The 144,179-nt window shown below is 41.4% G+C and overlaps 1 protein-coding gene across 1 annotated transcript; it reads right to left on the bottom strand.

The window, feature by feature from the left end:
* Positions 1–2,171: 2,171 nt before the first annotated feature.
* LOC124612532 (U-scoloptoxin(05)-Sm1a) lies at positions 2,172–117,268 on the bottom strand. Its single transcript, XM_047140798.1, has 3 exons — positions 117,061–117,268; positions 8,332–8,487; positions 2,172–2,956 (listed from the first exon to the last, which is right to left on the bottom strand). The coding sequence occupies exons 1-3, from the start codon at positions 117,134–117,136 to the stop codon at positions 2,748–2,750; spliced, it is 441 nt and encodes a 146-aa protein (XP_046996754.1). The 5' UTR covers positions 117,137–117,268; the 3' UTR covers positions 2,172–2,747.
* Positions 117,269–144,179: the final 26,911 nt, after the last annotated feature.

Genomic DNA, 144,179 nt, shown 5'->3' on the forward strand with positions numbered 1-144,179 from the left:
AGGTGGGGAGGCAGTAGTGGAAAAGAAGTAAAAACACTGGGTGCACTGCAGGAATGAGGGCTGTGTAGTGCTGGTATGAGAACAGGGAAGGGGCTGGATGGGTGAGTACAATGATTAACGAAGGTTGAGGCCAGGAGGGTTACAGGAACGTAGGATATATTGCATGGAAAGTTCCCACCTCAGCAATTCAGAAAAGTTGGTGTTGATGGGAAGGATCCATATGGCACAGGCCGAGAAGCAGTCACTGAAATGAAGGATGTAATTTTTGGCAGTGTGCCCGGCAACAGGATGGTCCACTTGTTTCTTGGCCACAGTTTGTCAGTGGCCCTTCATGCAGACAGACAGCTTGTTGGCCATCATACCTACATAGAATGCAGCACAATGATTGCAGCTTAGGTTGCAGGTTCATGGGAAGAACGACTGCCTGAAAGCCTCCGTGCGCGCCGTGTTGCTATGACTGCCACTTCATAAATGAGTATTTGGGATTTTCAAAGTTGCAACTGTCACCTCAAAAAACATTACTTAGTTCAAGTTAGCTTGTTTGTTTGTAGATACATGTCTGCAGACTGGATGCACATTGAAATCTCCCTTGTCACCGTACTGTAGCACACCACTTGAGGAAATGAAACAAAATGGTGCCGGATTAATACATTTCCCACAGCAGCAGGTATGTTGAAGCTGTGTCAGGTCACTGAAGAAACTGAACTTACAGATTCTTGAAGATATTCATAAACTATCCAAGAAAGCCTACTGACAAAGTTTCAAGAGCCAGCTTTAAATAGTGACTCTAGGAATGGATCGCTCTCATAACGATCATGGGGATAAGATTAGAATAATTACACCACGCACAGAGACATTCAAACAATCATTCTTCCAACACTCCACATATGAATGGAATGGAAAGAAACCATAATAACAGGCACAATGGGGTGTAAGTCCTGCCATGTGCTTCACAGTGGTTTTCGGATTGTAGATGCAAATGTAAATTTAGATCCAACAGCTGCAACTTCTTCTACTGCTGCCAAAAAAGAATGACTGCATGATATGCCACTTTATCAATGGATTGCTCCATTTTGTTTTGGCTCCTCTAGCAGCATGCTATGATACTGTGGTGATATATAGTAACATGTATCAGGGTTACAGATATGTACCTGCAGAAAACAAAAAAAAAATATTCACTTAACATTATTTTTTCAAACTGATGGTTTAAATGCTATGTTATTCCAATCTAGAAATGCTTCTGATAAAAATAAACTCTTGTATAAGTACTATATTACTTACTGTCAGTTTATCTGCCAGCTTCTTCCTATTTACACCGTCTACTATATTAGCATGGCATTCCAACACTCATCTCTTAATTTCTTTTCCTTTTCATTTTGAGTGGCTTGTTTCTTTCTTCCACATTTCTACTTACTTTATATTATTTTACTCTTTGTAAGTTGTTGGTTCCTCCACACCTAATCTTTTCTTGGTAATATAAATATATCAGTATGTTTAAGCTTGTTGACAATCCTCTCTACCACAAAATCATCTCTTTATGATCTTCTAACAACATCCTCCTCAGTTCCACAAGAATTTCAGAGCACTCTCCAACTACAGTTAATGCAGATTCCAACAAAACTGATTTGCTTCCTTTATCACCAGCACCCAATATCCTCAGACCTATACTTCCTTTTGGGAGCATCACATCTGTTATCTTAATTTGACTGATACCTTATCTTAGATGTTGACAAATCAGTGTTTTTGAGAAACTGTAATTTGATTGCATTTTTAAAACAATTCATTACCAATAATACTTATTGTGCACTTTAAAACACACTGTTGGAAATTACATACTGTGATTTAATTTGGTTCTTTGGTATACAATGAACATAATTCTATACAAACATCAACTATCTTGACTTGCTTTCATAAAAAAAATTTCAGTAATTGTATTAACATGAAAAGCTGTGAGATAACATCAATAATGTGCCGTCTCAATCTGAAAGGGGGAAGGAAAATGCAATGATTTCAGTGAAGCTTAAGTTAATTTTAAGTACAGTGTGAAATAATATATACAGTCCTGTAATTTAGCACATCTTTAAGTCATTTAAAAGTATTCATAACGTAGCAGAAAACTGGAAAAAAGATAAAAATTAACATAAGTGTGTGTTATTCAAAAAAACATGGTGTACAAATTTTATAGGAAGTATTTTATTGCTGAATGTTTTTTGAAGATTTTGGTTACAGAATTACAGAGTATCCACATTGTATCACAGACTACAATAACTCTCACACCAAGAAAAATTATCAACATAATTTTAGCGTGTTTACAATAGGTACAATGACTTTTCAAAAAAAACTCATCCAAAGGAGAAATTTCATTCCATTTTTTCTGTAAAAGCTATGTTAATAATATTATCTAGAAATTAGTAACAAAAGGAAACAACAGATCTAACAAAATAAGTAAATATGTCATTAAGTACAAAATTCTTATCGGTGTACTTAAAATTTATTACAGTGGCCACAGTTTCAGAACTGCATCTTCATACGGGTCACAAATCAGGAAGTTAAACATGAAGTCAACCATTTCATTCATGGTGGAATGAACTTCACTTCACATCGCCAGTCCACAAGTTGCAGAAACATAATACCCTGAGAAGTTTATATTTATGAAATATTGATGAATGTGGTATATTGCACTCAGTTTGAGCACTTTTGTGCTAAGTCACTGCAACATTAACCACAGATTATTCTACAACAAAATTTCAGTAGAAGCTGAAATAAAATCCTGCAAGCAAAAGGCTGCAGAGAAACATGTGAACTGTGGGTTGCTGGACATTGGCAGCATTGCAACCATCTGTTGAGCACGTGTAAACACATGAGCGGTATTCCAGTTCATCACCTGGCTGCTGGATATAATTGCAGTAATTACCCAAATCATGAGATGAACAGAATCTCTTTGTGCCTAGGCCACCTGAAAACAAAGGATATACCACTTTAGTATTTAAAATGTGGTTTTACACACACACTCACACATTATCATTATAAATTTTCCATAGATGAGACTAGATTAGATTCTGTCTGATATAAGAGAGGTTGAGAAATAAGTAACAACATATTCCCTTGGTGAGGAAAGTTCCAGTACGTTTTTTTTTTTTTTTTTTTTAGAATATTGCACTTACCAATTAAGGATCCTAGCTACTATCAAATGATCCCCCTGGCTATCTATATACAGTTGGCCACCTTTCTTGAAGTCTTGGAAGCAAGCAAGGAAGTTTTCACTGTGATGCTTGTAAGCTCATTTGTCACAGCCCATTGGATCTCTGCAATATCTTGAAGACGCTTTCCTTTTAGTTGCCTTTTCACTCGCGGAAACAAACAAAAATCGGAAGGTGAGAGGTTGTGAAAATATGGTGGATGTGGGATGGCAATAACAGAAAGTCTGGCCAGATACTTGGTAACAGACAAAGCAGTAGGGGTCTTGCAGTGCCATGCAGTAACAACCAGTCTTAAGAATGCTACAAATCAGGGCAGAAACGGCAAATTTTGTCACAAACATTTTAAGACTTCAATGTAAAGAGTTTGGCTCAATGTTTGACCTCAAGGAACACACTCATGGTGAACTCATCCTTTACTATCAAAGAATGTGATCAACATTGTCCTCTAAGTTGTCGTTTGACTTTTTTTTGAGGCTGGTGATTCAGGCTTCCACCATTAACCACTTTGACACTTCATGTGAGGGTCATACTGGTAGCACCAACTTTCATCCCCAGAAATAATTTCTGACAGAAATGTGGGATCACATTTAGCTCTATCTAGTAGTTCAGCAGAAATTCTTTGTCTTCCTTCTTTCTGTTCATCTGTTAGTTTGTGAGGGATGACTTTTGCATTAAGTTTCCATTTCCTTAAATCTTCATGTAAAATCTTATGACACACGTCACAATTCAAATTAAGTTGTTCTAATACTGCACGCACAGTTACATGACAGTCTTCTTGCAATAACTGCCTTAGATGCTCCACATAAGCATCGGTATGTGCTATAGATGGATAATCAGCTCTGGGATCATCTTGCACTGAATCTCTGCCTTCATGAAATCTGTAGTGCCACTTGAAAACATGACTTCTTGAAAGTGCCTCCCTTGCTTATGTTTGCTTAATCACTGTCCATGTTTCACTAGGGGTTTCCCAGAGCTTCACGCAGAACTTAATGTTCACTCTTTGCTCACTGTCAACATCCATTGTGACACTACAGCTAATGCATCGAGAACTCAAACAGTGCATTATTATGCACAGCCATACCACCTAGTGAGTTTATGTGGAAACATGGCCAAGGTCACTTCAAGGGTGCACACACACACACACACACACACACACACACACACACACACACACACACACACACACCAGATAACATAAAAACAACATTTGTTCCTTTTTAGTATTACAAACTCAGAAATAAGAAAAAACCAGACCTGTAACTTTTCTGCAAAGGGAGTATTAAGAATAACTTGCTGGCTTAGTGAAGTTGCCAGTAGTATATGTCAAATATGTCACTCATGAGCTCTAGATAATATTGATCATTATTTACAGCAGTATAATAACTTCACTGCCTCACAACTTGCAAATATGAGAATCAACATCAGTGAAATGTAGTCTCTCCACAACAAAGAAAAAATAGCAGTGGATGTTTCAGTCTACGACCCATTTCAGGTGACATCACATTCTGTAATTTAAGAATGGAGATACACAAGCCTCAGTTAACTTCACTGCAGTTCTTAATTATATTACATTTCTGTTGGTTCCAAGTACTTTACTTCCTTAAGCTTATGAGAGTATTCAGAGAACAATTTCTATAAAATGAGATAGGTGTTCAACCATAATATATATTTATTGATGCAAACCTAATATTTTCTTTCTCATAATTTATGTAGTTGCACAATCCACCTTCACTGCAACTCTCTTTATTTTTACCATTATTTTGAGACTTAAGACTTATAACACTTATGCCTAATTTGTAAATCACAAACACCATACAGCATTATAACTGCTGACAAGAGCTGACGGAAGCGTGCATTTTAAAAAACACACTTGTCGCATGTGAATCAGCAGATGATAAATCTGGATGCACCAACATATAACTTTTACTATAGTTCTACATGCTCATAAGCTGAAGTATTCACTAACAACCAGAATACGGTATATTAATAACAAAAGAAATAGTACCACATTTGGTGGCTTGCACTCTGTTGAAGTTCAGTTTTGAAATACAACAATACTTTAAGCCATTTACTTTTGCCAGTTCCTCTGAGTGATTCCCATACACCTTGGTGGGGGACAAACATTGTGGGGTAATGGATGTGGAAGAAAATAGCATAATTACAATTAAAGGATTGGGGTCTCAGACATACACTCAGGTGTAAATGAATTTTGTGGCTGACACATTCTCTACGATGTGTGCCAGTTCAGGAAGGGGGTGCAAAAAATCCTGAAATTCATGGAATCACATCATTTCAGTGTACTACATTTTAATTCAAAGCCATTAAAACACACAATACTAAATCAAGTTTTGTTCATGGATGTCATGTTAACTGTCTGTTATATAGTTCTCTCCAAATTAGCAGGTAAAAGTTTTGCAGAATTATTGTACTTTGCATTCACTCCCATATCAGTCTGAGGTTTAGGACACAACCAAATTCAATTTTGGAAGACAGTGGCAATAGTCATATGGAAAATCTCCAAAAAGTCTTTTGTTGAAATCAGAGTAGGGAACTGAGTTTATTTTGAAACTGAGTTACTGAAATACTGCATGAGTGAAAACTCCTAAAGAGTGTGTGTGTGTGTGTGTGTGTGTGTGTGTGTGTGTGTGTGTGTGTGTGTGTGTGTGTGTGTCATTCTTACTGCAAGAAAAAGACTTTATTCACATGAAATTTGTTCTTACAGCATAGCTATTACATGGTCTATCACACTTATCATATGGTGTAATACACAAAAATTAAAAGTGCACAATAGCAGAGCATAAAATTTTTCATCATTAAATTAAATTGCTTTTCCTCACCTTAGTGTAATAGCCACAACTGACTACACTAAAACTGATAATTATGTATATTATATCACACATGTGACTTTATAGCTTACCCAATGGTAACATTGTGTAGATGTTATCTTTGATCACTAGCTGCAATTCTGACAGTCACAATAATATGAAATGTGGAACATTAGCTGAATCACAGACAGCAATCCTAACGAACCATTTAATCGAGTACATTCTGACTATGGCTGACATGGCCAAAGAAATGAGTAGTAAAAAGTTGACATGAGGAGGCAGTTTGTTTATCATTTGATGAATATGGGAACTGAAGGAAAACACCTCTAACATATAAAATCAGAACAGTAAGTTACCAAAAAGCTTTATGAAAACCTTTAAGTACGTAAAATTAATATGAACTTAGCAGGCTGTCCTGATAAGAACTAAGAAGCCAGCATTACCCCAAGGGAGCACGAGTGTAGATGCAGATGGACCTTAGTAGGGCATGTCTGTCACGTGGAGAGTAATCCATTCTTTTCTCAGTATTTTCAGGATATTTTTTTTTAATTCCATCACAAAAAACAGACAACTACAAACAGCAGTTGTTCACAGATGGAAACTATATTTAATATGGATTACAGTAGACAATGTGCTTAAAGAATAATGCACATGCAACTACTAGCTTGATGTCTATAAAAGTGGGAAGGAGCTACACAATATTATAAGATCATGCACCTTCTGGAGAGGTATTATAAAACTGTTTTAAAATGTAGAAGAGCAAAATAACTGAACTACAAGGGATGTCAAAAAAGTACAGCCAGTGAAGAAACATCAGTACTCACACTTCATAATAAAGCAAAGTCATATTCCACAACAACAACAACAACAACAACAATAATAATTAGTAACAGCCTAAACTAACTGTAACAATGAGCATTCAAAAGATATTCTGAATATAAATCAACATAATCACTCATTACTCTGCTCATGTAACTTACCTTCAAAGAAACCAGTTGTTTTAATGCAGCACATGGCTTCAAATATCCCATCACAACTGTGAGGGCTAAGGGAACTTTCATGAATTACATTATCTGCACATTCTATGTTTTCAGTTGATGAACACTGATAACAACTTATTGCCTGTACTGTGTCCATGGCAGCATGTGAACAATACAATCATATTTGTGTATTCATGTCAACTTAACAACAATAAAGTGTATTATCAGACAATACCAACAAACTACTTCAGAATTGACATGACTATTTTCGTATACTGAGAGAAATGAAACATCCTGCTGAAAAGGATTTGGGACCAGAATAAACATCAGAGAGTGTAGCAGACTGTATCCTGTAATAAAATTCACTTACAAACATACTGTGTGCCGGAGTGGATTTAGCAGTTATCACCCTAACAGTGCCTCATAGCCTCACCTGAAGTTCCCATGTGCCAGTATCTCTCTCCTACAATTCAGAAGATATTCTACCACAAACGTTTGTGGACTGCAACCTCTGAGGAAGCTTACAATAGACAACAATGTAGTCACAGCAAAAATTTTGTTTCCAGAATGACATTTTTGCACTGCTTCTGCAATAAGTAATGCAGAAGAACTTCTCAGAAATGTGTAAAAGTGGGAACAGAGACTGGCAAATTGAAATCTTGTGTCAGGCAGTGAGGTGTACTTTAATAGCTTAGCTGCTAGAGCATTTTCTGCTGCTAGAGCATTTTCTGCAAAAACGACATCTGTTTATTTGGTCCACTCAAAATGCCATGTATCCGTCAGTAATTTTGGTTTGTGACCCCTTTCACATGTGATACATTTATTCTTCACATACATCTCGGCTGAAATGCATGGGGCACCTTTACTCATCACTAATGATTACTAACATTGTTTTAATACAGTATTAAATAAAATATCTTGGATATCTCTCTCTCTCTCTCTCTCTCTTTTCAGCATTTCCTTCTTTTGCTTAGCTCTGTTTAATCACTCACTCTGGATGTCACTTTCAGACCTGATTTTTGTGGGTGACCTTGTGTGATCATTCATGCCTTTCACTGTATGCACTGTTGAATACCAGTACTGTGTTTCTTTCTGATATGCCTCCATTTCCCTTACATGTAATATGTTTTTATTGACTCAACTTTTACACCTCATTCAAACAGTAATGCCAGCACTATAAATGCAAAATTATACCTAATTAACATTTGTGGTTGATTATTTAAAATTGATAGTCTACAGCAAAACTGTTACATTAAGCAGTTAGTAACCCATCCCATTTTTGGTGTTAGTTGATTGTTAGTATGTAACTAAAAATTTTCTTAGCACCTTCAAAGCGACCAGTTTGTTTGACACAGTACTGAGCATTGTACACAGCTTTACAATCCAGGGGCTCAATGCTGATGTCTGACGTCATGTACTCTCCACATTGAAAAGGGTCTTTATGGTCAGTGCTACGGCACTGGTAGCACCAGATTGCAGATGCTGTAACAAAACACTTCAAAGTCAGTTACCCACACTTAAACAATTTGAAGTGAAACTTATTTCATATCATTTCCTCTGGTTTATTTTATGTTATGGAATATATCACATTAATCAATACTTTCTATTCTAAACCAGAAAAAAATATACTTCAGATTGAACTCTGAACAGCTGTTACAAACTGAAGCAATATATTACTAAGAATCTACGAACAGCAAGTACCATTAGTGAACTACAAATAATATAAACCACCAAAGATAAACTGTAACTGAATATGCTCGATGTGGCAGTGTGTCCGAGTTGTAGATTACATACTGACATGATCCAGAAACAGATGCACATTCGTGAATTTCTTTTAAAATGAGAAGTTTAAGCAAGATATATTCATCAGAAATTGCTGAATGTACCACAGTGAACAGACAGTTCATACAAGGCTAACAAATATACAATGATATGCTAATTAACATTATGACCATTGCCCACCATGATGCTGGATACCACCTGGTGGCACTGAAACAGGTGAAATGGTAACAAAAGTATGTAAACGAAACAGACGCCAATGGGGAGGGATCACCCTAGTGAGGGTATGTGCTGCAAATGGGGAAATCCATTAAGGTAAGTGACTTTGACAAAGGGCAGTTTATTCATACGCAGAGCCTGTGAATAAGTACCACAAAAATGGTGAAGCTGGTCGAATGTTCACATGCTATTATCATAAGCATCTATGGAAAGAGGTAGAAGGACAGTGAAACTACCACCAGGCACTAATGGTTGGATGTCCATAACTCTTCATGGAACATGCAATTTGGAGACTTGTCCAATCTACAGAGTAGGATAGATGGTGATCTGTGGCACATCTGCTGAAAGAACACAATGATGGTGTACTCACAAGTGTTTTGGAGCACACGTTCATCGTACATTTTGAACATAGAGCTCCGCAGCAGATGACACCTACATGTTCACATGTTGACCCAACAACATTACTAATGATGATTGCAGTGGGCATGGGACCATCAGGACTGTCAATCAATGGAAACGTGTAGGCCCCTTGGGTGAATTGCACTTTTGCTAAACTAGGTCGCTGGTTGTCTCTAGAAATGCCCTCATCAAGGTGAACGGTGGCTTGAAATGCGCATCGTGCCAGGGACGCAGACTGGTGGAAGCAGTATTATGCTATGAAAGACATTCTCATGTGCTTGCATGAGATCTGTGGTAACAATCAAAGACTTGCTGATAGCTGTGAACCATCTGCGCCCCTTCATGCTTGATGTCTTCTCTGATGGTGATGTCATCTTTCAGCAGTATAACTATCCATGTCTCAGAGCCAGAACCATGTTACAGTGGTTTGAGGAGCATTATAGTGAACTCACGTTGATGTCTTGACAACCAAATTCGCCTGATGGAAGTCCTATGGAACCCATCGGGGTCGCTATTGGGTGCTAACACCGTGTACGCAAAGCAGCAGCCCATTATTTGCATGAATTACATGACCTGTGCATAAACATCTAATGGCACATGCCTCTAAATACTTACAATGATGTATTTTGTTCCAAAGACATACAAACAAGCTATTAAGCAGGTGGTCATAACATTTTGGCTCATCAGTATAAATACATGTTCAGTGATGTAGTGGTATCTATATTTCCTGTTATTCCTGTCTTACAAAAAAGATGATTGCAGCATTGTTGCAATCTTTATATAAATGAAACGCATCAATGAAAACCAAAAAACAGGATATACATACAGAATAGTTTGTTACTGTAAACAAACAAACAATTATTAACAAACAATTAATGCTTTATCCTAAGCTAACAAGATTAATTCTTTGGCACAAGAAGAAAAATATAAATGTGTAAAAAAATGAGTTAACATTAAGTAAAAAACTAACTTTATCAAGGGAGATGCATAAGTTACAGGAAATTATGTAGTGCAAACTAATGAGGGCAATTCACTGCATGATGGTAACGATTCTCCTCTGGCAAAGGATAACGTTTAAGAAAATTTGAAAGAAAGCATTGTAACACTACACAGAAACATCAAGTCATGTCTGTGCGGCATTAATTTAATCCCTAAGTTTCCATAAATTTTTGTGTGGAAGGAAGAAAGTTGAAAGTATGCTAGATAATATCGGGACTGATTGCAAGCTGTTGTATTTGTACATAAAGCAACCAATACAATTTATTTAAAAAAGCTAAAAAAACTTGAATGGTATTAATTTTGTTGGGATTACTGTTAGTTCTGAAATACACGCCGATTTCTACAAATATTTTGTATATGTGACTTTGATCTCTTTCTAGATCTGCCTCACACATCTGCTCATACACTTTTTACACCTACAATCTCTAGAAAGAAAGAATTTGCCAAGAAACATCAGTGTCATGGATGCTATCAATATGTTTTGTGGCTCTCTTAGATATTTTTTATTTCAATTTTACTGGGCTCACGTGTAGACAGAAGCACATGATTACTTTTTTAATGCAACCGGTGTAAAAAAAAAAAAAAAAAAAAAAAAAAAAAAAAAAAAAAAAAAAAAAAAAAAAACCACAACTATTATACTTTTGATCCAACCATCCTATTTAAGGGATACATCTTAAAACTATCAAAGATTTAAATGTACTTCATCCACATACCATCTTTCTGGGACAAATAGCAAAGTGTCATCCTCCCATCACCTCATTCATATTTTACTTTATTTGTGACCAAATGCCAGAGCAATACAACTTTCATAACATTCTGTGGGGCATTAAACAACTTTAATATATTAATAGCAGCACGAGTAATAGAGCCTGTGCAGGTGGCTTTGATAAACAACCTTGAAAGGAGCTCATTGTTTCTCTGAAGCCTTTATTTATCACTGAAGAGTGTGGCTGATTGATCTTATTACTACATGAACAGTGTGTGTCTATATCACTAGGATTTTATTTCATGTTCCCCATAAAAATAATTATTCTCATATTTTCCAACTGAATATTATTCCATCAATCAACTATATCTACCATCACTGCTTTAGGCACAACATATGTGATTTAAGAACAAAACAAAAATCAGGCAAAGTATGTGCTGAAATGGTGCTCTAGCTTGGATCCTTGTTTATCACAGGCAACCAACTAACCTACCCAGATAAAACTGACAACACATCCTCACAGCTTCAGTTCTTCCAGTATCTCTGTCCGGCTTTCAAAATTCGTTTCTTTTCAGTAACAAATCTCTTGGCTGTGGCAAGCAATCTCTGGGCAATATGCTTTTGTTCCAGGGTGTTAGCCAAAAATCTTGTAGCTTCCCTAGTGACAGGAGTAGTGGGGGACATCAGTTGCTAATCTTTTTACAGCAGCAATAAACACTGTTTATTCCCCATATTTCTATACTCTTAGAGCTTTATTTATTGCTTTACACTTTAATTACAATCAATTTCAAAGCCATGGGGCTCCACTGTCAGGCACAGGGGAGTGTGGGACCTACAAGTATATCATGTGATATACCTGTTTTATATTATACAGTATGTTATATGATAAGTCTGTTTTATAATAAACGTAATTTACTGTAGTTACTTTGTACAGTAGAGCGTCGATTATCCGAAGTAATTGGGGGACATGGGTGTTCGGAAAACTGGTTTGTTTGGATAATCGAACTGTACATGTTTATTTGCCAAAAAGAAGTACTGTACAGTAAATTTATTCATAAAAACAGGCATCTCTTTTAGTATTACAAAGTAACATACAAAGGCAACTTCAGTAGGAATATATAGTAATAATCTCATACTTGCCCCTCGTAGAAAGGACAACACGTTTACGTTTAAGCATTTTGTATTGTCAAGTTCACTTCTTCACGCAGCAGTACACAAGTGGTCGTAACATAGAACAGAAGGTGACTGTTTGCACCGTGAGAAGTTCTTCTTGGGAGCGCGCAATCCTTCAAAGTGCGTGGAGCGGCATGCCTCAACCCTAAAGCTGGCGCAGCTGTTGCTGTGAACAGCTTTGATACTGCCGCTACTTCTACTGCCAGTGCCAAGCAGACAGAAGTGTGCTGATTGTTGAAACACAGCGACTGGCGGCTTGGCCGGTCAGCAGCGCCATTAGAAGCAATGTTCTGCCAGCGGTGGCCCAGTGAGCGACTACTGTGAGAAACTTGGTTTGGGAGTGAGGGGGATGATGGACGGTAGGGCGGGAGAGTAACAGGTGCGAGCGCGTACACAGTTTGATTAAGCGGTCGTTCGGTTAAGCGGTCGTTCGGATAATCGACGCTCTGCTGTAATTTTATGTAAATATTGTTACACACATTAATTTTCAATCTATTCCCAGTTGGTATACGTCATTGACTAATCTAAGTTGTCTCTGCATACGCTGATAAGCCAAACTGTTACCACTGCCCATCACGAGACCGAATGCCAGCTGGTGGCATTGCAGGCATGTGACACAGCAAGGAAAGTATTTAAGTGGAGCAGGAACCAATAGGTAATCATTCCGGCAACAACATGGGTTGAAAATGGCCGACTCCACTGTTATAAGTTACTTTGATAAAGGGTAGAGTGTTGTGGCCCAGCACCTGGTAACGAATTTCTTGGAAATTACAAAGCTGGTCAGTTGATGAAAGACGGTGAAACCATGAACAGGTGACAAGCTGTAGGACATCCATGCCCCAAAGCAAAATGTTATGTAAATCACATAGGCAGTGAATTGTGCATGCACAAGTGTTTTGTAGCACACTGTTCAGTGCACACTGCTGAGCCTGGGCTAAGTAGCAAATGATTACTAAATGTTCCCAGGGTAATTGAGATTAGCCCATGTCACCTGGTCAGATGAACCACATTTCGTTTTACACCAGGTTGTTTGTGTCATGATACACTGTTACACAGGCATACAGCTGCTGGAAACGAGCAGCATGCCACAGATACAGGACAGTGGGGGCATTCACCTGTGCTTTTGTGAGACCTGTGGTTATCCGACAGGGTTACTTCTTATTGTCAAACAAAGGCAATAGTACAGTACGTCAGTAGGATGTAGGTAAGGAGAGCAGGGTGTAAATTACTCTCATGTTACTCAACTCAGAGAAATTTACCTTTACCTTTCATGTTTTTATAATGTAAAATTTCCAGCTATAAAGTGTTTTTGAAAGCTAAAATTATTCCTCTAACAATTACACAGAACAATGATCATCACAACCTTTACATTCACTTTAAATTCAATGATCTTGTGTGCTTCCTAGGTTGGGATTGAAGTTTATTGCAGGCAATATATCTACATTTACACCCATAACTCTGCAAACACCAGAAGTGAATGACTGAGGTACTTCCCACTCCACCACGTACTAGGGTTTGTTCCTGTTGCATGTGCATCTGACGCTGTGAAAAATGACTGTTTAAATGGCTCTGTGCACACATAATTACTCTAATCTTGTCTTTGCACTCCCCAGAAGAGCAATACATATGAGGCAGTAGTATATTCCCAGATTCCTCATTCAATACAAATTACTGGAATTTTGTAAGCGGGATTTTGTGGGATAGTTGGTATCTATTTTCAAGAAAGTGTCAAGTCAGGTTTTTCAACAATTCTGTGATACTGTCTCATGTGTCAAAGTACTGTATCACCACTCTTGTTGCCTTTCTTTGTATACGTTCAATATCCTCAGTTAGATTTATTTGGTTCCATTCACATGAGCAACATTCTGGGATATGCTGCGTAAGTGTTTTGCTGAAACTACTTTGTTCCCTAACTTTTCAGGCTGTCACATGATAAAATTGCAGTTTGGGTTTCATATAAGCAACGTTTTTTGAGTTCAGACTATGCTCTAAGATTCTACAACATATGGATGTTAATGGTATTTGTGTATAACTTGCCATCCTTCTTGCAGACACCTGTTAGCTGTGCTCTCTTCCAAACAGACAAAAGATAATTATGCGCAGCATCCTGTTCCTATTAAAAATTGGTTAGCATTGAGTATTATTACCAGATTATTTAGTTGGTTACAAACTAAACAATCACTAGAGTGACAGTAACTTACCATCTGGCACCTACAAGATGATGAAATATATTGTTTTACAATACTTTCCTGTTGATGTAAATCACTGTGTTTCTGCTATTGTTCTTCAAAATTTGACTTAGTTACAAAGTCCCTATTATGTTAGTTTCAAAAACTTAAGCAGAACCAGAAAATTAGGAAAATGGAAGTAGGAAAGGTGAATGTAAATGATTATCAAAATTTCCTACAAAGTGAAATTATATCAGTACAGTGAATAGAAAAGTAGGGTGTATGCTGTCCTTTGAATAAACACATAAGGTAATGAGAACCAATATATTAGATTCATAATATCTCAGTCATTCTTTTTTATCTTTCATTGTGTGCACAGAGTTGTCTTCTGATGAGATATGCAACAAATTTCCCATCCATCCTCTTTTGCAAAACTGAATCCTCAAGCACCCTTAGGCATGTCAAACATTCTAAGAAATGCAGGAATATCTGCATGACAGTAGAAATCCTAGGAACACTGTGGTTTGGTGATGTTTGTGTGGTGCTAGTCTGGGGAGGCATCAAGCTGCATCAGCATAAAAAGTTTTTTATCTTCATTGGTGGCCCGAGGAGCACAGCTAATGCCCAGTAGTACAGAGATAAAGTATTGCAACCAAATGGGAATGTTTTCAGAATGTATTTAGTCCAGACTTCTTCTGGTAGTGATAACTCACATTCATACACACCTACTCAAACGAATGAATGTTTCACAAGTGAAGATAATCACGGAACAGAATAGGCACCAAGGCCTGCAGATCTAAATTGTATGGAGCTTGTCAGGTACACATTACAGAGTTTGATTGTAGTGTGTCAGCTGTCACCAATAACTCTTCTGTACATTTGTACAGTCCCTTCTCAAGAACGGTACTGCCTGCCAATAGAACCACATCATAGCAAAGTGTAGATTTGCATGCTGTTGGTAAGCAAATGTGACAGCTACAGGTAATAATATCTCCTATGAATGGCTTCATATGCATGAAAGTGATTTTGTAATTCTACTACAAAATATGGATCTTCATTTTAAAAACATTTCTAATCACGTGTTTGGAAACCAACAAGATTTGTTTTAAGTTTCGCCTTATTCTACACCTTCTGCTGTACTATTCAAAAAATAAGCCACTGTTTCTGGTTTATGCTTAAGTACTAAAAGCAAGTGTAGAAGCCCTCCAAACATGTAATGAGAATTTAGAAACACTTCATATGACAGATAGTCAAAATTCAATTATCATATCGAAGAGAGTTTAGTTTTCTGCATTTGATACGAAACAATGTTGTAACAATCCCTGCTGAGTTGGTGGAAGTATACGGTAACAATTCCTCATCATATGACACAGTGGTTATTTGGTGGAGTTGAATCCATGGTTCTCCACGAAGTCCGAAAGATGAACAAACAGTGAAGTGGTAGACCATCACACTGTGAAGAACTTGGAATTGCAAGAGACGTGGAGGTGCTGTTGCTCAAAGACTGGTGTATCACAACTGCGGTGATAAAGGAAATCGGAAAATCAGCCACGGATCAGTTTTTATCATATTTCATGGGATTTTGAGCATGACAAAGATCGCTGTCCGCTGGATACTATGACTGCTCATACGCATTAAAATGCCTGCTGAGCCAAGGCAGCAGCAGAAATGTTGCAGCAGTGTTGGACCAATCTAGAGGATATATCTAGCCCTCTAATCATCACCAATACATCATATGACCCTGAGAAAAGAAGCAAAGCAAGAAGTAGAAACATGTGAAGATCCAATCATCATCAGGCAAGGTGATGAAGTGCTTTTTGGGACTGCTGTGACATGGTCCCAACAGATTACGCTCATAAGGTTTGTATCACACAGAAGCACACTATCAAAATCTCCAGACAGTGTTATGGGAGGCTGTCAAGATGAAGTGTTGTGGGAAGGTGTCCACCAAGGTGGTGGTTTCGCTTGACAACCATAACCAGCTAAATGTGTACAACACAGTTACTCATGATGATTCTTTGGGATGTCAAACTTGGCTCAACCTCTTCATTCTCCTGGCATGGCACTGTATGACTTCTTTCCTCAGATGAAGAAGTCATTGTGTGGCTGCCACTTACAGAACAATGATGTGCTTTTCAAGGTGGAGCATATCCTGTGCAAGCAAGGGTCTTCGCCTAGTCATCAATCATCTGGAAAAATGCATTGTAGGGTGAATACGTAAAGAAGGACTGAGATCATCACCAGGTTTCATCATAGCAGCTTGAGTTTCGAGGTGATGATTGTTAGCTTTATGCCTACCCTTTTTATGAACACTGTTGAATTGACGAGAAACTTAGTTTATTTATTTATTGAGATGCTGTGGATACACTTCATAAATATTATGAGAGTCCCCTTCTGGTAGTTTTACCAGGCATCCGATACTGACATTGGACTGACCTTAAATCTTCATACGGATAACTACAGAACATATTTGTCTCTTGTACCAAAATAAATGTTGTGACATAACAAACACCTTTGAGAAGAAATAACTTCTATATTTTTTTGAAAATGTATTTATGAAATACACCTATGGGTGCCTTTTTCACAGGGTTTTACTCTGTTGATTTTTCCCTAGGGTCTACACATGCTGATTTGGAACTTCTGAACAACCGATGAAAGAAATTTTGCAAGAATTTAATCAGATTCCACCTGCAATGACAATTTTTTGTTAACTGCTTCAAAGATGTGTGTTCAGTAAAAGATGCTACTTGACCACTCTGTTTTTTAAAGCTACACCACAAGTACTTCTAAGTAGCAGAGGACTTTGATTCTTACTTGCCTCCTTAGATTTTTATTGTCTTTCTGAATGTGGGAGATTCCCTCCCCAGCACGGAAATTATTTTTGCTGCATTGTGTATATTATCAGTAGTATATAGTAATAAGACTATTTAAAAACTTTCAGTTAGAATACTGTGATTGTAACTGCCCATCAGTCTGAAATGAACGAAACTTAGGATTTAATGCTCCGTCACCAACAACACGTTGAGGTACTTCAGAAAGCAAGTTACACGTCTCATCCCACACTGATATCGTGTGCAACAAGAGTGGTACATTGTCAGAAGACAGTACATGTTCTGGGTTTCCTGCAGGTACAGTTCTGCTGCTGTACAGATAACAGGTGCATCCCAATGGATGACTGAAATGGCATAGCAGCTGGAAATCTGCTCCAAGTTGAACTAAGTGGGACATTACAATCCCTGTTTGCAAAATGTCTAAACTGCACATACATTCACCATGAATTTTGGCAATGTTACGTCCAGCAGTACTGAAATGATGGCAACAATCTGACCAAGGTTGAACAGATGTGAGTGATGCTGATTGGCACCAAGCAATTTCCGTCTCTTGGCAAGCTGAAAGAACATCTGTGGGGAAAGAGATTTTTGGTGGTGGTGGTGGTTAGTGTTTAACGTCCCGTCAACAACGAGGTCAGTAGAGACAGAGCGCAAGCTCGGGTTAGGGAAGGATTGGGAAGGAAATTGGCCATGCCCTTTCAAAGGAACCATCCCGGCATTTGCCTGAAATGATTTAGGGAAATCACGGAAAACCTAAATCAGGATGGTTGGAGACGGGATTGAACCGTCGTCCTCCCGAATGCGAGTCCAGTGTGCTAACCACTGCGCCACCTCGCTCTGTGGAGATTTTTGAACCATGAGGATGTTCACAGTGGTTCTCCAGTGGCTGTGTGACCGACAAGCAGATTTCTATGGTCAAGGAACTGCACGACTGATAGACCATTCCAATTGCTGTTTATGTGTCTGTGTTACTACGAAGTGTAATGCAGCATTCAATAAAAGTTACTTGGCCTGTCATCATAATGTGTAACTTATTCCTTGAAATTCCCTTGTAATTGGAGGTGAAGCACAAGCTAGGAAGCAATGTATATGAGGAAGAAAATTTGTTGTTAGGAGTTGCCTTGGTCACCACGGTAAGCAGATTAGGGTACTCACAAAAAATCTAAATATGGACTGTAGGTGGGGAAGTTGAACCCCTGCTTCTGAATTACAAATCCAGTGTGTTAAACACTGCACCACCTCACTTGATATTGATAGCAAGGACACGAGAGAGAGAGAGAGAGAGAGAGAGAGAGAGAGAGAGAGAGAGAGAGAGCAATCAGTCACTCACTAGATGCTGCATACAATTTTGATTGATGTACAACATGGCGCGGAGGGTGGGGGGTGGGGGATGGGGGTGGGGGTGTAGAGGTACAAGATAACTGAAGGATGTACTGTTACTTTTATACAATTATACAGCGGACTCAGAAACAGTCTGCAAAGCTTTTATGGGTGTTGCACGGTAATTTGTGCTGAGAAATAATTGTAAAGGAAAGAATTCGATACGTTGCACCATTTTCCACTTAGTTAGTACTGAAGTTTGCCAATCGGCGGTAGTGCACAAATTCAAGCAGCCTGTCACAAATGGTGCTGCGTTCTACGTTTGTTACCTCAAATTGAACAAACATAGCTTTTGCGCAACTATCTTAAACTGATCACTTTCGAAAATGGCACATTTTAGCTGGTAATGAGCATTTCAACAAGTGATAAATAACGGACCTGCAGATGTAGTGCATGAAAGGGATTGAATCTGCGAGGACAATGACCCGATTGGCTAACGCCAATGATAATTAACCTGCTAACAGGACGACGTATGGAATTTTTTTCTTAACAGCTATTTCTCAGCACAACACCCTTTCAGACTTTTCACACTGTTTCCGACCACCTTGCATATTAAGTAACAAGTTAAATCCATCTGGCTCTCCATATGTGTAAGACATATAGAAAGTTCCTCGGCTAAAAAATGATATTTTCGCAACATGACTGTCCTGTAAATTAATATTTTTAGTATCATGCGTCTCCAACTTTTTCTTGCCCTCTCGAAAATGGGATTTCTCCTCTACGGCAAAGAGGAGCTTACGTCTTCAATTTCAGCTTCATTGCTGGATGTGAACTATCATCCACGCAGCCATTTCTTCACGTTTGGAAACAGAAAGGAATCGCTGAGAACCATATCTGAGAGGTATGTGAAGGTGTGCTGTGGTATTGAAAGAGAACTTCCATCTCAGCAAGACATGGATGTCTGGCCACTACAGCATCGTTCACATAGTCAAATGCCTGTCGATGATTTTTCTGCCCTAGGGCGCTGTTATCCTAATACCATAGCACAAGAATCCCAAGGAACACTGTCCATGACTTTCCCTCTACATGGAAACGTTGTTGCTATCTCTAGTTCACTCTCACGTTTTTGTCAACCATTTTTCTTAATAGTGTTTCTTAAATTTTTCTCGACCGATACAATATTCCATCATCTTTCTGGCGTGCATCCGGAATAATATCATCACTGCTTCCGATATTTCGGCTGAAAATCTTACAGCCATCCTGAAAATGAGTTGCTGGCGGTATTTAAACTACTTGACGCAATAGCACTACCTGGACGATTTAAAATGGCTGGCATTTGTTGGGATGCCAGGCAATGAAGACAAAGAGCAATAATTGCTCGGAGAGCGTAGACGTGAACTGAGTGGTTTCCAAGATTTGTCCGTTGGCTAGGTTGTTTGCTAATTGTATTTCCATACTTCCTTCACCACCGAAGCATGAGGCTGCAGCCAGTATCTTGATTTTCCCGCAATCCATGGAATGTTCAGCCACCGCAGATCTGGTGTGCTGTAAAAGGCGGGTATGTCGTTCGTGTTCGATGCACAATTAAGTTATTCACCAAAAACATAAGTTTCGTTTTCAGTATTCCATATAAATTGCGACCAAATTTAAATAACTATAATGGTAACATAATCTGGCCATTAAGAGGTATAATCTTACATGAAAGGGTCAACACAGTAAGATAAGTATATAGTTATAAACTGTGTATGCTTCTTGAGGCAACGCAAATCACGGCGCGCCAATACCCTGACTTATTCATTCAATATTTGAGAACGGAAGCACTTATTGACTTGCAATAAACTTCAAACATAATTTCAAGCCTTTTCTAAACATTTTCTCGTATAAATGCTTAACGTAAACTATTTATCACATTAACTCAGTTCTAGGATAATAACAAGCAGTTAGAGTATTTAAAGAATCAGGGGTTTATTGGTGGTGCGGTAGAGAGACCGTAGCTTACCTCTCTTTCTTCTTGCTCCCTTCGACTGGTCTGGCGATTTCGCTAGCAGAAATCGATTAATTTGATGTTTTGCGTATCTATTTTTACTGAATACCTATTCAAAGCGTATCATTTCACCCTGTAGGCTGTTTCGCCCCTAGGTACTAAAGTTTTAAGTACACTCAGTTTGCGAAGGATAGTGGCAGCTAGACGGTATGACTGGGCTCACGGTGTATGCAATGTCTATTTTCCATCCTCCTTGCGTTCAACTAATACAACTAAAAAACGGTAGACAGCCACTCATTTCCCCTTCCATGGCAGACCTACCATTTTCATGAATGGAGTTCAGATGATCAGGAAACTTCGCCATTGGACCAAAATATTGGTTCAAAATGATTCAAATGGCTCTGAGCACTATGGGACTCAACTGCTGAGGTCATTAGTCCCCTAGAACTTAGAACTAGTTAAACCTAACTAACCTAAGGACATCACAAACATCCATGCCCGAGGCAGGATTCGAACCTGCAACCGTAGCGGTCTCGCGGTTCCAGACTGCAGCGCCTTTAACCGCACGGCCACTTCGGCCGGCTCCAAAATATGAATGTGTCGTCGACGTATCTCCAGAATTCTGCCTGTTTTGTGACTGCAGACTTGAACGCTTTTTCTTCAAGTAAATTAGCTACCATGGGCGGCAAGTGCCTACCCATGGCGACACCATCAATGTGTTCAAAATATTGGTTAGCGAGGAGATTAGCCCATGCTTAAATAATGCTATTATGTCTTCCTCAAACTTGTTGGTAATCAATGGGAGAGAGAGTCAACCGTAGGTACTTCAGTAAACAAGGAGAGAAATTCAAAACTAACCAACAGAACAGAGCCGTTAAATTTCAGTGTTTTTTCTACTGATAAAATGTTCTGAGTTACGGACAAGGTGTTCACAATTACCTACAAAAGGCCTCAACAACAAGACTAATATACCTGGCGACCAATAAGTAGGTGCATCAATATTGGTCTAAAAGTTACAACTTCTAGTATCTGCTCCACGCATGGATTATGACTTCTATTTTCTTCTGAATCACTTTTGTTTCTGTATAACTTTGTAGGCCTCAGGATGTTGCTTAATCTGGGAGGCCCAGAGTCAGTCAGTTGATAACCCCCTTGGGTAGAGAACTGGAGTTCAGAGGTGAAAGCAATTTTTCTTTGAACACATGCAGTGGGATACTTGCCAATCTTACGATACGCTGTGTCCTCATGTAAACTGTACGTCTTCTTTAATGTAGACTTCTCTCGGCAGCAAAACAGTGGCATGACCTTTGTTTGCACGAAGAACCACTGTTCTGGGAATCGTTGCGGAGATTGTCTGAGAGAGCTGCACTTTGCAATCATATGTTACTCTCTTGTGGACGGGATCTTGCTGGTGCTCCACATGCGTTACGTCTCATTTTTTTTAGTAGCGTCAGCAAGTAGTTTTCTGACGGCTGCCAGTGCCTCGCCTTGAAGATGGCTATAAGGTTTTCTCCCGAAAAATCGGAAGAAGATATAATACTATCCCGGATGCACGCCTTTTTGATGATGGAATACACGTTTCTTTCGTTTTAAATGTCTAATACAGAATTCATATTTCGTCTACTGTTGTGAGACATCAAAAAAGCTTCACTGGACTTGCGTTTATATAAGCCTCACTAGACTTGAGTTTATAAAAGTCTAAACATAGATTCTAATGCGTCGATGGTTAATAGACATGGTAACATCACGCGGGAGGCTTTGACGTATCCGGAACTTACTGGCGTGTCGAGATCTCTCGTAAAGTCAGTGAGCTCTCGCGGCTTCAATTGACCGCCACCGAGTAAAAAGGCATAGTGAATTTGTGTTGCAAACTTGTTGCTCGTAAAAGTTTTCAGTGCTCATAATCATCTTCGATGGGTGTACGACCACACTTAGAGTTAGGAGAAAAATACTCTAGTTCCTCTGTTATATTCATCAGGTTTAGGCATCCATACTTGATTACGGTTCGTAATTTTAGATGGAATTCATCTATTTTTGAAAATATCGATGTCCACAGGAAAAATTTCATATTCTTTATTAATTTTTTATTTTAATTTTCACTCACAAAATAGTATAAAATACAACAGACAGGCATATCTGTATTCAAAAATCCAGAAAAAACCTCATATTCCTTCCTAATTTTTTATTTGGATTTTCACTCTCAAACTACTATGAAATACAAGAGACGGGCATATTTGTATTAAAAATCTAGAACAAATTCTATTCTCCGATATTTATTTTGACTTTCAGACGCAAAATATGAAATACAATAGATCGGCATATTTGTATTAAAAATTCAATTCGAGAAATTACATCTGCTGGTCTTGAGCCATTTTCCTAAAGTTGCATTCACGTGGAGCAGTTTATGCGAATAGTGTCTTGAAGACGAGTGGCCGTTAATCTTGAGCGATACCTGATCTTCAACAAATTCGGTTTTGAAAATGAAATTTCACAAATATATGTGTACTCAAACATAGTGGCCAAGTATATGGCTAATTTTTTGCAATTTTTCATATTTTTCTGGGACATGTTTACTCCAAAATTCTTTAGCGGATGCAGTTTTACATGTTTGCAAGGAAATGTCTTCCTCAAGCCTACCAATTCCATCTGGAGTAAAGGCTTTGAAAGGGAGAACAACTTCGCAGCCACATCGTCAATTCTGCCTCTGGAGAACCTTCAAAAGACAATTTAAAGAATCACGGCAGCTCTATCTCTGAAAAGTCTTGGAATCTTACTGCAAATTCCTTCTTAAGATATAACATAAAATTTGAGAATACTGAAATATCGCTTTCAGAATTATTTTTATATTTAAAAATTGTTGGATAGTGAAAAAATTCTTGACTTGCACTGTCTTTATCAAAGACATCCAGCTTGCGACGGAAAGAAAAAATACTTTATGTCAGATCACATATTGATTTCCTATTTCCTTGGAGCTCGGTGCTGAACGCATTTAATTAAATGCACATGTATATTTCTGAAACTAATAAACATATGCAATGAATTTTGTTTTTGCTCAACGCGAAACTCAAAACGTTTTTTTTTTTTCATACCTTTTCGCAGGTCTTCCAATATGCCGCCCTTGATATGCACGGCGTATGTCAATGCTGTATTCAAATTGTTCCCACACTGCAGCGAGCATGTCTTGAGTTACAGCTGCTGTTATGCGATGTCTCAGTTTATTCACTATTGTTGGTAAAGGAGGCACATAAACAGTCTTATAAATCTCCAAAAGAAATAATCACATACAGTCAGGCCCGGTGAACTTGGAGGCCAGTAATGTAAGACTGATTCATTAGATTCAGTGCGACCGATCCATCGTTCACTAATCCTTTAATTTAAAAATTCCGGTACTTCCGGTTGCCATGTAAAACTCGAGAGTTTACTCTTCCCAAACAGTACGTTGTCCACGTACATTTCTCAAATAACATAATAGTATGATTTTTTAAAATCGGATGATTCTTTTTGATACACCCTGAATTTCAGAACGTCTTTTAAGGAAGCCACAGATAGCGTACTCGTTCGTTAACCGTTTCTTTGCTTCTTCTGAAACCAAGTTTTATAGGAAGGATGTTAGTTTTCTTTTATTTGCCAAAAAGTTCGATCACTTGACCTTCACTTAAGGGGATACGGAATCGGATTTTGGGTTAAAAAATCGAATTTTTTTTTATTGGTGTATTATATTCTGCCATGTTTCCTCTTTAAAATGACGTATCATACATAGCTCTACTACAATTATAACTATTTTATTTTTATATATTTGTGAGATCGGGTATTGCGCTTTAGTTATACACGTCTCTCGTGGCTGACCATGAACTTTTTGGCAGTACCTTTAAAGTGACATGAATTCAAATATCCCGGTTTCCAGCGACTATTTATACACTAGTTGCCCGAAAATGTTTCTCTCTGGTTTCCTCAAGTTACTCTTTGACTTTGTGGCGGGACTGTTTTGTAAACAGTGTGATATAAGAAAGTAGTTGTTGTTGAGTTATTTCGTATTTAGTGCTTCATTTTTCGCAGTGAAAATGCCTAGAGCTAAAGCAAAAGTATTTAAAAAGCGTGTGAACTGGCAAAAGAAAAGAAATAATGATTCATTAGCAAAGCAAAGCAGTTCATCATCATCACTGTTGGAAAATGTGAATCCACTTATTACTGATTTGCCGAACGAACTTACACCAAATGAAAACAGTGCTTCTCATAAAAAACTAAGAGATTTGGAAGAGAAATATAATTTACTTGATAGAGGGAATGAAGTTTTTGAACTCATTGATACGAATATATTGTGTGAAGCTCTTGAAAACAGTTTGTGCTGCAAAAAATGTCATGGAAACGTTTCTCTGAAAGTAGAATCCCATGTTGGCCTGGCTGCCCAGTTTAATTTAATATGCAGTGTTTGTAAATACAGCTGTAAGTTTCCAAGTTCGGTTTCAGTAACTGTAAATAATGGATACAAGAAAACTGAACTTTATAGTGTAAATATTAGGTTAGTTTATGGATTGCGAGCAATTGGTAAGGGCAAAGCAGCTGGTGATATGCTATGTGGTGTTCTAAATCTTCCAAGTGCACCTTCAAAGTTTGAAGCTTACAATTATGTACTAGGATCTGCAGTTGAAGATGTAGCACAGAAGTCAATGCAGGTTGCTGTGGAAGAAGCAGTGGAAGAAAATGACGGCAGTCGTGACCTCACAGTGGCGTTTGATGGCACGTGGCAGAAAAGGGGCCACACCTCCAACAATGGTGTTGTAACAGCAACTAGTGTTGATACTGGCAAGGTTATTGATGTTGCAATAATGTCTAAATACTGTAGGTGCACAGGCAGGCTGAAAAATGAACACAGTGGTGACTGTATTGCTAATTATTATGGTAGTAGTGGTGGCATGGAGGTTGCTGGGGTGAAGAAAATTTTTCATCGCTCTTCACAGTGGTATAATGTTCGCTATGTCAAATATCTGGGAGATGGTGACTCTAAAGCATTCAAAGAAGTTTTGGAAAGCAAACCATATGGGAACAGTGTAAGTATAAGCAAACTTGAATGTATAGGACATGTGCAGAAGAGAATGGGTGCCAGGCTGAGAAGGTTAAAATCAGTTATGAAAGGGAAAAAACTAGATGATGGGAAAACCTTGGATGGCAGAGGAAGATTGACTGATTCCATAATAGACCACATTCAGAACTGCTATGGCCTTGCAATCAGGCAAAATACAGGCAATCTTGAAGAAATGAGGAGAGCTATATGGGCTTTATATTTCCACACCGCATCCACGGATGAGCATCCACAACATGGTCTGTGCCCCAAAGGTGAAAACAGCTGGTGTAAATACAATAGGGGACTAACAACAGGAGAGAAATACATTCACCACCACAGTCTACCATCAGCCATCATGGCAGAAATAAAGCCCATTTTCAGAGATCTGGCTGACAGAAGTCGTCTGATGAAATGTCTTCACGGAAAACCGCAGAACCCCAACGAGTGCTTGAATAGTGTGATATGGCATCGTCTCCCAAAAACAGTGTTTGTCGGAATTAATACACTACATTTTGGTGTGTATGATGCTGTGGCAACCTTCAATCTTGGAAATATAACTAAATGCCAGGTCCTTCAAAAGTTGGGTATGTGTGTTGGTTCCCGTACGGTACGTGCTATGTTCTTTTTAGATCAGCACAGACTAAGGCATGCTGATAATATAATCAAGACATTAGTGAAAAAAGCAAGACAGGTGCAGAGGGGTGCCAAAAGAAGACTTGAAGATGATTATGAAGACTGTGAAGGGGGTATTAGCTACGGATCAGGAATGTTTTAATCTTCTTTCTCCGTTTCCCGTAAGTTTACTTTTTACTTCATCTAGGAACATTATCTCAGGTACTGGTCAACCTAGAAGTCTGAAATTTTTATGACGTAGTGACATAGGTCCCTATTACATACTGAAACAACGATTTTTTAATCACTTGATTTACAAAAGACTTAGGGGTGATAGTCTAGTAAAAAGCGATGGAAAAAATTTACTTAAAAATAAATGTACAATATCTCTGTAAGAAAATACTTTGACAATAAACTGTTGTTTCAGTATTGTTGTAACATATGAATGCACATACAGTAAAATTTTTACCTCTCTGTCTCCAGTAGTTTGTGAGAAAATGTTCCCTATAGTAGGCATATATTAACATTGCGGGGATAGGTGATTCCGTATCCCCTTAACGAAACGCTTCGTACAAGATCGCCACAACTACTGACGAAGTGGCTATTAAATTTGTGTACTTTATTTAGATTAGGTTTTTATAAAACACAACACGTGCAGACGCACCGCAAAGGGACTACTTCCGTGTCAAAGAGTATTCTGCCGCACACCAAAGCAGCCGCACTGCAAATGTGGCGCTTCTTCGTCAAAGATCGCCACCGCCGACTGAACTCGCCCGAAGTTTCATAAAGCTATTGTTCGAGTTACGAGCACAAAAATATGGAGTTTAAATGAATACGCCTTCTCCGATTTAATAGCGGTTTCAAAGGTTGACAGAGCCGAAATCGATTTATAAAATTTCCTTGTTCATTAAACAAAATTCTTGTGTTGCATTCGTGTGTACAGACCTTTTATGTGGACCAGCCGGTCAGTTTGCTCCCTTCCGCCCCCACTCTTCAGCGCACTCTCCATGCTGCACAGCATTGCAATTGTGAATTTAATCTACCTATAACTATCCATTAAGAATTATAATTACTCGGCAGTTAATTGTACACCACTAGAAAAAATTATAAGGGTGCTGCTCTAACGAACTGTCATCAACAGAAAAATACTTTTTTTAATAATCTGAGTATGTAATTTATTCTTTCAAAATATTTTTGGCGGGCCAGTTTTCGGCCTTCCGCGGTCCGGACCAGGACCGCTGTCCGCCAGTTGCCGACCGCTCCTCCACATTATGGGTAGTCAATCTCTTTTACCTACCGCTACTTTTGTATCTCTGTTAGCAGTAAAATTTTCTAACCGCCCACCAGTTCCACAGTAATGGTGTTTTATAAAGTGGGAAGTAGCAAGACGTTATAAAATTTATAAAGAAGAGTTCCAGCAAATTAAAGTATATTATAATAATTAATTAGCAAATAATTTCTTCAAAATTTTATGAATACCTAATAAAAATATTTTGGGCAACGGCCTTGTCGCAGTGGCTACACCGGTTACCGTGAGATCACCGAAGTTAAGCGCTGTCGGGCATGGTCGGCACTTGGATGGGTGACCATCCGGGCCGCCATGCGCTGTTGCCATATTTCGGGGTGCACTCAGCCTCGTGATGCCAACTGAGGAGCTACTCGACCGAATAGTAGCGGCTTTGGTCAAGAATACCATCATAACGACTGGGAGAGCGGTGTACTGACCCCACGCCCCTCCTATCCGCATCCTCCACTGAGGATGACACGGCGGTCGGATGGTCCCGGTAGGCCACTCGTGGCCTGCAGACGGAGTGCTTTTTAATAAAAATATTTTATCCCCTAATCGCCTACCGCCGACAGTGAAAGCTGTAACGCCCACTGCTTGGCGGTAGGGACCAGGCTGGCTGCCACCGGTCCAGATCATTCTGTACTGAACGTAGTAGTGTCAAGGTCTTAAGAAGGGAGGGGTGTGGGCGAAATACACATGTGACATTGTGTCACGCCAAGAGTTTGCTACCGTTTCTAGGGGTATTGACGGCAAACGGAATGCACGCTGGTGATTCGTGTTCCGCTCTTTCTTTCTGTTGTTGCCTAGGTAAAACATGCCTAAGCGTACGTCTCAATCAGTTTGCTGCCGTATCCGTTACTTTTGAATGTCGTCTCTAGATGCTTCATCAGTTGGAAGGCTGTCTTGGTAGCAGCTGGATCGCGCGCTGTGAGGAAGTGCGCGTCAAACGCCTTCATGGAGGGAGTTGTATACAAAAATCAGTGTGTGTAGGCGTTCTGTACACACTATATACAAGTTTGACATCGGGTTTCCGTATCACCGGTGCGTCAACAAACGTGAGGACGCCATCGTGTTCCGCAGCCATGGTAAAATGTATCTTGGCGTCAATCGGCTTGACGTGATGAGAAATTCACCTAGGCTCTCCTGCCTATGTGGACAACCGACCATCGTGTGATCCACGTAACGGTAGAAAGAGCTTGGTTTTAGTTGGGCTTGCTCTATGACTATCTCCTCGAAATTTTCTACGAACAAACTCGTCACAACCGGCGACAGAGGAAACGCCACGGCGACGCCGTCCGTCTGTTCTTACTGATTTCCATCGAATGGGAAATTGGCTGAGGTGAGCGTATACCCTAAGAGTCTCGTCAAGTCGGTATCGAATTTCTTGTTTATCAGTTCCATGGAGTCCTTTACTGGTACCCTGATGAACAGGGACTACGTCGAAACTCACCAATCACAGAGATGACGTACTTGTAGATTTTGTACAATGAATGCCGTTACGGATGTGATGTTGATATTTCCTCACAGGAGGAGTCGGGAGAGTAGTCAAGTGTTCGGCCATTCCGTACGTTGCTGCTCCCATACTGCTGGACTAAGGGCTACAGTGGGATGTCCTACTTGTGGACCTTTGGCAACCTCTATAGACGTGGCGGCGCAGCAGCACGTGCTCGAAGTTTCTAGAGCGTTTTCGCATCGAAGGTACAACAATGTGTTTAATGCTTTTCCTCTGAAGGCGACTGGTTGGATCTCTTATTTTCCAGTATGCTGCGTTACCGAGAAGTCCCCAAATTCTCTGTTTATATTCCGAGCACAGGAGCAACACAGTAGCGTTCCTTTTGTCAGCGCAAGGACGAATAAATCTCGAGCGTCACGTAACTCGCACATGCCGGCTTTTCCCGCCTTTGAAACGTTGCTCTCCGGTGGTGCGGCCCCGGTGAGCGCGCGGAGCATTTCACGGCCTGTTTCTTCCGCTCCGTTGACTGACGAACGTAGGTGTCTGTTCAAGACTGCTTATCGTGAGGACAGTCGATAGTGATGTTGGAGTTGGAAAGAAGTTTAGTCGTTTGCCGAGTACCAATATTAACGCATCGTTGATCTTTCTCCCTGCAAGACTGATGACACACGCTTAGGTGGTTCTTACGTAGTTTTATGTCGTGCTGCGAGCCATTCATATTTATCCCAAGCCGTCGGCTTGGTTGTAGATTTTCTTCGTGCGCTGTCCGCCTGTGCCCATACGACGTCAACCCAATAATGAAGTGGGAGAAAGCACTTGGGATGACGGTTATCGCTGAAACAACCGGTTTTCGGATTTATAGTTTTCCTTTTTACGCCATTTTAACCTGTTGATTAAAATCACTCAAAACAACCAGTTTCTGAAATAACCGATTTTCGGTTTTTTATTCCTGTTATTTCCTACAAAAAACGTGAAATCAAAACTGGTCCGTCCACCATCGCTGCTTTTCTGGGAAAGTGATAAATGGGGAATACTACATAAAATCACCAGAATTCTCCTATTGATTGTAATTTGTTTAGTCTGCTCAAAAATCATTTTGTCATCGGGTGTCAAACCACTAGGGCATTACGAATACTCAGCCTACAGGGCGAAAAGTGAGGTTGCAGAACTCTTGTTTTTCGTCTTAATTTGTCCGTTTTCAATGGCTACAAGCAGATATCTAGACACAGGCAACAGTTCAGCTACTTCTAATTATTATAGTATACTATGAAGCAATTGTTCAAAAAATGGTTCAAATGGCTCTGAGCACTATGGGACTCAACTGCTGTGGTCATAAGTCCCCTAGAACTTAGAACTACTTAAACCTAACTAACCTAAGGACATCACACACACCCATGCCCGAGGCAGGATTCGAACCTGCGACCGTAGCGGTCGTGCGGTTCCAGACTGTAGCGCCTTTAACCGCTCGGCCACTCCGGCCGGCAAGGAATTGTTAATAAGTATTTAGCATGTTATTGTTACCATAATTTCCTTCCCCTTTTATCATTTCATAGAAATGGCAGACAAAAAAATTTAATCTCTTAAAGCAAATGAAGCGTTGTACTTCCTTGTTATGTCACTTCCTAAAAAAAGTTCCAGACAAGAGTTGGTGGCACACAGCACGTGTGCGGCAACGGCCCCAGTGGGTGCACACTCCATGCCACGTACACGCATACCTTAAGCCACGACACACAGCAACAGGGACATCATCGTCTCAGGAACGCTGCACCAATTATTATGCTATGTGTCTGTTGCTAATTGCGTTGTTATTAAAATATCACTGATCGCTTTTCCCTTTTTCTATAATAATAGGCAATAGTTCAAACCAATGGAAATTTTACGAATAAAACTTACTCCTTTTTTTTAAAAAAAAAAAAGTTTATTTAAAAACGAAAAATTTTGACACTGCTGCTTTGGCTAATTGATATTTCGGTTTTTTACTCAGTTATTAGTTAACAATAAAAAATACCTGGAATGAGATTTTCACTCTGCAGCGGAGTGTGCGCTGATACGAAACTTCCTGGCAGATTAAAACTGTGTGCCGGACCGAGACTCTAACTCGGGACCTTTGCCTTTCGCGGCCAAGTGCTCTGCAAGGTTCGCAGAAGGGCTTCTGTAAAGTTTGGAAGGTAGGAGACGAGGTACTGGCAGACGTAAAGCTGTGAGGGCGGGGCGTGAGTCGTGCTTGGGTAGCTCAGTTGGTAGAGCACTTGCCCGCGACAGGCAATGGTCCCGAGTTAGAGTCTCGGTCCGGCACACTGTTTTAATCTGCCAAGAAGTTTCACAAAAATTCCTGTTGTAACAGAGGCCAAACAAATAACGAAAAATACCGGTTATTCAGAACTAAAATACCAGTATCTGTTTTAACCGGTCCGCAGCTCGTGGTCGTGCGGTAGCGTTCTCGCTTCCCACGTCCGCGTTCCCGGGTTCGATTCCCGGCGAGGTCAGGGATTTTCTCTGCCTCGTGATGACTGAGTGTTGTGTGATGTCCTTAGGTTAGTTAGGTTTAAGTAGTTCTAAGTTCTAGGGGACTGATGACCATAGATGTTAAGTCCCATAGTGGTCAGAGCCATTTTTTTGTTTTAACCGGTCCCTACATAGCGCTGAAGCTATCTTGACATGTTTGCCGAATTATCGTGGAGAACTTACGTCGTGACCCTGGCGGTCACCCGAGAATTCTACAAGTTAGAAATACACCACGGAAACATCAGATCGCAAATGAATTTTACCACCTCGGAAGTAGAACAGATAAAATAGGAAGACATAGCACCGGTAATTTCTCAAGGTGAAAGGGCTTTATATCGAGAAAAGTTGCTAACATACAAAATTAAAATGCTTGAGTTCAGAAAAAGATTCACGAATAGTTATGTTTGGGGTATATCCCTGTATACACGCGAAACCTGATCAATGGGAAGGACAGAAATGAAACGAACAGAAAAGTCTTTGATGTTACAGGAGAATTTTGAAAATCAAGGGACTGATTGTGCAAAGATGATGTTCTGCAACGAGGCCCCGAGAAAAACTCATGAAGAATATAATGAATCAAAGAGCGAGAATGGCTAGGTATGTATGAGCAACTACGACATGAGATTGCTGAAAACTGTAGCGGAAGGAAAGAATCGCATAGGCAGATCGACTACAGATATGAGTCTATAAAAAAAATGGTTCAAATGGCTCTGAGCACTATGGGACTCAACTGCTGAGGTCATTAGTCCCCTAGAACTTAGAACTAGTTAAACCTAACTAACCTAAGGACATCACAAACATCCATGCCCGAGGCAGGATTCGAACCTGCGACCGTAGCGTATGAGTCTATAAAGCAACGGTTTGATCTTGTAGGATGCAGCAGTTATACTGAAACAAAGACGATAGCTGGTAAGCTTCTAGGCGACAGGAATGGAAAATTGCATCGAAGCTGCCTTAGGCTCTCTAATACAGTAGTGGAAATCAGCATAAAGGCAGGCGTATATCCAGGAAAATGAAGACTGCCTGTAGGAATAATTGTGCACTATATATGTGCAAAAGTATGAAATCCGGTATACCGGCAAATGCAGTCAAATGGTGTTGCCTACTACGGTATATAATAAAACATCAACGATTCAGATGGTTGAGTGTGGAACTCGGTATAAAGGCGGTCTGCTCTGTGCAGTGTTAGTGTATGCTCAAAAATGGCTCTGAGCACTATGGGACTTAACGTCTGAAGTCATCAGTCCCCTAGAACTTAGAACTACTTAAACCTAACTAACCTAAGGACAGCACACACAACCATGCCCGAGGCAGGATACGAACTTGCGACCACAGACTGTAGCGCCTAGAACCGCTCGGCCACCTCGGCCAGCTTAGTTTATGCGCATGGCTTTATTGCAGATAGGAAACAAGACACCATCTGTGACACTGCGTTTTTTGTACGTAAACCACGACTGTGACAATACTACGCGGAAAGCAGTCATGTGTGAAAAAGCAAAAATCGGTACGAAAAAGGAAATGCGACACTCTAATCGTCAAATTGCCAAGAAGTTGAACTGTTGGAGTACAGTATTTGACGATTTCCTTAGATTGGGAGCATGATATGGACAGAACGGAAAGTATGAGCAAAGTAGTAAATTGTCTGCGGCATAGAAAGGGTTACTTTTGCGCAAAGCAAGGGTCACAAATCATTATTTTTCTCGTCTTGTTGCTGATTTACAGTTGGCAGTAACTGCTAGTGGTGTACGACAAATTTTGTCACATGACAAACTTCTTGCATTCATTTACGATTGCGGAAACGCGCTCGAACATCCAAACACAGACAGACTAGATTAAAATTTACTGAAAAACAGCCGGCCGCTGTGACCGAGCGGTTCTAGGCCCTTCAGTCCAGAACCGCGATGCTGCTACGGTCGCAAGTTCGAGTCCTGCCTCGGACATGGATGAGTGCGATGTCCTTAGGTTAGTTAGGTTTAAGTAGTTCTAAGTCTAGGGGACTGATGACCTCAGATGTAAGTCCCATAGTGCTCAGAGCCATTTGAACCATTTTTGCAACATTTAGGAAAACACACAGGATGGGCATATAGTTAACTGTAAGACAAACTACAAAACGGTATAAGAATACTAAATGTGTTAATTATACTTTGCCAGAAATAGATGGGGCTAAGCAAGGTGATTTTCCTGAGGAAAACTAATTGCATATCGTATACATTCTTTGGATGAGACGTGACAATAATATCTTCGGTGCAGAATCCGAGCTCCTGAAACTAAGGGTCACAGTGTCGATCGAAGAAACTAAAATCTGCAGGCAATAATATCTTGCCCGCTTATATGTTTGCTATTTGGAACGCGCATGCGGAAGTGGAGATTTTGCGGCTGCCGGAGGCTGTGCCATTCGTACTAGACGGGGCAGGAAGGCAAACATTAATATGCGCCAGCTCGGCCCCAACAGTCATTCATTCACTCCGTGCTTCGGTTTGATGCGCAAAGGCCTGGCTGGCTTGTGCAGCTGTGCCCTGGGCAAACCTGGCCAAAAGCTCTTTCACCGGAGGCTGGCCTTCCGCAAAGCAGAAGGGTCTTGCATTACGAAAGGAGCTGAAGGCAGTTTCTGGGTCCGCGAAATAGCACATACAAGGGGAACAACACATTTCGCAGGAAAGATCTTTTTCTGACAAGCAACTCATATTTTCCGACATGCCAGTCTGAAGTTATGTAGTGCTCTTTGAAGCGTATCGCGCAGGTAAATTTACGCGTGCTTTCAGGTTCTGCTTGTTTATGTCTTGCGTTCACGTTTGGGACGTAAAACTAAGGCTCGTTATTGACAGTCGTTACTGTCCACAGTTGTGTTGCTGAATAATCCATGCAAGATGGAAGAGGAAGGCAATACTTATTCTACAAGCACCCATTTCACAGAAGCTATACACAGCATCACTTTCATTTTTCCATTTTCTTTAGTTTCTGTTCGGGAATATATTTACTTGTTTTAAGGGGCGCCATAAAACAGCGTGCCAACAGGGGCGTGGGAAAATAATAAACACAGCTTAGTAGAAATGTACAACTTACGGGCTAACCAAAAGATTCGAGGTTGTTATACTATCTGACAACAAGACAAGAACAGAGACTATAATCTAACATAATAAAACGCATATGATGCCACTTATGTCGCAATAAATGATTAATTTCATCTGACCTCAGTTTTTAAAAATAGACTCCAGTAATAGGACTGTGATGGAGCCAAGCCAGCAGAAAATTATTTTCACAATGGTTACAAAAAAAAAAAATGATAATGGACTCAGAAGACCAGCATTTTCACTTCTTTCTTCTATAGGAGTACACAAATTCGATTTCTGTGGTTTCTTTCATGCAATCTAATCTCTCAAATCCAAAGGGCCCTGGATTTTGTTATAGCTGCATTTTTATTTCTATAGGAAGAAAGCCAAGTGGATGTAGGTTGCGGTAGTTATGTAGAGATGAATAGTAGGTTGCAGTAGTTATATATGGATGAAGAGGCATGCACGGGATAGAACAACGTTGAAAGCTGCACTAAGCCATTATTTGGACTGAAGACGCCGACAAGAATTTGTAGCAATAGGCACGATAGTTGAACACGTTAATAGATGAATTTAAATTTCGACTACTCTTAACATTTAAAAGTTTAAAAGCGCAGTTAAAGTGTCTGCACTGAGAGAGGCTTACGGAACTTGGTCCCTCTGCACCGCACCAGTTCTCGCACCCACACACTAACAGTATTTGAAAAAAACGTTAAACATTTTGACTTCACTTCTTTCATTGCTTATTTTCTGCGTCGTTATGAACAGGCGCAAATAAACTTATAGGTGTTTATAAGTAATTAAACAACACGGAAGTCATTAAGCATATATCGGCGTTTCAGAAATTCGTTGTGGTGTGTGAACTAAGAATTAACTGACCGATATTCATGAGTGTGGTTTTATTTAAAAGCGTGTAGCATATTCTCCTTTAATTCACCAACTTTAGGTAGTTCTTGAGTTACGGCAGCAATGCTAAAGGCATTTCGGAAGAAGTCCAAGTTATGAAGTCAAAAGTACAACCAGAATAACCAAAACGTCTTCAGATGAGTAAAGGCACTAATTCTCGACGCAGCGGTACCACGTACTCCTAGTCACCGTCCAAGAGCGGCGCGTGAGCAGCGCAAGCAATATTTGACACGCGGGGAAGAGAGTTGAAGTACGGATGCGTAGGAGTTCGCAGGGTGGCCCGAGTACAAGTAGGATGGGAAGATACTAGGCCTAATGCAGATTTTACGCTCTCGACTACTTATCATTCGAGTAATACGATGACGCCAAGTAGTTCAGGACAATGTTTCAGTGTAATCCGCTAAGTTTCAAATGTGTGTGTGTGTGTGTGTGTGTGTGTGTGTGTGTGTGTGTGTGTGTGTGTGTGTGTGGTTCAAATGGCTCTGAGCACTATGGGACTTAACAGCTGTGGTCATTAGTCCCCTAGAACTTAGAACTACTTAAACCTAACTAACCTAAGGACATCACACACATCCATGCCCGAGGCAGGATTCGAACCTGGGACCGTAGCAGTCGCACGGTTCCGGACTGCGCGCCTAGAACCGCGAGACCACCGCGGCCGGCTGTGTGTGTGTGTGTGTGTGTGTGTGTGTGTGTGTGTGTGTGTGTGTGTGTGTGTGGCGTTCGTTGATGATCTCGAGCGATAGTTAATGAAACCGCTGCATTCTTTCGAATTTGATACGATTTCAAAAGTTGCAACAGGTCTACCAAAGAGACTGCTTACACTACGCTTGTCCACCCTATTCTGGAGTATTGCTCTGCGGTGTGGGATCCGCATCAGGTGGGACTGACCCATGACAGCGAAAAAGTACAAAGAAGGGCAGCTCGTTTTGTATTATCGCGAAATAGGGGAGATGGTATCACAGACATGATACGTGAATTGGAGTGGGAATCATTAAAACAAAGGCGTTTTTCGTTGCGACGGGATCGTCTCATGAAATTTCAGTCAGCAGTTTTCTCCTCCGATTGCGAAAACATTCTGTTGGCACCCACCTACCTAGGGAGAAATGTTCATCACGATAAAATAACAGAAATCAGGACTCGCACAGAAAAATTTAAGTGCTCGTTTTTCCCGCGTACCGAGCGACAGTGGAACAGTAGAGAGACAGCATGAAGGTGGTTCATTGAACCCTCTGCCAGGCACTTTACTGTGAATAGCAGAGTAATCACGTAGATGTAGATGTAGACGTGGAGCCATGCCGACTCCAGTGCATTGGGCAGTTGCGCTACCTTTTCGGTTGAGGATCCACGGCGCGAAATACTCCCACAGATCTCGATTGGCTTTAAATTCTGGGTGTCTGGTGGCCAGAAAGGTACGGAAAATCATCCTGGCGCTCTTTGAACCACACACATACACTGCGAGCTGTGTGAACGTTGCACTGTCCTGGTAGACGCCATTTTGTCGAGGAAAAAAAAACTGCATATAGGGGTGGACATGGTCCCGAAGCTGCATACTTGTATTTGTCCATTACGCCTTCCAGAATAACGAAATCACCCACGAAATGCTACGAAACATTCCCCAGACCATAACGATCCCTCCTCCGACTTGGACCCTTCCAACGATTGTTGCGGAGTGTTTGCTCTAAGACGTTTCACGCCGTTCACAGCAACGACCATTTGTCCGATGGAGCATAGAAAGTGATTCGTCTGAAAAGGGCACTTGTCGCTACACAGTGGACGTCAACTTGCGGTATTAGCGTGCAAATTCCAGCCTTCGTCGACGATGACCAGTAGTCAGCATGGGTGTATGAGCCACACGTCTTTTGCAGAGGCCCATACGCAGCAACGTTCGCTCAACGGTCGTTCAGGAGACACCTTGGTTCATTTGGGCGGTCACTTGCTCAACAGCTGCACGTCTATTCTCCCGTACACATCTCCCCAGCCATCGTTCACCCTTGTCATCTGTGGAACACAGTTGTCTCGGCGCCGGTTTAGCGCCATTTTGCCCTGCACAGTATACTTTAACTACGGCGGCACGTGGGCGTTTACAAATTTAGCCATTTCGGGAATGTTTTCACCCTTGGCCCGAAAGCCAATGATCATGCCGTTTTGGACGTCAGATAGATCGCCCCATTGACTGCACTGTTTTGCCGTGCCGTCCCCCCCCCCCCCCCCCCCCCCAACGACTCAGGTTATTGCTAGTGCTGCCACCTGCCGTCTGTGTGGGGCTATGGCACGTTGGCGTCGAACATAGGTGGTGATCACATTAAAAGTGTCTGGACTGTGTGCTTCCGACGACACAAGCGTTAACGGATCGGCAGTGTTCCTGTCAGGCACTGGATACTAACTTCTTTTCCAGTTTACAGACTGTGTTTCATCGTTTGCCATAGTCTTGCTGGCTAACAACAATGGGACTGGTAGCATGCGCTGCGTGTCATGCCGTCACAGCCACTGCAGCATTTCACGAAACGCAGCAGACGCAGGACACGGGTGGTGAGCTGATGAGCAGCACCTCCTGAGGAGCGCCGCCGTAGGCGTCATGTTTGCCCACGCGGGAGCACGAGGACCTGATCGATGCCCCAGCGCCTCTCCACGCTGACGTGGATCCTGCGCTGCCTTAAAATGTCGCCACTGCGGCTTACGAGCAGCGTTCTACCGAACGGTCTGCAACGCTCGTATGGACCGAACGATCCACTCTACATTTACATGATTATTCTGCAATTCACACTTACGCATCTGGCAGAAGGTTCATACAATAACTTTCAAACCACACCGAAGAGCCAAAGAAACTGGTACACCTGCCTAATATCGTGTAGGGCCCTCGCGAGCACGCGGAAGTGCCGCAACACGACGTGGCATGGACTCGACTAATGTCTGAAGTATTGCTGGAGGGCTGTCCATAAATCCGTAAGGGAGTGAAGATCTCTTCTGAACAGCATGTTGCAAGGCATCCCATATAAGCTCAATAATGTTCATGTCTTGGAATTTTGGTGGCCAGTGGAAGTGTTTAAACTCAGAAGAGTGTTCCTGGAGCCACCCTGTACCACTTCTGGACGTGTGGCGTGTCGTATCGTCCTGCTGGAGTTGCCCAAGTCCGTCGGAATGCACAATGGACACGAATGGATGCAGGTGATCAGACAGAATGCTTACGTACGTTTCACCTGTCAGAGTCGTATCTAGATGTATCAGGGGTCCCATATCACTAAACCTGCACACGCCCCACTCCATTACAGAGCCTCCACCAATCCCCTGCTGGCATGCAGGGTTCATGTATTCATGAGGTTGTCTCCGTACCCGTACACGTCCATCCGCTCGATACCATTTGAAACGAAACTCGTCCGACCATGCAACAACTTTCCAGTCACCAACAGTCCAATGTAGGTGTTGGCCGGCCCAGGTGAGGTGTAAAGCTTTGTGCCTTGCAGTCATCAAGGGTAGACGAGTGGGCCTTCGGCACCGAAAGCCCATATCGATGATGTTTCATTGAATGGTTCACACGATGAGACTTGTTGATGGCCCAGCATTGAAATCTGCAACAGTTTGCTGAAAGTTTTCACTTCTGTCACGTTGAACGATTCTCTTGTCGTGTAGACCCCGTTGTTGGAGGACCTTTTTCCGGCCGCAGCGAAGTCGGAGATTTAATGTTTTACCGTATTCCTGATATTCACGGTACACTCGTGAAATGGTAGTACGGGAGTCACCACTTCATCGCTACCTCTGAGATGCTGTGTCCCATAGCTCGCGCGCCGACTATAACACCACGTTCAAACTCACTTACATTTTGATAACCTGCCATTGTAGCAGCAGTAACCGATCTAAAAACTGCGCCAGACACTTGGTGACTTGTATAGGCATTCTACATCTACATTTATACTCCGCAAGCCACCCAACGGTGTGTGGCGTAGGGCACTTTACGTGCTACTGTCATTACCTCCCTTTACTGTTCCAGTTGCGTATGGTTCGCGGGAAGAACGTCTGCCGGAAAGCCTCCGTGCGCGCTCGAATCACTCTAATTTTACATTCGTGACCTCCTCGGGAGGTATAAGTAGGGGGAAGCAATGTATTCGATATCTCATCCAGAAACGCACCCTCTAGAAACCTGGACAGCAAGCTACATCGCGATTCAGAGCGCCTCTCCTGCAGAGTCTGCCACTTGAGTTTGCTAAACATCTTCGTAACGCTATCACGCTTACCAAATAACCCTGTGACGAAACGCGCCGCTCATCTTTGGCTCTTCTCTATCGCCTCTGTCAAACCGACCTGCTACGGATCCCACACTGATGAGCAATACTCAAGTATAGGTCGAACGAGTGTTTTGTAAGCCACCTCCTTTCTTGATGGACTACATTTTCTAAGGACTCTCCTAATGAATCCAACCTGGTACCCACCTTACCAACAACAATTAATTTTATATCATCATTCCACTTCAAATCGTTCCGTACGCATACTCCCAGATATTTTACAGAAGTAACTGCTACCAGTGTTTGTTCCGCTATCGTATAATCATACAATAAAGAATCCTTCTTTCTATGTATTCGCAATACATTAAATTTGTCTATGTTTAGGGTCAGTTGCCACTCCCTGCACCAAGTGCCTATCCGCTGCAGATCTTCCTGCATTTCGCTGCAATTTTCTAATGCTGCAACTCCTCTGTATACTACAGCATCACCCGCGAAAAGCCGCATGGAACTTCCGACATTATCTACTAGGTCATTCATTCATATGTGTTGTGAAAAGCAATGGTCCCAGGACACTCCCCTGTGGCACGCCAGAGGTTACATATCTCATATTCTGCCTTTACACATCCCAGTACTTGAATACGCATGCCTATACCAGTTTCTTAGGCGCTTCAATGTATTTTTCGACCGTCCTACCCTCGAACAGCATGTGGGAAAAATGTACACTCAAGTAATTCCGTATGAGCTGTGAATTCCCTCATTTTATCACGACGATTATTTCTCCCGATGTAGGAGGGAGCAAACGAAATATTTTGGCGTTCGGAGAATAAAGTTGGAGATTTGAATTTCGTGAAAAAATCTTCCTGCAATGCCTACGTTTCAACGACTGCCAAGTCAACTCACTTATCATATCCATGACAATCTCTCCCCTATTCCGTGATAATACGAAACGATCAGGCCAGTTGTAAACTGCGGGTGTGAAACATGGACATAATGACTACTGATGAGTGGCGGCTGAGGAGATTTGAATGCAGAGTTCTGCGCAAGATCTGTGGGTCAGTTCAATATAACAACGGTTTCTGGAAATAAAACGCGAACGCTGAGCTGGATCCTTGGACAAGGAGCTGAAATTTTAAGATTAACAGAAAGTCGGAGAATAGCCTGGCGTGGACACGTCCTTAGGATGGGTAGTAGAACAACTACTAGAAAGGTTATTGAATGAAGGCCAGCAGGTAGGAGACAACGGAAGGCCGTGACAGCGATGGATACATGATACGGAAGAAAATATCAGATCTCTCAGAGATGGCGAAGAATTGCGCTGGAGAGGGCAGAATGAAGGAAACTTGTCGAAGAGGCTAAGACCCATGAAGGGTTGTAACGGCGTGACAAAAGGGGCTGCCCTTCTATGAACTTTTTCGATGTCCTCCGTTAACTCTATCCTGTATGATTCTCGCACCCCGCAGCAACATTCCAAGAGAGAATGGAAAAATGCAATGTAGGGTTCTCTTTAATAGGCTTGTTGAACCTTTTAAGCGTTCTGCCAATAAAATGCAGTCTTCGATTCGCTTTCCCTCACATTTTCTACGTGGTGGTTCCAATTTAAGTCGTTCGTAATTGTTAAATCCCAGGTATCTAGCAGAATCGACAATCTTTAAATTTAATGGAATTTTTTCGTACTCAGGCACAGGAACAGAAAGTTGTTGTTTAGGGTCATTTGCCACTTTTCGCACTATGCAGACCTTACCTACATCATTTTGTAATTAGTTTTGACCTTTTGATGACTTTACATTAAACAACGGCTCATCTGCAAAAGCGGTGCTGATATTGCTTCCTAAATCGTTTATAGAGATGAAGAAGAACAGGGAGGCCTATAATGTTTTCTTACAGAACCACAGTTATGACTTTTCTTTCATGAAATGACTTCCCCTTAATTACTACGAACTGTGAGCTCTCTGACAAAAAAATCATGAATCCAGTCGCATAACAGACGACACGCCACAGACACGCATTTTGATTAGAACCCGCTTGTGAGCATGTTTGTCAAAAAAGCCTCCTGGAAATCTGGAAATATAAAACCAATTTGAGATCTCCTTTCGACAGCACTTATTCTGTATTGAACATCCCGAGGAGCTGCCCCTTCTTCTAGCAACCGTTTACCATAGGTAACTGGAACAACCAAACGTTTCACGTGCCTGGCAAAGGGGACATTGCGCTGCAATCTATAACAAGGGTCAGAAGACCGATGTACTATCTCGCTAAACATCAGATTGTTGCCGAGTCGTGGTCCGCAAGCTCAACTGACAAAACATTAGTTACCACATTAAAACGGCGCACTACCCGCTTTGCATCGCTGTAGAGCGTAGATGGTGTAGAACTGATCTTGGGCGGTCATGTGACCCTCCACGGCTGACTTGAGTCATGACAGTTAAGTGGTGTGTATGTGCCAGAGGGTTATATGGAATCAGGGTACGTCGAAGTGGAGACGTGCAGAACGGAACTACCTTTTTTCCATATGTCCATGATAACACCACGAATGAAACCGCCTGATTTGTTAATGTATCAATCCGTCTACAAGAAACGGCGTACCACACGCAGTCACAAAACACGGCATAAGAACAGTGGTCTCAAAGCAAAGACATGTGACTGAAATGGAGACACAGGAAACAGCACATGGGAGGTGGAGTACAGCATTTCACATCGCAACACTAAACCTAACTGACTTTTCCCAGAAGCGTATCCCCCTCAAATGCCAGGATGAAAGCGCCAGTATCAACACAATTGTCCTTAGGACCTCTCTCGACACGAGGGATGCATTTAATGCTGATCCATGCCACAACAGTCCGTCAGATTAAAGAAGGAGGTTTCTGCCAAGATAGTGTCCTGGGTCATATGTAATGACTGGTGAGAAATACTGCTCACCAAGATGTCTCCTAAGCGTTCACAAGCACAAAGGAAAGCCGAATGATTGGCAGAGTGGTTTTAACCAGTAGGGAACCAGAATGCATCTTACTATGTGAGTCAACTTCGCCAAACTTAACTTCGATATGTTTTATAAAAAAAAAAAGAGCAGTTTGATAGCAGCGAACGGCCTCTGGTAACACGGTCCCGTACTTTCATTTATTTGCATCAGTTAGTTAATATATTGTGTTACTTTATCTATTCCGTCCTTAAGTTTTCCAGAGCAGTGTATTTAAACTATGTGACGTGTTCGAGGTGTTCACCACTGACATCATAATCCGGTCCTACTGGGTAGTTTCTCTTTGTTATAGGACCTTATCCTCGATTTGTCAACATTTAAAGGGGGGGTGCCATTCATTACAGCACATGTAAATTTTGTCCAAGTCTGTCTGCAATTTCTAATGATCATACTTCCTTGTACACAACATTTTCGCTAGCGAACAAACTTACAATGCTGCTGATCCTATGTCACAAATCTTTCATATATATAGGAAACATTAGCGAGGGTACTACGCTTCCGTGGGACACGCCCGATGTTACTTTCAATTCAGTGGAACATTCACCGTCAAGTATTGGTTTTTATTAATCAAACATCCCTCGAGCCAATCACATATTTGCAAAGATAATGCTATGATCGTATCTTGATTAGTAGCCGACGAGGTGGTATGGTGTGTTAACATTTTTCGGAAACCCAGGAAGACAATCTACTGATTCTATTCTCACCTGCATTTATGGTTTGCAAGGCGTCAGGTGTGAAGAAAGCAAGCTATGACTCACATGACTCAGGTGTTATGTATCAAAGGCATGCCGCCGCCTTATTCTTGCGGGACCCGAACTGACACCTGCGTGTGGTTCGACAGCGGGCGGCCGCGTCGTCACTTCGTGTGGGCCGCCGGTGCATCCCGACTCCTGGGAGCGAGTGCGGTAGCGTCCTGTGCGGTCCAGTGCACAGGGGACGGCGGGCGGTGCGTGCTTCGCGATCGAACGACTTTTAACTGTGTGTAATTACGAGTGATGTGAGTTTCATGACGGTATTCCTTGCGCAATCGCAATAAAGGAAAGAAATGCGATCGATGTAATTACTTCTCACAAGACCTGCATCGTTCCAAACAGCAGAGAACGATAAGCAAGTGAAATCCAAGCCCGGCAAAATGATTTTATTATGTTAGTGAACAATATACCCTTGAATTTCCCTTCATGAGATCCTTCCTCTTCACCACGGAGCCGCCAATTTCCAGGTGTGGCTTAGGGATGGGATGGTGGGTGTGGTCATCGATTTCCTGAAAAATTCTTTAAACAAATAAATAAACTATATTCAATACACTGCCTTGAATCCCCTAAATTGTTCAAATAAATAATATTCCACACATTGTCTAAATCGTTTCAACAATATTCCATCCACTGTCATAAATAAATAACCAATCAACATTCCATATATTCTAAGAATTGTTTTAACAATATTCCATACACTGCAATCGAATTCCCTCCAAATTACTGGTCAACTGAGTCTTATTCTCTTAAGTTTCAGGGAGGAGGGGGTTTACCAGGGGGTGGTTAATTAATTGATCAATTTAGTTAAGTAGTCACTCAAATTGATAAGAGTGCGAGGGGCTATTCCAATAACTCAAACCTGAAAGTTACCTGTATCAGCAAGGGGTGGTGCCCTGAGAGGGGAAGGAAGGGGGGAGGGGGAACAATTGGTGAAGTGCCTGTCAATCAAAAGGTAGGATGCTTTTAACAGAACAATAGGTTAAGGACCCGTCCATCAAAGGAAAACAATGGGTTAAGTACCTGTCAATCAAAGGAAAACAATAGATTTGCCCCTCAGTACCCCTGAGGTAGGCAATCTGCACTAACAAAACGCACCAGAACATAGCATGTTCGATTACTGCTACCAATATGGTAGTATCGTCTTACTCGAAGACATTTTTAAATGCAGAATTTAAAATTTCTACTTTGTGCCCACTGTCTTGAATGTCAACTCCACATGGATCCACGAAAAACTGAATGGAAGATTTGGATCTGTTCATTGACTTTTCCTGATGACCAGAATATCCTGATACAATGCCTACCACAGCTTGCCGACCAGTCTTTCTATAGGCGAAATTGGTGAAGGTATTCTTCACATTTATTCACGATGCTGATGAATAGCACAGAACTGTTTGCACCTTATCCATCACATTCACGCTCTTCGGACCCCGAGAGACACTGTAGCGGCAGTTTGCCCACTTTAGCTTTAATGAACTAACGGCGTTGCCCTTTCGGCTTTCCGTACAGCAGAATGCCCAGTGTAAGTGATGTTTTCCACCGTAGCATGCCCAAAAGCTTTCTTGAAAATTCCGTGAGCTTGGGTCGGGATTTCACCTTCAGCATCCGGCAAAATAGTACGTCACGAAGTCTAGAACTCACGTAACTGTAAGCAATTTTCTCATATTCTAAAGTACAGTCTGCCTCCTATTGACGCAACATTTAAATCTATACCAAGGTGACAGAAGTCTTTGGATACCTCGTAATATCGTGTCGGACTTTATTTTGCACGGTGTAGCGCAGCAACTCTGTGTGGCAAGGACTCAAAAGTCGCTGGGAGTCCTCTGCAGAAATGCTACCTCTATTGCGGTCCATAATTGCGAAAGCGTTGCCGGTGCAGAATGCCGTGCACGAACTGACCTCTCGATTATGTCCGATAAATGTTCCATGCGATCCATGTGGGTGTGATCTGGGTAGCCAAACCACTCGCTCGAATTGTCGACGATGTTCTTCAAACCAATCCTGAACAATTCAGGCCCATGAAGTCCATGAATGGGAAAAAAAGGTCTTCAAATAGTCGAACATAACCATTTCCAGTCAATGATCGGTTGTTACACCACAGGACCCAGTCCATTCTACGTAAACACAGCCCACACCATTATGAGGCCTTGCACAGTGACTTGTTGACAACCTGGGTCCACGGTCTCGTGCGGTATGCGCTACTTTTGAACGCTACCATCAGCTCTTAGCAACAGAAATCGGGACTCCTCTGACCAGGCCGAGGTTTTCCAGTCATCTAGGGTAAAAGCGATACGATCACGAGCCCAGGAGAGGCCCTGCAGGCGACGGCGTGCTATCAGCAGAGGCATTCGCGTCGGTCGTCTGCTGCCGCAGCCTGTTAACGCCAAATTTCGCCGCACTGTACTAACTGATACGTCCCCGTCGCTCATCCTACGTTGATTTCTGCGCTGCTTGTCTATTATCACTGACAACTCTACGCGAATGTCGCTGCTCTAGGTCGTTAAATGTAGGCCGTCGGCCACTTCGTTGTCCGTGGCGAGAGGTAATGCCTGAAATTTGGTATTCTTGGCACACTCTTGATACTGTGGATCTCGGAACATTGAATTTACTAATGATTCCTGAAATGGAATGTCCCATGCGCCTAGCTCCAACTATCATCCCGCGTTGAACGTCTTGTTAAGTCCCGTCGTGTGGCCATAATCATGTCAAAAACTTTTTCACATGTGTCAACTGAGTATATATGACAGCTCTGCCTATGCGCTGCCTTTTTATACCACGTGTACTCGATATCACCGCCATTTGTACGTGTGCATATCGCTATCCCATGACTTTTGTCACCTTGGTGTAGTTATTAACATAAAATAACTTTCGGAGGAGTCGGTACCGCAGTACCAAACTGTCGTCATGCAACCTAACGTGGCCTCAAGCTTCTTTGCAGATCACAAGTTTAATAATATTAACAATAACAATAATAATATATAAGCAGAATAAACATTGTCTGTGTTCTGTTCTATATCTGTTGACTCCGTTGCTCTCTTATCCCAATATTTCACGGAATAAAAAACCGTATGCATTACTTTTGCTGCCGTTCATTTCGTTACGTGAAACCAGTTACGCTACAGATAAACAACGCAACCGCTCAAGTATTCAATATCCGGGGAGAATCACGGTCTCCTTTAGGTGCCAATCTCTTTCATGAAACGCGAGGCCAAAACACGCCTGCAATTAAACGTCAAGCGCCCGTCGCGGGGACGGCGGAGTGGAGTTTGAGTGGCGATGTGTCAAATGCTAATAGCATGCTAACCAGGGAGCTGGGCTCGCCGAGGAGCTGCACCGGTCACTCCTGCGCTGCTACCTTCTCTCATCCCACAGAAACGTGCACCGACAGCGAACGGGATTCTGAAACTGTATTCCAGGATTGCTATGAAATGTGACAGACCACCACTACGGCCACATAAAAAATGGAAGTAATGACCTGGTAATATCGACACCCACCGAACACGGCCAAACGGGACAGTAAAAAATTAAATTTGTTTATGCGAATATTCTGGGCCGCAAACCTCCACTTGTGTAAGGGGCCGATCAAAAAGTTTCCGTTCGAAAACCGTAAAGTCTAGAACCGGTATGTCTAACAGGCAAAATCGCCGTGAGCATTCAGGCAATCATTGCACTGACACACCAGGTTGAAGATATACGTTTGGCAAAACACCGCGACCTGCTGCGTGAAGAATTCCATAACTGCCTGCTGCATATCCTCGTCCGACAGGAATCATCGACCTTCAAGGCCTTCTTTTATAGACCTATGGCGCGATAATCGCATGGGAGAGATCAGGTTCAAAAATGGCTCTGAGCACTATGGGACTTAACTTCTGAGGTCATCAGTCCCCTAGAACTTAGAACTACTTAAACCTAACTAACCTAAGGACATCACACACATCCAAGCCCGAGGCAGGATTCGAACCTGCGACCGTAGCGGTCGCGCAGCTCCAGACTGTAGCGCCTAGAACCGCTCGGCCACTCCAGCCGGCGGAGAGATCAGGACTATGGGGCGTTTGCTGCAGTGTCTCTCACTTGGGTTGGCACAACTTCCGCGTTACATTTACGACATGGAAAAGTGCGTTGTCACGACCAGCACGGTATTTGGCGCACCATTCCACAACGGTGGTTTTCATCAGACATGCTGCCCCATACACATTCTTCATTCTTCCACGGATGTCTGCCGGTGTTCGTCATTCGGCAGCCGAGAAAAATAATAACGGCACGTTTGTCCTGTTTGGACGCATTTAATAATAACGTCGGCACAGTTCATGTTTCCGTATTTACCGCACGAATGTCAGAGAGAGACGAATGTCACACTAATCCCTTGCCTCCATGTCGTTGCTTATATTCCCGCAAAGAAGTCGCGCTACGTTGCATATACGCTGCATCAACCCCCTCAAACGGAAACTTTTTGATCGTCCCTCATAGTAGAGATACTGGACGCACACAGAGCTGACAATTGTACATGAAAGTTGGCGGGTGGGGGGATACTTCATAACGTCAGTGAGGGCGCGACAAACGTCTGTCTTCCATGTCATGTGGCTACGTGAAGGCACAATCAAGTAGAGTGTAGGGTACCAAAGATGACATCTGAAACAATGTTGTCAGCTAGTTCCTTTCGGAGGAAGGGGATGGATGCAGTCGTAGAAAGCCTGGGTTTTTTTCTAGAACATAGAGCAGCAAAGAGAGCCGAGAACAAAATGTAGTACAAGTATTTTAAGATCACTCCATTAAGGCGATTACCGTGTCAGTATTGCGATTTCTTTTATGGAGCAGATCCCTGATTGTCAAAGAGAAAGATTCATCGCTCGGGGTCTGACATTGCCGTTCAATTTCCAATAAGATATAAAACATCACATAAACTATTGCTGTAAAGCAATTGCATTTATTGTGTCATTTGAAAAAGGTGCTGGGCTCTTGAGAGTTGTTCTATCGTAAATAAATTATTTAATGGTGAGAGTTTAGGGGAAATTTATATCACGTTAACATATTTAATCATCCGCATGAGCTACTGCTAAGTTTATGGCGGAAATAAACTCTAGTAAAGTGTCTGTGAAATTGACCAGATGCAGAAACGTCGGCACTGATTCAAACTAAATACCACAGTAAATCAAAATGTCGACAAAAAATTTTGCCATCTTTACAATTCAATATAACAGCAATACAGACGATGCCAAAGTGGTCGTCTATACGTGCCTTCGATATTTCATTTCTACTTAACTAAATCAATGAGGAGGTGCCCGCCAGTTAGATGAAAATGTAATCAAACCAAAGATGTACCGATCTTATTATTAATTGGCAATCTACATAAATTAGCATGTTATGATGTCCCAATGGCCGAGCCACAGTAAGGGCGAGGTTAGTTGCCCATGGGCCACCAAGTACCCATCGTTTGAAGTCCGCACAATTCGTAACACTTTGCATTGATTGCGCTCTCTCTCTCTCTCTCTCTCTCTCTCTCTCTCTCTCTCTCTCCATTTTAGACCACCTCATCGATCCCAAAGTTGACTGTGTTTGACTGACGAAGTATTGTTGCACTGTGTGTGAGCGGATGATTCGTTGATTAATAACAGCAATTACACTTATATTTAAATAAATTGTGCAATATGAGACTCGACCATAGACGTTTATTAAATGGTCTTAATCTCATTTTTGTTCTGCTCGTGGTGTTTTATTTCAACAGCCTTAATTTAATTTTACATTTCTTGCTACAAAGTGTGCCGCATTTGAAGATCTGAAGACCGCTCACTAATGTACATTCACTAATGCATGTTACTTCCGTTTGAAATTTATACCGTAGCAACCCGCTCGCTGAGTTTTCGGTACTGAAAGACAAACCACAAAGTGTTCCCACTCTCACAATCTCCAACCTCTGCTCCTGAGGTGCGGGACCAACTTTACTTAGCTCACGGCCGAATTCACGAACGTCTGTTAAAATTAGGCACATCTTAAAATACAACCGAGTCTGTAAGTATTTTGCTTGTTACTGAGCACGAAAACTACACTTTTGAGGAGCTCTTAATGTTAGTTGACGTTTTTGGATTTGGCTCTTAGATGCTAGATGCATACTGTTCAAAAATACCGGCTGAGAACCGCGAGCGGCACGAATGCTTGATTAGGGCCGTAGTTTGACGACCACTGATTTAGAGTCAGTTGCCATTTTTCACACGGTACATATATCTCCCCTAAACCATTTGGCAATACGTTTTGATTGTCTTCTGATTATACAAGACGGCAAACGACAGTATCGTCTGCAAGCAATCTAAGACGACTACTCAGATTGTCCCTAAATGGTTTATGTAGATAGATCAGAAACAGCAGAAGGCCTACAACACATCCTTGGGGAACGCGAGACATTGCTTCTGTTTCACTCGATGACATTCTGTCAACTGTGACCTTTGCGACAGGAAATCACGAATCCAGTCGCACAACTAAGTAAACTGAGTATCATCAAGAACAATGGTCCCCAAACCTTTCTTAGACCGTTACCCCTGAGTGTAATCAGACATTAGCTAGTACCCCCCCCCCCCCCCCCCGCCACCCCCCCACCGTCTGTTGCCACCGTTGTCCCCCACATTATCGACAACTTTAGCACCTAACTAAACTATACAATAAAAGACTTTTTTAAAACTTTTATTTTTAAAATGATGAAAGATGAATTATTTTAGTTTGCGCACGTGTGTTTGTGTGTGCGCTTCTGAACTGGCAGAAACTGGTACACTTCAGACTGTTTATTCATTGTGTCTGACCACAGCCGTTAATAGTAATACTGATAATAACACTGTGTACAGAACTATAGTAGCGCTTACGTAGTTAATGCTGTGTCGTGATTAATTCATTTATCTGTTTCGAAGCGAGTAATGAAGCAATTTCTGGACTATTGCAGATACTATCTACAACTTGGAGAAGACATTTTCTTGAGGTATTTAACATTTGTTAAGTATATGCCTCACTTTTATCATCAGCAACGTACGGGACAAAGTACAACATTTGTGTGTTGTGGTTGGACTCTTAACCTCCACCGCATTAATACTACTAATTAAGAAAAGTTATTATCGATAACTTATATAATCAATATTACAGTCTTACAAAATTATGATAAAAGTAATGATCTTTTGAAAAGAATTTACTTTCTTAACTGCAAAAGAATAGAATCGTTTAGTTTTTACCCCTCAGAATATTTCATTTTATCCCTCAGGGGGCAGTTACCCCAAGGTTGGGAACCACTGAACAAGAAGCATAAGTTGGAAAACGCTACAGAGCTTCCTTAAGCAGTATTCCACTAAGAGTTGAACATTCTTACCTAAATTAGACACGAGTATCGGTTCATCCAGCAGGTATAGGGGTACCTACAGTTTAATATGGAATGTGAACCACAAAACGGCTTGGATTTTTCAACTACAAAAAATATAGGCAGAGACGAAAGTCACATGCACAGAAAAACCTATTACCAACGGCGAATTAATGCCCAACACTTACCAGTCAAATAACACCTGCCCTAATTGCAATGACCTTAGTTAGGCCAAAACCACTGAAGATGTGACATTCGAGGCATTACGTGCTCCATGCTTCGAAACACTTAATCTGGCTACTTGTCTCTTGAATTAGCTTCATTGAGGCAACAGTAGCGTATTAAAGAACAAAACGACGACGAAGAGCAATTAGGCCAAATTTAAACGCTTCGTCAACGGTTAGCATCCGCTAAGTAGCAAAACCAACATTGACAAGGGCCACTGCCACGGAAAAACACGTGCCGCACGAAAATATTGTCTGGGGTTTAGACGACACACAAACAGTATTGACAAACGTACCAGATGGTGTCAAATGTATCGGTAATTTATGGCTCCTTACCCTACACACCTGGAAAGACGTATCAACTACGAGAACTAGTTTCTAAACGAAGACAGTTTCATACGGACAGCATTGACAACAACAAGGGATTTCTAAGCTCCTGTCCTGGGCGACGCTATTGCTGAATTTGGTTTGCCGTTGCCCGTCTTCACCTTGTCGTTATGGGTCTATTGATTGTTTTGCTAACTGTGCAGTGAAATGCCGCATCTCTTCTTCAATGTTACCTCCCCTTAGGGCTTCCTCGCAGTGAGAAAGAAAAGTCGCACTGCGGTTGTGCACCTTTTTTCCGAATGAATCCTTCACACTGTAGCGAAGTGAAAGATTCATTCTGGGAAAGGTTCACAAGGCAGTAGCTAGGCTATTTCTTTGTAATATCCGTTCCTCCAGGAGTGTTAGTCCCCCAAGGTATGGAGGAGAACTTGCGTGAAGTTCGGAAGGTAGCAGAGAGGTACTGGGCGATGTTATAATGGTCTATCTTTATTTTCCGGGCACTTGTAAACAGGGAAAAATAGTCATGTATTCCGTTGTGAAAAGTAATTCTAAGAATTTTGTGAGTAGGTTTCTAAAAGAAATGTGATCTGATCTCGTGCAAGGATTTATGGTCCTTCCGACAGGCGTATCACAATGGCTCACAGGCAACCACAGTCAGAAACAGCATCTGAACCTGGTTCCTTAAGAGTATACCACTATGAAGTCTTCTAACGTCTAGCTCGCTGCTTCGCTTAAATCACGCCGACAAATATTTCTACATGCCTCAGTACTTTCCTTGCTCCGGCGGCACTCTACTCTCACTAGTAGCGGTTCCCAGGAGGATGTGTTCGACGTCTTTGAAAGTGGCTTACAGTGGGACAGTGATGGGTAAGCTGTGTGACAAAGGCCTGTTCCAGCGGGGGAGTGCCTTCCCCTTCCTATCCCCTCCCTACCCACCGTTCCCAGCAGAGGCGAAGCTGCTGCCGCCTCTGGGAAACAACGGAGGACTTCACGCTGCGTGCGCCAAGCCGTCCTCTACTTGGAGCACAAGGAGCATCTAGGTCAGGTGGCAAGGTAGGGCCCATTCTTCTTTAACATCGTTCCACATTAAATTACATCGCCATTAATCAATGCACCCACCTATAGGAATAGCTTATCTCAAGCTGTTACAATCTGGGTCACTGGCTCTTATCGTAGAACAAGCAAGATTTCCGCCAAGGTACGGTAATGTCACTATAAATTTATTTCATTTTCTCCTGTAAAATGGAGAACAGACGCAAGCAGATTTTGAGTGACATGGTGCTGCTGCAACTCAGCGCTCAGCTCAAGTACTACACATGGCTGACTGGGCTTACATCAAGCCTTCGAGGAAGGAATTCAATTTAATTCGCTATATTCATCGTGGGTGACCAACTGCATCTCATTTAAATTGGCTATACATATTTACAAGCATAGGTAATGGATGCAAGTGAACGTTGCAAGCTGGAGATGTGTTCATATGTTGATAATATACATGTAATATGGATCAAAAACTTACACAAAGGATAAAGAAATATAGTGAAATATTTACTACATAATTAAAGAGCGAATGCGTTACTACCATATGTGGCAGACTTCAAAAAATTTGATCAAGTTCAACTTTGCGTCACACATTGTCCATAATGAGCACTCTGCTGGTGATATCAATGACAACTTTTCTGTTTTACGCATTATTGACAAAGGATTACTGATGGATCTCCTCGAACAGTTGGAGATTTACATTTTTAAGCTAAAATCACCTCAAAACATTCTTAACGAACAAAATCTATTAGTATAGAACTTTTTCTTCCGGAATTTCCAAAACGTCTTGCAATAGAACTCCTCCTAAAAAAAAGACAATAATGACAGACATATTACGGGTTGATTCCGTGATGATGGCACAAACTTTCAGGGATGATGGACAAGAGTAAATGCATCAATTTAAGGCAAGGAGACCTGCTCCAGAAACGAAGGATTCGAAAGTTACAACCGAAACTATTACTGATGCATCTGACAGTGGAATACTGTTGTTGCTAACACTGCAGGGTATGCAACTTTCAGAGGTTATAGTCTTCTAAACACGGGCTCTAACATGCCTACCTTGAGACCTATGACTACTTGTTTATCTTCGCTACTGCAAAACACATATCTTCTACTGAACAAGGCTCACAGCTCTTAAGGTACGCATTTTTGAACCCATGTTTACCAGACTTTTTTGATTCTAGTTGTTGTTGTTGTGGTCTTCAGTCCTGAGACTGGTTTGATGCAGCTCTCCATGCTACTCTATCCTGTGCAAGCTTCTTCATCTCCCAGTACCTACTGCAACCTACATCCTTCTGAATCTGCTTAGTGTATTCATCTCTTGGTCTCCCTCTACGATTTTTACCCTCCACGCTGCCCTCCAATACTAAATTGGTGATCCCTTGATGCCTCAGAACATGTCCTACCAACCGATCCCTTCTTCTGGTCAAGTTGTGCCACAAACTTCTCTTCTCCCCAATCCTATTCAATACTTCCTCATTAGTTATTTGATCAACCCATCTAATCTTCAGCATTCTTCTGTAGCACCACATTTCGAAAGCTTCTATTCTCTTCTTGTCCAAACTATTTATCGTCCATGTTTCACTTCCATACATGGCTACACTCCATACAAATACTTTCAGAAATCACTTCCTGACACTTAAATCTATACTCGATGTTAACAAATTTCTCTTCTTCAGAAACGCTTTCCTTGCCATTGCCAGTCTACATTTTATATCCTCTCTACTTCGACCATCATCAGTTATTTTGCTCCCCAAATAGCAAAACTCCTTAAGTGTCTCATTTCCTAATCTAATTCCCTCAGCATCACCCGACGTAATTAGACTGCATTCCATTATCCTCGTTTTGTTTTTGTTGATGTTCATCTTATATCCTCCTTTCAAGACTGTCCATTCCATTCAACTGCTCTTCGAAGTCCTTTGCTGTCTCTGACAGAATTACAATGCCATCGGCGAACCGCAAAGTTTTTATTTCTTCTCCATGGATTTTAATACCTACTCCGAAATTTTCTTTTGTTTCCTTTACTGCTTGCTCAATATACAGATTGAACAACATCGGGGAGAGGCTACAACCCTGTCTTACTCCCTTCCCAACCACTGCTTCCCTTTCATGTCCCTCGACTCTTACAACTGCCATCTGGTTTCTGTACAAATTGTAAATAGCCTTTCGCTCCCTGTTTTTACCCCTCCCACCTTTAGAATTTGAAAGAGAGTATTCCAGTCAACATTGTAAAAAGCTTTCTCTAAGTCTACAAATGCTAGGTTTGCCTTTCCTTAATCTTTCTTCTAAGATAAGTCGTAAGGTCAGTATTGCCTCACGTGTTCCAGTGTTTCTACGGAATCCAAACTGATCTTCCCCGAGGTTGGCTTCTACTAGTTTTTCCATTCGTCTGTAAAGAATTCGTGTTAGTATTTTGCAGCTGTGACTTATTAAACTGATAGTTCGGTAATTTTCACATCTGTCAACGCCTGCTTTCTTTGGGATTGGAATTATTATATTCTTCTTGAAGTCTGAGGGTATTTCGCCTGTTTCATACATCTTGCTCACCAGATGGTAGAGTTTTGTCAGGACTGGCTCTCCCAGGGCCATCAGTAGTTCCAATGGAATGTTGTCTACTCCGGGGGCCTTGTTTCGACTCAGGTCTTTCAGTGCTCTGTCAAACTCTTCACGCAGTACCGTATCTCCCATTTCATCTTCATCTACATCCTCTTCCATTTCCATAATATTGTCCTCAAGTACATCGCCCTTGTATGGGCCCTCTATATACTCCTTCCACCTTTCTGCTTTCCCTTCTTTGCTTAGAACTGGGTTTCCATCTGAGCTCTTGATATTCATACAAGTGGTTCTCTTTTCTCCAAAGGTCTCTTGAATTTTCCTGTAGGCAGTATCTATCTTACCCCTAGTGAGATAAGCCTCTACATCCTTACATTTGTCCTCCAGCCATCCCTGCTTAGCCATTTTGGACTTCCTGTCGATCTCATTTTTGAGACGTTTGTATTCCTTTTTGCCTGCTTCATTTACTCCATTTTTATATTTTCTCCTTTCATCAATTAAATTCAATATTTCTTCTGTTACCCAAGGCCGGCCGGAGTGGCCGAGCGGTTAAAGGCGCTACAGTCTGGAACCGCACGACCACTACGGTCGCAGGTTCGAATCCTGCCTCGGGCATGGATGTGTGTGATGTCCTTAGGTTAGTTAGGTTTAAGTAGTTCTAAGTTCTAGGGGACTTATGACCACAGCAGTTGAGTCCCATAGTGCTCAGAGCCATTCTGTTACCCAAGGATTTCTACTAGCCCTCGTCTTTTTACCTACTTGATCCTCTGCTGCCTTCACTACTTCATCCCTCAAATCTACCCATTCTTCTTCTACTGTATTTCTTTCTCCCATTCCTGTCAATTGTTCCCTTATGCTCTCCCTGAAACTCTGTACAACCTCTGGTTCTTTCAGTTTATCCAGGTCCCATCTCCTTAAATTCCCACCTTTTTGCAGTTTCTTCAGTTTTAATCTACAGTTCATAACCAATAGATTGTGGTCAGAGACCACATCTGCCCCTGGAAATGTCTTACAATTTGAAACCTGGTTCCTAAATCTCTGTCTTACCATTATATAATCTATCTGATACCTTTTAGTATCTCCAGGGTTCTTCCATGTATACAACCTTCTTTCATGATTCTTAAACCAAGTGTTAGCTATGATTATGTTGTGCTCTGTGCAAAATTCTACCAGGCGGCTTCCTCTTTCATTTCTTAGCCCCAATCCATATTCACCTACTACGTTTCCTTCTCTCCCTTTTCCTACACTCGAATTCCAGTCACCCATGACTATTAAATTTTCGTCTCCCTTCACTACCTGAATAATTTCTTTTATTTCATCATACATTTCTTCAATTTCTTCGTCATCGGCAGAGCTAGTTGGCATATAAACTTGTACTACTGTTAGGTGTGGGCTTCGTATCTATCTTGGCCACAATAATTCGTTCACTATGCTGTTTGTAGTAGCTTACCCGCATTCCTATTTTCCTATTCATTATTAAACCTACTCCTGCTTTACCCCTATTTGATTTTGTGTTTATAGCCCTGTAGTCACCTGACCAGAAGTCTTGGGCCTCCTGCCACCGAACTTCACTAATTCCCACTATATCTAACTTTAACCTATCCATTTCCCTTTTTAAATTTTCTAACCTACCTGCCCGATTAAGGGATCTGACATTCCACGCTCCGATCCGTAGAACGCCAGTTTTCTTTCTGCTGATAACGACGTCCTCTTGAGTAGTCCCCGCTTGGAGACCCGAATGGGGGACTATTTTACCTCCGGAATATTTTACCCAAGAGGACGCCATCGTCATTTAATCATACAGTAAAGCTGCATGCCCTCGGGAAAAATTACGGCTGTAATTTCCCCTTGCTTTCAGCCGTTCGCAGTATCAGCACAGCAAGGCCGTTTTGGTTATTGTTACAAAGCCATATCAGTCAATCATCCAGACTGTTGCCCTTGCAACTACTGAAAAGGCTGCTGCCCCTCTTCAGGAACCACACGTTTGTCTGGCCTCTCAACAGATACCCCTCCGTTGTGGTTGCACCTACGGTACGGCTATCTGTAACGCTGAGGCACGCAAGCCTCCCCACCAACGGCAAGGTCCACGGTTCATGTCGTGTCGCAAACATTCAACTGTATGCATTTACGCCACTGATTATGATACACCCTATATAGCCTATGGACGGCTTCTGATTGGTCGGCAATTACGTCACGTTGCCATACAAGGTGTCAACGTCTGCGCTGGTGGCGCCACATCGCTCCCATAGGAGCGTAAACAATGCGACGAATTTCTGTTTCTTCTCCGCATAGAGAGCTCGCTTCAACGCACCACTGACAAGATGTATCCCCTGTATCGTGTGTATTTGCTCTCGTACATTCTTATTTCTGTCGGAAATGGTACGGAGTGACCGACGTAGTTGCTCCCGCACCGACAAGAGACACTGTAAATCCCACGGACCCTGAGCCTGAGACTGTCCTTAACTAGGCACAGTGTCTTCTTTATCTTCGTAGGTGGTCGGAAAATAGGTCTCAACCCCTCGTCTTCCCAGGACTCTGCCCATTTTGCTACATGTGGCACTGCATCACGTCATTGTTCCATATTTCCCAGTGTCCGTTTCTTGGAGTGGATCTACTTTGTATCATGTGAACTGTAGCCATTCTTTCGGACACGTATTTTAGATGATTAATGTTGTTATTCAAGTTGTCCTCGTCTGAAACATTTTTAGCCGTGTGATCTCTAAAGTTTTCTCGACGCGACTGACTTGTAGTGTACTTCAAGAGTTCCACGAAAATTTAAACTCTACACACCATAATATAAAATTCACGATGGAACTCGAAAAAGAGAGCAGACAACTACAGTTCCCCGGCGTGTTAGCTAAGAGAAGAACGGACAGACTCCTGGGTGACAGCGCATACAGAAAACCTACGCACACTGACCTCTTATCTTCACGCTTCGAACCGTCACTATCCGTCATAAAGAACTCCTAACACTTTAAGATAAGTAGAGCGTCGCCAAGAATTACAACGTCTACGAATACTGCGCCGAAGGAATGGGCACTCAGATCATCAAATTGAACGGGCGATGCCGTCAAAGTCAAGAACGCCTGAGAAAGAGGTTGAGACTGAGAAGCAAAAATTCGCTAACTACCTTATGTTGATCCAGCATCCGGAAAGATCAATAGACTCCTACGGAAATATGGCATCCAAGGCATTTCGCTCCCTCCAACTAAGATGAAAAATATTCTTTGTAATGTTAAAGTCTATCTAGGATTCCAAAAGCAGGGTGCGCAACGCGTTCCATGCGCAAGTGGAGTGTGCCACGAGGAGCCGAGCATCAGAACAGTCGAAGAGAGATGCAAGGAACATCAGCGACATACCTGACAAACAGCCAAGCGAATCAGCTTCGCCGAGCACTGCCTCGGATATAGTCACGAAGTGAAATACGATGAGACGAGTATAGTCGTGCAGAGGATAAGTTTCTGGGACAGCATAGTTAAGGTGTCTATCGAATCAACATGTCAGAAAACTTACTACACAGGGACGACGGTTTCAATTTGAATAACGCTTGGAAACCGGCAATTAGTTTATTAAAATCTCGCCGGCCATCACACCCATCAGAGTTGAAATTCGCTGAGAGGCTCAAATGGTTCAAATGGCTCTGAGCACTATGGGACTTAACATCTATGGTCATCAGTCCCCTAGAACTTAGAACTACTTAAACCTAACTAACCTAAGGACATCACACAACACCCAGTCATCACGAGGCAGAGAAAATCCCTGACCCCGCCGGGAATGGAACCCGGGAACCCGTGCGTGGGAAGCGGGAACGCTACCGCACGACCACGAGCTGCGGACTTCGCTGAGAGAAGTAGCGTTTCACGCAATATCATTGCGAGATCTGAAAGATAAAAGTGCATTTCAGGACGTAGCGGGCGGTCGGAACAGAACACGGCTATGAATAACGGCATGACACCAACAGAAGTTAACAGTCTGGTTGGATTATAGGCAGAAAGTACGCGTAACAACAAAAGTCGCTGCACCTGAAGAAGATGACTGCGTCAGTCGTCGACATATTGTGCATAAAATGGAAACAACTCAGCAGGACACCTGGAATTACGCAGTTTAATTTTAGCCCTGTATATCAATGTATTTAAAACGGCTCTCTTCTGGAATGGATTGTGGAAACAGCGCGCTGAGAGCTTTGGTCGGCTTAACGGTAACAGAATGGCCGAGACACACATCCGATTTTCGTTTTACCACCAGCGTAGACGTTGAGACCATCTGTGGCAGTATGACGTAGTTGACGACCAATCACGAATTGTCTATGAGGTATATAACGTCATCAAAACAGCAACCGAGACAGCCAGTTGTTAGAGACGAAGACGACGGCGATAATCGTAGAAAGCTCGCGGTTTTACACAGAACTGACGCAGGGAGAAATCGGAGAATATTTTATGCAAGAGTGTCGCAAAAATCTTCCTTCTCATCGTAAAACATAACGTTTTCCCCTAGCTTTCCGTTACTGGTAACTAAAATAATTCCGTTGTTTCTGCCAGCACAAGGACCACACCGTCTAGCTGCACATAGTAGAGATAATGCTCCTATAACTCTTCCATCTGATGATGAGCCTGCAATGGCTTGGAAACAAGTCAGTATAAAAAAAAAGAACATACGAAATTTTAAAAAATCAAGTGGTTGCATATTGTACCAAAATAAATTGCCCATTTTGTTTCGTTACAAGACAGGTGCTACAAACGTCCGACCACTCAGATTTAGGGTTTCCTTAATCCCCTTAAAAAGGCTCTGAGGGGAAAACGATTCACCTCGGACGAAGACGTCCAGCTGTACGTGCAGATCTGGTTAACATCGCAGCCCCAGGAATTTTTTGAGACAGCCATTCACCGCTTTGTGTCATGGTGGGACAAGTGTCTCAACAGCCAGGGTCAATACTTTTAACATACAGGTACTGGTTTCTGTAATTATGTCTCCGGCTCGTTTCTTTTTTAACGCCACTTATATAAGAAGTGTCATGGTAATCTCTCCATTGGAGTATGATTTCGGATTAGACCCCCATTCGGATTTCTGGGAGAGGACGTAATCCACTGTGCAAAAGGAGATGATACTCTAGTAATCAAGGGAGACTGAAATGCGATAGTAGGAAAAGGAATGGAAGCGGAATGGAAGAGGAGAGTTACGAGAGAATATCGGCTTGGTAGTTGGAACGAGAGAGAAGAAAGATTGCGTGCTGCAATAAATTACAGCAGGTAACAAATTATAAACTCTCCAAAAATCACAAGAAGACGTGGTATACTTCGAAAATGCCTGGAGACACGGGGGTAAACCAGGCGGATTACATCATCGTCAGAGATGTCGAAATCAGGTATAATACTGTATTGTAAGGGGCAGCCAGGAGCAGAGAGACTCAGGTTACAAACCAGTAATAATACAGAGTAGCCTGAAGTTGGAAAGAATCAATGAGGAAAGGATTGGGATACTGAAGTACTGAGAAATAAGTGACGACACACGTTTGAGATTATCCACGGCTGTACCTTCTGCGATAATGAATACCACAGTAGATAGTTCAGTTGAAGAGAAATGAAAACCTCCAGAAAGGGTAATCTCAGTAGATGGTCAAACACAGGTACAAAGAAAGAAACGATAAAGAGACCTTGGGTAACAGAAGAAATATAATAACTACTGATCACTGTAAGAAGGAAATACAAAAATGTACAGGGAAAGACAGGAAAAAAACAATTTCAGTCACTTAGAAATGAAAAAAATGGGACGTGCTGGACAGGCAAGGCAAAAATGCCTGCAAGAAAAATGTAAAGAAATCGAAAAAGAAATGATCAGTGGAAGGTGTGATTCAGCATACAAGAAAAAACAATCTGTGGTGAAATTAAAAAAAAAATGGCGTCAACATGAAGTGTGCAAACTGGGAATTCCACGGTTAAAAGTAGAGGAGAATGTGGATAGGTGGAAAGAGTACATTGAAGGCCTCTGAGAGGGGGAGAACTTTTCTTTAATGATGTGATAGATGAAGAAATGGGAGTTGATATGGTAGATATAGGGGCTCCAGTATTAGAGTGTAACGGAACTCTGGAAGACTTGCGGCTAAATAAGGCTAGCGGGCTATATACTCCTTCGGAATTTCTAAAATCACTGGTGGATGTGGAAATCAAATCACTATTCAAAATGGTGTTCACAAAGTATGAGGCTGCAGACCTGCCATAAGACTTTCGGAAAAATATCATTCACACAATCCCGAAGACAGCAATGGCAGATGAGTGTGAGAACTATGGTGCAATCAGCTTAGCGGCACTTGAATCCACGTTGCTGACAAGAATAATATACCGAAACGAAAACTGAGGACGTGTTGGATGAGTTTAGCTTTTGGATTTACAGCCTTCAGATTTGTGTGACTTATCGCGTAACCGAAATTTAGTGGCTTTCTTTTAGTGCCCATGTAAATAACTTTACACTTTTCTTTATTCGGTGCCAACTGCTACTTTTCGCACCATACAGATATCTTATCTAAATCATTTTTCAATTCATTTTGGTCAACTGCTGACTTTACATGTCTGTAAATGACTCAAACGCTTCGATTCTCTTCTGTTCTGGTCCACAGTCCATGATTCACTATCAAACAGTGCTTTGCCCCAAACGTACATTCTCAGAAATTTCTTCTTCAATTTCAGACCTATATTTGATACTGAAAACAATCTAAGATGGCTACCAAGATTGTGTCCTATATCGTTAATATAGATCAGGAACAATAGAGGGCCTATAACACTTCCTTGGGGAACGTCGGATATTACTTCTGTTTTACTCGATGACTTTCCGTCTATTACTGCAAACTGTGACCATTCTGACAGAAAATCACGAGTCCAGTCGCACAACTGAGGCGATATTCCATAGGCACGCAGTTTGGTTAGAAGACGATGATCGAAATTTTGAAAAAATAGAAGTAAGCTATAGGAAAGACAGGTGATGTGCAACTTGTACAAGAACCAAGACGGAACAATAACAATAGAAGACAAAAAATGAAGTACTCGGATTAAAAAGAGTGTAGTGAGACAGATGGCTCTGAGCACTATGGGACTTAACATCTGAGGTCAGCAGTCCCCTAGAACTTAGAACTACTTAAACCTAACTAACCTAAGGACATCACACACATCCACGCCCGAGGCAGGATTCGAGCCTGCGACCGTAGCAGTCGCGCGGTTCCGGACTGAAGCGCCTAGAACCGCTCGGCCACAGAGGCCGGCTGTAGTGAGACAGAGATTCAGTCTTTAGCACCTACTGTTCAATCTCTATATCGAAGAAGCAATGACCGAAATAACAGAAAGGTTCTGAGTGGGATTAAAATTCAGGGTGAAAGGATGTCAACGATAAGATTTGTTGACGACACTGCTGTCCCCAAGGAAAGTGAGGAAGAAATTTAGGACTTGTTAAATGGAATGAACGGTTTAATGAGTACTGAATATGGACTGAGAGTACACGGAAGAAAGGTGAAAGTAATAAGGTGCAGCAGAAATCTGATTAGCGATTAAACTTAACATCAATATTGGGGATCACGAAGCAGACTAAGTTAATGAATTCTGCTACGTTGGAGGCAAAATAACACAAGACGGAAGAAGGAACGAGTATCAAATATAGGTCTGAATTTGAAGAAGAAATTTCTGAGAACGTACGTTTAGAGAAAAGCACTATTTGGCAGTGGATCATGGACTGTGAACCAGAACAGAAGAGAATCGAAGTGTTTGAGATGTAGCGTTTTAGAAGGATATTTAAAATTAGATGTAATAAAAATGAAGTTTCTCTGCAGAATCGGCGAAGAAAGGAAAATACTGACAAGAAGAAGGGGCAGAATCACAGGTCTAGTGTTTGACATCAGGAAAAAATTTTCACGGCAGAAAGGGAGGCTTACCCTCTTCTTACCCTCTAAGGGTAAGAACTGTAGGCGAAGACAGAGGTCGGAGTATATCCAAAAATAACTGAGGACATACGATGCAAGTGCTACGCTAAGATGAAGACGTTGGCACAAGGTAAGAGTTCACAGTCGGCCGCATCAAACCAGTAGGAAGACTGATGATTAATAATCTGCTCTCAGCCCGCAAGCGAGATTAGCTGTCTTCATCAAAGCAGCCAGACGATTTTCACACGGTTGCACCCACTGCACTAATCGCTCCTGGCAGTCTCCTCCACGTCTCGGACGTGATCCTCACGGCAAGGGAGCAGAATGGACACTGGCGTTCTTTTCCGACCTGCTCTCCATTTCTCTAAGCGGCTCAATCACCCACCTAACGTTGGAGCTACCAATGACACGCAGTACCACCCTCTGTGCTTGTTCGGACGTTTCACGAAGATGGACCTCGATCCAAACAGACGAGTCGTCCATTCCTAGCTCACATGTACTTTCGGCAGTGGACAGTACCTCAGACCTGTTTTTGAGTAGTAAAGGGACAGCCGTGTGGCCAGTACCCACTTTCTCCTTCCGCCGAAACACTAGCGATCCCGGCATTGTTTGCCATTCACAGGTGACAATCGGCTTGAACGAGACTATTGGAAGCGCTACGATATGGGGGATCTCGGGCGACACTGTAGGCTCCAAAGACCAAAGCTTTGCTCTCATCAGGTGTCCCAGCGGCACCAGCAGCTCAGGACCGCAGCCTGAAGCCTTTAGACCGTGGCGTACACAGATCCCACGGACAGTGGCCAATTCCCCCAGCACCCGTACATAACAGACATAATTCCTATCCATCTTTAATCAGTTTTCGTCTATACCACAAGTAATATAACGCTAACTCAAGCAGCCACTGGGTCCAATCAAAGTTCTGCTGCTACGCTACTACTGGTTTTTACTACACTCCGAAGTCAGCTCACAGAATGCAAATGCACTGAAATTTACGCAAGAACTTGGAATAAGTTAGAATACACTAGTCAACGCATCTAAATACACGGATATACCGGGTGATCAAAAAGTCAGTAGAAATTTGAAAACTTAATAAACCACGGAATAATGTAGATAGAGTGACACACATGCTTGGAATGACATGGGGTTTTATAAAAAAAAAAAGAAAAAAAAAAAAGAAAGTAGTTCATAAAAGATCTCTTGCGCGCGTCGTTTGGCGATGATCGTGTGCTCAGCCGCCACTTTCGTCATGCTTGGCCTCCCAGGTCCCCAGACCTCAGTCCGTGCGATTATTGGCTTTGGGGTTACCTGAAGACGCAAGTGTATCGTGATCGACCGACATCTCTAGGGATGCTGAAAGACAACATCCGACGCCAATGCCTCACCATAGCTCCGGACATGCTTTACAGTGCTGTTCAAATTATTCCTCGACTACAGCTATTGTTGAGGAATGATGGTGGACATATTGAACATTTCCAGTAAAGAACATCATCTTTGCTTTGTCTTACTTTGTTATGCTAATTATTGCTATTCTGATCAGATGAAGCGCCATCTGTCGGACATTTTTTGAACTTTTGTATTTTTTTGGTTCTAATAAAACCCCATGTCATTCCAAGCGCGTGTGTCAATTTGTACCTCTCTATCTACATTATTAAGTGATTTATCCCGTTTTCAAATTTATAGTGACTTTTTGATCACCCGGTACTTCACTTTTTCGCAAAAGAACGTGAGAACAAAAACTAAACTATATCCTGCGTATAAACATACTGGCGACTCCGCGGGTGCAGCTATCACGTTCACCGCCAGGAAACAGAAGAAAAAGAAGGAAAGTTCGAGTACAATCGCAGAGTATATCAAGTGAGGCCTGAAATGAGCTTTGTAGAGTTGAAACCAAACAGTGCAGCGCGCTGCTCCGGGCTGTAGGCTGGCACTTTGTAGGGGCGACTGCGTTCGCTTGACCTTTGTAACGCTGCCCGCCTGTGTTTCGCAGCGCGTTTTTTGTCGAAACGAACGACATGAAATGTTAACGCCTCGCTTTGTTTTGTCCAGAACTTGTCAGGTACACTGCAGAGCGGCAGCACGACGTGGAAAAGGCAAGGCTTGACAATATATTTACTCTGCTCGTGTTATAACATTTTTTTTTAAATTAAAGCGCGTAATTTCACAGAAAAAAACTAGTCTTAAAACATTCAACCTCTTTTCGTTTGTGCACTGTTCTGTTGTGGTTACTACGAAATAACCGATAAAACTGTTAACTGGTAAATGCTTATTTATTTCTTTTACTGTCACCAAAAATTTTCACTTCTTCGTAGTAAAGTTTACATTAATATTAATTTCGTAGTTGTCTCTGCTGAGGCTCTCAAACGATGTCGCTGAGATTTGGCAATATTTCTACGAGGAACCAGTACGTCATACTTAGGCGTAGGTGTCGACTGTTCTTTGCTTGCAGATTAGAAACAGTTTGTGGGCAAACACACACTTCTCCATCCCAGTGTTTATGCGCGACTCACTGACAAATTGAGTCGAGCGAACAAGCACTGATAACACATTGCTCCGAGCTTAGTTATAGCCGGTTAATAAATTAATTGTAATTTAAAGTTTACGGCCCAAAAAACGCGAAGCCTCCAATGACAATGCACTAAAAATATCTTCAGATAGTCTACACCTGCATTTATATTCTTCGAATCCTTATGAAATGTACAGCAGAAGATATCTTTCTACCGTACCATTGTCTCTAATCTAACCATGGAAGGAGCATGGGAAGAATGACTTTTTATGTGCCTCTGGGAGGGCTGTTGGTACTTGTTTAATTTTTACGGGATAAATTCGCAGGGCGCTGAGGAAGATTCTAAATTTCTGCCTTGAAGGACGATCCTTGTAGATTTTTAAGCAAGGTCCTGCGAGACGCATTAAGCCTTTCTTGTAGGGCCAACCAGTTAAGTTTTTTCAACATTTTTGGTTCAGTCTCCTGCCAGTTAAATAAGACTGCGGCCATTCGCACCTCATAATTATATGTTCTCTATTGGTTTTGTATGCATTTTCTTCTGTAGGCTCATTCTCCAATGAATCGTAGCCTGCCACTGTTATAGATATACAGGTGGCATGACTACCTGTAGTCATCCGTTAACAACGTAGACAAAGGATACCATTTTTACATTTCTGCTCTACTTTGCTTTACATTCATTATATTTAGCTGTTATAAATTCTCCTGTTATCTGCTACGTCCATGCGTACAAAAAGCTGAGAATGGCCGAGTTCCCATCTATTATTCGCGAAATTCTTGAGAAGCATCATAGAGAAAAGAAAACCTAGAGACCACCGATAGGAAGAGAAAACTGCCTTGCGACTAGAAGAGCAGCGTTTTACGAGATTGTTGAATTGTTTCAAAAAAGAAAGCCACCTTGTGAAAAGATGTATCGTTTGAAGCACCGAGCGAGGTGGCGCAGTGGTTAGACACTGGGCTCGCATTCGGGAGGACGACGGTTCAATCCCGCGTCCGGCCATCCTGATTTAGGTTATCCGTGATTTCCCTAAATCGCGCCAGGCAAATGCCGGGATGGTTCCTTTCAAAGGGCACGGCCGACTTCCTTCCCCGTCCTTCCCTAATCCGATGAGACCGATGACCTCGCTGTCTGGTCTCCTTCCCCAAAACAACCAACCAACCAACGTTTGAAGCAAGAAATACAAGCGGAAGGAATTGTGGTATTATTGTAAATGATACTTTGTGTGGATATGTTGTGTACCATTCTTGACCTATACTACACCAGAAAGAATTTACATAATGTGATATTTTCCTTTACTGTAAAGTTTCAGACGCGCCGCGTTGTGGCCAACACTGTCGGGAATGACACAGAAGAGCCACGGCACTGAAGCAGAGAGCGAACTGTGAAGCTCAACCTTGGAGATGGGAAGTCCCATTCCTCCATACCAAACTGTCAGAGAACTGAAAGTTGCAAATTCTCGAATAGCGAGCCCAACTTAGGGTGCTTCGATGTATTGTTGTTACATATCGTTGTCTGACGCCGTCAGATTTTCGGACGATACGCGTTTTACACAGTTTTATGCTGGTACCTCTCTCAATAAAAGTTTGCGATCGCCAGGAAAGTATTTTTTTTGTCTTTATTTTTCCCTCGCCTGAGAAACTGCTATCTGAACAATCGCAATTTCGAGTCTTGTCCCTCTGGTTTTAATCTGCTTTCTGTCTGCTTTGCAGAAAGCGCATGTTAAATACCTCTGCAAGAAGAACGGCAAGTGATCCACGAAACCGCTGTATACTATAATTGAAATCTATCTGCTGTAGAAATTGAGAATTTATTCGGAGCCCAAAGGTATCTCGTACGCAACGATCTCCACAATACCAACCAGCACGGGATTCGGTCACACGAAACACAAATTGCGCTTTTCTCACATGACATCCTGAAATCCACAAAACAAACGAAATCTGAGACTAGACGGATGATTTCTTGGCAGGAAGGGCGAACCACATGTTATCTTGGATGGAAAGTCATCGACAGATGATGTAACTTCAGGTGTGGGCCAGGGTAGTGTGTTGGACGCTTGACTTGCTGTTCATGTGTATTAATGACCAGGTAGGTAACATTACCAGGAAGATAAGAGTTCGAGGAGAAGATTCACAGAGTGGAGAAGAGTACTGTTTTAGAAAGCACTGTACGTCCGAAGTCAGCTTTTCCTTTTCTTACATGATATCCTTCGAACCATGGACGAAAGGCAACAGGCAGGTTCCTTATTCCTAGATTTATGCCCCACTGCACACTGTTGAAGGTCCCAGCAAATGTAGTAGGGTGCCAGATAAGTGAGTGACTCCAAGATTTCTTAAATAGTAGAACCCAATACGTTGTCCTCGACAGCGTGTGATCATTAAAAACAAGGACGCCGTCAGAAGCGTCCCAGGGAAGTGTGGTAGGACAGCTCTTATTCGCTACAAACAGAAATGGTGTGATGGACAGGGTGAGAAGTAATTTATGGCTATTTGCTGACGATGCCGTTGTGTACAGGGAGACTCCTCGTTGAGTGATTGTAGGAGAATACTGGATGACTCAGACAGAATTTATAGTTGGTGTGATGAATATCATTAGCTGTAAATGTAGACAAAAGCGAATACTATAACAATTTTTCACTTAATACTTTTCTATTAGATTGCTGACCACTGAATGAAAATCAGTTTGCCAAGCTTTCTACATATACATACATACTCCGCATCCGCCGTACGGTGCATAGCGGAGGGTACCATGTACCACACTACTAGTCATTTCTTTTCCTTTTCGACTCGCACACTCGCAGACAGAGCAAGGGAAAAGCGATTGTCTATATGAGCCCTGATTTCTCTCGTCTTACGAGGCGCATTTCTTAAAGTAAATACCGCTTTGAAATTAAAAAAAAAAGACGTGCTATGATATCTCAATAATTTTATTTTTACATGAAAGCCTGCATCTTAATCTACTTTTCTACATAATTCCCGTCAATATTGAGGCACATGTCATAACATTGTACCAGTTTTTGAATACCCTCCTCATAGAAGTCTGCCGTCTGACTTGTTGACCACTGCATCACCACTGTTTTGACTTCGTCATCGTCTTGAAGACGCTGACAGCCCAAGTGTTTCTTCAAGTGCAGGAACAGATAGTAGTCACTGGGCGCAAGATCGGGGCTGTACGGAGGATGATCTAGCGTTTGCCATCGAAAAGATGTGATGAGATCTTTGGTCTGATTCGCTACATGTGGACGGGCATTGTCTTACAGCAAAACGATGCCCTTGCTCAACTTCCATGGACTGTTGCTTTGATTCTGGTGTGACGTCGGCCACCCATGTTTCATCGTCCATAACAATTTGGCTTATGAAATCACCGTCGTTGTGGTACCGCTCAAGGAATGTCAATGCACTGTCTAAACGTTTAGGTTTTTGCTCATTCGTCAACATTTTCGGTACCCAATGTGCGCACAATTTTCGGTAATTAAAGTGCTCAGTCACAATTTCATACAAAACACTACGAGAAACATTAGGAAAGTCATCCCGCAAGGAGGAAATCGTAAAGCGTCTGTTTTCTCTCACCTTATTGTCCACTTCCTGCACCAAACTTTCATTAACGACCGAAGGACGCCCACTCCGTTGTTCATCATGCACATTTGTGCGGCCATCTTTAAATGCTCTCACCCACTTTCTTACCATTCCATCACTCATAATGTTTTCTCCGTAAACTACGCAGATCTCACGATGAATATCGATCGCTTTTAGGCCTTCAGCACTAATAAATCTTATAACAACCCGTACTTCACAGTCGGCGGGACTCAAGATTACCGGAGGCATCTTAAACACTCAGTACACAAAGTAAACAAGGAAGAATCAGACTGTAATGGCGTCAGTGCGTAGATTAAGGTACAGGCTTTCGTGTAAAAATACAATTGAGATATCTAAGCACGCCTTTTTTTTAAATTTCAAAACGGTACTTACTTTAAAAACATGCCTCGTATCTTCTTGGTCCTAAAGCAGTATAATCGTCCTGCAGTCGGTCTCAAATGCCGGTTCTCTAAATTTCCTTAATAGTAACAAAGGAAATGCCGCGATTAGGCCCCGCAGACGACGCGATAGTCGACCGACTGCGTGTCATTTTCAGTCATTCATCATCGGATGCGTTATGGAGAAGCACGGGGTCAGCACAACTACCACCGACGGCTGTTGCCGGCGTGCAGACCTTGGAGCCGCTGTCTCTCAATTAGGTAGCTCCTCAGTTGGCATCACGGGGCTGACTGCACGCCGTTCCAGTCCCACCGTCAAGGGAAAGTCCCTCGCAATATCGGGATTCGAATCCGTGTTGCCCACGTGAGGATCTGTCGCGTTGACCACTCGCCCACGTAGGCGGACTTCCTTAATAGGGAAGAACGCCTACTTCCGTCCAGGGACCTCTGTAATACTTGCGTACTGGTCGAATCTACTAGTAACAAATCCACCAGCACACCTTCGAACTTCGATGTCTTCCTTTAATCCTACCTTGTGGAGATTCCAAATACTCTAGCAGTAATGTTCTGTACGCCGTCTGCTTTATGGGTGAGCTCCACATTCCCAAAATGCTTTAGACGTACATTCCACAGTGCCCCTACCTTTTTGCCCTAGCTGTAAACTCGGTCAAGATCGCAACAAAACGAAGTTGACCATTCGCCCTACTTACTACCAACCTGATGTGAAGCAGTATCGCTCCCGTAGGGACTGCGAAGACAACATTAGATCAATTACTGCGCCCACAGAGGCATTTAAGCTGACTTTCCTCCCGCGCTCCTTGCGTGAAAGTTACGGGAGTGAACCCTAATATATTTCCGCAGTTCGTGGTCGTGCGGTGGCGTTCTCGCTTCCCGCGCCCGGGTTCCCGGGTTCGATTCCCGGCGGGGTCAGGGATTTTCTCTGCCTCGTGATGACTGGGTGTTGTGTGATGTCCTTACGTTAGTTAGGTTTAAGTAGTTCTAGGTTCTAGGGGACTGATGGCCATAGCTGTTAAGTCCCATAGTGCTCAGAGCCATTTGAACCCTAATATATGGTGCGCCGCGAAGTACCGTCTGCAATGTACTCAACAAAGTTTTGCTGAGTTTGGGTGTACAGGTTTTGTGTTATCCACACGATGAGTATGCTTGACGCTGAGGCACATAAATATATAAGACCGCTGTTGAATCACTGTGTAGCGTGCTTTTCAAAGTTTGTGAACCATATTGTGGCAAATGAGGAGACCATGACAACTGTGGACATACTATGACGCACGTAACTGATCTGCGCGTATATGAGTAGCTTGAAATTGAGTCAACAAGATAGACAGTTGAACGGAACCCATATGGAATCTGTGTCTGTAGGAACAGCCACTGCTGTGCCAAAGCGGGTCTCCGTGTAGTTAAAGGATACGCTAGTTCGCGTCACAATGACAACACGTAAACAGTCAAAACACGAAAATGTAAAAGAAAGATTTAGGAAGCAAATGGGGTGGAAGTGTGCTCAAGGATCAAATTTGTAATCCGTTTCCAACGACCTCGTCGTCGACGGTACATCACGCCCAAATTTTTCCTTGATCCTTTTGTTGATATCGATGAGTAGTCTATGTGCATGCAGCTACAAGGCTTGATGAATTTTCTGCTTTCGTCGAATTTTATTACCAAATACAGTTTAGCACAAGGCCTTCGGCAGCAAGCTGACTTTTCAAGCGTCCATGTGTTGCTAATATGTTAAGCTGTGTGGCACGAGGGGCTGTCAAAGTTTTAATTATACCTCGAAAAACTAAAGTGACCTAATTATTTTTGTTTGTTTGTTTACATGCACACGATTGTAGATTTAGAACACACTGAAATCCACGCGTTACAGTGGCGTAGCAAGCCGCTAGGGAAGCCAAAACAAAATGGTGCGCCCATTGATAAAGTTAGTATCGTATTCGGCACTAGCGGAAATATGGCAGCTTTTTCAGAAAAATCTTTAGCTGTCATTTTGTTTTGGCCCCTTTAGCGGCATGCTATACCGTACTGTAAAGCGTGGATTTCGGAGCGTACCAGAACTGCAGACATTTATTTACAAACAAACAAAAAATTAATTACGTAATTTTATTTTTGTGGTGATACTTAAAACTTTATTACTATTCCTGGAACACATCTATTTCAAACGGTAAGGTTTTACAGGGTGTGAGAGTTACACCTTGTTGCGGGACGTTGTCGGCTGTGTGATGAAAGCAGAGCACAGTTAACCCTGCATGAATTCTATAGCCTTATCACGTAGCTAACAAATTTTGCTAATTAGTTCAACTTGTACAAAGAGCTAAAACCTAAAGAGTTTCGTATAAGTGCGTACAAAACAGCACAACGCATTGCTGCTAGACAGGTACCCGAAGACAGCAGAATGCTGTCTAAACAAGCCCCGCGAGACTATTTCGGAAAAAAAAAAAAAAAAAAAAAAAATTAATTCAGAAAAAAACATATGAAGTGCTATAAGTTCCGAAGAAATTCAGGATTAAGGGCAATTAAGGGCAAAGTCAGGTTGTTCCCTCATCGGTTGCCAAAATTGTGGCTGTGACTGCAATAAAAGCATGTGATCTAGATTGTGATTTGTTTGCTTCAACAGGTTCCTTTGTAATACATATAACATCAAGTTTAACAAATGGTTTGGAAACAGGACTCACTCTCCCTTATTAGAGCAAATGGTGTAGCGAATGCAATCGAATCAGACCACTGAAAATGATAATTTTTACAACCAGGAAGGGCTGGTGCTCATTCAGTGCCGACACTTAAAGAAACTGCGAACTTACGCAAGTGACTTGAGGCAAGCCAGAGCTGACAGGGCACAACACCGCTCAGGGATAGCCGTCTGATTACGGGCACACAATGGGGAAGGCGGAGAGGTGACTCACTTGGGAGGTACGAGAGTCGCGGTTTTACGGTTACGACGCGGCACGGTAGCTTAGCACGTTCCGCAAGCAGGAGCGCTGCGTAAGCGGATAGCGGCGGCTCACGCTGAAGGCCACCCCACACTCGCCTAGCTCCTGCCTCAACGTAGGTCGCCATACAATTGCGTGGGTCCAGCTGATCAGCCCATCTGTAAATATGACTGGCCACTCATCAGGTAACCACCATGTTTCTTCCCGACTGCGCGCGGGATGTAGAATTAGGTGGCGTCGCAAGGTGAAATGCAGTCACCTATAGAATACTTGTGTAACAAGTCATGGAATTGGCGAGTGATATTACAACAGCACTTTTAGGTACGGCATGTGGCTAAAGCAAATGGCATTCCTATTGGAAGTACACGTTTGATGTCGAGTAAATTGAACAGTATACTGTGGAGCAGTGTATACGTCTGACGAACAGTGAGAATAGTGAAATATTAGCCATTTATTGACGTTTTCTTGGCGTTTTGGAAATAATGGGAATCGAACGGAAAAAGTGTCAGTTCTGTTTCAGTGAAACTGAAATGACTTGGATTCTTCCTGAAAGGATGTTCACGGTTGTAGTAGATAGTTTTTAAGCTTTGGAATATTTTTCTTTCGTCCCTGCACAATACATTTTATATAACTCATTGTGGATCGAACTGGCGAAATCCAGAAAGCTTATTTCCCGTATTGCCGTTTACAAACTATATCATTTAAAATCGAAAAGAGTGTTTCGAAGTAGTGGCCAGATTTTCACAAACGAAACACCGATGCTTTCAACACTGAAGGTTATAATGCGTGCCGTAGCAGATAAACGATTACGCACGTTAATCACACAAGCAAAATACCCACACTCTGGGTTATATTCCTTGCGCTTCATTTTCCATAGCCAATAAGTTGCCTCGTACCCATTCTCTGATTTATATGCCTTGTGCTTCATTTTCCATAGCCAGTAATTTGCCTCGTGAACGTTCAAAAACAGCAATAAAAATCAGTCTGCAAAATAAAAAAAATTTGCAGTCTGTAAATTGGATGTATTACAACAGACGTATCTCACAAGTCGCAAAACTAAATTTTCACATTTACAAGTCACTAATATATATTACAGAGATGAAGAAACGATGACTGATTAAATAAACGTGTTGCTGACCGAAAATTGAACCTGAGATCTTTGGATTAATAGTATGGCAGCTACTCTCTAACCCACATGCTACAATGAATCATCAGTTTATTCATCACATATATTATGTTACGTACTAAATACTTCTAATGATATGCACAGGGCTATTACTAAAATCATAGTATGACAACTATTTGGCAGCGAAAATGCGGTATTTGTTTTTCTTCACAAATCATACACTGAAATGCTGATAAATCTCGTAGACATTATTAATGGAACATTTCCATTCAGAAAGAATGCAACATTTGTCGGTTTCCAAAAGTCGTTTTCACGGTTCTCGTCCTCTCGATTATCTTTCACTATGCACTGTTTGCGTCTTTATTAATTTCTTGGAAATACAAGTGTCGTGAAGCCATTCGCCACAATTTTTCCAGCAGATGGTGAGAACAACCTGTCTTTGATCTTAATTGTCCTTAATAATTACGTAAGCCATATTCATGATATTCAGTAAATCCCCATCACTCAAAATTTAGTGTGCAAAAATTGATGTGACAGTTATCGCCGCGGATGCAACTTAAAACATTATTCGTTTATCGACGATAAATCACGTAAAATGAACCGACAAATTAAATAACAATTCCACGGAAGTGGTATTGGGAATGTTAAAACCGATCTACAACAGCACCGCGTGTGACAGCTTTAATTTTAAAAAGTGCTAATAATTTGAATGGAACTGCATGATAAATAGAAAACAAATAATTATTTGATTCACAAGCTTTAGGTTCGAATTTCTCTTACGACTTAATTTCCTTTGTTACACACACGTCCGTAATCAATGTCTGCTTGGATGCGAGAATGAACATATAAATAACTTTATAAAATACACAATAGTTCTCCCGCAGTAGCAATGGTCGCTTACTATGTATACAGCACAGTCTTTGAACACGCAATTGCGTTAACTGAAGTGTGGGTCTCGATAGAACTATGATATGAGAACAGGATTAATACTTTGCTTTTGTTTTAGTATCATAACCTGCTGTTTCAGTATGTTTGAAAGCTCAAGTAGCGACTCGACGGTCCAGTATCTGATATTCATAGAAGTGCGTAACAAAATTGCAATTTCAGGAGTGGTAGATAGAATTCATATTGCTTTCTTTACATCATCCAGACGACTTGTGGCCATATAACGAATTTAAAAACAAGCGCTGGTATCGGGATTGGCGCCAGCAACAGAATGTCTTTGTCGTCACGACTAGCTGTACTACAGAGCTATAATTTCGTATTAAAATTTCAATAAATAAAATCAAGCACATCGGCACTACACGCGCATGTTACATTAGCCACAGTAAACACGAGATAGGTAAAAGGAAATGTCATGCTAAATACTCACTGAATATATGCGGGGCGAACCAGAACTCCACAGACAAACTTTCAGACTTTGTTCAGGTATAATGTGTGAGTTTTTTGGTGTAAAGGACCCCCGGTCTCCAGCAGCTCGTTACGGAGTTACTGTAACAGCTACACGAGCCCCACAATGCTGCAAACGTGCAATTAGTATGTACCATCTGTTGATGAATAGCTAGGGGATTCGAAACTGGCAATGGAAAATAAAAACTGAAGAATAAAACAAAAGGTGACAGGCTGCAGTAACTTGTGAAACCTTTTGTAGCATTTCGTTTGGATTACCTAGTGTTTGAATAAAGTTTGTGATTAATGTTAACCAATCATTGGGTATCGTTACGACACTGCCTTTCATTTTCCTTTCCAATGAAACTGGCCGTTTATGACAATTTTTCAGTCTAACAGAACGCAACATGCTTCTTTGTTCACAGTATGTGCAGGGTTTGAAACAATGTAAACATGGTTTGGGATGCAGCATCGCGACTGCGCTTGCGTGACCTGTTTACTATACAAGCAGCCTTCATCTGCACCAGGAGTCCGGAAGCGACTGACCCCTCACCACCGAGGGTGACTGTTCTCTACTTCCGGATGCTGTGGCGCGCTTTCAACAAAGCCAACCTGACTTTTGGCCATTCCCGTTTCTGTCACACACTCACTGATGGCTGCAGTGAACCAACTCTGATGACGAAACCTCAGACGCGAGTAACGAAAATTCTCGTCCTTACGATAACTTGAAATACCTGAATTTCATCTCTTACTTAACGCATTTCGTTCTACATCGCCCCCTATCGTCCGCAATAACGTAGTCATGAAAAATTTTAGTGACATCTTCACTCACGTTTATCCGATAGTAGAGACACATAATAAAGAAATGACGGTATACATCTGCTAGATTTGACGTACTTGTTCTGTGTTTCCAACGACTAATGAATACGACTAGCATATCTTATTCTCTTATATATGAATGGTTCGTCCTCTCCATCCTTAGTCAATAACCGTATTTTAGCACACAGCATAAACGTTTTTTATGAATAACGGCGGATTCTGGAATTTGATGCTTCAAAAATTTTCACAGTTTATGTTGTGTTGTGTTTAGTGCCAGTTAGAAGTTCTTTCTTTTAACCTGGTGCTACTAGCGGAAGCTTGCTACATCCTATGAAGCAACGTATCTTATGCTAGAAGTGCTCGGGTAAAATGATGGTGCGTGTAACTCTCACTGACAAATCACTTTGTGGTAAAAAAAAACACGACACTCAATTTTTCGCGCGTCGGTTGGTAGGAACATACCCACAGACAAGTACATAATTGCGTATTACTACGACCACTTTTATTTTAGTTAACTACTAGGCTATCATAAAAGAAGTTCTGGAACTTAAATCACCTGGCATCGCATACATTTTAGGTAACTAAGAAAGCTTATTTTTATAAGGTACTTTCTGGGCTATTCTTTCCTTATAAGATTAATTAATTAATATCTTGATCACACACTCTTATACTCCCACTAAAAACAAATCAACAAGCTGGCTTCTTGGCCCTTAAAACATTCCCTCATTCTTTTCGTATTCTTATTATATGGTTCTTTTACTTTTGCCTCTTAACACCAATTTTTATGGTCATATAGCCTTTCTTTCTCGGGTTTGGGGCGAAGAATGTTATAAAACAAATTTACAATGTCGAGAATGGATATCTGGGAACAAAAATCTCAATATGGATTAAAAATCTACGGAAGAAACGGAATAGACTTTAATGACTACCTTTTGTTGGTTATATATCCTTTCCTAGCAAGTATGCGACTAGATATAAAATGGTCAGCATCTGGTCATAAGTGTGACTGACAAAGTGTGTTATAATTGTAAACTGACTCGCTCCACGTCATGGTGAAAGATTGTAATTATGATGCACGAGATGTGCAAACTACTCTAGAACCGGTCGCGCTAGTGCCTTGTATGCAGTTTTCTTGAAAGATAGGCATCAAATCCCCAGCACTCTTCAAATCCATCTAACTCTTCCCTATTACTGATTTCATATATTTGTCCCATTTCAAATAGCTTTCTACGTTTACTCATAGATATTCGATGTGGCGACCAGACTTCTTGTAATGCGTACAAACGGGTCTTTCCATCTTTGTTGTGGGCATTATGTAGTATATGCTCACATTTGAAGAGAGCTTCCTTTCAGTGCTCCACATGGAAACAATATGGCCACGTAGCTCATTAGCGAAAACTGGGTGGTGCTGCTGACACTATCTGATAAGTGGTTTATGTGTAAAGAAAACAAAAACATGAGCGTACCTGTTAACCTTCCCTCGGGGAGGGACGACGACAACAACACCCGACGTCAATTTTACTATTGTTGAACACTCGCTATCCGGTGTAAGTTACGTTGTATCACTCAGGTATTCGAGCCAGTAAAATATCTGTGAAGATCCTCCGTATAATGTTATCTTTGCACCATTTGCAAGACAAATATTTGTGAAGCTGCGAGTTATGTTTCATGCAACTGGATTTTCCTGAAACTGTGCTGATTCTTTGACAAACGTTTTCTTCAGGAACGTAGTACTGTTTGAGCTTCGAAAATGCTCAAGGATTCTGTAACAAACGGGTGCTAGAGACATAGATATTTTTGTATATTCTTTCTTATTATTATCAACAGAAACGACATGCGGTCTTATACAGTATCCGAGAGTAATAGCTGTGCGAGATTCACGATGTGTGCTAGGAAAGTGACAAATTCTGCAACGTGGTAATTCCGTCACGACCTAACGCCTTAATTGATTTTTTAGTACTGAGAGTCCGTTTGTTCGGCGGTCAAACAGTGGATGCGTGTCCGGCTCTGTAACTCCGACTTTGATATCATCGTTACGGTCATAGTGGGTAGTGATACATGGAAGTACGTAATAAGTTTTCTTAACAGCAGTCTTGGAAAGTACGTTCTTGTAATTTTAACCGTAATCCTTTACTTGAAATACTAAGTTTGTCCAGTAGCAACTCCCAGAGGTAACTGTTGAGAATCTCTTTGGCACAACACATATCCCCCTCCCATATTGTGCTCTCTCTCGCTCTCTCTCTCTCTCTCTCTCTCTCTCTCTCTCTCTCTCTCTGTGTGTGTGTGTGTGTGTGTGTGTGTGTGTGTGTGTGTGTGTGTGTGTGCGTGTGAAGACAATCCCAGAGAAATTGCAACCTGGCTGTAGCTACTCTGTTGAGTAGATATCAGACAAAAGCCACAGGTGGCGAAGGAGCCACTGTACGGAACTTGCGGCATCGATTCCTAGATATAGACGGCAGTCTGGCCAGTGAATTAAGGACGATTTAATTCGAAATACCGTCCACCCTTTCTTAAACGTGATACAATTTCAGTAAAGCAACGGTCGGTCACAAATAAGGAGAGGGTTGAGCATCCGTCTTCGGAGAACGAACGGCAGCCTGCTACTATTTCCCTTTCCATCATACTCAACTGACAAATAATCCATCCGTTAAGTTTGACATGCAACTTGTTCATTATAGTCTTTCAGGAACCACAGTCGCTGCCTCTTGGGCAACAAACCACGTCAATAGAGATTTCTCAGTATACATCCACGCCGCCTTCGATTGCATTATTTCAGTACACGACGTTTTCTGTGTACGATTTGTCCTCTGACATACAGAGTAAGTGGAGTTCGTTCTTCAGGCAATGTAATTCTTCGCTTCTGCTCCGCCCCACTGAGTGGCCGCCCTCGCAAATGGTATCGTGTTGCCGGTCTCCTCGTCCTCGTTCCCCTTACCGCTGCACTCGCAGGATTCAGATGTTGACATGACTGACTATATGGACACTCCTAATTCCTTGAGACCTGTGTATATATGTTTATACACCCCAACGTCTGTTGTTGTCAAAAGACTGGTAACACACTGGGAACCTTTGTAGCTCATAGCACTCCGTTGATTTAGATCCGCATGTGTTTTTTTAAGGGTATCCTAATATTACATGGTCCATGTCTTCCTCTTTCCACAAGTGGAAAGAGGGTTGTCGACCAGCCCCTACATGGTGTTCTTTTAAAAAGATCGTGATTGAATTTCATTAGTGCAATAGTTGTACAAAAACCTCTTAACACCTTCTGCTTCAAATACCAAAGCGCTGACGCGATCGCAGAGATCACAGGCAACAGGCCGTCCGTTAGGAGCTCAGATTGCAGCACATGAATGCATCACAAAACACGGAATAATCCTCGGTGTCAGATAACATACATTTCTTGTATTCTAAGCAAGTGTTTATTGTCCTGTATCTTACCTGTAGCATTAGTCATTTCAATCACAATAGCTTTCTTCGTGTTACAATTTTCACAAAGATTAGTACACACACTGAAGAGCCAAAGGCACTGGTACACCTGCCTAATATCGTGTAGGGCCCCCGCGAGCACGCAGAAGTGCCACAGCACGGCGTGGCATGGACTCGACTATTGTCTGAAGTATTGCTGGAGGGAACTGACACAATGAATCCTGTAGGGCTGTCCATAAATCCGTACGAGTACGAGTGGGCGGAGATCTCTTCTAATCAGCACGTTGCGAGGCGTCCCCGATATGCTCAATAACGTTCACGTATGGGGAGTTTGATGGCCAGTGGAAGTGTTTAAACTAAGAAGAGTGATACTGGAGCCACTCTGTAGCAATTCTGGACTTTTGGGGTGTCGCATTGTCCTGCTGGAATTGCCAAAGTTCGTCAGAATGCGCAATGGACATGAATAAATGCAGGTAATCAAGACAGGATGCTTACGCACGTGTCACCTATCAGAGTCGTATCTACGACCCACACCATTACAGAGCCTCTACCAGCTTGAAAAGTCCCCTGCTGACATGCTGGGTCTATGGATTCATGAGGTTATCTCCATACCCGTAAACGTCCATCCGCTCGATACAATCTGAAACGAGACTCGTCCGACCAGGCAACATGTTTCCAGCCATCAATAGTCCAATGTCGGTGTTGACGGCCCCACGCGAGGCCTAAAGCTTTGTGTCGTGGAGTCATCAAGAGTACACGAGTGGGCCTTCGGCTCCGAAAGCCCATATCGACGATGTTTCGTTGGATTGTTCGCACGCTTACAGTTCCTTTGGCCCACCACTGAAATCTACAGCAATTTGCGAAAGAGTTGCTCTTCTGTCACGTTGAACGATTCTCTTCAATCGTCGTTGGCCCCATTCTTGCAGGATTTTTTCCGGCCTCAGCAATGTCGGAGATCTGGTGTTTTACCGGATTCCTAATATGCATGATACACTTGTGAAATGGTCGTTAAGAAAATCCCCATTTCATCGCTGCCTCAGAGATGCTATGTTCCATCGCTCTTGCTCCGACTGTAACACCACGTTCAAGCTCACTTAAATCTTGATAACTTGCCATTGTAGCAGTAATACCCGACCTATCAACTGCGCCAGACACTTGTCTTATATAGACGTTGCCGACCGCAGCGCCGCATTCTGCCTGTTTACGTATCTCTGTATTTGAATACGCGTGCCTATACCAGTTTCTTTGGCGCTTCACTGTATTACGGATGTCATGGAGGTAGTTTCATCGGAACTGAAATCAAAATCAGAATCTGTGCAGCTCTTCTGTCAAAGATGGAGGCGTCAGAGTACTTGCGCAATAATTATCTTTGAATAAACACAGCACCGTGTAAGATTATTTGATTATTTATTTATATAACAAAATACGTTTTATTGTAAAATATTACGGAAGAAGAATTAACGATTAGAGATATAATGTAAGTAAGTCAAATTATTGCGAGACATTCTAAAACTATACAGGCTATCTATAACAAACCGTCATTTGAACCTGCTTCGCCAAAATATTTTACATTTTTCTTTGACAAATACTGTCTTACTCCGCGATGTAATATTTAAAGTTTTGCCTTTACTTTCCACAATGACACTCGATCCTGAGACATGGAAATAACTTTTAGTCTGATGCACTCAGTGAGTAATTCTTTCCATAAGATCGATACAGGGTGTCTCAAACCTTTTGAGGCAAAATGAAACGGGTGATAGTGGTTCCACAATCGATTATATTGAGATAAGAAATCAATGGTCGGAAATGCATATTTATTGTGCTATGGAGTGCACAGCGTACAGTGCATAACGAAAGTGTAACTCATAACTGTTCAAAGCGACGACAGACAGTCTCAATGCACGTATTGCAACGGCCCATGCACATCTGCCGCATTCTCGCAACGATGCCCATTGCCTGTTGTACACTGCAAAAGGCATCGGGTGATAAACAGCGTACACCCCTGACCACCAAACGTATGGGCGGGCATTGCCGAAGATTACATAATAGGACCTTATTTGCTGTCTCGCCGTTTGATTGGTCCCCGTTACCTGGTGTCCCTGCGAGACGCGCTGCCACACTTTTTCGATACTACATCCCTTGTTGTCCGCGAAAGGATGCGGTTTCAATAAGACGGTGCACGAGCCCACGTCGGTGTTAATGCCCGAGAGCACATGAACATCAACGTATCCTTATCGTTGGACTGGAAGGGAAGGCCCTGTCCCAGAGCCGCCACGACCGCCACATCTCACACCTCTGGACTTTTCCCTCTGGGATTACATAAAGAAATTGGTGTATGAAACCTCGAAGCAACAGATGAGGACCAGCTTGCTACGGTCCAAGCAGCTCATCTCCTGATTCAACAGACACCAAGGATCTTTGAGAGAGTGTGGAGGAACTTCAAATGCCGTTGCCATTCATGCATTGAGACTGGCGCTCGTCACTCTGAACAATTTTTATATTTTCATGAGCTACGTTGTTGTTATGCGATGTATGCTGTGTATATCCATACCAAAATAAGTATGTATTTCTGGCCACTGTTTCCTCATCTCATTATAATCGACTGTCGACGCACCCACTATCACCTGTTTGAACTCGACTCAATGAGTCTGAGACACACTGTATATCGACAACACATTCCTTGTAGAGTTATGATAACTATAGTTATCTTTGCAAGTCACCAAAACATTTGATAAGGTTAGACATTGCTTTTAGCTGTATTTGTCCGAGTTTCGGCGCTAGTGCTAGGTTCAGAGGCCTCTGCCGTGTTAAATGTGAACGATTCTACCCTAGCTCGTTTTCGGGTAGGAGTCTGTTTCACTAACAAACTGATAGAACACATCTTACAGACGCCTCAGTTAGTGTTAAAAGTTTCTCATTAACGGCACCACTAAAAAAAAACTTCGTTTTACACCGTAAGAACGTGAAATTCCACTAAGTCTCCTCACAGTCGACATATGAGCGATCTGTAGGCATCGAAATTCCTTTTTGTGTGGATCGAGGCAGTTCAGGAGACGTCGACGTCCATCGATCGTCCGCCTTGGTGAAGTTAAAATTTGAAGACTGACATTGTGTAAAATCGCCGTCTCTCAACTATCGGAGCCGATGCCAGAGTTGGACGTGCAACGTGAATCACAAATCCCGACGTTTCGGAGTCAGAGGCGCAGCTTTGTTACACCCCTAGCACTTTTGTTCTGCAAATGAGCATACGAGCGCAAGAACTGGGTTGGGTTTGTGGGGGAGGGGAGGGTGGGGGAGGCTGTTGTTGTGCTCCGGCGGCGCTCCCTGCTAACGAGGCGGGGGCGTGGGCCGGCCTGCGCCTGGCCCCGGGCCTTTGACCGCAGCTCGCGGTCCCAATTAGGGCCGCTATCAGGTTATGAGTCGCGGCAAGCCGATACGGCCGCCGGCTGCCCTGTGACCTGCAGACCTCTGTCAGCGGCAAGAATTCCCATTCTCGCTGGCCGGCCGGTACACAAACTGGTGGCCCTGTCTTAGGAGACTGTAGGGTGTAGGGGTAGGGGTAGGGGTAGACCTGTGTGTCAGCCCGGAGGGAAAATACTTCCGCGTCTTAGTATCTTTACGTTAACAAGAGTAAAACACTTGCAACAGAATGCAGTCGAAATAAAATCGTGCAATGTTCAGGAAATTAGAACAGGAGATAAGGAACTTAAAGTAGTATAGGGGTTTTGCTAATTATAAAACGAAATTAAGTAATTGACGGTGGCTGAAATGGGATGGATATAGCACACAGACTGGGATTAGCAAGACAATCATTTCTGAAAAAGAGAAATCTCACACGTCATCCGGCCTCTGGCGATCCTCAGCGCCACTGCGTGAGCGCTCTCCGGGTTTCGGCTGGTCAGTCGGGCCGTGTCCGCTGCCGCGCGGCCCCTCTCAGCTTGCACGGTCATTGCCGCTCCCATTATTTAAAAAAAAAAAAAATTAAAAAGATTTTTAAATTTTAACTACCGCTTTCACCAGATGACGGTATATTGGACGTGAATGGTGGGGAGTGGCTACAGGGCAATGTTCAACGTTACCATGTGGAATGCACCGATAAGTGGTGCGAAACCGGTCGCAGATTTAATAAAAATCATTGATACAGCCAGTGCGGAATTTTCTTTGGAAAAATGTCAAAGTTTGGCTGTGGTTGCCCGCCCTACAAAACAAAGAGCAATCTGTTAACATTGAATATAAATTTAGGTGTCTGGAGTGCAGCCTTGTATGGAAGAGAAACATGGACGATAAACCAGCCACGAATGTAACAGGAAGTTCTTAAATGTGGTGCTACAGAAGGATGCTGAAGATTTTTGGATACATGGAATTAGATGAGGTGATACTGAATGGATTTGGGGAGAAAAACTTATGACACAAAAAGACGGGGTCGGCTCATAGGACACAAAGTCAGCCGTCAAGGGCTTGGTAATAATTTGGTAATAGAAATGTGTGTGTGTGTGTGTGTGTGTGTGTGTGTTTGAGAGGGAGAAGGGAGTAAAAACTGTACAGGGAGCCTAAGAGTTGACTGCAGTAAGCATATTCAGTCCTGTGCGGGGCCCACGAGAAAGACAGGCCGTGGCACGTACGTAACAACGCGTGACACTGCAGGTCTCACGATTGCCGGCAGCCGTGTCCAGCTGGGAGCGAATTGACTCAGACGTGTTTAGTAATTATTGACTGCGCGTTTAAATGCATGCAAGCCCTTGATAGAACACGGTAAAGTTAAGAACTTTAATGGGTACCTTCTCAATTACATATTGATTTCCTGTGGATCCTGCACGGATCCCAGCGTTCGCGAAGTGTGGCGGACAAGCCGACTAGGGTGACGCAAACAGGTTCGTTGCAGGACTCGAATTTCTGGTGGACCCTGATCTTAAGTAGGTTGTAGTAGTTACTCGCCCGGGTAGCCGCATGTGTTACCTCGCTGCTTCTGCGATTCGGGCAGATGCGCCGGCCCCGGATCGAATGTGCCCGACAGCCTGGATGTGGTTTTTAGGCGGTTTCCCACATCCGGCTAGGTGAAAACCGAGCTGGTTGCCAAGTCCCGCCTTAGTTACATGATTCGCAAATATTTAGAAAACGCTGGCACACTTTCGCATGGATAACACTCACGACACGCAAACAGTTTGGGTACACATATGCCCTCCCATGGGATAACGGAGTGGCAATAGGAAAGGCGTCCGGCCACCTCTTAACGTAAACTAAACCAAATCCGAAATTAACCACGTCGACTCCACGCAGATGAGGCACAAAGGCGAAGAAGAAAAAGAAGTTGATTGCAGTAGTTACCCAGAAATGAATGAAGACGCTTCCTCAGGACAGACTAGTGTGAACAGCTGCATCAGTCGAGTCTTCGGACTGAAAGCAGCAACAAAAACACGTTGGAAGCAGGCTCTCAAATATTTCTTTTAATAGTTTGAAAACAAAGTGCTCGCCGTCGTTCTATCGCAGTTTTTCACATTTCTGACGTGACGCCTTTAATAAGTTTGTAGCTGTTCTGTTCCAATTTAATATCCAATAGCACTCCATCCAGCTACTGGGCTTCGGCCGATTAAAAAAAAACCGCTCTGAGTACTATGGGACTTAACTTCTGAGGTCATCAGTCCGCTAGAACTACTTAAACCTAACTAACCTAAGGACATCACACACACACATGCCCGAGACAGGATTCGAACCTGCGACCGTAGCAGTCGCGCGGTTCCGGACTGAAGCGCCTAGAACAGCTCGGCCACCGAGGCCGGCGGCCGATTTTCCTCATCACTTGCGTTCCTGAAATGCGGCGTTTGGCGAAGAGCTTAGCAACTCGTGGCCATTGCATTTTTCACAGGCTGAAACATGTTTGAAAGACATCTTCTCTCTCGGAGGGTTGAAGCTAATAATACGGGACGTTTACTTCGACGCATCGTGCAATAATGTAGCGAGTCTTGTATGTGTGCAAACAAATATAGAACACAACACAGGCAATATTTATTCTGCTTTTATATTGAGGTGTCAAACGTCATCGAGTACCTATTAATACCATATCGAACCTTGTGTTGGCCGGCGTAGTGCAGCAACTCGACGTGGCATGGACTCAACAAGTCGTTGGAAGTCCCCTGCAGAAATACTGAGCCATGCTGCCTCTGCAGCCGTTCACAATTGCTAAAGTATTGCCGGGGCAGGATTTTGTGCACGAATTAACCTCTCTATTATGTATGATTATAAAGATTCGATGGGATTCATGTCAGGCAAACTGGGTGGCCAAATCATTTCCTCGAATTGTCCAGAATCTTCTTCAAACAATCGCGAACAACTGTGGCCCTGTGACGTGGAGCATTATTTACCATCCATAAAAATTCCATTGATGTTTGGGAACTTTAAATCCATGAATGGCTACAAATGGTCTCCAAGTAGCTGAACATAAACATTTCCAGCCAATGATCGGTTTATTTGGACCAAAGAACATTATCCATTCTATGTAAACATAGCCGATACCATTATGGAGCCACCACCAGCTTGCACAGTGCCTAGTTGACAACTTGGGTCCATAGCTTCGCGGAGTCTGTGCCACACACCAACTAACACCCTACCATCAGCTCTTACCAGCTGAAATTGCGACTCATCAGACAGTCGTCTAAGATCCAACCGATATGGACACGAGCCCAGGAGAGGCGCTGCAGGAGATGTCGTGCTGTTAGCAAAGGCACAAACGCCGGTAGTCTGCTATCATAGCCCATAACGCCAAATTTGGTCGCATTTTCCTAACGGATACGTTCGTCGTACGTCCCACATTGCTTTCTGCGTTTATTTCACGCAATGTTGATTGTCTAACAGCACTGACAATCCTATGGGAACGCCGCTGCTCGCGGTCGTTCAGTGAAAGCCGTCGGCCACTGCTTTGTCCATGGTAGAGGTAATGCCTGAGATTTGGTATTATCAGTGGATCTTGGAATATTGAATTTCCTACCGATTTCCTAAATGGAATGTCCCATGTGCCTAGCTCCAACTGCCGTGCGGAGTGGCCGCGCGGTTAGAGGCGCCATGTCACGGATTCCGCGACCCCTCCCGTCGGAGGTTCGAGTCTTCCCTCGGGCAAGTGTGTATATGTGTGTGAGTGTGTTTTGTTCTTAGCCTAAGTTAGTTTAAGTAGTGTGTAACTCTAGGGACCGATGACCTCAGCAGTTTGATCCCAAAGAAATTCACGCACATTTGAATATTTGAGCTCCAACTACCATTTCGCGTGCGAAGTCTGTTAATTCCCGCCGTGTGGTCTTAATCACGTTGGAAACCCTTGCACGTGACTCACCTGAGTACCAATGACAGCTCCGCCAATGTACTGCTCCTTAATACCTTGTGTACGTCATGCTACCGCCATCTGTGCACATTCCAATCCCACGACTTTTGCAACCTCAGTGTAATTATTATTATTACTACTATTAACATTATTAAACTTGTTTTCTGTAACGTAGCCTGGGGCCACGTTATGTTGCATGATGGCAGTTTGTTACTGACTCCAGCGAACGTGATGTCACGAGAATAACTATAATTTTTGTAAAATTTATTGGCGATGCCACATTTATAAAATGACGATCGCCTTTGACTCCTCCAGAAATTATCTTCAGAAATTTTAAAGCTCTGAATACAACTGCTTGAGCAACCGGAACTCACTACAACGAAATTTTAATGATCTGAAGATGATTGCTTGGGCAATCGAAAACCGCCACCATTTTATAAATGTACGATCAAGACAACTTTGCATATAAAAGTTAAGATTGCGTATTCCAGAAACTTTTCCATGTCAAGGTTTATATAACATTATTCTTCTTAGGGTGAGTATTTTACGCATACTGGATTTCGATGAGTGTTTTATGTTCGTTATTTTGAATGTCTCGCGGGCGAACACGACGGGTAGTATCAGTAATGACAACAGTTCACCCTCCTGAGAATTCGAATTGCATCCGGCAATCGGACCGATAATCTTGGCGTGATGACTATAGTATAAACTATTACGAAATAATGCTCATATACAAACACGTCAAATGTTTCAGATGGCACATGGCCGTTATTCTTGTCCCGGACAACGACGGCGTCCCTTTAATCCGAGAAGTTGGACTGCCGCTCAATTTTTTCATAACCGATGGTTGTTCTTAACTGCAATCAATAGACGGCGCGCAGGCTGATAATTTGTGCCACCTAGAACATGAACTTGTGAGCTGGTGACTCACTATAAATGCAAAGGTCAGGATGCAATTCTCAGTCTCTTCTTGACTCTTTTCTTCTCACCTGTCGCTCCTTTCACCTCTGACAATGATTTGTACAGGGTGTTTCAAAAATGACCGGTATATTTGAAACGGCAATAAAAACTAAACGAGCAGCGATAGAAATACACCGTTTGTTGCAATATGCTTGGGACAACAGTACATTTTCAGGCAGACAAACTTTCGAAATTATAGTAGTTACAATTTTCAACAACAGATGGCGCTGCGGTCTGGGAAACTCTATAGTACGATATTTTCCACATATCCACCATGCGTAGCAATAATATGGCGTAGTCTCTGAATGAAATTACCCGAAACCTTTGACAACGTGTCTGGCGGAATGGCTTCACATGCAGATGAGATGTACTGCTTCAGCTGTTCAATTGTTTCTGGATTCTGGCGGTACACCTGGTCTTTCAAGTGTACCCACAGAAAGAAGTCACAGGGGTTCATGTCTGGCGAATAGGGAGGTCAATCCAGGCCGCCTCCTGTATGTTTCGGATAGCCCAAAGCAATCACACGATCATCGAAATATTCATTCAGGAAATTAAAGACGTCGGCCGTGCGATGTGGCCGGGCACCATCTTGCATAAACCACGAGGTGTTCGCAGTGTCGTCTAAGGCAGTTTGTACCGCCACAAATTCACGAAGAATGTCCAGATAGCGTGATGCAGTAATCGTTTCGGACCTGAAAAATGGGCCAATGATTCCTTTGGAAGAAATGGCGGCCCAGACCAGTACTTTTTGAAGATGCAGGGACGATGGGACTGCAACATGGGGCTTTTCGGTTCCCCATATGCGCCAGTTCTGTTTATTGACGAAGCCGTCCAGGTAAAAATACGCTTCGTCAGTAAACCAAATGCTGCCCACATGCATATCGCCGTCATCAATCCTGTGCACTATATCGTTAGCGAATGTCTCTCGTGCAGCAATGGTAGCGGCGCTGAGGGGTTGCCGCGTTTGAATTTTGTATGGATAGAGGTGTAAACTCTGGCGCATGAGACGATACGTGGACGTTGGCGTCATTTGGACCGCAGCTGCAACACGGCGAACGGAAACCCGAGGCCGCTGTTGGATCACCTGCTGCACTAGCTGCGCGTTGCCCTCTGTGGTTGCCGTACGCGGTCGCCCTACCTTTCCAGCACGTTCATACGTCACGTTCCCAGTCCGTTGAAATTTTTCAAACAGATCCTTTATTGTATCGCTTTTCGGTCCTTTGGTTACATTAAACCTCCGTTGAAAACTTCGTCTTGTTGCAACAACACTGTGTTCTAGGCGGTGGAATTCCAACACCAGAAAAATCCTCTGTTCTAAGGAATAAACCATGTTGTCTACAGCACACTTGCACGTTGTGAACAGCACACGCTTACAGCAGAAAGACGACGTACGGAATGGCGCACCCACAGACTGCGTTGTCTTCTATATCTTTCACATCACTTGCAGCGCCTTCTGTTGTTGAAAATTGTAACTACTGTAATTTCGAAAGTTTGTCTGCCTGAAAATGTACTGTTGTCCCAAGCATATTGCAACAAACGGTGTATTTCTATCGCTGCTCGTTTAGTTTTTATTGCCGTTTCAAATATACCGGTCATTTTTGAAACACCCTGTATGTCCTCCTGCACCAACTAGCAGATGAATACGTCGGAGGAAGGAAACGCCGTACCATCTCCAATAGGACTGTTATACTTAGCAAAGTACTATAGTGATCAAACCAACCTTCACGTCGAGGACAGCAGCAGCTCATAGTCGTACGTACGGACGCTGGACAAAATCGCAGAACTCCTTAGAAACAGCCCAGTTCCGACTCTTCACTTCAGACTGACATGCAAACTCGAATTCCCACAAATCTGCAATTGCATACTTTCACAAAATGTTTAGCCTCCATCTACTACTTATACGAGCTCCAGTCGCAATTGCTACTGGCATGAATTCCCAAATGGCGCCAAATGAAGTAATTCGCAAGCTGAATGTGGACGGAGGAGAATATAATACATAAATATTCATATAATTCATATAAAGGCTGAACAGCACTACAATTTATGGCAGATCTTTGATAAGCGGCGACAAAGCGCCAACAAAGACGCAATTGTTGGCTATTAAACTGGTTTTCGAGTAGAAATCATTTGCACGAATCAAATACCGTAATACAAGAATTACATACCGATGACAAAGTGCCCTTGCAAATTATTTTCAAATGACGAAAATTATATTAATTGCGATTCATAATGTATTGTGTATACCGAAACATTTTATTTAGATGTGTTTCTTGAAGTTTTCCAAGTAGATCGAATTTGCCATCATTTTTCGGTCGTGTAGCCGGGATAGTTTTAATTCATGTTCCGATATTTCGGCTGACAACCTTTCAGCCATTCTCTAGGTGAGTCTCCTGCGAGCTTTTAAATCACTTTACACACTGTGGAGTAAATGCGCACACCGTTGGTAACAAGAGCGCCAGTCGTAAATTAAACATGAGTAAAACAAAGCAAGCGCAGAATGACAGAATCACAGTGTTTACAGTGTGATGTTTATAATTATGGATGGCTTTAAGACTTCGAATATTTCCTTTAAGCGCGCAGACGTGAAACGTGGAGTTTCCATGATTTGTCGAACTGGAAACTCTGATCTTCGTCGAACAGGCTGTTTGCTAACTAGATTCCCACGGCTTCCTTCACACTGTATTCCAGCACGATGAGGCTGTCGCCAGTATCTTAACTTTCCCTTAGTCCATGGAATGGCCGGTGGAAATAAAACAATGAAGAATAAAATGGCTGTGATTTTCCTTCCACCAGCCAAGGCGGTAGTTTTTCTGGGATCTGAATGATCTGCTTTTAGAAAGGCGGGTATGAAATTCAATGTGAGTGTAGTAGCAACGTTGCATTGAACACAAGCGATAAACCCATTTTCTATAGCCTATTAAATCAGAAGTGACCGAACATTGAATTTCCACTGGCCATTCCATAACTAAAGGAAAGATAAGACAGCGGTCACAGCCGCATCCTCCTAGGATTCATTGATAAATTGCGCTGTGGAAATACAATCAGCAGACAACCTGCTCAACAGAGACGAGGGTTTCCAGATCGGCAAATCAAGGAAAGTCCTCGTTTCACCTCTGCGCTCTCAAAGGAAATATTCTAAGTCTTCATGCCAACCATAATTATCAACAACACGCTTCGTAAGCACTGCGGGTTCTCTGATCCTGCGGATGGAGGTAAAAAAAGAAGGGTGATGGCGCTACAGACTTATCGCTGTACGTTGTTTTGAAGCGATAGTGGGCGGGGCCTACCGTTATCTTAAATAGCCCAATACATCAGCACAGTACTGTTTACGATTGCTTCTTGCTCGTTATTTCTGTTTAGTGCACACAACAACTGTGTTAAATACTAAAATTTACAGTGCTTAAATGAATAACATAGCGTCAGGAAGGAAGTTTCAATTGTTTTTCTGTTCTTGAATGCGTATTTGCTCTAGTAATACGACACATTTGGCCTCGTTAATGTAACTTGTTTGTTGCTGATATACTTCAAATAACCAAAAGGAGAAGGAAATGGCGTGAAAAAAGCATGCTTTTGTAATCCATTTACTCTCACACTTACTGTACTTGCATCGATAGTACATGAAACTGGAACTCCGAAACCAATGCTTGTTTGCTTATTGGTACCGGTGTCGCTTCTTGTTCGTTACATTTTTAGCTTTCAATTCGTATGCATAATATTTTAATGTTCACGTTTGCAAAAAAAAAAAAAAAAAAAAAAAAAAAAAAAAAAAAAAAAAAAAAAAAAAAAAAAAACCTTATCTGCGTGTTCTTTGCTAGCCCATAAATACGTGCAACGTGCATGTCAACAAAATGAACGATTACTGAAATAACAAAGAAAGAACTGCATAAAGGTATACTTCCACGCAGAATAGAGTTCTTATTTCATTAGAGTGACAGTGCAGCAGTTTCGCTGTAGTTTACATATCTTCTCACTTTGAAATGTTACCTATGATGTGTCATTCCGTGTGTGACCAGTAGTAGCAATGTACAGTGTAAAAAACGAAATGCTTTTTTAAACATGTCCAGTATTGTGCAATACTGAAAATGTGATAAAGGGAATGTTTTGAACGCTTAGACCCCGCAAGACAGATATTTTACTTTAATATGTATGTAAGCCTTTTTTTTTAGTAATGTTGGCCTAATCTGTGGAACATATAGCATTCCTTACTTCTTTTGTCCGAGCGTTTCTCGCCAGTAATTCTGTTGATCTTGTTTAGGAGTAACCAAACATATCGCAATTGGAACGTACCTCTATTTTGATCATCTACCTCATTTTACTATTGAATTAAATTTTGAACTTGTCAAACTATATAAGTCCATGCCGTGCTTTGTTGTGTACCAATAGTTTGTTAGTTAGTTACATGTTCCATGTATTATTAGCAAGATAAATCGTGTTGATTGTAATGTGTCATTTTATACTAACATCAATTTTTGTTATAAATATGCCTCCTTGATGACAGTTTATTAGTTTTTATGTTTTTAATTAAAGACACAGATGCTAGTAATTGCTACCTGTCACAATATACACATTACGATAGACAAACTCTCCTGCAAAATACAGGGAGTTTTGTTCCAAATATTACTTTGCTGTCTATATCATTGGGTAAGTGATCAAAACTTCGGGTTGTAGCATTGTGAACCCCTGTTTGTCTACAGGAAACGTTAAAGTGACGTAATAAAGGTCATTTTTTCTTCTGGTATTGTAATTATGTATATTATTGTTTCTGCTGGCGGGTAGATGGCTACTTTCATGCCGAGCAGCAGGCAGACACGACGAAAACAAAACACACACACACACACACACACATAAACACACTGCCAATTTCATAGGGCTACAAACCAAGAAATAATTAACTTGATATCGAAATTTGAGGAAGAGACAGTGGCTTTCTATACCATGACATTTGATTACTTACAGAAATGGGCTTTTCTTTTAATAAATATCAAGTATTTGACTGGCTGACACTATCTGAAAACCCATATTGGATTATGATTGAAAACACTATTACATATCTGACTAAAAATGGTGTGATGATTTCAGGCTACAATTGTTTCCAGGAATTTATGTCTCTGGAGAGCTCTTTAGAAACAGCGTGACTCGGAAGAATGGAAGCCTAAATACTCCGTGAAAGGAAGGTGGATTTACTTTCTTAAGGAAACCGAAAATCCTGAACACAAGTGCCAACTGCTAAAATTATGCCAGTATTTGTTTTCTATTCCCGCACACAACGTCACTGTGGGAAGAGTATTTTCGCTGATGTCGGCTCAGTGGACTGATAAAGAAATCGCCTGCTGCGAGGGACTGTGGGATCAACCTTAGAGTGCCAGTTTAACCACAAGCTGACTTGCATGGAGTTTTACAAATACGTAAAAGACTTGCTGAAAAAGATGAAATCTTCCGAAAAATATGGTGTACCAACTACTTCTGCCGCAACAAGTTCTGTGTCATTGTGTTCTGAATAAAAAGCAATTACATAAAATACATTTTTTTACTTCATTTCTGTACCCTCTTCTCAGAGTGTCTCGACGAAGTCCCAGCTAGATATGACAACCCTACACATACAGAAAATTGATTTCTTTCGGGAAACTAGAAGTGAAACATTCATCGCTGCTAAAGTTTCAACACACCTGGGCACGATGCAAAGTATTTGTTTACATTTTATGTACGTAAAACATATAAAACACTCCAATTTCACTGTCCACGTCTGTAGACGTAAAATCGCTACTCCGATTCCAAAGGCGCGCAGAGTCCATTTCCTTGCCAGGGCACTACTTATGTGAACAAATGGAAAAGCTTTCAAACTCTAGTTAAACCAGAATGGACGCAGTTCGGCATTGTCTCACCTACTGTTAGCAGCTGTAGGCTTTCGGCACTGCTAGAACTGAGCATCGCTAGCACGTTGAATCGCTTTTAACTTCTGTGACCGCCATGACAGCTGGCATTGCTAGTACTGTATCCATATTTTAAATTAGGGTTAGAGAAAGAAGGGATTTTATAGTGATGAATATAAATTGTGTAAAACATGGGTAATGATATATTTCACATCGTATGAGAGAAGTTTTTCAATGCACCAAAGACCAGTAATCGAAAATCATTAAATAAAATTGAGCAATATACACAGGGTGTCCCGAAAACCTCCGACAAGCTTTAGGGACAGGTTCCTTACGTCAAAACAAGAAAAAAAGTCTTGTAAACAAGGGTTTCTAAAACGCATACTTCAAGAGCTAGGATCACTTGCTCAGCGGAAGAGATGTATTTCACTCTAGCGAAGATGAACAAGTGCTCACGGCTCTTAAGGTATGCAATTTAAACCGTATGTTTACTGGACCTTTTTCCTTGACCTGGTCCACGCTACCTCCTCCCAAAATACGGAAAGCAAAGTCCTTGCAGTAGAAGAGATTTGTTTCATAGTATGGAAGATGAGCAAGTGCTCTAGTTCTTAAGGTGTGAACTTTAAGAGCCCGTGTTTACTTGACTTTTTTCCTTGTTTTGGTGTAATGAACCCTAAAGCTAAAGCTCGAGGGCGTTTTTGGGACACCCTGTATCTCTTAGCTTCTGCCATTCGTGTAAGGTTCAACATCGTTTCCTGAGCATATGCACTATTTTATAAAATACTTCGTCTGATGTTACATTTTCAATAGTAACGGCGTTCTTGATCCAGTAGGCCTGTCATATGGACCATTTTATCAATTAGAAAATAGATCATGGAGAGATTTGTATCCTATGATAATAGGAAGGAACTGCTGGTTAATAAAGACGTTTCTGATTGGTCGCAACGGTACTACCACAATATCAATACACACAAATTTTGCAATGAAGTTCTGTGTCTGATGGTTATTAATAATAAATTCAGTTGTTTTTACAAAGTAATGACACAACTCACCACAGTGCTACTTTCTCTTGACTCATTTTCCTGTTGAAACGAGATAGTCGTTCTTGAGAATGAGCTGAAAAACTGGCAACGCTATCCTGCGTTCAAGCAAACTTATCTCCGGCGTGTACACAGTGCCCAAGAAGCCACTTCCTTTTTTAAGTTTTAGAAACATAATCAAGGACCAGGTTCCATCTTTGAAGCATTTAAGATGCATGCTCCTTAGCTCAATTTAGCTCATGGAAGTTGCAGTAAAAAGAATGTATTGGCGTTAATGACCTCGAATGCGCTGTAAGTTCAATCGATGATTCCCATCTACACGACAGTTCGAGTGCCATTTTAAGAGACCACAGTGCAACAGAAGGGAAGGAAGGTCATTGGAGACGGAGTACAAGATCTGACTGGGAAAGGACGCAGAACGAGATCGACCGTTTCTTCTCAAAGATACCACATCGCCTACAAGCACATTCGCCTCAAGCGATGTAGGGAAATCGAAGAAAGCATGGCCATACAGGGAGTCCAATGTCTTACCAGAGCGTCTCCTCGTTCAGAAGCACAACAGAAGGTGTCTGGAATGAAAATCTTTAGAGCATTTGATACAATAATTTCGTAAAACTATTCAAAAAAATGTCGATCGACTTTCTGCGATCACGCTTTGGGTCGCCGAAATTGCTGGATTCTGAAAGTGGTTTCTTCCAGCACCAGTAAACCCCTGACTCTTTAAAGAATCGCACTGGCTATAATATCCTACAGCCAGTGCGGATCAATTTATTCAAAATGTGTAAATTTGGCTGCGGTCGCCCGCAATTTAAAATGACATGCTCAAGGCAGACTGGGCAATTTGCGCTACATTTTAAGCCAAAACTAGTTTTCCTCTCATTTATACGTTTATGACGTCATATCTCCTGAATTATTTGTCGAACAACAATACAATTTCGCAGGTACATTCACGATAGGCATGCTTGACAAAGTTTGACTGCACTAACAGCGCAAATATAGTAAGCTATAAAGTTATTTTCTTTCATCATTTTGTGGGGGGTGTCTCAGATAAGAAAAGTTCTTGGTGGGTGTCTGCAAGAAAAAAACTTCGTAAAGATCTAAAATTATGTGTTAAGTTTGTTAGGACTCATTAAGTGCTCTCATTCTCAAATACCGGATGAATATAAGCCGTGTATTTGCGCGCCGTCAGTTACATTACCTGAAGGCAACCACATAGCTTCTAAGTCTAATAGCTTTGTTAAATTTTTAACATAAGAGTGAATCTCTTAATGAGCAGATTATGACATTTCAAATTTTTAAATTCGGCCAATAATTGGGCAGAATACTGAAAATTAAATGTTCGTTCCCCTGGAAGCCGCTACATAGGCGCCGGCCGGAGTGGCCGATCGGTTCTAGGCGCTACAGTCTGGAACCGCGCGATCGCTACAGTCGCAGGTTCGAATCCTGCCTCGGGCATGGATGTGTGTGATGTCCTTAGGTTAGTTAGGTTTAAGTAGTTCTAAGTTCTAGGGGACTGATGACCTCAGAAGTTAAGTCCCATAGTGCTCAGAGCCATTTAAACCATTTTTTTCGCTACATAGGCAACCCTTAATTTGATGTACCCGGTTCCGAGATAACGGTTTTTTAATACAGATATTGCGTCATGATTAGATTGCAATACACTGGCAAAAAAAAAAAAAAAAAAAAAAAAAAAAAAAAAAAAAAAAAAAAAAAAAAACACAACACCAAGGAGTCGTGCGACACAAACGAAAGTTAGTAGGCGCGTTTCTACATCCGAAAGGCGACGTCTATTCAAATTTCGCACCAGTCGCAGAAGAGTGGCGCTAATAACGCCACTATGAGGATGCAGATCAGGTTTGCTTTAAATACTCGCTGTAACGGTCATGAGCGTCAGTTACCTTTGAGACTGGACGTCCTGAGTTGATGTCAGTCAGAAATGTCTTTAAGGGAACAAAGACGCCGTTATAAACACCTCAATGATTTTGAACGAGGTGCTGTAATAAGGCTACGAGAAGCTGGATGTTCCTTCTGCAATTTTCCTGGAAGACTTGGCAGGTACGTAGCCACTGAACATGGTTGCTGTTGCGATGGTCCCAAAAATATATGGACACAAGACGACCGGGCTCCGGACGTCCACGTGGCGCTACCAAGAGCGAAGAGCATCTTGTCAGGCGTATGGCTCAGACGCATAGTACAGTATCTGCAACAGTAATTTGAGCAGCAGTTGACACCACAGTGACAATGAACTGTTACAAAAGGTTATTTCAAGGACATCTCCGAGCCAGACACCATGTAGCGAGTATGCCACTGACCCCAAACCACCGCCATTTGCGACTTCAGTGGTGTCAAGCGAGAGTTCAATGGAGGGCAGGTTGGAGGTCTCTTGTGTTTTCTGATGAGACCTGGTTCTGCCTCGGTACCAGTGATGACCATATTTTGGTTAGGAAGAGGCCAGTCGTGGACCTGCAACCAACTTGTCTGTTGGTAGATACCTGGAGGTATGGTCTCGGGTGTGATTTCATATGGTAGGAGGATCACTCTCACTGTTGAGCTGTCATTCATGAACACCATTCCAGGGGGTGTTTTTCAACAGGATGACTCGCCCACATACCGCAGTTGTCACCCAAGATGCTCTACAGAGTGTCACGTGCCGCCTTGGCCTGATCGATCACCAGATCTGTCTCCTGTTGTTGTTGTTGTGGTCTTCAGTCCTGAGACTGGTTTGATGCAGCTCTCCATGCTACTCTATCCTGTGCAAGCTTCTTCATCTCCCAGTACCTACTGCAGCCTACATCCTTCTGAATCTGTTTAGTGTATTCATCTCTTGGTCTCCCTCTACGATTTTTACCCTCCACGCTGCCCTCCAATACTAAATTGGTGATCCCTTGATGCCTCAGAACATGTCCTACCAACCGATCCCTTCTTCTGGTCAAGTTGTGCCACAAACTTCTCTTCTCCCCAATCCTATTCAATACTTCCTCATTAGTTATTTGATCTACCCATCTAATCTTCAGCATTCTTCTGTTAGCACCACATTTCGAAAGATTCTATTCTCTTCTTGTCTAAACTATTTATCGTCCACGTTTCACTACCATACATGGCTACACTCCATACAAATACTTTCAGAAATCACTTCCTGACACTTAAATCTATACTCGATGATAACAAATTTTTCTTCTTCAGAAACGCTTTCCTTGCCATTGCCAGTCTACATTTTATATCCTCTCTACTTCGACCATCATCAGTTATTTTGCTCCCCAAAGGCCTTCACTCAGGGTAAGCAAGCTACAGGGAATTTTTGTCGTTTTTGTTGTATATGTTTTACTTTCGCTTATCTCATATGCGCACAGGACAAAGGAAAAAAAAAATGATGTGTCCCCAGAGACATCGTGGTTCAAATGGCTCTGAGCACTATGGGACTTAACATCTATGGTCATCAGTCCCCTATAACTTAGAACTACTTAAACCTAACTAACCTAAGGACATCACACAACACCCAGTCATCACGAGGCAGAGAAAATCCCTGACCCCGCCGGGAATCGAACCCGGGAACAGAGACATCGTGCTGATAGCGTATAGAACCATTATAACGGTCTCAATTCTGCGAGGAATTCAGGTACACTGGGTCCAGCTTTCGCCACTCGCTGTGGTAAGATCTCGTGGTGGTCGCTACCAAATTCTGGGGATGTTGACTGGACTGTTACAATGGCCTTGCTGTTACAAACAGTCCCTGATCTTTCGTATCGGACTAAGATCGAGTCATTTAGCGGCTCAGTTGAGGTGCGGAGCGATTGTCTGAGAGTTGTTCAAATCAGGAACGTATGCATGCAACTCTGTGAATAAAGCTGGGAGGACGTGGGTGTCAAAAAAATGGTTCAAATGGCTCTGAGCACTATGGGACTTAACATCTATGGTCATCAGTCCCCTAGAACTTAGAACTACTTAAACCTAACTAACCTAAGGACATCACACACATCCATGCCCGAGGCAGGATTCGAACTTGCGACCGTAGCAGTCGCGCGGCTCCGGACTGAGTGCCTAGAACCGCTAGACCACCGCGGCCGGCGACGTGGGTGTCCACAGCACACTTACCACGAAGATATACATATATCTAAAACTGGCAACACCTCGATACCGAGAAAGTTGAAAGAAAAGATACTGATTCATGTACAATGAATTAATGAGTGACCATGGTAAGAAAAAAATCTTGGAAAACATCAAAGACCACCTCCGACCAGAACTACAGGTTCACTCTTCACATATTGCGGCTTAAACTCCTCATTGGTTACTCTGTACATTCGACGTGTTGCCACCACTTGAAAAGAGGTAAAACTATGGCTCGTTGGGCAATACTACACGTCTCCCGTCATTGACCACGCAATTTCTGTGATGTTTTGCCCATTAAAGACATGCAGCTGTATGTGCTGCTGAGAGCAATCGACTTTTCCGGAATACGCGAATCCAAACGTTCACTGCACGCAGTTTGCCTCCAATGCCCATTCGGAAACTGGAAGAGAGGGAGTGCATTCACTGACTGCAGCAATTGCTCACAACACTTCCTATGACGTCACGCGCAATATCGACGTCCGTAGTTACAGCTATCGACTTCGTTAGCGTTCGATAGGACCTCTCACAAGACTTCACGCATGCGTATTGGAGATTTGTAAAAATACCTCATTTTTGGAACAATGTGTTATAATTATTGCTACAATTAAACGTCACATACTTATTTATCGAAGATTAATGCCTTCATACAATAGTGCTCTTTCAAGAGTGAGTTGTTATCGTTAATAATTTACAAATCAAGTATGAACCATGCTTGTATTATAATTTGCAGTAAGCAGACGGAGCACTAACACGTCAATGTCGTCATTGTCAACAATATAAGCCTTTAAGAGATACTAAGATAACTAAGACAGCACTAAGCGCTAACGCAATGGATAATGTCGTATATTCTACAGTCGAAAGATGGAGGTTTGCATATCTCCCAAGGCAAATATTTTTTTCATGTTAGTGCAGTAAACACGTTCTGGGACTTTCTTACGAATGTAATACAAGTATGTTCTGCACAATTCGATATCATATACTTTTCTGTCTGATTAAGAAAAGGATGAAATAAATATTTAGCGATTTTCGAGTATATGGTTAGGCACAAACCTAAGAGGGCACCTTACATTGCAGCGAGTGAGTCGAGGAGCAGGAGCATATTCATACTTGTGACAAAGTCGATAACAGATCATGCTGTCGTTTATATTGTGCGCGACGTCAAAATGACGTCACGTTTGCAGGAAATGTGAAATGAGTCTTACCCGCAACTGCTGTCGGGTGTGTAACCGATAGCCATTGACATCTCTGGTCCTGTCCGTCAGGATCTTTCTATGACCACAGTTCTTGCGCCGTGTTACATGCCTGCAAGTGATACACCATTCCTTGTAGCCACATTGGACAGTCCTCGTCAATACACAAACAAATTGGACAATTTTAATCACGGTGTGGTTATGGGCACGTCCAAATACGTTAGCTCTTTTCTATTTTTCATATCCACGTCGCTCCATCTCCGCTGATTCTAGGCAGCCGACTGCCATATGCTCACCCAGTCACTGCCGTGACTCAACGTCAGCGGTGGAGTATCACACGACACGCGTTACCAGTTCTACACCACCTAAAGCGCGTCCGAAGCAACCAGTGTGCGTTTTTAAGTGACGACTAATAGAAGCTCTTTGAGTTTATCTCGATGTATACGTTTATTGCAATATCTGATAGGATGGCATCCTATACAGAGCTCACTTAACTCCAGATTATCACCACACCATGTAGGTATCTGATGGGCGCAATGGTTTTCTGTAGAGTGTGTGTCCCATTTTTTTCTGGAGATTCTGCACGCTTCTGTATTCAGAATACACATCTTATGATCTTCCATCTCTATGTTTTTATGTGGGCTACGGAGACACTAATAAAATCTTGGTAATTTTGCTTCCCTACCCACTCATCCACTACAGATCACCTAACGGAGTGTGTGTAGCTTGTTAGATGGTTTGAGTAACATCGATCATTTGCACAATTTCTCTGAAAATGACAAGGGACGACTCTTGTTTACAGGCTATGGCACGGAATTTAAAGCTAAATAATTAATGTAAATTAGGAAATTTCGGGAAAACATTTGTCTACGTAACGTATTTAGGCGATTAACATTGCAAGATCACAGGTTAAAGTAAGCGTAAATAAATCATCGCAAATGTAAAATGCTGGTACATTAATAAACAATGTAACCGCCAGCATGTTGAATGCACGCAAGCAGACGTGAATGCGTTGTGTTGTACAGGTGCCGAATGTCCATGCTTGTCGCACGTGGTCGGTTAATACAGGGACGGCAATGCTGTTTGTGGATGACGCTGGCGTTTCCGTCCGATGATGTCCCATACGAGGTCGATTGGAGACACAACTGGTGATCGAGCAGGCCAAGGAAACAAGTTGACATTCTTTAGAGCATATTGGATTACAACAGCGGTATGTGGGCGAGCACTGTCCTGTTGGAAAACAACCCATGGAATGCTGTTCATGGATGGCAGCACAATAGATGGAATAACCAGATTGACGTACACATTTGCAGTCAGGGTGCGTGAGATAACCACGAAAGTGCTCCTGCTGTCATACGAAATCGCACCCCGGACCATAGCTCCAGGCGTAGGTCCAATGTGCCTAGCACACCGACAAGTTGGTAGTAGGCCCTCAACTGGCCTTCTCCTAGCCAACACATCCCCCATCACTGGCAGCGGGGCAGAACCAGCTTTCATCAGAAAACGCAACTGACCTCTACGCTGCCCTCCAATGAGCTGTCTATTGACATCTCTCAAGTAGCAAATGGCCGTGGTTTGGGGTTTGAGGAATGCACGCTACAGGGCGTCTGCCTGGGAACTGTCCTTGAAGTAACCGATTTGTAGCAGTTCGTTGTGTGTTAACGTGACTCAGCAATGCCTTTGCGACGTCTAGGTTACCGTCGTCGCTGGCGCCGCAGTGTACCTGTGTATCGGAGCTTAAAAGCAATTGATATTGTCTCGGCTGGACAGTTTAATAAACAGCAATTAATTGGAGATCCCAATGTGTTTCGTGGACTGCGTCTGAACTTCACGTGTGATGTGCAAGCAGTGTTTGGAGGCAGTACATGGCTTAGCTTGGCTGTTGTTTGGGGCAATCACGTAGACTATGGTGGCCTTGAAGCATTTCCAGATGCAAATATTATTACTTGGAAGACGTGGAGTATAGCTGAGACTACAGGACTGTTGGCTAAACAGCCTTATGGTATTCTTGTTCCAAGCATGCCATTTGTTTTGTCAACCAGAAGAAAGAAGAAGTTGAAAGCCGATGAGTACCTGTTTATATGGGCTAAAGTCAACTGCTGCTCAGATTGCTGCTGCACATGCAGCACGATGCACCATAGCCACATGCCGAACAGAATGGTCTTCCCTCTCGGTAGCGCCATATGGCCGTCCGAAGTCCGGCCTTCTTGCGACCGTACCTTCTCGTGATCACTGCTACTAGCAACCACGTACAGTGGCTACATTCCTGCCAGGTGTTTCCGCAATGCCGCACAAGGAGCATCCAGCTTCTCGTAGCCCTACAACACGACCTCGTTCAAACTCAGCGAGGTGTTTATAATGGCGTCTTTGTCGCCTTAAAGACATTCTTGACTGACAACGACCCACCACTTCCAATCTCAAAGATAACTAACGTTCACGTCAGTTGCAGCGCGTATTTAAAGCAAACCTGATTTGCAGCCTCGTAGTAGTTCTACCAGCGTCACTCTTATGCGTCTGACGCGAAATCTGAATAGACATCATCTTTCAGATGTAGAAACACGCCTACCATCTTTCGTATATGACGCACAGCTATTTCTTGGTAATGCGAGTTTTTTCGTCAGAGTAGACCAGATGCTACCGGAAAGCCCACTGTAATTCCGTCTCTCTCCCCTATGATTTTATTCCCGTATAGAATATTGGCCTATCGATCGATTGGCCTATCGATCGACCGAAGCTTTATCGTGTACCTGATACTTCACTGAGGGGCGGTATTGGGGCCACATGTGGTCTGTGAACAGCTCTCACCGTCGCTTAAGGAGTCTTCGGAACCGGAGTGACTTGTCCTTCAGATTTCTTCTCAGTAATTCCCAGGACGTTGAAAGAACCTTGTTTCAGTCGTCCCATGGACGAAAAATCCTTCGTGGTACCGGCAACCAAATCGGTTCCTCTGAGTGCCACAATAAAGCACACTGGTTTCTCAGGCATACGAGCTACTAAGAAATATACGTCACTAGAATGGAATCGTAAAGAGTGAAGGAGTGGTGACATTTTTACACAGATGGGCATGATGTAATAGTCGATAGGACATTAGGTTCTGGTAGAATTCATTTCCTGTACGCGTAAATACTCACGTAACACGAACTCTGCACTAATTTGTAAGAAAAGTGACAGACAATGGGGAGACCACGGTATTGACACTATAAATTCCAGAAAAGTATTTTATATCTGTACCTCTGATATCCTAGTCACAAAAAGGCCCAAATTTTTCAGATACTGTGTTGAACTGATTTTCAAAATACTCGGAAAACAGGGGTAGCGTATCGTCTGTTGAAATAAAAGTCGTCTTTAACAGTGAACTCTCTCAGGCAGTACCACGAGACTCACTATTATGTCAGCTACTGTGCCCCTTGTATTGTACGCGTTGTTCTCCTGCAGATCCATTTCTGTGTTGAAAACCTTCAGCTTTGCTTAATTTGCCAAATCTGAGGATACCGTTACTGCGCAGACAACGGAATCTGGGCCATCGTAACGAACTTTAAATTCTCATCCGAATCTAATCAGACTCGAATTTCGCGATCGCTTTCCTATTAATCTTCTTTACGGTATCCAAACACTGTACGAAAAAGTGGCAAAGAATCTTTATGAATACTGGTCGAGTATCTCATTGGACAGAATACGCTGTCTTATGTCCACGCACTCAAAAGTCTGGAAACATTTTTCCGTCCAACGTGAAAAAGAAGCTTTTGTACCCACTGGTTCAGTCGAACCTTCATAATTTAGATTTAATACTATACCTCTAACAGTTAGTGAAAGCTCTAGACGTGTAAAGGAAACTATGGATGCTTTGCGCATTACACATGAAATATGTTTGCACACCTCTCTTCACATATAAAATACTTCTCATCAAGTGACAATCGTAATAAAAGATGTCATGGACGTACCCATCCAATAAATAAACGTACCCTCTAAATCCAGCTCAACTGCTTCAAACCTTTACTGTAACAAAGTTACGCTGCACTCTACGCAAAATCCAGCGCTATGCCGAATTTAAGAGAACAAAGTCATTTCTTCCGTAATGTAATTTCTGTTTCAAAAAGAGAAACAGTAGTTAGGTCATTTCGCCTGAAGCAAATCCCCATTGTTTTCTCCACTACCGTTCTTTTCTGCGTTTTTTCCCTTCCTTCTATCCCTCGTGTTTATCTTTTCACTGCGCACCCCTCCCTGCCGCCTCCCTTGCAACTACCATTCCAGCCAAACGGTTCAAATGGCTCTGAGCACTATGGGACTTAACATCTGAGGTCATCTGTCCCCTAGAACTTCGAACTACTTAAACCTAACTAACCTAAGGACATCACACACATCCATGCCCGAGGCAGGATTCGAACCTCGACCGTAGCAGTCCTGCTGTTCCAGACTGAAGCGCCTAGAACCGCACGGCCGTAGCAGCCAGCTCATTCCAGCCAAATTCCACCGAATAAATCTATATTTTATTCTTCACTTTACACAAACTGTCAAAAATTATTAGTAATATTCTTTATAAACGTGTGTCCATAAAAATCTGTTGCACACTTAGATTAGACAACAGTGTCATAACTGAAGTACTAATAAAATATTGCCGCGCGGGGTAGCCTTGCGGTCTAAGGCGTCTTGTCACGGTTCACGGGGCTGCCCCCATCGGAGGTTCGAGTCCTCCCTCGGGCATGGGTGTGTGTGATGTCCTTAGGTTAGTTAGGTAAATCAGTTTAAGTTAGATTAAGTAGTGCTTAACCCTAGGGACCGATGACCTTAGCAGTTTGGTCCCATAGTCCTTACCACAAATTTCCAAAAATTAATAAAATATTAGGATTAGTTTAAGTGTTACAAATGGGGTTATACCGGTAACGATGCAACTAGTGAGTTGATTCGTAAATCAGAAGAAACTTTCATTCCAAGATTTAAGAATGTTGAAGAATGAAGTTGACGAACGCCGTCAGTGACTTTGTGTAATGAATGACAGCTCTCTTTAAATGTGTTCAAATTCATGATTATGTCCATAACAAAGAGATAGGGCCCAAACGTATTCGAGGATAACGTTAGTGGTTAACTAGTAGGCTACTTCAACACTTAGGGCCAATACTAAAAGGCGAATCAATAGCACGGAAGATGAAGGGAAGACTTGGTTTTGTCAGTATGGTTCCGGGAAAGTGCAGAACATATTTAAAGGAAAACCTTAAAAGTGTGAAATTCTGGTGAACCGTTCCAGTGTTTGGCCTGACAATACACACAGAAGGAATTCTGAAGCAAGCTACTGGTATTGTAAGAATTTGGGATAGATCACACAAGTGTGTATATTCAGGAAACACAAATGAGATATTGGAAGAAAATGTGTCATTGTTTTCACCAAACCTTGTTGGATAACTTCTGGTGTCTGAAGACTGCGTGGCAATGTTAATGGCCGCGTAATGTTCGTGAGAATAAGATATGATAATTCAGCTTGCGTACAGAGACATGCAGACATTACTTTTCCCTCGCTCCATACGAAAACAGAAGAAGACATAAAATCGCTAATACGTGTACGACGTCCCGGTCGGAATGCACTGTATAGTGGCTTGCACGTGATCTAGATGTAGACTGAGGTAGCGAAAGGCGACGCACTGATGCAAAGAACAGGTGATTACACAGCCATTATTGTTGTTGTGGTCTTTGGTCCACGCTACTCTATCCTGTGCAAGCCTCTTCATCTCCGAGTAACTGCTGGCACCTACATCTTTTTGAATCTACCTACTGTATTCATCTCCTGGTCTCCCTCTGCGATTTATACTCTCCGCGCTCTCTCCAGTACTAAGCTGGTAATCCCTTGATGCCTCAGAATGTGTCCTACCAAGCGATCCCTTCTTCCAGTCAAGTTGTGCCACAAATTACTCTTCTCCTTAATTCTCCTTATTAGTTACATGACCTACCCATCCAATCTTCACCATTCTCTTATATCACTACATTTCAAGAGCTTCTATTCTCTTCGTGTGTCAACTGTTTATGGTCCATGTTTCACTTCCAAATATGGCTACATTTCATGCAAATACTTTCAGAAAAGACTTTCTGGTACTTAAATCTATACTCTATGTTAACAAATTTCTCTTCAGAAACGCTTTTCTTGGCATCGCCAGTCTACATTTTATATCCTATCTACTTTGACCATTATCAATTACTTTGCTGCCCAAATAGCAAAACTCATATACTGCTTTAAGTGTTTCATTTCCTGATCTAATTCTCTCAGCAACATCAGATTTTTTTTTCGACAACATTCCATTATCATCGTTTTGCTTTTGTTGAGGATCATCTTATATCCTCATTTCAAGACACTATCCAGTCCGTTCAGCTGTTCTTTCAAGTCCTTTGCTGTCTCTGACAGAATTACAATGTTATCGGTAAACCTCAAAGTTTTATTTCTTCTCCCAGGACTTTAATTCCTACCCCAGTTTTTTTCCTTTTGTTTCCTTTACTGCTGCCTCAATATACAGATTGAACAACATCGGGGATGGGCTACAACTCTATCTCACTCCCTTCTCAACCACTGCTTAGCTTTTGTGCCCCTCAACTCCTAGAACTGCCATCTGGTTTCCGTACAAATTGTAAACAGCCTTTCGCTCCCTGCATTTTACCCCTGCCACATTTAAACTGATCTTCCCTGAGGCCGACTTCTAACAGTTTTTCCATTCGTCTGTAAAGAATTCGTGTTAGTATTTTGCATCCGTGACTCATTAAACTGATAGTTCGGTAATTTTCACTCTTGTCAACACCTTGCTTGCTTTGGGATCGTAATTATTATATTCTTCTTGAAGTCTGAAGGTATTTCGCCAGTCTCATACATCTTCCTCACCAGATACAAGAGTTTTGTCATGGCTGTCTTCCCCAAGGCTATCAGTAGTTCTAATAGAATGTCTACTCTTGGGGACTTATTTCGACTTAGGTCTTTCAGTGATCTGTCAAATTCTCCACGCGGTATCATCTCCCTCATTTCATCTTCATCTATGTCCTCTCCTATTTCCATAATATTGCCCTCAAGTACATCTCCCTTGTATAGACCCTCCATATACTCCTTCCACCTTACTGCTTTGCCTTCTTTGCTTGGGATCGGTTTTCCAGCTGAGCTCTTAATGTTCATACAGGTGGTTCTCTTTCCTGTAGGCGTCATTATCTTACCTCTAATGATATATGCTTCTACATCCTTACATTTGTTATCTAGCCATTTTGCAATCCCTGTCGATCTCACTTTTGGGACGTTTGTATTCCCTTTCGCCTGCTTCAATTACTGCATTTTATATTTTCTCCTTTCATCAATTAAATTCAACGTCTCTCGTGTTACCCAAGGATTTCTACTAGCCCTCGTATTTTTTACAAACGTTGTCCTCTGCTGCGTTCACTACTTCATGTCTCAAAGCTACCCATTCTTCTTCTACTGTATCCCTTTCCCCTGTTTTTATCAATCGTTCCCTAATGCTCCCTCTGAAATTCTCTTCAACCTCTGGTTCTTTCAGTCTATCCAGGTCCCATTGTAATGTAACAGGGAATAATATGGAGCTCTTACAAGTGGTTCGTAATTTAAATTTAAAGCACAGCAGCAGAAATAATATGTTGGGCTGATGTACTTCAATCAAAATGTTTCATAGTAGAATTAAGTTATAAAGATGTTTAGAACAAATGCAAAGTAAGTAGTTATTTTATTATGAAGACACCGTTCAGTTTCGATCTTTGTAGTGCCAGACAAGTATCTGTATGTCTCATATTTCGTGCAAAGACGTCATTAAATGAAGGGAGAGGGTGAAACTGCGCCAAAACATGGAGTTATTTCTAATTATGTAAATCTAATGGCATGTCATAAATTAGTTCTGATTTTAATTTTCTGTGCTTCAGAATATAATTATGTATTAAATGCAGAGTGAAAATAGTGTAATGCAAAATGGTCATGAAAATACTTGTTTTGTGTTTTGATGAGCATCGTAGTTCCGTTGCATAGTATTTTTTTAATTACAACGAATTATAAAATGATCCGGTGATAAATGTGTGTAAAATTATGTAATGTATTTAAGTTTAAGTATTTAAATCTTATAAAAATTGTAAACGAATTGTGGCCATGTTTAGGAATTATTTTGATTCATGTAGTGTCACGTGACCCGACTCAGGACTGGGGATATGAGCGGGAAAAGGAGGTCTTTTGTCCGTTGTGGTGGTAAGTTCGGAGCGGCAAAGTGCCGCGAGTGTAAGCATAGACGCCAGTGTATGTGAATAAACAGTGAAGGAACAACGTTAAAGTGCGTAGGTGCGAGACAATAAACCATGTGTACGAATTGCACCGAATATTACTTATCCAGATCGGTTTTTTTTGTGAACTTAAAAATGCATGTCCACAAAGTTAGAAGTGTTTTTTAAATAAATAAGTTTCAATCTGAACTTGTATAGTGTACCTCATTTTGCGCAAGGTTGTGGTATAGACAATTGTGTATTCAATTCACTGCTGTTCAAAGGCTAGCCAATATATGACTCAGTATTAGGGACGCAAATGCAACCGTTCACTACCAACCCCCTTTTACAGATGAGCCACATGAAAAATAGGTAGTGAACGAGCCCGTGTACAGTTGCACCACATTTTCACTGTCCACGCACAGTCGAGCGTGCACGACACCACACAGCCCACTGACTAATATTGCAGAAACGCTACTATTTCATCTCGCACTTCTTTTTCACTCTGCGAAATTCCTTGGTCTCCTTTCTGACGAAATGTCAGCTACGGCAACTGTTGTTGTAGATATAATGCAATGTTCGCTTTGTTTATCGTTGCCATTGCTCTGCTTTGTATCAACACCACTAACGCTGTGGCACTGTTGTGAGTTACTCGTCGCCTAAGCAGATCAACTACGCTCCGTAGTCTCACTGAATATCTCAGTCCCGCCACCTATTGCCAATATTGTGGTTGCACGGTAGGCAATGTGTGGGGGCGTCAAATGCCGTAAACATCTTTGGCCTTTTTGGGACCTAGCACTCAAGGAGTTCCTTGTTACTCATTTGGCAGCACATCAGCGGCAATGTGCCTGTGTTGTTTTTGCGTGTTAAGTAACTCGTCTGTACGTTTTTGATTATTTTATCTCAATTCATTTTTAGTCTCATCGTGTAACGACGGGCAAAAGAAAGGATGTGTTTAATGTAAACCTGCAAAAGGAATTCAAATTTGAAATTGTGTAACGACAGTAGCAATTTTATTCCACACTAGGTACTGGAGAATTTTCCGTTGCACATAAACGAAGGGGTAAAGTTAAAGACCAAGTGAAACAGCTAAACATAGCAGTGCTACCAATGGTACCGTTTCACCAAACATAAGAGGTTTTTGAAAAGGCAGAGACGGGAATTGTGATCTGGATCGTGCTGACAAAGAGGCTACAATTTCGTATCACGCTCAATTTCAAAACATCAGACTGCACATTCAAACTGGTTAAAAAGTTATATGATCCAAAATTTCCAGCTGCTAGAACAAATACCGAGACAGTTATTGTTAACATTATTTTGCCGTTTATATTTTATGTGTGGCGTTGTTCGGGGAAACATTAATTATGCAGCAGTAACGATAGATGGCTCAAACAGAAGTGCAGTGAAATTTGTTCCGATATTTCAGCCTGCAGAAGGGATCTCAAGTTAAACTTTCAAATTTCAATTAAGTGTCGGGTGAACCTGTTCAAATTATGACTCAGGATCCTTTCCATTGTGGGAAAAAATACAAACTCTAGGATAAGTTGGTTTGTTATACTGCTCATTACATTAACAAAAATTCTAGTGGTGTAAAGAGAAAGGGGAATGAAAATGTGCCCAGAAAAGTTCAAAGCGAATTAGACAGACATATTGTTGAAACTGGTTGTTCAGCCTACGTCATAGACAAACAGTGTCTGAAAAAAGTCACGTCTAATGAAAAATGCAAGTAAATAAATAAATCTTAATGTCTCAGTAAATCGTTAATACTTAAGCAATTTCAAAAATGTCTTGGATTGGACCCAAAGTAATATGTTACGTCTACTTCCAAGCAACCATAAATAATATATAATTAAAGCTCCGAAGTTGCTCCGCGAACAGAATCATGTTGGATACTGATTTCGCATATCATTATAATATTAAAACTTCCGTCAACAAATAGACAGTGAACAGTCTACAAAGTTCGCTGAAGACACTGAAGGAGGACGCGATTGCGAAATTTTAACCAGGCAACTCTTCATCATGTCACATACATACAAACGAAGAGAAAAAAATGAGCACTGTCAGAGAATGTCAGTACAGAACAAGAGACTTAATCCTTTTCTCCGCCTCTTCGTCCTGAGACAGCGTCCCAGGGACGACATCGAAAGATGCGTCTCTGGAGACTTCATTAACAGGGATACTGCCTACAGGCTTTATGTAGCACTGGCACTTCTGAAATCAAGTCGATTACGGAAGAAATAAAAGAAAGTCTGAACAAACACAAAGTTATGAAAAGTTGCTCCATATGCAAATGTATTAAAACTATGAAGCTGCTTCATTTGACTTCGTGCGCTATCTGCATACCTTCCGTCCTCCGCCACAATAATCTGTGGAGTAATATTCTTCTAACATTCGGTAAGATAACTGCCCAAATGAAGCAGAAGACCCAACTTCGAATCCCGATTTGGTGGAAAAAACATTTATCGCGGCATTCTTCTTACACTGGAAGTTCAAAATTTCTGAACGGATTTCACTGGCATTTTCATTGATTTCATCCCCATTGATTCCAGCCATTTTATTTAATTGGTTCAAATGGTTCTGAGCACTAAGGGACTTAACATCTGTGGTCATCAGTCCCCTAGAACTTAGAGCTACTTAAACCTACTAACCTAAGGACATCACTCACATCCATGTCCGAGGCAGGATTCGAACCTGCGACCGTAGCGGTCACGTGGTTCCAGACTGAAGTGCCTAGAACCGCACGGCCACATCGGCCGGCTTCTTATTTAATTAATGTTTCTAGAACATATATTTTGTTCTTATCAGGACATAACCTTATCTCATCTGTAAATTCTGGTATGAAGGACGGAGATTCCTACGGATGAGTCGTTTGTCAACTTCACCTCAAGGTTCGCATTAAAATCATATTTTATTATACAAGGTGTCCATAATTAAAGTTTCAGCTTCAAAACGCTGTAGAAAGAGAACCATTGCTCAGAATGACGTCAAATTTGAACAGCATATAATTGGCGCAGGGGGAAGCGTCACACAAAGAAAGAATAAATAAATGACCAACAGATTGCGCTGTGACAGGCAGAATATGCATATCAACATAAGCGCGGCACACGGCTGTTCCTCAGTTTGCGTCCGAGACGCCACTGGGAAAGTTCTTTTACGACAACGCCGAGTGCGAGCCAGTAGCCCTGCAGAAATTCCGAACACTCAAGGACATGAAAAAAGGCTTTGGTCCGATGTCTGCTAAGGATCTGGAGAAAACGATTACAGAATTCTAAAAGACAGGTTCTTTTGAAGTACAATGTGGCAGAAGGAGGAAAACAGTTGATCAGACCTCTGTTGAAGATGTGGCCATAGAACTGCAGGAGCGGTCGAACGTTGGTGTGCAAGTACGCAGCGCAAGGGGAATTGTCCGAACGTTGGACATACCTGCGAGCACTGTGCACAAAATCCTACGAAACATCCTTCGTTGTCATCCATACAGAATCACCCATGTTCAGGAGTTGCTTCCTGCAGACGTCCCAGCAAGACAAACGTTCGCTCTGGAATTTCTTGCCCGTATGGAAGTGGGCAGTGAACGGCGGTGGAGCATTCTGTGGACAGAGGAGGCCCATTTCCATCTCCAAGGACATGTCAATATGAATAATACGGGCAAGGGAAAATACGCACGTATGAACCGGCAACAGTTCATCCCGCACATGTGGCGGTGGAACGAGTTGATGGCATCGTTTATCGCAGGGCCGCAGTTTTTCGCGGAGATGAGTCCGGCGTGTCCCGTTACCTGTACCGTCACTGGTAACTGCTATGAGAGTATTTTGCGCACCAGAGACTCCCAACCCTTCAACGACGTGGATGTATGTGTAGGGTCGTTTTTATGTAAGATGGCGCCCTTCTGCACACTGCACGGCCAGTGAAGCGACTACTGCATAGGCATTTCGGAAACGGTAGAATTATCAGTTGTCATTTCCCTGCAGCCTGCCCGTGTAGTCGATCTGTTCTTGAGCCGTGTGACTTCTGGCTGTGGGGTTATCTGGAAGATGTTGTGTTCAGTGCTCCAATTACGAACGTAACTGAATCGACGGCACGCACTGCACAACGCGTTCTGAATATGACCCCCGAGACACTCTGATCATTTGTGGAACATGCTGTTTCTCGATTTCACCTTGTGGACAGCGTATTGAATATATCTTGCACCAATCTGACGACAATTAGAAACCGATATTATTTTGCTTTTTATTCGATTTTTGGCCCCAGACAATTAGAAACTGGTCTAACTTTATTTTCTACGCGGTTTTCAACCTCAGGACTATTAAAAACCGATTTTCCCCATCTGACGTGGTACGACCTCGCCGTGGCGGATGGGCTTACCTGTCTAATAGTGCGACAAACTGCTGACTGCCAAACTTGTGCAGTCATGCACCGTCGCATGCGATTCATTTATCATTTGTAGCTGACCCCAATTTACGTTAAGATTCTATTGGTAAAATTTTGGTTAAATTTGTTTTGTTGCCCGAAGTTACCCTCTGCGTTAATAATATGCTGTTCAGATTTAACATCATTCTGTGCAATGGTTCTGTTTCTGCAGCGTTTTGAAACTTGAACTTTAATGATAATACATAGGGCGTTCATAATAATTATTATTCATAATAATAATAATTGTATAATTAAGTAATGTTTTTTCGTGAATCTGTAAGAGCCTTTCACTTTCAGACAATGTATTAGCAATAGAATAACATTTATTCATGTGAGCGACTTTAAAACAGGAAGTGGGAAATATGTGCGACCCTCGTGCTACAGAAGCACAGACTGTGTGGCCCACGAGTATCAACAGGTTGCTGCCTGCTTTTGGAACTCGCGCATGTGACGGTCAAGCATTTCCCACAGCCTCTGCCAAAATACTATACATGACACGCACGTGCAGTTATCTTTTAGAATGGTACCAAATAACGTATTTTACGTAGCAAACTATCACAGCGGGCTGAAAAATAATCTTATAAAGTGGTATAGCGCTATGGAAAATGTCCCTTCCTGACTCGAAATGTAACTGGTACTTCTTTATACTAATTATCGTCTTCTGGTCACTGCATTGCTCCTGCAGAACGAACCACTGCGTGTCCCTGAGGCGAAGTCAGTCTTTGTATTCACCAACTATTAGTAAAGATGCTCGTGTTGGATGCTGACTTCTGTACCCAGGCGAGGAGATGGGTCTGGAGGATGGCTGGACTGCTGCAGTCACCCCTTTTTCTTCCGACGTTACGTCCTGGGCTAGTCAATCCACAATTGTTGGCCATGCAGTGCAGTTTACTCGGTTTTATCGAAACTGATGTAGTCACGTTAGATGCTTGAAAAGGCAGCTCGCGGAAAGCCTGGCACCTACATGTGACAATGTGCTCAGTTTGTCTCGGCTCGAAGACATCACTAGGTCACATGTTTTGAGTTACAGAGTCTTGCCTATTATGGGCGTGATTTCTCAATAACATGTAAGACTGCCAGTACAACATCTGATAAACTACTTATGTTCTACATTTTTACTATGGCAGTTCAGGGTACTTCTCTTCGTTGTGCTGTGTACAACATAAGGTCGAATCAACTGGGAAGATGTCAAGGTTCTACGATAAAATTTTATTCCGGGTTATCTTCATCTGAGTGTCAATATTTTCATTGTTGCAGACGTCATTCGGCATAGAGTTCATCTCTAGGCCTCTTCTGTCTCTAAGCACTTAGAACACGTTGTCGGCAATCCTTATCCGTTCTTAAGTCAGCATAAATAAATAAATGAATCACGACAGTATTCTTCTGTCTGAGATACAAACATCTGTAAACCAGTAAACGTAAATGTAACGATAAAAATGAGACTGAAAAAAAGAACGTAACACAAAAACAACTCACAGAAATGCCAAAAGGAAGGAGGAAGTACAGATAAGGATATACGTAATTTGATTTGATGTCACTGACTGTCGTATCAGTATTTCACGAATCTGAAATCCCCATCCTCTTATAATTCTGTGGGGCAACAACAAAATGGACTGCAAAATCAGGCTCAACAACCGTAAAACTTATTTTATAAACTATACCTTCTAAATCTTTCGATAAAAGCACACCTTTTGTGTGTTTTACGTGCATGCAAACTGTAGGTACCCATTCCTTTCCGCTCAGCACATCCAATACAATTGCGTGGGGAGAATGGAATATAATGAGTCAACAATTAAACGAATTGGATTCTGTGATTTTGCAGTACCGCAAAAAAGTCTTTTACACACGATTATTTCCCAGAATTCTGTGCAGCTTCAGATTTCGTTTTCTTTATCAGCAGCTATAGGAGCTCTTTTGCAATCACGGCAAGGTCACTTCCAAAGCGCTAGGGGCAATATTGCTTACAGGGTCCACATCTGCTAACTGCAAAGGGAGTTCACAAGGCAAATAACACAAAATAATGTAGAATGTGGGTAAAAGTACACTGGAAGGGCAAAGCAGGCGCTGGATGCATGGAGTCTGCGGAGGTCATTCTGTTCAGGATGCCTCATTTGGTTTGAATGAGACGTTCTGAGATTCTAAATCATATGGATGTTACAGGATATCGGACGTAATTCTGTGGATAACTTCTGCTTATCTTCTTGTACTCAGGTGCGACGCGTGCTTTCTTGTAACTACTGTATACAGTTCTGTTTTAGAGCGATCTATGGTACATTATGGTTAAAAGAGGATCTAACTGAGCCGCAAACTCTGTATGGAATATGTGATATTCCATCACACACTGGAGCTTTGTTTAGTTTTGGCGAATTCAGAAATAGTGCAAGAAGTAGACTAGACCAGTAGATCTGTATCTTTCTTTTTGAAGGAACAGTTGGAAATGGAGTTCAGAATTTCTGCTGCTTTTGTTTTGCTATGTTCAGATTCTGTTCCTTGGCCATCCATGAGTATCTCGCCACTAACTTTGATGCCCCTGATAGCCTTTACAAATGACCAGAATTTCTTTAGGTTCTGTGCATTGGGTAAAATTATATTATGGCAAGTGCCTAGACAGTGAGGGTTTCTTTTAACTCATGGCTTTTTAATTCTTTTTTTTCAGCTACACTCATTCCATTCAGTGTATCCTTTATCAGACTTCTACGCTTCGTCTTATATCGGTTGTGGAATAGTCGCCATTCATTTAGCATTTTCTTTCCACAGAGGCTCTATACTATGGAGGGTACCTGCACTAGGAAGAAATGGACTTTTAGACGCGATCCTATCTGTACAGAACTCTAAAAACTGTCAGCACCTCCTTATGTTTGAAGAAGAATTTATATTTAAAATAAAGTAATAAATAACCAAACTTGAGCTGTATCGCCGCGTCGCATTTACAGGCTCGTCAACGACCAAGAACACGAACACCAAAATGGAGGTACATCATCTGGTGGCAGTTTCTGAACTAATCGTTGTACATGATATGTAATTAAGTCAAAGTTGAGGTAATCTGTACAGTTTCGGAGGTGAAGTGGTCACAATAATATATAAGTACAACAATTATTGCTGTAGCAATATTATTTAATGCTGAGACGGATGCTAAAATGAGACCATGATATAACGCATATGAAAACTGAAACACTGAAATCATGCAAATATTATGGGATGAAAATAACTTCGCTACGATCTCATTCATTACAAAACACGGAAACAGTAGGAATTCTTTGTACTCATAAACTGCGCAGAATAATAAAATAAATTCCATCTAGTAACAAAATTAGCGCCGATCATGGCAGAAGCGCTCCATCGCTACAATGCGGTTGTGGGGCAGCACATTGTCACAGAAATGTCCCAGCAGGATATATCGTAGGATTTTCAACTACTTCCTGAAGACAAAGCAATTGATAATATTACAGCTTTAAACGTCTGTTTGTAAATTACATGTGCTACTGTGTATATTTTATATAACACTGTGCTTAAAAATAATACAATAAATAAATAGTAGCTGACGTACAGATGTGAATGACTGACGACCCCAAAAGGGTTAATGCCATAAGCAGGAGCACAAGGCCAACAACAGAAACTAATTAGCAATTCTGTGGCAACATATCTGTTCGCTACGAAAGAGCTGGACCTGAGTGGTGTGGTTTGGCGTGTTTAAAAGAGTGTGTGCGATCTCAAACATAAGTCCGTTAATGGGACTGGGAAGTAATGTGCTATTACGACTATTCGGACCAACATTGACATTCATAAAACCGTCATCAATTTACGATTTCGAAAACAGCCAATAACGGACAAAAGAAACTGAAAGATTCCCCCTACTACGCAAGTACCGACCACAAATTGTTGACATGTATTGCTCTACGAGCTACCGGTATGTTTTACTGACAATAAGACAACACTCAATCTTTGGGACGAGTCGCGAAAGTTTGCTACATTTGAGATCTTATGCCATCACGTTTACGGATTCCGCAATGCTTCGTCGCGGCGCTTTGGGTGTTAAGTCGTGTTGAGGACTCACAATTAGCGTTATTACACTCTCCAAGATTTAATGATGTTGCCGGAAGGCTTATTTGATGGCTTAAGTACACAAAATTATTCTACGTTACGAACCGCATGTCTCTAGAAAAGCCTAAAGGCGTTTAACACTGCAACGACGAAATTAAGTACAGCTGCGCCAGTTCACAACTGAAACAAGTACTGATGAATAGTTTTACAAAAATTGTGGAGTACCCATCTACTACGTAGTAGTCACCTGGCTCAGATTACTGCTGATACGGGTAGCAAAATTAAAATACACTCTTTTTAGTGATTTCCCTATAAACTGACAGATGATGCAAATGCGCCGCTAAAACAAATCTTTCAGTTTTAACTTCGCTACTTCTGAACAATAACTAATTTTCCCATCATTGCTGGTGCAAGGAAACACTGGTTATCCTTTGCTAAATGTACATGACAGACATAGAGTACTTCACAGTGATCTCCATGTGGGAGAATCTGCCAAGGCGGAACTATTACATAAACAGAATTACTATTTCAGTTGCAACTGTCGTGGCAGACGAACATCAAGTGGAAATTGAAATTTTTAGACATCTTTCCTTATGTCCCACAGTGCTCTAACAGCAGCCTCGTTAACAAAGAATACCGCTTTCAATAACGGCCTTGTAAGTGCCAAGTTAGAAAGTCAATGACGCCGCGTCCCAGTGCTATATGCACTTGGGAGAACATCATTGTTCATGATTAATGATATGTCATAAAACCTCCGATTTCGATACTAGCTGTGCACAGTAAAACTGCACTAGTTTTTCGCCCTCTTTTAGAAGTCCAAGCCATTAAATGATAATCAAGTTTTAAGCACAAAACACGCCTGGTATATTTCGATCTTATTTACTAGCTTCAGTATTTATACCTAACTCAGTTTACATAATTTGAATAGCGTCGAAATTTGTGAGTACGCTTAGTTGTGTTGTCAAAGCTCACCTGGTTTAAAAATAACTGCCGCAATAATGCAGGTAGCAAAGAATCCTTGACGAGACAAAGCTCTCTTCATTTTCATTCTTCTGGCAGCTACACCCAAATGTTAACAATTGTTATGCACTGCTATCACAACATTCCAGATGCACCCATCCACGCCTTGCCACTACCTGCAGCGTACTGTTACTCACACACCCAATGGCAGCGCGCTGTGTTGTGATCGGTTGCCACGAGAAACACCAATCAGCTCGCAGCGCGCTCCCGAGGTATGCGAAGCGAGACACCTGGTGCCGGCGGCGGAAGTACTGAGACCGCGCCTACCTGACTTGAAATAAAACAGCGGTGAAAGCCGTGAGGCACTCATAAGCGGAAATAGTTTGCGGGCATGCGAAGAGTTTGTCGTCAGTGTATTATTATCTCACTTCATTTTTAAATTGGCTTCATTGTTAGTGTGGCACTACAGTATCCTAACAAAATAATTTCATCTTTATAATTGAAATGGCTGTAAAAGAAGGATAGTGACGCAAATTCTGGAGAAGACGCGTCTTTGACCCAAGACAGAAAATCAGGAGGATGAAAATGCGAATTCTGATGACCGACGATACAAAACTGATAACGGTGGAAGGTTTCTCACCCGAATAGCCATTTCACACAAACGAATATAGATCTGTTTGGAATATACAGTGCAGCATTTTACAGAAACTTGGTTGAATGTATGAGGAAGTGCCTCGGAAAATATTAGCTGAACTATACTAGTGTGAAACAGGGCATTTTCAATTCTTTTTCGGAATCAGTGGTTTGACTTAAAATACTTCATTTTCCAGGGGATGAGAAACGAGAGTCTAGCAAAATAGGGTATGGTAAAATACGGTGGCAAAATGCTTGACGTGATAGAATCATGTAACCTAACAATAATGCGATTACGTTATGTTGATCACCAGGACAGACATATGTGGATCCATAGATAATTGATTGCTTGATTAACTACATCTAATAACTTAGGGTTTCAGTATTGCGACTTCTAGGAGTGCCATATTCTGCTGTGCCTATTACAAATCTTTTTAGCCGACAACGTTGAGAAAAATGAAAATAATCTGAATTTATGAAGCCGAAAATTAGCATAGACTAATCATCCAAACTTTTAACACAAAACTGAATTCTAATAATTATTATAAAATATCCATTCATATTTGTTGTTTTTGCAGTAATCACAGTCTCTTTCTGCCCATTCAGATATGGAGTTAGATACTCTCACTTAGGCATCATAAAATGTTGAACTGGTGTAGAATGAGAATACTCTATGACGTGTTACATATAGTCTCAAAAACAAAAAGTTGCAAAGCATGAATTATGATTCAAAACTAAAAATAGCGTATGTATTCACATAGCACATGAAACACGAGTCTCCAAGAATGAGACAAGGAAAAGAGAGTTGTTGATATCAGATTATAGTGCTAATGTAAATTAAAGACTAGCAACAAAGCAAGACGAAAGAAAGTACACAACCATAAAAAATTAATAGAGAGGAGATTTCCTTTGTGTTGTTGACAAGGGAGCAGTCTGGAATCATTTACCATTCTAAATGTGATGCAAGGTGTGAAAATCAAATAATAGCAAAATAACCTGATGAAAAATGTGTACACAGTGAAGGAAACATTTCCTGTCATGGAATCATTCAGTAAAGAATCAGTCACAACAAAAGGGTCAAACTGAAAGTCTGAGAATAAACTCTACTGGCCTGTCAGCAGAATTAGAAAAAGATGTTTCATTGTAATCTGTGACAACTATTTTTTTCCCCTGCCTCTTCCAGATATTTCAGCAATATGTTACTATTGGATGGTAGGGCAGCTAGTAATAGGCTCTATAAGATATTCAGTCAATGACAGCCACAGAGCTGAAACAACTTCTCACAATAGCTAATGTGTGATGGTCACAGAATTTGGACAGTAATGTTTCCATGCTATGGCCGCTTACAATTTCAAAATTGGCTGACAGCTATTACCTCATTTAGTGTACCCTTGGAACTGAATAGGTATCTGATGTTACACGTGTCTTCATTTGAGAAATATTTGGACTATATGGACACGACAACATCTAACTTGGATACAAAAGACTGCACATAGGTAATTCAGTCAACAGCTGCTACATAGGTGAATACTCAAAGTTCAAACACAATGTCTGGCATTTTAGTTAACCTTGTAACTTGGATGTATCAGTTTGACCAGAGATGAGCAAGAGTCATGCATTTGCACCTTCTCAAATTACACTCATCTTACAGGTATGAAGGTAGTATTTTCTGTAGGTAAAGAATGGGATTTTAACTGGAGAAAAGAATGTTCTTGGAGACTTTAATGATGACTTCCCGTCAGACAGTACTGATCAAGGGCAGCTAGAGTTGTTGATGGATTACTTGTTACAGAAAAAATTCCTCTACGAATTAAAGGACATAGCACAACAGACATTGATATTTTACTTTTAGACCTAACAACTTGCTCTGATTCAACTACAGAACCAATAGATGCTGGTTTATCTGTCCATAATGGCGAAATATTAACAATAAAATATACAGAGCAGTTAGATACAGATCATGTTAGAAATGTTTCGTATTGCAAAATCATTAACAATAACTCCATCATGGTGTTTAGAGAGAAACTACAGGGCCAAATGTAGTCAAGAGATGAGTATCCATGTGACACACCCATGCTCCAAGAATAAGACAAAACCAATTTCAATGTTATTGATCAAGAAACAAACAAAAATAGCAATCCAGATGATTCAGCCCTCATAATATAGCTCTGACAGAATTTATAACCCTTTCAAATCACTGACCACCAAATTCAATAATTACTTTGTAACAGAGGCAGCAGTTATTGCACCCAGAATCAAGAATTAAATACAGATGCATTAGATTTAGTTGTGCACATCACGAACAGACATTAGTGCCAGAAATACAGTTGCCAAGGAAATTATAAAATTAACCAGATCACTAAAACAGTAATTATGATTATTATGCTAGTGTCTGTAGTAGAATATTAAAATCTTGTGGTGACTTAGTGGTTTAGTCTTAATCCATCTTTGTAATTGGTCAATGATTCACACCACCTTTCTTCGCAGACTTAAATATTTTGTAGTTACATCCATCTGTAAAACTGGAGCTCAGGAAACTATCTCTAACTACAACCCCCTTCATGCCATCCACTCTTTTCAAAAGTGAGAAGGTGGTCCATGATAGGACACTGACTATTTTAACTGAGCAGAACTTATTAACTGCCACTCAGTTTGGTTTTCATAAAGGATTCTCAATAGCTGGAGCAATACCAGACCTCACAATTAAAATCCTCACAGAACCAAGTAAGAGAAATTATCCTTTTGGTCTATTTTCCTAGCTTGGTGAAGCCTTTGCGTGGATCACAAAATTCTGCTTGATCAAAACTAAAGTGTCATAGCATCTCTCTTGCATTGATGGAATCTTATCTCACCTAAGAGTGGGGGAACCTAATGTGTGGAGTTCCACAAGAATTGGTATTGAGCCAGCACTTGTTCTTAACCCACACATGTGATCTTCCAATTTTTTAAAGGGCTGTAAATTACTATAAAGTTACTGGTGACACAGGCATAATAATCTAGGTTTAAAGTACAGCCTCACAAGAAATAGTTCAAATGATAGCTGAACAGGTCTAAAATTGGTTCACAACTGACAGATTAAGTATTAATCGCACAAACACTCATATGATATGATTTCACACAACAAAATAATGACCAATGTCACCAGAAGTAAGCACAGATGGTCATACAGTAAATGAAACTTCTGAGTAAAGTTTGTTGGGATCCAGTTGGATAGCTACTTAAAATGGTGTTAACACATAGATAAATGAATCAAGAAGCTCAGTTCAGCTGAACTGTAGAAGTAGTTCTCATAATGTTGATCTAAAGACAGGAACATTGGCAGGTTTTATATATTTTCACTTTTTGTTGTCTTACGGCATTGTGCTCTAAGACTCAGTACTTAAAATAAATAAAATGTTTTATTCAGCAGAAGCAAGTATTATGAATGTTGTCTAAAGTAGATAACAATGCATCTTACAGAAACCTTTTTAAGAATCATGGAATTCTTACACTTACTTCATAATGCATTTATTCCATTATTGTCACTGGCAACAAAAATCAGTTTCAAGTGAACTGTGATCCACACAGTCATCACAATATGACACAAGAATAATTTTAATGTAGACTTCTCCTTCTCTAGGATTCCAAGTGACACGCACCCATTCTGTAATTTGTAGAATGTCCTGGGTGTATGGGGTATTTTTAATATTCTAAATGACAACTGGCAACTTCAAAGCAGACACAAAAAGTTCAAAGTCCAAGTCTGTAAACACCTACTTAATACTGAATTTTTAATCATTTTCCTCAAAGAAAAATGCTTGACTACACTATATTTTTTCCTTTCCCTGAAAGCTAAGGGGGGAGGGGGTGGAGGACCCCATTGCACCCATGTATGAATGCTCTTGTCCCAAGCAGAGTTACATATGCTGGTGCAAAAGAATTCAGCGAGCTGCCATGTAACTTGAAGCGAGAAACTGTGAATTACAACCAGTTAAAAAAAAAATACATTCCTCATTAGTCTCATTCTGTACAAATAACTTGAGTACCTAGATTCAAAGACTGAAAAATTCTGTGAACAATATTAGGAAAAGGATAAATTGCTACCCACCACATAGATGACACATTAAGTTGCAGTCAGGCACAACAAAAAGACTTACACATTTAGTTTTTGACCAAAGCCTTCTTCTGAAAAAACCACATCTTGTGCACACATGACCAAATCTCTGCCAACTCCGATTGGAATGCAACTCCCATGCTGATTGACAGTCTGGAGTGGGGCAGGGAGGGCTAGCAGTGTATTGGGTATTGGCATGGGGGAGCGGGGGGGGGGGGGGGGAGGGTTAGGGGGGGGAGAGGAGTGCTGGACGGTGGAGTGTGCAGGGACTAGGTGGAAGTATGACAAGACTGCCAGGTGCTGTAACAGGAGACTATGGGGCAAAAAGGTAGGGGAGGGGGGAGGAGCATGGGATGGGAAAGACAGAGGGGTGGGTTGGCAGACGGTGGCCCACAATAAGGGTGAAGGGAAGTGAAGAGGGAAGAGGAAGAAGTGGTGGACTGAGACATGACTAGGGAGAAGGTGATAGGACAGAGGGGTGGAAACTGTTCGGTGGAGGGTGTGGGGCAGTAGGTTACTGTAGGTTGAGGCCAGAATGATTTCAGGAGCAGAAAATGTATTCTAAGGATAGCTCCCATCTGTCTAGTTCAGAACAGCTGTTGGTGGAGGGGAGGATCCAGATGGTTCAGGTTGTGAAGCAGCCATTGAACTCAGCCATGTTAAATTTCCTATGCCATTTTCCCACACATCCCAATCCTTCCATAACACCCCGCCACCCCCTTAAGAACCAGCTACAAAAAAGTGACCCCTTTGTCACCAAACACCATCCCAGACTGGAACGACTAAATATGTCCTTAGTCAGGGCTTTGACTATCTTTCATCATGTCCTGAAATGAAGTGCTTCCTACCCAAGATGCTTTCCACTCCTCCTAAAGTGGTGTTCACTCACCTATCCAACATCCACAACATCCTAGTCCAACACATGCCACTCCCAATACAAACTCCGTGCCATCGGGATCATATCCCTGTGAAATATCCTGATGCAAGACCTGCCCAATCCACCTAGCCAGCACTTCATATTCCAGTCCTGTCGTATGCCTATCCTACATCATCAGAGGCTGGGCCACGCATGAAAGTAGCCATATCATATTCTAGCTCTGTTGCAATGATTGCACAGCTTTTTATGCTGGTGTGATTACCGACGTGATGTACAGGATGAATGACCACCACCAGACTGTGGCCAAGAGCATAGCAGACCACAACATGCAACTGAAAGTAACGTTTTTGATTCCAACGGCTGCTTCACAACCTGGACCATCTCGATCCTCCCCTCCACCAACAGCTTTTTCAAACTGTGCAGATGGGAGTTATCCTTGCAACACATTCTCTGGCCCTGAAATTATCTCGACCACAACCTATGGTAATCTACTGTCCCCACACCCTCCACCTAACAGGTTTTACCCCTTCTGTCCTAGCACCTCCTCGTTATTTACATCCACTCACGAAACCTCCTTTCTCTTCACTACCCACACCCTCATTGTGTGCTCCCCTGTGCCAGTGCACTCACCTGCCTTTCTCCTTCACTGCTTCTCTCCTTTTCTGCTCCCCATTGCCCTCCACCTTCCTGCTCGACAGCCTTCCATGCTGTGCTTGGCAGTCTTGTCATGCTTCCACCTAGTACCTGGATGCTCTGCTAGAGAGTGTATCTCTCTCCTCCCACTCGTATGTTGCTATCCCTTCCCCTTCCCAGCCCCAGTTCAGATAGCTGCTCAGTGTGACAGTTACATTCCGGTCTGAGCTGCATGAGATGGCAGTCGTGTATCGGAAAGGTATATTTGCTTGTATGAATGTGTGTGTGTTTTCTTTCCTAAAGAAGTCTTTGGCCAAAAGTGAAATGTGGAACAGTCTGTTTTTGTCTGCAACTCAATGTGTCATCTTTATAGTGAGTAGCAATCTATCCTCTGTTTGAAAAGTTCTGTTAGGTATGTGGCAAGTAACAATGTTCATTGTAAAGCTGCATATAAGGAATAATGTATTTAGAGATATGGGTAACTATTTTCTTTGAAAAAGACAAGTGTAATCAAGTAATTATTAAGCTACCAATGGAAGATAAATATCAGCTGCTTAGAGTAACTAGGAAACATGCTGTGTCCCATGTCAGTTGGAGGCAAATGAAAAATGGTAGGAGTATACATAATTGGTAGTTCAAATTTGTGGCAAGTAATGCTGCTCCTTAGGAAAATGACAGTAAGGGATGGGAAGGAACACCTTGCACACTCAATGAGTATTCCTGGGGGTTTCATTCAACATTCTGAAGAGTCTATCCTGGCAGCCATTGAGGAAACAGGGTGCAATCAGCTGTAGATTATAGCGTAATATATCACTTTGTTGAAGCGATGTGTTGCACAAGCATTTACCAAACTGATGAACAATGATCACCACCATAAAAAGTTCATTTAAATAATGAATTAGTGTAGTCTGCTGTTCAGATATGTGCTTTATTTATGTGCATGTAGTATGGAATGGGTGCACGCAGTGTATCGACAAGCCAGGATGACAGCAGAGATCTTACTACATTCATGGTACATGCAGACTGGGCAGGTCCTGCCTTGGAGATATGGTATGTGCCATGGAAAAAGAATGGCTGTGACAATCCTGATGCTGAATTTATTCAACTGGTATCTGTAAATTAAAACAGGCCAATTTGGACCAGTCTGTATTAATGTATGTATGATGCTGTGAATAATGAGCCAACTTCATTATTCATGGTCATTATAAATGAGAGTATAATATACTACATGTTGTTCATGTGACAACTGTAGCATTTCAAGAAAGAAAGTCAAATCAGGAGATATTGGTGAGTGTGAAGAAATAAAAAGGTGAACAACACTGGGTAATAGGAAATCATAGCTCCTGAGCAGACTTTACCTCACCAGTCAATCTCACTACAAAGAAGCAGTGGAACATTGAAGGATTGTGATGGGCAAGAGGCAAATGTGCCCATCTGGGTTTGAAGGTCATACCTGGCACTCTCCAGTGACAGAGAGGATTAAGAAGGTTAGCTTTGTTCAAAGAGTTTCAGTAAGGCTTAGAATCTGCAGTTTTGTACTCAGAACTCAGTGTGGCCCCCTTTTCCATAGTCAAGTGGAAGGCTTGAACTAGAAACTTCAAAGGCTCTGAGAAAACCTAGGCTGCAACTTCCAACAAATGTACTATGGGGCTCAAGAACTTTGGGGTCCCTTTCAAAGGATCAGGTGTACACCGCGTTGGAGAGACAGCTACCCAGGTAACAGACTGTCTGCGGGGGGGGCACACATGGGCATCCAGTCCAGATAATGATAGCTGCAGGGGATCTGGAAGTATCAGTATAAGACCCAAAGAAATGTTACCCATGGGTAAGAATATTAAACTCCTTGTGTTAACTGATTCTTCCAGAGATTCTTATTGAACAATGTATAGTACTTTTGAAGAAGCATGATTACTTGAAAAATGTCAATGATTTCCACAGTACTGTGTGCTTTCAAGTCTTTCCTAAAGATTTTACTAAATTATTCAAAGATGAGATTAAATGTGTCACTAATTCTTGCAAAGACGTATTTTCTGATTCCGAAGCTAAGCCACTAACTAATATAAACCCCATGCCTACTGGACTGTACTGACTTCTGAAACTGCACAAATGAGATGTAACTATTCATCCAGTTGTATCATCATTCACAGCTCTGCCTTACAAACTGGCTAGTTACTAAATTGAATACTTTAATTAAAAGTAAAGCAAACTTCAACTCAAATCGTGGTATTTCGAACTCAGTGGTCTTTCTAAATAAGCTGCCTCTAGTTTGTTTTCCAAATACCAATATTGGAATATTTGTTATTCTGACAGAGTTGTTGTACAGGTCTAATGTCACCCTGTTGAATTGAATGACTCTGGACTGTCCCCTCACACATGCTTAGCACAAAACTGTTTCCAGTTCCAGGGGACACTGTGTAAAGATTTAGACATAAGCTATGCTATCCCCTCTTAGTCCACTTTCAGTTGAAATATTCATGGGCAATTTTGTACAACATTTTTTGAATAAAGAACCTTTGAGTGCAAATATTAAAACTGGATCAAATATGTAGATGATGTGAACAGGCACTACAAGAAAGCTCAACACATTTTTCCATAGCTTAAACAGTCAACATAAAAATATGCTGTGTACAGTGGAGGTTGGCAACAAACCCATAAACTTCCTAGATCCTACCACTGACATTAGTACACAAACATGTTCCAAAATTTAGAAAAAATGCAGCTACAGATGCAGTGCTAGCTTCTCGCTCATGACATCCAGTAACACACAAACCAGCAACTTTCCACTCGGTGGAGCACTAGTTCACATCTGTTTTCATGTTGAAAAAAGATTTCAGAGCAGATTTAGATATAATAAAATTTATTGCTTCAACCAGTGGCTACAGTCCTGTCCTGACTGGCTATATCTTGTGTAGGAAACAAAAATTCAAAATTATGCACCACCTCTATGCTCCCCTGCTGCTCCTTTAACTGTCTGTAGGAAGTGGTGTACAATCCCATACCTAGGACAGGTACCACAAAGTGTAACAGAAACACTGAAATCCTGCAACTATAGGATTTCCTACTATTTGAGGAACACCTCAGCACTGTGTATTTTCAACAGTGAAAACAAGACCCAATTGCTAGCCAACAGTAAAGTATATACGAAATTAATTGTCCTTATTGTGATAAGTTTTAAATTGGTCAGTCAAAGTAATAGCAACTAGACTGGTTAAACATGATCGCTGCTGGAATTGCAGAATTATGATTCACTGAGTGAGGGCCACAGCTTCCAGCTGCAGTCCCGTGTCCTCCACATAGCAAACTAAGACCAAAAACTTGACCTGTGGGAAGCCCAGGAAATCAACAGCCATTTGGCCCACAGTCCTGATTTAATATTAAATCACCAAACACAGCTAAATACTTACCCTGTTCTAAACTTCACTTAGTCCTCACAGTTTTCAAAATTCTTCCCACACTTTCTGTTCATTTCAATTCCTCCATTTTCCTGTATTTATTTATTTTAATGTAATGCCTAATGTCTAAATCTGTTGTTATAACTGTCAATTCTATCTTTTACTCTCTTGATGTACCACTTTCCATACATAATAGTTCTTCATGTCATTCTTTAGTATTATTGTCAAGTACTAACTTTATTTTGTTGGTACTATTAATTTAAATTGTTATATAGGGATTTTTTTCAAGTTTATTATTAATGTTTTTTCCTGTCTTGCTTCCTTTATATTTATTTACTATTCAACTCCTTGTCTTTTTAATTATGCTGCTGCTGCACTGCCAAATATGCTGTTTACTGTGTGTTTGTGCTTCAGTCTGGGTGAATAACAACATTGTTTACAAACAGTATAACCACTTTTTTTGTAATGACAGTTAAAATCTGATGACGGCCTTGTAAGCCAAAAACTGGTTAATAAATTAATCCTATCAAAATTACACACTATTGTGTTTTGTAACATTAGGTACAGAAAGCTGATTAAAGCCTGAAATTCATAGGAGTGAGAATTTTTGGAGGAATTTAGGCTTATGTCGAAAGGATAGTCTAATGGGAAATGGAGGTGCTGTATTTGTCACAATACTCAAGAATCTCAAATCCACTGAGATAGGAATTGAAGATGCTTGTGAGATTGATTGGGCCAGACTCAGTAATGAGGATGGGCATAAATTTACAATTTCATCCTTATACTGATCTCCAGACAAACCTCCAGATCTACCTGAAAACTTTGGAGAAAACCTAAGTTTGCTAGTATGTAAGTTCCCTGATAATATTACAACCATCAGATGAGACTTCAGTCATCCAACAACAATTTGGGATAATTACAGTTTTGTTAGTGGTGGGTGTGACAAGACATACTATGAAACATTAGCAAAGGCTTCTCTGAAATCTACCTAGAGCAGATAGCTTGGAACCTGACATGTGATGGAAATATGTAGGGTTTAATGGTAATAAACTAATCTAAATCCCTTAAGGATTTTGCATAGAAACTGATGCCAATTGTAGCAACAATGATTACCAAAGTACAAAGGACAACAAACTCAAGTAGAAGCATTTATATGTTCTGGAAAGTATATTAAGTGGCAGCAGTGTCGCAACTCGGTAAGGAACTTCAGACATTTAGCTCTGCACAGTAGCATGCAGAAGGACTATGGCTCAAAAAACATGGTATCCTATTACTACAGTATCAATGACTCACAATTGGAAATGGTTAACTTATAAAAATACCTGGATCTAACACTTTGTAGGGATGTGAAATGGAACAATTGTATTGACTCAGTTCTGGGAAAACAGATGGCAGGCTGTGGTTTATTGGTAGAGTGCTAAGACTGGGAAACTGCATACACATCAATCGTGTGACCCAAAATACTGCTCCACTGTATGGGACCCATACCAAACAGGGGATGCTGAACAGTAATAGAAAAGGGAAGTACAAATGGTAACAGGTTTGTTTATCCCATGGGAGAGTGGTACGGAGATGCTGAAGAATCTACACTGTAGATACTTGAAGGTGATGCAAATTATCCAGAGAAAGCATACTTACAAAGTTTCAAGAATCAGCTTTAAATGACGAATCTTGCAATATCCTACAAGCCTTCTAGTCTTTACCTAACTGTCACTTCCATTGACTAGTACAGTCATATTGGGTCTTGAGTGAAGTTTGTGGCTGGAATGAGGATTTCTTGGTATGATATCTACCTCAACCAATGGATGTATAATTTTTAACAAGTAAACTGCGAAGAATACATGTTATCTTGGATGTAGACCCATTGACAAATTTAGAAGTAACTTTGTGATTGTTGCTGTTCATGTTGAGCATTGATGATCTTGCAGACAATATTAATAGTAACCTCAAATTTTTCATGTGATGCGGTAATCTGTAGTGAAGTGTTTTTCTGGCACAGTCCAGCTGGGATGAGGACAACGCAGATAGACTGGGAAACAGAATATGCCAGTAGGCCTTGTTATGAATGGCTCACAATCAGCAAAAGGAATTTATTGAGTGTTACCCTCTTGGCCTAAGAAAATCAAATAGCTTTGCTGAACACAGCAAACAAACGTAACAGAAGATGGGACCAGTTTTCACCAAAGATTGCATTTGTTTAGAAACACATTGTGAGCTGTCATCTTACAGGGTCAGGACAGTGACCCAATGTGCATGTACAGTAATGGAAATTCAGCTTCCTGTAAACTGGAACTGAGAGAAAGAGGTGAACAAGGAGGAATCTTCTATTGGTGGCCACTGATACTTCACCAGCCAATAATATGAGGAAAAATAATTTCTGTGCTCTGAGCAGCACAGGAGAGAGGAGACAAGGAACAAAATCCAGGAATTTGGAGTGGATTCTTCTCTTTGTAGTACTCCTAAAGGCTCATCCTCCTAAGGTCTTGCATGGTTAACTGCCTGTCTTGTGTGCTTTTAACTTCTGAGCTTGGTCTCTTAACTTCTGGAAGGAAAATAGCTCTTAGTTTCTGAAGCTTCAAATTGATTGTCTGACCTCGCTAATGGCTTGATGTCACTTCCTGCTTGTCTCTATTACTCAATGCCTACACTTTGGTTTTTCCCCATTTCAGTTTCATTACATTCCGTTTGCTTTATGTAGTTATAACTTCCTTTCCAGCGATTGCTGGATTCCACTTACAGTCCAATGATCATGTCGTGAACATTCAACTTTGTTATTCTGTGCCTTATTCTGATGCTACTTTTGCAGTTTAATTCCGAAAGCCAATTGAAGCTTTGACTACAATTCCTCATGTGTTGCCTGTGTAATACAGCTGTATGTACCTTGACCAGTGGATGTATAATTTGTAACAAGTAACCTGTGAAGAATACGCAGATGATGTCATCCACCTGAAGTTGGTTGCTGTATTCCTTCTATCTGATACAAAAGAGAGAATGCCACTCACTGCCAGACCTTTGCTCTGTACAGCCTGTCTACAGAGATGGAGATGACCACTGCTGCAGCCATCTCCTATAAAGATCAATGGCCATCAGCTGTTTCCATCCTGCTGTCAAAAGCCACCATTTCCTCCCTTTGCAGCTGAAAGCTGATTCATGGCATTGGTAAAGTCACTGATTCTTAGTTAACCTGTCTGTGCCATGTCTGTCCAGTCAGCATGTACCTGAGATTATTTATTAAATTTTTTTCTTGTTTTCCTTAATTGATTTCATAAATTAATTTTCATTGTCACCAATGTATTCACCTCTCAGTCAGTTTGACACCCAGTGCATGTCCCCTTTAAAGGTAACTTTTGGTTTCAGTTAAAATGATCAGACCTGGAGCCCAGCTAACATGAACTTTATTAAATCCAGCCAATCTGAATACTGCTTTTTAATTCAGCAACATTTTTAATGCCGGGGTAGGGCATAATTTCATGCTGAAAAATTTTTAAAGCCAACATGGGGGTGGAAATCACCCGAGTTGCCCAGTGTGAGGCAAGAAATCACTCAAGTCAGCACATTCTGTCATCCAACATGGGGCACAAAATCACCCAAATTACAACATATTGGCACCCAGCATGGGGCATGATTTTATAAGACACAGCAGCATTAATTGTTTTCATAAATTAATTTTCATTGTAACCAATGTTTTATACTCTCTGAATTTGTAGGACACAGTAAGAAGAGGTTAACTTCATCAGACATGGCACTTCACTCACCAACCAACCCATTGCAGTGTCATAGGACATGATAATCATACTGTGCACAATCCTAAGCTCATGGATGGTTTGTGCGTTTGATTCATGTATATTAAATGAGCTTCATGCAGTAGATGTAGTACATGCATATTTGATCAATTAATTTGTAGTGGTAACTACAGTACGCATTTTATCCTTCCAGTATAGTGCTGGGCACTAATTAGTGTGCGTTGTTAGTTGTTGTCTAGATTTTCCTTGTGCATTTGCAATACTGTGTTGTCAAGTCACAAGTTTGTTGAGTTTAAATCAGTGTTGTGATTGGTGCTGAATCATTGCTAATCTTGTGGAGTATCTCCTGTAATTGTGATGAGACCTAGTCCAGGAAGAGTAGTCCACATGGAGTTGTACAGACAGCCTGAAACCAATGAGGGTGTTGGTGAAGCTCTACAGAGCATTCTGGCAGGAGAAGTGTCTGGTCAAAATTTGCTGTATAGGATATATGTGTTGTTGACGATCATTACTTAGCAATTAGCAGAATTAAAACAGAGCAACAATAGAACCACAGCATAACAATAGCACTTAGCAGAGGTGGAACAGAACTGTGATAGGAGCACAAAACAACTAGCAGAAATGAGATGAGGAAATCAGGCTCAATTTACAAGAATGTAATCTGCATTAAGACAGTGTGACCACAAGACTGACAAGCAGATCACAGAAGTCAGGCATGATTTAGGGATAAAAGCCAATGAAATCCAGGCAAAAATAGATGACGGACAGAGTGATGTGCAACATGCATGCTTTGACAATGCCGCTGGTTTGGAGACGTATTTCAATTAAAAAATGACAGAGATGATTACACACATTAACACTGAGAGAGTCATCCACTCAGGCACATAGGGGACAAAAGCAGCAATAGGACGAAATGCAAATAAGGATATCAACACTTGAAAATTAATTGTCAGCAATTCATCTTGGAAATAGTCATGGGACACAGGCCTCATCAATGAGTTCACCTGCAAATTCCTGGTGCTGTGGAACTACACTAAAAAGCCAAAGAATCTGGTATGCCTGCCTAATAATGTGCAGGTCCCCCATGAGGACACAGAAGTGCTACAACATGACATGGTACAGACTCGACTAATGTCTGAAGTAGTGCTGGAGGGAACTGACACCCTGAATCTCGCAGGGCTGTCCATAAATCCGTGAAATTATGAGGGGATGGAGATCTCTTATGAACAGCATGTTGCAAAGCATCGCAGATACCCTCAATAATGTTCATGTCTGGGGTTTTTGTGGTCAGCAGAAGTGTTTAAACTCTGAAGAGTGTTCCTGGAGCTAATCTGTAGCAATTTTGTATGTGTGGGATGTCGCATTGTCCTGCTGAAATTGCCCAAGTCCGTCGGAATGCACAATGGACTCGAATGGATGCAGATGATCAGACAGGTTGCTTATGTATGTGTCACCTGTCAGAGTCATATCTAGATGTATCAGGGGTCCCACATCACTCCAACTGGCCACACCTGATGTCATTACAGAGCCTCAACCAGCTTGAACAGTCCCCTATTGACATGCAGGGTCCATGGATTCATATGGTTGTCTCCATACCTGTACGTGTCCATCCACTCAATACAATTTGAAATGAGACTCATCTGACCAGGCAATTTGTTTCCAGTCAACAGCAGTCCAATGTCGGTGTTGAGAGGGCCAGGCAAGGCATAAAGCTCTGTGTTTTGCGATTCTCAAGTGTACACAAGTGAGCCTTTGGCTCTGGAAGCTCATATCCTACTTGTTTCATTGAATGGTCTGCACTTTGACACTTGCTGATGGCCCAGCATTGAAATCTGCAATAATTTGCAGAATGGTCACACTTCCGTCATGTTGAACAATTCTCTTCAGTAGTCATTGGTCCTGTTCTTGCAGGATCTTTTTCTGCCCTTAGTGATGTCAGAGATTCAGTGTTTTACCAGATTCCTGATATTCGTGATACACTTGTGAAATGGTTATATGGGAAAATCCCCACTTCATCACTACCTTGGAGATGCTGTGTCCCATTGCTCATGTGCCGACTATAACACCACATTCAAACTCACTTAAATCTTGATAACCTGCCATTGTAGCAGCAGTAACTGGTCTAACAACTGCACCAGACACTTGTCTTACATAGGCATTGCACACTGCAGTGCCGTATTCTGCCTGTTTACATATCTCTGTATTTGAATCAGTTTCTTTGGCATGTTGGTGTATATGCCGCTGCTCAGGTTTGGTCATAATCTGAATGTTCACCTGAAGGCTTACCTGAGAAATCTGGAGACATATCTTCATGCGAAATGAAGAGCTGAAAGTAATTCACTACCTGTGGCACATCAAACTCTGGATCAGGAGAAAGCTGCCTGCTATGGTGATCAAAAGCAAAAGAACCATATATGTATTTTTCGCACAAAGTTCTTGGCCACATATTAGAATGCTGCCAAACTGGTGAACACTAAAATAACAATTTTGGCCAGTCGTGTGTTATGTCTTTGCAAAATGCTGTGTAATTATGGTAAAATAATTTTCATACAGACATCTTTTATAGTTATTGCCTTACAAATTCTTTATTGATGAATGTAGTTGTTAGGTTGCTCAATGTATCTCTGAACATGAAATCATTTTTATTTTTCTTTCATTTTTTGATACTATCTTCTTACAGACGTGTTAAAATATGTATGTAATGATTATTTTTATTATGAGGAGAGATAAAAATTTATTCTTAATTATTTTCAATTTTTCACTATTTGTAAAGTAAATTCACATGTCTTAGTGCAATAACTGTGAAGCTCACAAATGTAAATTTGATCATTTTACAGTGAAGAATTTTGAAAGTGTTTGACTTTAAAGTTAGAACAACACTATGCAAGTATATAAATCACTTTTCTTTAAAAGAACAGATATTCCTCACAATTAGCCAGTTCAGTATTTATGTACATTTCTCTTTGTCAGCTAAATGTTATCATAGTGACAGTGCATACACATATAAAGAATATTGTTCTTGTGGGAGGTCTACAGCCACAATATGTTTTAAGAAAGAAAACATAGTCTAAACAGGCTGTAATATGTTTATTGTTCATGCTGTTAGCTAATTCTGACTATTAGTCATTTTCAAGCACTTATCACAAGCCTCAAGCTTCACATTACATTTGGCTAAATAGACAGTATGTATGTAAAGGAACATATCACTTTCACATGCATGAGTAGCTAACTGTATAGCTAGAAATTTACAAAATGATAATATGCACAGGGATTCTAAAAGTTCACTAAGAATTTTTGAGAAAGTGAATTCTGCTAATTTGAATAGTTAACAACCTAACAGGTTATTTCAATGAAAGTATTCATTTTCAGAAACTGGAAATTTAGGTCTGTAAAACTATGGCACTGAATTCTGAGAATTACATCTTAAGATTGGATTGTTCTGGAACATGAAAATTATGAATACAAATAACTGTTGAAATATAATTTTTTGGAAAAAGTAAAAGTTTTATTAAAAAGTGCAGAAATTTAAATAAGCTAGTTCAATCTTGAAACAAACAATTTTTAGCATCATTTAATTTTGATGTACACATGGTTCATAGATATTGTAAATTACAAATATTTATTTTGATAAAATGTTATCATATGAACTAAATATACTGTTATCATTAGCAACTGGCAAAGTATACATGAATAATGGAATTTAGTGAAATACTACTTGAATAAGAAATCAGTTATGTTATGTAACTATCATATATTCATTACCAATGGAAAGAAATAATAATAATTGTCAGATCGTGAGTGGAATAAGAAGAAGTAGGATAAGTTCAACTTGCTATTATGTATTGTGTAAAGTATGTAACTGCACTTCTTGCAGAGTGCTTGTAAATGACTGACAGTCAAAATTAGCTAATAGCAAGGAGAGTAAATATATTACAGCCTATTTGCGTGTAATTTTTTTTATTGAAACACATTAAGAACACTACTTTCAGAAGATAATTTTTTTTCTTTGTATATCAGAATTAAACATTGGGCCGTTCTGTCTTAGTAATATCAGAATTTTGCTAAAATTTCATGCCTGCAAAGTTCTTGGAGGGATATTGTAATGGAAATGGTCAGTGGGCTATGTTTATTATGGACCGGACAACTTGATATACTCTATAAATTTACTATATCGTACAGATAAGTTCAAAATTGTAATCTCCCATTTGATATAATTTTAATGACATAAAAAAATAGTGTTGCACACTTATACACAAATGCGTGTTCAAAAATGAATCTAACATAAATAATATTAATTTTATTATTTTTCAGAAAACTTAATTATTTTTCATACATTGAAATTATTTCAAAATATGATTATTTAAGTATAATTATATTTGAAGTCATTGACACTGGAATGGTTGATTATGGAGTTTCAAAATAACTTGAGAAAAAATTATTGATAAGTATCACATTTGTTGTGTGAAAAACTTTCTTTGATATATGTATTATATTTGTTCTGCTTGGCTACTGGCACTTTTCCATTGCTTTTTGCATGATTGTTGCCTTTAGTTGGCTATGCCAGTTTCTCTAGTTCTGCACATATGCTATGAGCTTTCTTCCTATGGATGGGATCCACTTGTTCAGTATATATTGCACTAATGGGCTGGCCACTGTACCTGAGAAGATGTACTGCACATGTCTAGTAAGCTCATTTAAGTTGGGAGGTTCATTTTCTAATTTATGATGCTGGTTCTTAGTCATATTTTGTTTCTAGGGCTATGTCCTTGTCTAGTTCCTCTGGTTACTTTACTGATGGTGGTTGAGTACTCACTGACACCAGTTTTGCACAGAAGATAGAGGACTTCTACTATTTGCTGTTATGGAGATTTTGGGATGTTATGTTTTGAAATGTCCCTATTCCTCACTTGCAAATAAACGTATCAATTCAGTACACCCCAGATTAAGATAGTTCTAATTATGTTTTTTGTGTCTTCTGTATGTCAACTGTTTGCCACCTGAAGAGTTGACTATAAGGTCATGAAACTAGTCATGATTCGTCAGTTTAAATTCTCCATTCACTTCTTGCACATGTGCCACACTCCAACATATAAAACAATGCAAAGTATCAAATTCATCATTATCCACAAAGTATTACATGGTAGGTCAGTACCTACATTCACACAGAGAAGTTAACTGTGCCTTTGGCACACTGTCATTAGGAATGAGCATTAATGATAGTGTACCCAGTCTATTTAGTTCTACACTTATGAAAAGGGATACTTGTGACAATGTATCATTTGCAGTGGCCTCTCACAGCTGGAACAAGGTGCCACTGAGTTCGATAGTGTGTTGTGAAAGATCAGTTTTTACATGATGTTTATTTAAGAAATCCAGTCCCAAGACTGTGCAGTAATCCTCACCTACATGGGGCAACACTTCTATATTTTCTTGAAAATGCTCACTCCAGTGTAAAAAACAGAGTAATGTTGAACCTAGTGATTCTACATCATTGTCCCTTACTCCATGTAGCCTATAACATGGAGAATTCAGTCTCTTTCTACATCAGAGGTCCAGACTCACCACCAACACATGAGCCCCCATTTCCACTTAAACTTATGTTCCATTCCATTTACTATGTCAACTAAGCAACACTCTTCCTATGCAAGATCCAGACTTGCCACCAATACAAGAGGCTCCATTTCCAATAAAAACTTATGTTATATCACACTTATTATGCCTGCTAAGTAACACTCTGTCTATGCACACATTTTTGTAGCACTGAACTTCAAAGGGAATGCCATTTGGCAGTTTCAGAGTCCCTGCTGGTTTATAACAATACTCTACCATGTAATTATCCATAGTGTTTTATGTTCCTACAATCCCACACTTGACATCATACAATGCTGCATTTGTGGCATTATAGCTAGCAGCACTGCTTCTGAATGTGGCTCACATCTATAACATTTTACCCCAAGGATAAAACAATTCATTTGTCCTGCACTCACATCACCCTATCTACTTCTTCTACCAGCATAAGCTATCTCGTTAGCTTTCAGAGCAATGCTTCACTTCGGCAGGTGGCCTACGTTGTGGTGGGACTGTGTCAGGTGGGGTAGGTAGAGGGAGAGAGGCAGGAGTCACGGAGAGGGCTTGGAGGTGGGCAGCTAGTGGCTCTGAAGAACACAGTCAGTTTGCTGGCTAGGAACATGGGAGAGAGGAGTGGCAAACACACAGGCTAGGCATGTGATGCACAGTTGTCAGAGCCAGGGGGAGCTGTGCATCCTGAAGGTGACTTGGGGATGTGAGCTGGGAGAAGGTCCTCCCAATTCACATCACCTTCAGCATGTGCCACTCCCCTCCAGCTATGACAACCTTGCATCACATGCCTAGCCCCTGTATGTGCCATCCTTCCCTCCTGCATTTATAGCCAGCGAATTGGCTTCCTCCCTCTTTGCCATAAGCCACTGCCCCCCAAATCCCTCTCCCTGCCTCTCAAATGTCTCTCCCTCTACCCGCCCCACCTGACACAACCACAACCACAACCTAGTCCATTTGCTGAAATGCAGCACAGGGTACTGTTCATTCAGCCGGCATCGTGTAGGGGCATAAGCATGTGCATGTGAGTGAATGTTTCCAGTGTGTATCTTACTCTAGCTCGAGAGAGGATTACTCCAAAAGCTAGCAAGTTATTCTTTCTTTTTGTGTGCATGTCCATCGATGACTCAACACTTCTGCTTTTCAATGAGTTGTATCTCTTATGCGAAAAGTATTACATTCTACCAGAAGTTTTCTGCAACATTATATAATGATATGTGCATTTTCTTTGCATACTCAAACATTGCAATAAATAATAAATAAAATATAGCATTAAAAAGAGCTGTGAGTGACATTTTTGCCAACATTTTTAGTGAATGGTTTCCAGTCAATACGAAGCATTAAATTTGGAAGAAATTCACTACATGCAGCTCAGAATCTGCACAAAATTTCTACCTAGCATATTAAAAAATATGAAAACACGAAGATGGGAAAGGCTGTTGGCATTGTTACATTCTTGCATCTTTATGAAAAGTCAGTCCTGAGAAGGATACGCTGGAAGTCGTGGGTCAAGAGGAATATTCCGTATCAGTCACCAGCTTTGACCAGTGACATAATGTTAATGGCTGCTTTGAGTCACATTTTTGTACATGGATTCACAGTTTTGTTGGTAGCTGGCAAGGCTGACGACTGTGAAAGAAAGGAAACCTTGTTGTGATGGCAGACTGACCTGTAGCTTAGCCCCCCCCCCCCCCCCAAAAAAAAAACCAGTGACATGTTATAGTCATCACGTTGTTTATGCCATTTGTTACATATTTCTTATATCACTGTTCAAAGCTGAACTCCTGAAATGCCTAAATGTGAGCATCACATCTGTAGTGATGAGCTGTTGTCCCTCTCAAAATATACTGAGCGTCTCGCTAAGTCCTTTACAAATCATAATTACCCTCCCAACCTTGCACAAAAACAGATCTCCCTTGCCTTATCTTTCCAGTCACCCAACAGCCTCCGAAGTCCCACTGTCTGGCCACAGAGGAGTATTCCCCTCTTGACTCAATTCCACCCAGTACTGGAGCAACAGAATTATATTCTCCACCAGTGTTTCAATTACCTCTTGTCATGCTCTGAAATGATAAATGTCCTCTCCACTATCCTTCCCACCCCTCCCACAGTAGTGTGATGCTGCCCACTGAACCTACACAATATTGTTGTCCATCGCTACACAACCCCTGCTCCTAACCCCTTGCCTCATGGCTTGCATCCCTGCAGCAGACCTAGATGCAAGACCCATCCCATACATCTTCCCACCTCCACCTACTCACCTATCCCATCAAAGGCAGAACTATCTGTGAAACCAGTCATGTGATCTACAAGCTAAGGTGCAACCACTGTGCTGCATTCTATGTGGGCATGGCAGCCAATAAGCTGTCTGTCCACATGAATGGCCACTCACAGCCTGTGGCCAAGAAACAACTGGACCACCCAGCTGCTGAGTATGGCACTCAACACGACGTCCTCCATTTCAATGACTGCTTTACAGCCTGTGCCATCTGGATCCTTCCCACCAACACCAGCTTTTCTGAATTGTGCAGGATGGAACTTTCCCTGCAATATATCCTATGTTCCCGTAACCCTCCTGGCCTCAACCTTCATTGGTTATTGCACTTGCTGATCTAGCCCCTTCACTGTTCCCATTTCAGCACTATACAGCCCTCATTCTACCAATGCATCCAGTCTTTTTATTTCTCTACTTTTCTGCTAACCCCCCTTCTTTCCCCCACCCTCCATCAACCTCCCAACTGCACCTAGCTGCCCCACTCTCCACCTCGTCCCTGCATGCTCCCAGCAGCACTTTACCATTGCCCTACCCCTACCCTTCTATTCCTCCCCCTCCACACCTCAGTCTCCTCCTCATGCCCACCCAGTTGCCTCTCCCATAGTGTCCTGCTGCTCACAGTCTTGCTCCAGCTTCCAGAGACTGTGGTCATATGTGTGTGTGTGAATTGCATTTTCGTGCATGTGTGTATATAGTCTAATTTTGACAAAGGCCTTGTTGGTGAAAGCTAATTGTGTGACTGTCTTTTTGTTATGCCTTTCTGTGACTCAGCATCTATGCTATATGGCGAGTAGCAACTGTCCTTTTCATTATATTGTTACATTCATCCTGGATTTTCCATTGCTTGGTTGTAATAGTTCTTTATTCATGTCAATTACAGGGATGGAGCTATTGCCAGAGAGAAAGTTATTGGTCTCAGTGACATGGGTGGCCACAAGTGCATGGTGTGTCAGTGTCAGCATTTCACCTACCTGGCAGGTAATGTGTGTGAGGAGCCACAGCTGCTGATGTCCACATATTCACGGAAGCATTACACAAGTGCTGCAGTGTCACTATTAGGTGACTGTGGCCAAACTGGGATAGATGATAGTTACACCAAGATGCCCAGCACAATGAAAAATGATGGTGTGCTCCAATGCTGGGTGATAGTCATCAACAATGTGGGCCCGTAAAGGCTAGATGACAGTGACAGTGCAATTGGACAGCAAGCCCACCGAGGCACGAACTCACAGCACTGCAGAAGGCCAGCAGCAGAAGCTGTTCAACCAGCAGAGGATGCAGCAGAACAGATGCAACATGCTGACTACACGCAGACCTCAGCTCAAGTGGGAGCATATGGCTACTGGCATCAGAGTCGGCGGATGGCAGATGGCTTCATCATCTTGTGCTGCGAGTGGTCTCCATCTCATAGTCATCAGCTGGTGTAGACTGCATCGCATGGATGGCTGTACACACTTGGATACTGCTGGATATAACAAACATTTGAGTGAGGCTCCGATTTTGAGGGATATTTATGTGATACAGTTAATTAGCATTTCTTCTATGACAGCAATCCCCCCAAGAATTCATAGCAGATTGGAGTGACAGTGCATAGCTACTGGATGGCAGTGAGTTTATTTGCTCTGGTTTTCTTCTTTAATCAGCACCTCCAGAGCCCTACTGGAACTGTGAGATGACTCCACTTTTCCTTTCAGAAGCACTGGCCATTGTGTTTTGCTTTGTCAGCGCCTTAATTAGTGCTCTTGCACTCTGAACATACCTCCTTGTGTAACACGGCCAGGACTTCAGGCTGATGACAGTTTCCCTCTCTATAATGTCATTCTACTGATAGATGGAGGAGAGTTTGTCACTCTGGCAGACCTGCACTACAAAAAGAGAAGCTGCTGTCAATATCTCTGTAATTAATGTAGCTATGGAGAGAGACTATATGCCATTTAGTGAGAACTTCCTCACAATTCTTTTGAGTGAGAACAGAATTACAGTATCTTAAATGATTCCAGTATTATCTGAGCTAAACAGCTTAGCTGAAATGTCCTCTACATACTTTTTGCAAATATTTTACTTCCAAATTAATCTGTATATTATTTACTGTAACAATAAATTTTTAATTTGCACATGATGTTCCTTAAAAGAAAGTGCATAAAATAGAAAAGAGGGAATCATATATTTGTAATTCTGTAAAAAGGTGTTATTGCTAGTTTCAAGGTATGTTTGATTTATAAACATTGGTACATTTATGCATGTTGCAAATGGAACTGTAGAATCACTTTAAAAATAACTTAAGCAATTTTCTTCTTCAGAAGTGTCCCCCAGAAATCATCAACAGCCATTCGAAACTCACTACCAGATATAGACCTCCAAACTTCTCCATGTACTTTGATCTTGAATTATATGCTTTTTCATTGCTGATTCTCATTTTCTGTTGTTGTCTACCTACCTTCCATAAATAAAATGAATCAATTTCACAGTTTACTTTATGTATCATATTATTACACTAGAGTCAATGAAGAAAGCATGCACTTCAAATTACAGAAAAAGATATTGTAAAGAGGCATTCTATGCCTTAGCATATTCCTATCATAGAAGCATTGGTTTATCACATATGTCATTGTCTGAAGCCATTTTCACTGAATACATCTTCTAATCACCACTCAGAATCACATCTATGATGAGCAATGAAAGCCTCTTCTGTGACTGAAGTTACATGATAATTGTTGGTAACAAAGCTTCAGATTCATCATCAGAATGCTACAGATCGTTTCAATACCTTAGTGTTTCACACTTTTCTAGAATATCAGCCACCCATGACAAGTGCCTCACCTGAAAAAGAAAAGTGTATTGTAATAATTTCTTGCTACTGCAGAAATGCAAATATACTTGTGTATCTAAACAGCCCCCCCTCTCACCCCTGCCCCACCTGACAGAAACCTCTAAACTTATTTGGTACTGTTTAACTTAAAGAATAAATCAGAATGCCCCATCTCCTTTGCATGTGTTGTTTAATACAACATTAGTTTATTATTACTAACATTAGTGATGAAGTATTTCTTTTTACAATTTAATTAACTTCTCACAGAAGTAACACATAATTACTTTTCATTGCAGTGAACATCATATGAAATTTATGTAAATATATGATAGATAATCCAAAATAAATCATTTGAATCCTCTTTTCATTTAAATGGATCTATAACACATGTAATACCTATGGTATCAGTTTAGCAGTCATCAACCATAAATGCATGCATTTCAAAAGGGAAAGATCTAGCAATTTATTTACACATTTGTTTGGCCAGCTATCTTCTCATGAAATATTTAGGACAGCAAACACAGCGACAAACAAGAAACCTGAAATTATTTGTGTAAGAAGCCCTAATTAAAGCGCTGGTCTGAGATAGTGGCTGTCAAGATAACTCATAGAATCTAGAGATTATCTTTTATTGATTGAATCATCACATGGGATTTATTTTTAAAAAGAATACATTAAAGCACATGACTTCATGACTGAGAGGCCATGACACAGCTCTTCACGACCAAGCCACCTCAGGGAGCCGTTGATTGCCTTTCAGGTGCAACATCTATGATGTTAAGGAGAATGACCTGATAACCTGCTAGCCATGCTGCTGGCTATGAGGATCACATGGGCAATGTTTGCAGTGCACCCAATCAGCAATCCCCAGTGACATTGTCCTCTTTTGTTAAACAAACAATCTTTGTTCTAAGCTTATTCTATTTTTAACATCATATTTCTTAACTCCTTTAAATTTTTTCTCTATTTTATCAGCAACATTATAAGTGTACAGTTTTGTTCTCAAACCACAAAATTCTTCCATTATTTTTCCATTACTTTCATCTTTCATTTTTCCTAAAACTTTCTTGTTTACTTGTGGAATTCCATAAATATTATCTGCTGGACAATCACTTGTATCAAAGTAATCAATAGTTGATTTCATATCTTCATAAAAATCTTCAGTTTGTGTATTTTAGATATAACTGTCCATATCTTGATAACACAGCTGAATTTTTCTCCATATATTGGTTTCATTATTGTATAGTGAAAATCATATATCAAATCTTTAGATAAATTCTCATTCTGACATAATGGCTTATTAAGTGTGATTTTTGTCTTGTTTATACGAATGGCCACAAGATTTTCATTAAAAGTAGTTCTTCCTTTAAAGTTTGGCTTTGCTATTAATTTATCACATTTTCTCCATCTGATACTAATTTTATATCCACTCTGTTTCTTATATTTTCCAATGTATTACCAAACACAGAACTGTTCATCATTTTGTAGAAATCTTTTTTAAAATCATTTTTGGCATTAGTTCTCATTTGTGTATTCAAGTCTATATATTTCTTCAACCAATCAGATTGCTTAAATTTTAAGACTCTGTGTATTTTTGTGAGTTTCATTCCAAGAGACAGATGCTGTTTGAGGTTTCTATAATGAACTACATAATTATGCGTGTCAAGTTGAGTAGTCATCAACTTGCTTTCTTTAGTGTTAGGCACAATTTTCTTTTCAGGTGCAAGTGGTAAATCTTTATGTAAATCATGTAACTCTTTTGGATATTCTAAATTTACTTCAAAAATATATCCATTATTAGTAGTGTCTGACATTTCACTTATTTTTGTGCAATCAAAAGAATCTGGTTCATGTCATTCAAATCTTCCATATAGTAAATATTGAATCATGGCATAACCATATACATTGTTTGCAACTAAATAAGCTAAATAATTTGATATCTTAGTCACATCATAGTCATTCGGATATTTGTTATTTCCCTTTACATATTTCTTGCCACATTGTGATATTCCTCCTCTTATTCTCTTTTCAATCATCAGAATCATGTCATAATCATGTAACAAATCAAGTGGTTGTTGAGTCATTTTCAACATTGCATTCCAAGAGAAACCAGGAGCTGTACAATGCCAAGAAGGATGTAAATCGTAAGCTTGTATATAGGTTTTTCTAAAATTTTCAAACGCATCAGCCAATAAGAAAACATCAGTTTTCAGATACATATCATGATATTCACAAAGATTTTCCATACTGGATATTTTCCAAACCAGTTTTGCATGTTTGTAATCTTCATCACTTAATTCACAGTCATTCAATTTGTTGTAAAATTCTTGTTTTGCTGGTCATTGTGACTCTTCAAATTTCTTCCAAGAATCCGTGTAATTACATGGATAGACACCTTTTCTGATCCCTAAATCAAATGATTCTGCATTGAACAACTTCTTAATATTTTTCATTTGATCTCTCTTCAAATTTTATGAATATTTGTCAAGCAAAGAAGCCATAAATATAAATGTGTGTATAATTATCATTTTCAAACTTTCTGTCCTTTTACCAAAACTAATATATTTGTCTTCGGTGTTGGGTATTAAATCTATCTCTTTCTTATCATACCGAAGTTCTTTCACAAACAAATGAAAATCATATCCAGATAAATTACATAAATAAATTGGTTCAAAGCTCAGATGTGTTAACTGTAAATTACATTTATTACGTAATCGATTTCTATATTTCCCAGTCAAATGATCATGATGTAGAACCTTCTTATTATTTCTTCTATAAGGACATCCACACAGTGTACAACCTTTAGATTTAATATGTCTTGATTGTTCTTCAGTAGTTAATGGACTCATTTCTTCAGTTTAAGAATAAATTCTTCCAATTCCTTCAGCCTCCTTTTTTGTGCATTCAATAAATTTCTTATGACAATTTGATCGTCTCCAAACAACAGGATCTTTATAATACCCATTAAAGTACTTGATATAATAACAGAACCCACTTGGTTCATGTTTTTGATATTTCATTGATGTGAATTTTCTGGATTTGGTTGACAGTTGTCCATCTTCAATAGTAAACTTTCAAAATCAGCATAAATAACAAATG

Source organism: Schistocerca americana, chromosome 1 (assembly GCF_021461395.2).
Source record: "Schistocerca americana isolate TAMUIC-IGC-003095 chromosome 1, iqSchAmer2.1, whole genome shotgun sequence".
Taxonomy (NCBI): Eukaryota; Metazoa; Arthropoda; class Insecta; order Orthoptera; family Acrididae; genus Schistocerca; species Schistocerca americana.

Bases quoted from the DNA above. Each gene is read 5' to 3' on its own strand.
- LOC124612532 (XM_047140798.1), bottom strand. From the start codon at position 117,136: ATGAAAATGAAGAGAGCTTTGTCTCGTCAAGGATTCTTTGCTACCTGC. The intron at 8,488-117,060 runs GTGAGCTTTGAC...GTTTTGTTACAG, and splicing joins GGCAGTTATTTTTAAACCAG to CATCTGCAATCTGGTGCTAC. The intron at 2,957-8,331 runs GTGCTAAGAAAA...CTTTGTTTTCAG, and splicing joins ACAAACTGGTCGCTTTGAAG to GTGGCCTAGGCACAAAGAGA.